The sequence below is a fragment of the Phalacrocorax aristotelis genome, chromosome 2 (genome assembly GCF_949628215.1).
Source record: "Phalacrocorax aristotelis chromosome 2, bGulAri2.1, whole genome shotgun sequence".
Lineage (NCBI taxonomy): Eukaryota > Metazoa > Chordata > Aves > Suliformes > Phalacrocoracidae > Phalacrocorax > Phalacrocorax aristotelis.
In genome coordinates, this window is record NC_134277.1 from 123,753,978 (window position 1) to 123,897,453 (window position 143,476).

Sequence of the window (143,476 nt, forward strand, 5' to 3'; positions counted from 1 at the left end):
CCACCCTTTAGCAGAAGGTTCTTCATAATGTCTGAGATATGACAATGATATGTCTTCATTGACAAGCCCAACTCTGTATTTCTTTGTCTCCTGCTTACAAGTTCTTGCTCCTTGCTTGGAAGAATGGCAATATTTAATATTCAGTTTTAATCACATAAACAGACCCTTTTTCTTGACTGTTTACCACCAGACTGCTTGGGATTTAACCTCCCATTTGCCTGCAAAAACAACTTCATGCATGACCAATAGAGATGCTGTAAGACTGTAAATGTAACTGTAAATCAGAGAAAAATTCATCTAACTTAATAATGTATTGCCGTGTGCTGTCAGACAACCTTACCTTTTCTACCCTTATCATACACCAGTGCAAAGCATGTTTAGTGTGAGATGTAGCACAACACTGACAAGCCAGATGTAACCTAATTTATTCAAATACATTTGCAAGTCCAGCCACAGAACTGAGCGCACGTCAGAAATCCAAAAGCTTTCTCTGCTGCCTCAGCAAGTCCCGCAGCCTGTGCTGATCCAGGTCTCTCAGCTACCATATTACCAGTGCCCAAGCCAGCTAGATTAAAAACAGAAAAGCTCCCGTATTGTCCTAAGTTGTACGTGTGTGCATATATACATCTATATACACATACAGACTAGCAACATAGCTTTGATTTTTTCTTGGGTTATCCACCCATGCAGGAAGCTACTGTTTAGCAGAGTTGGGGTTTTTTAGTAGTTATACCCATCTTTGAATATTTTGTGTGGTTTAACTTATTAAAGTCAAAAGATCACGTCACAACCAGAGGAATCCAAGCTCTGCTATAAATACAGATCCTTTGAGAAAACAAATATTAAGGATTACCCTGCTGTTACTTTTAGAACTCACTTCACAGTTCAATGCTATGTTAGGGATGTGTGAGCTACTTCTGAAGCAACATATGTTTCTATAGACGTAGCACAGTGTTACGCAGTGATAAACTGAGTCCCGTTCCAGAAGCAGCACAGCTTCATCAGCAAGTTCTTGGATCAATGATAAGTACAATCAAACTACTGACAGGAGAAACAGGGGTTTTTTTATGACCATCACACACTTGTACTTGGTACAGATGAGTTTTCCTACCAATGCCTGCTGTAGACAAAAAGGATTGATCTAATTAAAGTCAAGGACCTGGGTGTGATGCATTCAAGTCTCCTCATCTGGGATAGATTTGTTGTGGGACTTGGCCAACGGCAAAGTCTGTCTGTGCTTAAGATTCCCATTTCTAGAAAGTGGAAAAGTAGCTTTTTCATTTCTTCCAGAGATTTTGTGTGGATAAATACGTGGTCCTTAAAAGTGCCATGTAAGAATGTAAAATAGAGTCTGAACAACAGCCTCAAGACAATGAGCATGATTTTTTGTTCTTTTAAAGCAAAGACATTAAATCAGTCAAGTAGAAGTATATCATTAAACTATTCTTCTTTCCAAGGTTGTAAGTAAGACCATTTCCCTGAAGGTGACTTGTCAGGAATATATGCATTCTCTGTAAGCTACCGATCTCTTTTTGCAGTTTGTTAAATATTACTCATAATAGAATCAAGGCATTTATTCCTCAAAATGTGGTATTTTCAACAGCTACCCACAGAATCATCTACCTGTCAAATTCTCCCATCATGCACCAAGAAGAAATAAGTGAAGAGGAACAGGATTTCTCTTCCCTAATCTTATAGCACAGGTGTTTAAATCTGAGCTAGGCACCCAAGTCTTCCCCTCAAGATCATGTTGTGAATACATTCCTTCTAGCATGTGATTCATCTCATCCTAAAGCAAACAACTAAAAATGGGTCAGAACCCCAGACCATGAGGGTTTTTACTTCTGTCAACTGCAGCAGGAGTCTAGCATGAGAAGCTTACCTAAAAAGGTCTATAGTGTCCCACCGTGTATCAATTTTGTCTCATTGTTTTGTGTAGGCTATCTTCACCTCATTTCTCTTGTGTGTGTTCAGTAAGTTTTTCAGCATAGACTAAAATAACAGTTTCCCAAAATGTAACATGTTTGGAAAAAATATTAAATGAAGATTACAACTTTTCCTTCCTATGAGATGAATGTTTGTCATGCAAATGGATTGTACTAAAATTTTCTGGAGTTTCGGTTTGTCATACATAGCTAGGTAAAGAATAGAGGAAGTTTAAATGCCATGCTGGTCTTCCCTCTGAAGTAGTAGATGTTCTTGTTTCCACAAAAATGTACTGTTTCCTGAAGCCAGGCTATACAAGCTATGGGAAAAGAAGAGTATCTTGCATCCCAAAACAACTTCATTTTGATAAACACATTTTTTTCCAAGTTTCTTAGAAAAATAAATTTACGACTTTTCTTCCCAGGGCTTATACCTGTGTACCCATCTCTGTGCAATGAGGAGGCTCTTCCACCCCCCTGCAAGGAAAAGATTAAAAAGCACAGCTTGCCCACAAGAACAACACTGAGGATTCAAAGATTTGCTTAGAAATTTCATAAGCAACCAGAAGATATCTGCACAAGAAAAAAGATTTGTCAATAATAATGAAAAGTAAGTTACATGATGATAACTTTAAAACACACAACATATATATTTTGCCCACGAACACTGGGATTTAAGAAAGCGTTTGTGCCTTAAACAGAGAACAGATTCCAGAAGTCTTGATAAATTTTCCTAATTTAACTTCAGTGGTCAATAACATGTTTTCACTAGAGGTGTCTTGGGAAGACCTACTTAATGAGCAATCACATTCACCAGAAATATCGTCATGTTAGTGGTTACTTTATAAACAATTACTTCTGAAATAAAAGACATGAGTAAAATTACATTTAAGATGTTGCCATTAATACACCAAAGAGGACCTTTAAATGAACTGAAGAGGAAAGATATTGTATGTTTTTTGTGGCTTTTTCACATAGCAGTAATGGAAGAAAGAAAACAGAATTTTAGTTACAGAGCAGTAGTAGACCTGCTTGTTTTCATGGTCTTTTAAAGATTGAAAAAACTGTAATGTTTTTAATGCATTGTAGAATAGAACAGAAAAAGGGAATGGATCTGATTTTTTTTTTACCCTTGTTAAATGTCCATCTTCTTCTCCTTTTATTTACAAACCTCTTCATATGTCAAAGAGATCTTAAGAATTTGTGAGCTTCCAAGAAAAAGCAATGCAACTTCCTCAAGTTGTGAGCTGCATTAAAAATGCCATTATCACTTTCTTCTAATAGCCGGACAAAACCAGCTGAACTTCATTTCAAGGAGAAGCCCAGGCTGCATCAGTAGAGGAGGGCCCGACATGTTCCTGACACCCCAGGCAGAGGAGCCACTGAGCATCTGGAGATCATTTCCAGTGCATCCCAGATGTCCTCTGTGCAGCTTCTTGTACTGGGTGCAGGTGCCCAGGGGCTGGCAGCGGGGGGCTGCAGGGGTGGCCTCTGTGAGAAGGGCCAGGGCTGTCCTGTGCCAGGCATAGCCAGCTCCAGTGGACCTACTGCAGGGCACAGCTGAGCCCATCAGCAATGTTGGTGGCTCCTCCGTGGTACCATGTTTAAGAGAGGGTGAAAAATGCTGCACAGCATCTGTGAGAGAGGAGTGAGAAAAATGTGAGGGAAGCAGGTCTGCAAACACCAAGGCCAGAGAAGGAGGGGAGGAGGTGCTCCAGCCACCAGAAGAAATTATTCCCCTGCAGCCTCTGGAGGACCCACACTGGAGGTGATATTCCTGAAGGACTGCTGCCCTTGGAGATCCCATGCTGGAGAGGGGTAAAAGTGTGGGGAGGAAGGAGCAGCAGAGAGGAGCTGTTATGGACTGAGCACAGCCCCCATTCCCTGTGCCCTGCTGCATCACCTGGGGTGTGGTGGGGATAGAGGGGTATGAAGGCATGAAGCTGAACCTGTGATAGGGGAGATGACAGGTCTTGCTTTAATGTTTGTCATTTTATTTATCACTACCCAAATTACTAAGAGCATTTTTATTTTAACTGAGAATAAATTACGTTCATTTTCCCTATGTTGAATCTGTTTTGCCTGTGGGAGTAATTGGTAAGCAATCCCCCTGTCTTTACCTCAACCCAGAAGCTTTCTTGTTCCTGTTCTTCCTATTTTCTCCCCTTGTCCTGCTGCGAGAGGAAAGTGGGAGAGTGGCTGAGAGGGTGCCTGGCTGCTAGCCAAGGCTAACTCACTGCATTTCTGTACTGCTGGCTAAACAGGAGTTGGTATAACATAGAAATTTCAGTCCATTAATCAAAATCTGACTATCACCATTCACTAAGTTTGGATTCGATCCTTTCAGTCTTCAGCAATAGGTGTATTACTCATTGAAGTCCATATATACAGACTGTGCTAAGATAATGTGTACTTTGAACAAGTCCTGAATATCCAGCACAGAGGTAAAGAAGAGAGGTAAACAGTGGCTTTACGCTACCACCAAAACTGCAGGCAGGTCCCAGTTTAACTTTAAAGTAATCTCAAAAGATGCTTTATGTCAAGCAAGGATTGCCAAGCATAAGAACATACTGCTCACACATCATTTTTCTATAGGGAATTAGAAGGGTCAACAAAGAAACCAATTTAGGCATTTTCTACTTTTTTGTCCTTCACCAAAAGTGAATCCTGGAGCAGCCAGTGAGGCGGGTTTAGCAGTAGCTCTGTTGGCAAAGCCATCATAAAATATTTTTATTCTTGAAAGTCATACTTTCATCTGCTGTAAAAAAAAGTGACAGAAAAACCTTTCTTCTCAGGAAGTCTCTTGTTTTGGTGGTGTGTAGCCACATGGGGATGCAACAAAGGATTTAGATATCTTTTTAAGAACCCGGTGATTTGGTCTAGTATTTCACAAGAATTTAGTCTCACATGCATGCACACACATACACATCTCATACATTTGTTGATCTCTAATTTCTTTCTCCTCTTGACAGAGCTATAGAGTAAATCAGAAAGGGTAACAGGCAAAAGCACCACACAAGAGAGATGAACTGGAAAAATGGATAATAGTGGTTTTGTTCATAATTTACATTCAATTTGCAACTTCATTCAGAACTCCAGCCGATAGACAGTTACAGTTTGTTCAGGTGAGTTAGATAAAAGATGTTTATTATTTCTGTTGAACAGTCTCTCAGCTTGCCTGTAAATAAAATTATTTCTTTTGTTAAAAACTGTTGAGTTCTCTCTAGGTAATGAACCATTTGTGGCACTATCTGTCTACACTAATAAAAAGAGGTGCCCGAATAGGAAACTTTATCTAAATTGGTAGAAGAGGAACATCAGTGCTGGCAGTTCTCAAGTTTGCAATTATGGAAAAGAATCTGTCCAGAAAAACAAATGTCAAACTTATTAAAACTGAAGAGGGGAAAAAAACCCGGAACTAAACAAACCTCCACTCTCTTCACAGACAATTTCAACTGGCTTTCAAAATGTGCTTTTGCAATTTGTTACCAAGAAAAGTGAAATACTCCTAAGCACATACAGTACAATACCGAACAAAGAGGTTTTCTGACAGTTTTTTCAGGCAAGCGGATGAACTGACCTATGAATAGATGCAATAAGTTATGTCGGATATTAAACTACTAACAAAACATAATTTGTCATGAAACAACATGGCAAGTTTTGATCTCAGCTTGTTCTAAAATGAAACTGTGTTTTTTCAAAAAGAGTCAAGGGCAGCAAAAATCAAACCTGCAGAACGTACTGCAGACAGAATTTCTCAGAAACACCTGTGTTGCAGAAGCAACGCACAACTTGAAGCTCACCAGCTAACATTGAAAGATCTTTGTAATTTCTATTTTATTTTCTTGACATGAGACTGAAAAGACTTTTTCTCCAAATGCCCTTGAGTAAATCCCACACTTCCTGCTTATTTCCCCAGCCAAGCCACAGAAGAGGCACAGAGTCAGGTATTCTGCTTCCTCTGCAGTGCAGCTGCAATACAAGGCTGGAAAAAACTCCATGTCGATTCTCTTAGCAGGGAAAAAAGGTCAATATTTTCAAACAAAGTTTCAATATGGAGAAATATGCGTTTCTGCATATCACTCCAGCAGGAAATTTTAAATCAGTTTCACTTTCCAGTTCTCACATCTGGGGAAAAATATCCTCCCCTAACTGGCAGGGAGGCTCATAGGGTCCCTGCAAGATGCTGCCATCTTTCCACGTAACATGGAAGGGACAGGCACATGGGCTGTAACCCTCATCTTTGCAAAACATCCCTGGTTTATCAGGAATTCCTGGACTCTGAAGCTGCTCCCTTAACTTTTACACCCGAACACATGATCTGCAGCAGTGGGAATACGCAAGGCCCTTGTTTACAACAAGCCACACATTTCACTCCACGTCTTCTGCCCACAAATCTCCCGTCCCTTTCTTGCCCCTTAGTGATTGTTTCATGCCCACATTTTTGTTCTTCTTCAAGTACAGGCGAAGTCATAACTGAAATCTTTTCACTATTGATAAGCCATTTTGCAGAGAAATTTTACAGCAAAAAAGCATTACCATTCGGCCACCTAAAATATGAGCAATGATGGGACCTAATTAGGTCTTTGCTATCCATGCAATCTATACTGTCTGTTGTACATAATACTTTCTCTCCATCACAAAGGAGATCAGTTTGCTTCAGTTGTAATCATAAATCTGTAATAAAGGACTCAGTCCAGTTGTGAATATGCTACGCTAGCTACAAATGATTGTGAATCTACATACATTCCAGGCATTCAGTTGAGATGGACTTTGTCACATCTCTCATGTAACTGTGTGTGTGAGCTGGCACAGGCAGGATGTAGGAACAACCACACCACCACAGATGAAATGCAAAAAGTAAATTTATTTTTGTTACGTCACCAGTCAGGAGATCCCTGAAGCAGCACCTGGGCAGAGGCACACAAGTGGGAACACAGGCACCACGGAGCTCAGTCCGTGCTAGAGGATCACCGAATGTGCTGGGTTTGCCTTTATTTCAGGGATTCTCACAGGTGTAATTTACCACTGTGCTTTGATCTCTCCCAAAACAGGGCAGAAATCGCAAGCATGTTCGACAGGGTCCCTCTAAGTTTATCACAGGCCTATGTTGTCTAAACACAGATGTTCTACTTGTCCAACTCACAAGGCCAGACACCAATTAGTATGATATATATGGGCTGTGACACCCCAGCTGCAAGTCACTTGAGCTTGTTTATAATCCCCCTTGTCAGTCTTCCATTATTTTCCCACACCGTGTAACTATTTGATTCACAAAATTTGATTTTTTCCTCCAGAGACAGCCTAAAGGATGTTCAAAACTGTGAAAATTGAAGATATCCAAAACATGGAAGAGGGCTGTAAACACAAATGGAGAAGTGTCAGGTGAGCACAACTCCTTCATTTACTGAGAACTCATTCTTACAAAGCATTTACTTGCAAGCCTAAGCAGCAGGCTCAAAGCTAACGCTCAGATCTCCTTTTATTGCTCACACGGCACATAAAGTTCAGATACTCTGCATAAAAGTAGAATCCATTTTCCATATTCCTTCCCTTACAGAGCAATACACAAAACCTACCCATACTCCAAAAGCTATAGCTCTGAATGATCAAATGCAGCGAATAGCCAATGGTCCTAAAGCAGCTTCACTAAATCCACTCTTCATTGACCAAAAGCTTGCCCTAAGTTCAGTCCCCAGTAACAGCAATGCAGTAGAGCCCTATATACTTATCTAGGGAAAAAATATTGCATAGTGCACATTCCTGTCTCATGCTCTTATTAAAGGAATGCAAATACAGCTGCAATCCTCCCCTAGATACCCACTAATTTACATTTTTTCCTCGTAGAATCATTTTAACTTACAGCCATGCTGATAAGTCATTGGAAACATGAGGCGATATGGTGAACCTTTCCTCAGAAACGCTTTCAGAAACTGGCAGAACCCTTGATTTACCCTCTTACTAAGTACCTAGTATGCCAACCACAACCAACAATTTAGAGCAAAATTCTGGATCTGGGGTGAAAACTTATTTTTCCTCCATTCATCAGAAGAACGCACTTCTGCATACACTTTTTCCCAGGTCACGAAGAGAGTATACTTGCCAAAGCAAAGCTTTTAAACAAAATCTTTATATATGCTAGTATGACTTCAAGGATTTAGTTATAAATTTTTAATGTCCATGTTATACTTTAAGGTCAAATCAGAATATTTTCTGAATAAGAAAGATACTTTTTACATCTCTCTCTCCCCATTTGTATTTTTACATAGAAGACCTCATAGACTGACTTCAAAATTTGACTTTATAAAGAAGACTTAATACTACAGTGCATTAGCCATCCTTCTGGCTCTTCCAGCCCAGGATTAAAATTTTAACATTGGTCAAACTTGGAAAAAGTCCCTTAGTTTTCCACCATGCCAGTACCAAAGGTAATCGATACTAGAATCGGATTGCAGTGCACCCTTCAGACTAAAATATAAAGGACTCCTTTTCTAGTTAAAACCCACACTTCAGAGGCACACAATTTAAGCAGGAACATAGCCAAGACACAAACATCTCTTTTGTGCTTGCCTCACTTAAAATTAAGATTTAGGAGCCTATTAAAGTAAACAGTGCTTGTAGAAGCAAGGACAACTTGTTGGTTAAGATAGAGGATAAAATACAGACAAAGAAAACAGTCTTGACTTATCTTTTCTCTTCCCCTTTGTTTCTATCTGCATGTGGCTCCAGCCTTTAACCTGTTCAAGCTCCATTTCTTTAGGGGATGACATTTGGATTGTGCTGGTAATTAGCCTGGGGAGGCAAAGACTAATGACCCCAATTACTGCTGGAGGCACAGCTGGAGAGTCTTAAAAGCTAAAGTTTATCAGAGTATGTGCGGAGGTGGAGGGTGTTAAAATACAAACAGAACAGCTTTACTTGAGCTGAGACATCTAAATAGGGTTGCAGTGTTCTTGCTATGCATTGTAAATTGAAGTTCTTCTTTGAGAAAAACTGGTTTTTTACATCCAAGACAAAGGGTTTTTTTTAAGCAATCCAAATGTTCATGATGGGCTGATGACAAGGAGAATTTCTGAGAAACGTCAGCACCATATTAAAAATGGCCGCGTGTATTCAAGAGCACCTTTTACTTCTTTAACTGTGTAGCCCTGTAATAGGGTATTGCCTGCTAGTAACAGATCACATTCTTGTAATAAGTTTGCAAGGTCTCCAGGCTCGCTACATCTGAGCTTTCCTTCACCTGCCTGTAGGTGTTTTACTCAGTTTAGCTGTGACAGCAATCTCTCTGGCTGACTTGGTGTCTACAGTTAACCTGTTTTACTCATTTTTGTTGTATGGTACAACCCTAGTTTTATATAGATGGCAGTAAAAAGCAGTTATTGCTGGCAGAACAAGATAGTTATGATTCTCACACAATGCCTGTAGTGCAGAGAAGTGCAGCCCTGGTATGAAAGCAGAGGCCTGGGGAGTGAGGACACAGGAGGTGGTGTAGGTGGATTCTGACATGGGATGGTAAGAGATGGGTCCAGCTGTTTGGTACTGGCGACCCCACAGCTGCACACAGCTCTCTATAATTGTCCGTTAAAAAGACAAAAAAAAAAAACAAAAAAGACCTGGAGCTGGACAGAACTGGTCTTTGAGTTACCAAAGATAAAAAGGAAATAGCATCTAATAGCAAAGAGTACCATATATTGTAAATCTGAATGTAACCAGGAGCTGCAGATCAATGAAGAAAAAGAACAATATAAAAGTGTTAGCAAACATACAAATGGTGGATCCCAAGTGGATCACGGGACAGGAAAATGGTAACATGAACATCATATTCCTCCTGGTGAAGGACTCCAGATAGCGGTGACATGCTGTAACACTCTCCGCACACCAAGTACTAGGCTGAAGCCACTTGACCTTTGGACCCAATGGAGTAGGAGAAGGGTGAACATAACCCAAAGAAAAGGGATAGAAGTATATGTTGCAACTTTAATAGCAATAACAATATTATTGTGACGTTTTCTGTATCAGTATTCCAGTCACAGTACTCTTCTTTTTTCTGTTTCTGCAGAACTTCTGAATGTCCCATGCAGAGGGAACAGCACCAGCCCTGCCTAGTCCAGGAGCGCAGTGAGTACATGCTCTCCTCAAGCCCACTGCACACATAAAATTTGGGCTGCACAAGAGATGCTCTTCACTCTGCTCAGAGGAAAGGTCACTCCAAGCCCAGGGCAATGGTGAGCTCTGCATGTCCTAAACCTAGCCACAAGGATCAGTTGGGTAGCATGTAATTCCATTCTAAACCTCCGTTGGGAAAGCTGTTTTTGGGAGATGGGCTCTTTCATGGTCCCCAGGCTATGGCAGGGCACAAAAGAAGGACTGCACCATCTTCCCAGATGTATTTTTTATTTTGCTGTCAGAAGTATACTATTCTTTTGAAGCACTATGCTAGTTCCATTGTCTGTAATGAGACCTTCCGTGTGTGAGAAGTGTACATAGAGCATGCACTAGTATAAGCAACATTAGGGGCTTTGTATTTCAAAGAGGAGGCTACTTGAAGATATACGTCAGTAACACCTTTATAATATCTCCTCTTTACATTTGGTGAAATAGCTATAATTAATTTCAAGACCCAGAAAAAAAAATATAAATAGACAGCTACCTTTTTATTTTCCCTTTGGAGACAGATTTTCTGTAAGTATTAGTACAATTTTTGGCTCACTGAACTTTTTTTCTGGGAATAAATGGAGCCCATGCACATGTAGTTTTGTAGTTACATGCATGTTCAGTCTGATCAATTCTGCTGATCATGACCACACAGTGATGGCCAAAGCTATCAACAAATTAAAAACACACTATACAACCTAGTCCTGACTCTGAATTAACATCTCCAGGAGCGAAGGCATTGTAAGTAAGCAAAACAGCTGGACTAAATATTGTAAACACGAGGATCAACACAAGAAGGAGGGGAAAAATGTCATATTTAATTTAGTTTTCTCCTCTGCATTGGACTGGATTGAATTCATATAGTCATCTAAGGATAAAATGTTAGCAAATATTCACATATATATACAGAATCTACATATACAGAAGTAAAAAAGTTAGCTAATGCATTCCTAGGAGTACACGGTCTTCCTAATCTCTCCAGTTTCTCCTGCAACACAGTCCCTTGGCCAATACTGTAAAAGCTCCGTCATTTCATGCAGCTGAACTGCTCATTAGTACGGTAGTTGATAGCATTGCATAAGGCAGCACACATACTGTGTCAGAGCGGAAGATAAGAAAGAAAATGAAAGTAGTAATTTTCTTTTGCTCAGGCTTTTTCTCCACTTTGATGTGATTTGTTAGAATGCACTTAGTAATTTGATAGCATTCTTTTTCCCCCAGTCAAGTTCTAGCACTACTTTAACAGTGCCCCAGGGTGCCTGTCGCTCTTCGACATCTGTTACAGTTGAAGGCCATCAGCCGGGTTTGCATGTCGAAAACAAATTCTCAGTGGGTTCTGCAATTTCTCTGCGCCGTTGCTGTGCAGCAAAGTAGTATCTATTGATCACTGACTGGAACTGTGGTAGGTCAACAATTACTGCTGATGGGAGCTCTCCTGTGCCTCAGTGTAGCAGCACGCATTTGTGTTGCTCTAAATGAGCAGGTGGAGGGGAGGGTACTTGGGTATATGAGACAAGGAAAGGCTCTGCCCCTGAGAAATACTTTTATAAACAAAGAAACTTTAAAGCACTTACACATATAAATATAAAACCACATTATCTAACACAGAGCATCCATCTGGCACAGGAAAAAATAAAAAGAAAGAGGACAAGAAAATTGAAACTTACACAAGACTAAATTAAACATCTACATTAAAAAGTCAGAGATGATAAATTATTCCTAAACTCGCTCAGTACTCCATCCTACATCTGATGTTTCAAATACAAACACACACACAAGGAATTAAAGAAGCACTAATGTATTCTGAGAAGTACTAAAAAATTTTCTGTTTAGAAGTGAAGCTATTTCAGACAGCGTTTCTTCCCTTCCCTTTTACAGCATTATAAGATTTTGCAACTTCAATCAATTCGGTTCCACACTACAGTAAAAAATTACCATGCTAATTGTAGGTAGGACAATTGTAGGTGATTGCAGTCTTTTAAACAGTGCTACACAGATTTAGACACAGGGGTTTTTTGAGAGAAAATCGAGAACGTGAAATTCAAGCCAGAAATTTGGCAATGATGTGAAATAACATGTTACTTTGTATCAGAGGAGGTAATACATAAATGTCAAGCCAGTCTCACTGCCCAGAGCCTTGGTATTACGGCGATTAGATTTCCCAAACAAATATGTCATTTCAACCTTGGTTACTAAGACAGAGTGCAAATGGCCACAGGCAAGTACCTTGAATGAGTACAATTTATGAAACTTCTCTGTCAAGCCTGTTGGAGAGTTAACAAATCTGATTTCTATCTTTCTATCTCCTTCACTCTGGAAAGAAACAGTGTTTAAAGTATAGGTTCTGCTAACCATGCCAGATGTAGGCCTGCCAGAAATAAGACTAGGAAAGCTGCTTTTCAGTTCCTTAGGCCAGCTCACACACTGTGTGAGACACACTCTGTCTTCTGTGTCTCTACCCAGTACGATCAAGGTCTCTTGCTTCTTCCCCCCAAACCTCCTGGCAAGGAAGCTTCTCTACTGCCAGGCTACATAGATGACCACTGGTTCTGGGAGCTGCTGCCTGGGGAGGTGGTCCAGAGGGGCTAGAGTTCCCTCACCTTCCCCCCATCTCTGCATCTCTGGTCTCTCAAATAAACCTGAACTCACAGAAAAATGCAAGTCCTCTCCTCTCTGAGCAGAAATGATACTTTGCCTCTGAAGTAACCCATAACACACCTTGTACTGGTGCATTTGGTAAAGGGACAGAACTGAGCCCTGTCTTAATCTTGTAAGTGGTTCAGAGCAGAGATATTCACCAACTGTATTCCCCATTTTGACATGAAAAGGAGACTACAGAACAAACACACACAGACTGACAGACCTCTGTAAACAGAAAACTCCCTTCATCTGAAGAAAAGAGTCTTTGCCACTCTTACCATGACACTTCGATGTTGCATTTGCTTCATGGTACCTCAGCAGAGAGCAGGGATGGGGGCAACACCACAGGCAGGAGTCAAGCAATGCTGGTTTTCCATCAAAGAGCAAGAAAATATTAACCAGAAACATATGTAAACAGAAAAAAATATGTTATTTGTTTTAAATCATAACAGCCAGTTTTAAAGTTAGAGGCTGCACTTGAAATACCAGAAATGCCTAGAAAATAATATGACAAATAACTGATAAAATCAAATCTGAAATTTATGAAGGTGCAGGCAAGAGCTGTTTGAATTACTCACACCAATATGACTTAGGCACAGGGGCTAAAGCTTTTCTATTAGTGCCTCTTTCTACTTATTACAGACAGTACATGGAATTAAAACATGGCAACAGTCTTGTTGCTTTCAAACAAAGAACATGATTTGAAACTAGTAATAAGAAAGAAAGAGACATGAATTAGAATGAAAAGGTTTGTGGATTCAGTTATACCCACACAAATAGCTGGTAATAACTATTAAGCTGGTAATAATATTTAAGATGCAGTCTTTTGGAACAACAACATGGCTCTTCCTCTGCATTGCTTAAAACTTTGAAAGCGTAATAAGTACAGCAGGGGCATAAACAACTTTTTTCTCCTAGATACATATATATGTTTCATATTCAGTGATTCTATACCATTACTGAACACATAAAAACATCTTTTCTGCATCCCTAAAAAAGCTGTTTGCCCTTCCTATGTTTAAAATGACACAACAAAGTGCAAGTAACTTGGGACACAGTTCTAGTGCTGATACACCAGCTGCAGCAGTCACAGCAAGGACAATTATATGAGTATAAAACAAGTCAAATGCAGACACAGACAATTTATTCAGTCAACTGATAAACTGTTCAAGCTGCATTTTTCCTCTTTCACCCCAGTCGTTTCTGAAATAAATTTGCCATGCACAACCACAATCATTATTTTTGTGGCCTTTGATTATAGTCTCCTCATGCTTTTCTGCTTCTAGGCTCTAGTTCTTCAAATTCACTACCATGTATCCAGTATCCAAACTCTTCAGTTCAGCCTAACATGGTTGTCTTAGCAGAATTTAATTGTTTGCATTGTCACGCCTTAACTCGAATAAAATGGGAATCTACCACTCGAGATCTGCTGCATGTCTGTTTATGTTGTTGTCTTCCAATCCCATAAGATTATCTTTTCAACTACCTTAGCTCATTCTCAAAATCTTCTGTTTTCTACCTCCTTCTGAAGCTCTTAATAAATCTCACTTTCATCAGTGTTGTGGTTTAGCGGCAGCTCAGCCCCACACAGTCGCTTGCTCACTCCCCACCGGTAGATGGGGGAGAGAATCAGAAGGGTAACGCTCGTGGGTTGGGATAAGAACAGTTTAATAATTAAAATTAAAAGAAACAACAACAGAAATGCAATGTAAAGGAGAACAACGAGAGGCGCAAAGCCCCGGGGGAGGGGGGAAGGGAGGGGAGAGGGGGAACGAACCGCCGGAACGAACCGCACGCGCCGCAGCCGCTCGCCGCCCGCCGACCCGACGCCGCGCCGCCCGCGCGCTGCCACTGCCCCCCCTCAATATACTGGCCATGGTGTCACATGGTATGGAATGAACCTGCCATTGGCCAGTCGGGGTCAGCCGCCCCCACCATGGCCCTGCCCCTCCCAGCCCCCCCTGCCACGCCACGCGGCAGAGCGCGGGAAGCTGGAAAGGTAGCCGACCCCCACAGTGAGGAGAATTAACCCCTTCTCAGCCAAAACCAGCGCAATCAGCTTTGGGGTTTGGGGTGTGTGTTTGGTTTTTTCTTCTTGTTTTTTAAAATCTTATTCAGTTTATCTTACTCAAATGTCTTTTGCCCAGTTAAATGAATAAAATAAAAGCAATCAAATAATGCTGGAAACATTTTTGTTGTTGTCATTGTTAACACCTCATTCTTTCATTCAGGTAGTTTTGCAGTTTTGTTTCTATCTGGCACCTAGCAGCACGACGCATGCTTGTTCACACAGTTTCAGATCTATCCAATGAGAATCTGCAATAATGGAAGAAAGTCTCCAAATTCTTCTTCCTTTGCCATTACTACATAAAAACATGTGCCATGCGACCTGCAACACAGAATTTTAAAGTGCAGTTATCAATATATTTTTACCCTTTTCTTGGAAGTTGCTTTTAACAGTGTAAACCAAGACTAGTCACTTCATTAAGAATTTGAAAATATATAAATGAAAGCTTTGTTTTCATATTCTCACATACTAACACCCTGACAGAAGTTGTATTTATTTTATTTACGTATCATTTCTAGACTGCTTCTGTTTTCTTTTCCCACCTTTTGATGGATTAAGAAAATTGACAGGTTATGTAAGTGTAAGCCTTTTGAGTGGTGTAAAAACCCACTAGATTTCTTACACTGTCAGTAACAGCTAAGTAGAGACAGAAAAAGAATAAGCTTAGCAAATGTTAAATTGCTCTATGAAAATGGGTTTTGTGTGGATACTGAGCTAAGTTTCCCATTTAGGACCCTAATGAGCAAAAAGAAAAAGAATTTGAAAAAATCAAATTCTTATCAGTTGGGAAATCTGAATAATATGCATTTTTATGTCTCTGCAACATTGCAGAGAACTACCATATGGACTAATGCTGCTAATCCTACTTGAGACTGCAAACGTAATGAGACAATTTAAGTAAGCCAGGGGATAAGCTGTGCTTTTCTGTGTGGTGTTGAATTTCATGACTAAAAAGGAACAAGTATTACCATTAGAAGCCTTTGTAGAAGTAGCAGAAATACTCCTAAGAAATGAAAAGCAATTGAAATCGCACAAAGTGCATGCCCCAAAGTATATTAAAGTATGTCTGGAGAGAAGCAAAAATGGTATTTAAATTGGATAAGTGCAGCGTACCTTGCTCTTTTGCAGTTTAAATTGCAATACAGTTCCAAATCTGCCAGATAATTTAAAATAGAAAAAGAATAATGGAGTCTGTTTCCATATCATTGGCCACAAGGAAAGCAAATTTTGCTGAAGTAATCCAATTATTCTTTCTACTATTTAATTTGATAGCATGCTGCCTCCAACTAATTATCAGAAAAGTTGGACAGATGTAGTTCCATAGGAATTATGCTGGTACCAGCAGCTAACATTCAAATACCATGTAGGAACCAGCAAGTGGAACACTTCATTCTTGGACAGTGTTACTTGTTGCCATAAAGCTTTTGCTCAGAGGGACTCAGGCTCTGGCAGTTCCTCTAATGACTCGTATTCTGGTGATTTAAGATTTTATGTTCTCCAGATATGTGGTAGGCATCTGCCTTGTGCCAGAGAAGACCAGCTACACCTCACTTACCCCAATTCCTAGACTGACATTTAGAGCAAATAGTCAAAAAGGCGTTTTGCTGGGCCATCATCAGGTGAGAGATGTCAGCGGTATAGAGATGCCCACTTTGGTGGGTTCAAGCTGCCATAGCTCAGTCCATCAGGTGTTGCCTGTGAGGGACCTGGACCTTTGCTGACCAAATCTCTGGAGACAGTGTCTGGTGTGGTGGCACACACAGCATTTTTCTGGACCTTTCATTTTAGTAGACTGTGATGTGTTAATCATGGGTGCTGTCAACAGATTAAATAAAAAGAGGAGGGTGTAAAAGTTCCTCAGAGATTGTTAGTATTTTATTTTTAAATAGCATTTTACTAATGGGACTATATTTTATATAGAACAGGTTGAAGTTATCAAATATTTGTATTTGGGATCCAATATGTGGCCCTCGTCATTGTGTGTGTACACAAAGCAGATATTTGCACTTTGGTATGCAGATTTTAGGAGTCTGATATCATATTTACTGTCCCAAAATCTGCATCAGGCTCTAAAAAGTTCATCAAAAAGGGCACAAGGAATAAACAGAAAGATTGAACAACAGCAGAGACATGTTGCATTTGGCGTTGCTGAAAAGCAACAGGAGCATAGTGGAATCAGTAAAAAAAGATTCCCTACTTCAAATGTAATAAGGCAGTAGTTTTTTGGAAGAAAACTCTGACATACAAGACAATTTTGCACAGACCAGAGCCGACACGGTGGGCCTTGGGGCTCACCCTTTTACAGAAATCAAAGGAACAGAACCAGCAGTGTCCCCTGGGTGTCCTTCCTTTGCTTTTTCTGTACCTTTCTGTCCCACTTTTCACCATGTGAACTTTATATTAACCAGGAATTTTCTTCCAGACTTACTTACTCATAAAGATTAAGACATGAACAAATACAAAATAGTAAGCATGGCAGTCATTAGAAATTCCATCCTATCAGGAGAAACTGCCTAAAAAAAGTGTCACATTTTCTAGAAAAAAAAATTAAACTTGGAGGCAATTACCACAAGCCCTACCCAAACTTGCCTGTGATATGTGAATATGCTAGTTATTACCTCAGGCTGTCACTCGAAGCTGGAATGAATTATCAGACATTAACACCATTACAGTAGCATACACTAATGAGATCTGTACTTACACTAAATCTGTTTTGATCTCCTCCCATTAAGTGAAAGACATGAACCTAGGGAAATTTGTATGTGATTTTGTTCATTATTATTTAAAGAAAAAGAAAAAGAAGAAAAAAAAAGGAAAAAGAGAAAAGAGAAAAGAGGAAAGAGGAAAAAGGAAAGAGGGGAAAGAGTGGAAAAAGAAGAAAAAAGAGAAAGAAGAGAAAAGAGAAAAAAAGAAAAGAGAAAAAACAGAAAAGAGAAAAGAAAAGAGAAAAAAGATAAAGAGAAAAGAGAAAAAAGAGGAGAAGGGAAAGAAGAGAAAAGAGAGAAAAGAGAGAAAAGAGAAAAAAGAAAAAGAGAAAAAAGAGAAAAGATAAAAAAGAGAAAAGAGAAAAAAGAAAAAGAGAAAAGAAAAGAGAAAAAAGATAAAGAGAAAAAAGAAAAAAGAGAAAAGAAGAAAGAACAAAAAAAAGACCCATCAAATATTTTATAAGTTAGTGAACCCATTAGAAATTTTAAAGCACACCCTTTAATAGTTTTTGTCCTTTCTTTTTCCATTATTGACAGTGAACTTATTAACAGAGTCCCTTGTAAACCATTAAAAAACCTCTACTCATACTTGCTTCATATGCTCAGAAATCTTGCCTTTAAATACACAAAAATAAAAAGCTTATATTATATTTTTAAAACCCAGAATATAATCCATTCCCAACTACTCTCCAACGGCATCACTTTATGACGATTCTCAAAGTAACTTCTCCTCTAGTCTTTCACCATTGGCTGTAGTGAGTGATGACTACCCAGTCATTAGCTAAGGCATTAGCTAAGGTATCTGGGAAACATGAAACGAGAAGTCCTGTAGGATCAGACCGTGCAATCAGTATAGATTTGTCTACAACTGGACCAGTATTACAGAAAAAAAAAAAACAAACAAACACCAAAAAACCAAACAAACCAAAACAAACCAAACAACCCCCACCAAAACCAAAACAAAACCCAAACAATTCTAATAATGGACAGATGGGATAACCTATCAATATTTAGAAACTGGCTAACAGCCTGACAAAGTTTTCTCCCCTGCTTATAGCAAAAAGCAGCCCACCCACCTCAAAAAGAGTACAAATTATTCCAAAAGCATTTATGTCATTTACACATTCCATGAACCTGTTTTCACCTCTACTGAATATTAAAGTCAGTATCAAGAAAGGTACTGATAAAGGAATTTATTAAACAGTGAATTCATAACAACATTGATACCTAGAAACGGAGAAGTTTATAGTTTCATAGATCATTACCAGCTGACAATTTCTGAATGATGCTCTGAAATAACATTCTTCAAGTATTTTCCAGGGCACTACATAAAAATGAAAATAAACTGCACTTATCCCTATTCTATACAATAAAACCTGTTCTCAGTTTAATTTTGTGGAACACAAATATACATAAAAGAAAGGGAGTGTAAAAATGCAACATATTGTCCTACAAGCACTGTTAAATCAGAAAGATTTGCTAAAATATTTTCCTTTCTCCTCTGCTATCCATCTCTCCTTGCATATTTTATTCTTGCTGCATATTGCAAAAGGAAATGTGTCATTAAATTCTTTTCAAAGTGACATTGCTGAGTGTGTTGGAAGTATTTTCTGTGTTCCTCATGAACGACAGGATGCGCGTCCCAGGCATCAGCTGTGCGCAGTTCATTAGTGCTACAACAGCAGCAAATCAGATGACTGTATTACAGGGCTCTTCAAAGGCAGCAATGAGCAGCCGACTTTCACCAACTGAGGAAAGATGATTCCTACAGCCACAAACCCTGGCTTTTTTTATATATTTTTTTTAATAGAAAACAGGTTGTCAACCAAGGAAAAGAAGAATGAAAAAGAGGTTCTTAAGAGGCATGGAGACCGTTACAAGAAACTTTTCCAAACAGGGCAAAATAGACAGTGGGAAATTATTTGCTAGAAATTATTCTGGAGAATTCCTGTATTTTTCCTTGATGCTTTGCTTCATAATTTTTGGAGGTTTTTAGGAAAATCTAACACAGGCTCCAGAGCATCCAGTATCTGGGAAGGGTACACAAGGACACTTTCTTTGCAAGAAGTATACTTGAAGTTTCCTTAAATGTGTTCATATATATGCACTTTAAATTTGACTTGTAATTACTGATTCAGGCAGAGGTGGGCATTACCAGGAGCTCAATTACCTCTAATGGTTTGCTGTATGACTATATTTTCATGAATGGAAACGTAACCAGTAGATTAAAGTCTTGCATGCATCCCAATATTTTGCAAGCATAGATGGGGAAAAACTAGAGCAGAGCCTCTTAGGCCTTGTTTGTATAGAACCATTCTGAAGATTAGCGATGCTTACATCAAAGGATGGGATATTCCTTACAGAAATACCTGGACAAAACATTTTTAAAATGTAGAGGGGAATGTTTTACAAAATGTTCTATTAGTTCTCTAAACCCAATTTCTCAAGTTTAAATGTGAACTCATAAATACTTTCAGAAACTCCTAGAATCAGGGTAGGGTGTTGGAGGGGAGAGAAAACTTCTCGTCTGCCAGATCGTGCTGCTAAGGAGTACCAAATGAGATGTAAACAGTTACATACAGGCACTTTAAGCATAAACATGACTGGTTTCTGTATACATTTGCCAAAGCATCCTGCTTCTCCTCAGATATATCCAACAACCTCTCCCACAGTCCAGGACGCTGGCAGTATTAAAGCAAATTTGTGCAGCCACATGATACCATACATCAAAATACACATTTAATGAACAGGAGCATGCTCCATTGAAGAAATGATTGGAATCTAAACATCACTTGATCTTTCTGAAGGACCTCAAACATCTGCCACCCCTACTGTAAAATTTTTGTGTCTTCTTTACTTCCTCCTTTCAATTTTGGAGAGTTAAGACACCAGAAATGTTCATAACAAACTTCAAAGCAGAAGACCTATAGACTGGATAGAGACCATCCACGCTGTCTTTGTCTCTAAAGTCATTGAGTGACAGGTTTGACAAGATATCAGGTGAAGAGGTGCAGGTGAAGAATGCAGACTCTGTTCAGGAAACCAGGTATCAAATCAAGCTCACAACATTTCTACAACTAAGTGCTTTCATAAGCATCCACAGAAAAACCCACCTTTTTTGGCCATACTGAAAGGGTTTCCAGCTCAAAGAGCAACACAACAAAATGAAAGAAACACTCCCCCCACCCCACCCCGCAATTACAGCTTTATCATCCAAGGCGTGCAAAACAAAGCTGTATTTGATCACCATTCGCACTAAGGAAAAATGAACTTCTTTTGATCCAATAAAATGCACAGGTTAACAGCTGGAACGAGAACCGCCAAATCTCAAGCAAAATGCTACTTTGTACTTGAAAAAGCAGAAATTATTTCTTCAAGATGGAAAAGTATCTTTTTAACTAACCTTATTCTTTTTACAGTTTGTTTCATTTCTTCACAGGAATAGGTAAACTCTTCATTTCTACACCAAGGAAAAAATGCCATAAATAGATTAAATGTAGATTTGATGCAATCCAAGTGAGAGAAATGCATCCTACAATATATGAACGGAATGCAAAAATAGAAAAAAAGGTACCTTTTAAACAGGTTTAAAATTTATGTCTCAGAAAGCATCGCCTATATTCAAATGACAGCAAAGTATTGCACTTATTTATTTGACTTCTTCTTCAGTTGTTGTTTATATTTTAGATATGTACCCATAAAATTCACCAGAGAATTGCATAGCATATTGCAACGATGCACAGCACTCAGCTGAAACAGTTGAGACAATGTTAGACTCTTTGTTAGCAAGCAGTCAGCTGCATGTAAAAAACCCTATATTCATTATCAGTATTTTTTAAATCTCCCAATGTTCCGATCCATTTCAAAAAGCAGGAAATTTTGTATTTTCCACCCTTTAGGTCGATATGGGAATTCATGCTCTTTGAGGGACTTTAGTGGTATGTCACATGCATGCATAACCAGGTTAATATTGAAGATACAGGACAAGATTTCAAGCAGATATAATTCTGCATTTAGCTTAAGTTTATTTGACTTATGCTAGAACAGCCCTAGTTTTGTACACTTTGACAGAATAAGGTTATAGCTTAAATTAATAAATAAAGTAAACAGGGTCAATTAAATGCATACAAACCTTTCCCCAGTGTGCGTGTGGGTACATTCACAGTGCTAGGTAATTTTTTTTTCTTATGGTAAGTAAGCAGATCTGTTCCAGAGCAGAGCTTTTATCACTTGTCTCTTTTTTCAGGTCACATGCCTGAAAAATGGTACACTGTGGGAGTTCAAGGCATTGCTTGTAATATACCGCAAACCTTTGTTACCATTTACTTAATTTAAATACTTTAAGATAAACCTCTCCGCTCCCAGAGGTTTTAATTTTCTATGTATATTCCACCTTCCATGGAGCATGCAGTTTTAATTCTTTTAGGATCCCATATTGGTGCTGTGCAAAACACTGATTAATTATACAGCACCAATGATAATGAAAACTACCAAGATAAAACCATGCTCCGTCCTGTGGAAGGTACACAACAGTGATGTTTATTATGGTAGATGGTAGATCCCCCACATGCAGCAGCCTGGAAGGAACTGGCACCCTCCCAAATGACACAACTTTTCACAGAGAGACCCTCTTTTTTTTAATTTTTGCACGGCCCATGACACAAAAGATATTGCACTTGGACCCTGATGGTCCTAAACAACATTTTGGCAAGCAACATCTTCTCCAGATGAACCAGAATTGCAGAATGCATCCACTGAGGAAACGGGAGCTTTCAGTGATGTTTTTCTACAGATTTTTCACCTGCTCTCTTCTATACTGTGTATATCATGTCTTCCCAGTGCTATTCCACCCCCTCTACTACACGTTTCTATATATTTTTCAGCTGTGGGCAGCATCTCACAGGGTCCCTCAGGAAACTGGCAGCATTTACGTAGGACCTGACCACCTTCCACAGAAGAGGTTCCCGCGTGGAGGAGCAATAGGCAGGATCCGACCTTAGACTGTAAACTGGACAGTGCATGGACTATGCAACAAGCTTGACACATGGGTCCTTCATGAATGACTAGTGACTTAAACAGTACAAATAACAATAGCAATATTTTTGATAACCCTGTTGTAATTCATCATTTAATTCTAAAATAATCCACAGATTACTTGACTTCTTAACTAAGGCCTCCAGCATTCAGCTGTAGGTAGGTACTGTGACTGTAAATTGCTCTTTTTTTTTTCTTTAGGAGAATAAGTGGGTGAACTACGCTGAAACTTTCAAATTCTCTTTCCTGAAGCTCAGATCAATGAAGGAACACCACACAGTGTTGAGGCTATAAAACTTGCTGCTTAAACAGCTTCAGGTAATACACTGTATTTGAGAAGATTAATTCAATCGTGATCAAATCCGATCCAAAGTTCTTTCATTCACTGGTAATTTCCAGCCATCCATTGTTCACCCATTTAATAAACTGCCACTTGCTTCCGAGGCTCCAAAAAGGCATCAGGCAGATTGCTATCGAGACTATAAAGAAAAAAACAATGATTACAAAGTTCTCAACATTGTTGTAAGTCTTTCTTGAAGGCGTACTGGCACAACTCCTAACTCAGATCATCCCATCCACACAAAGAGAATTGGACAGGCAAGCAGAGTGCGTTTGTTCACAGCAGTTTTAATCAGTTACAATCAAGCTAATTTTGATTTTAAACAGTTCACAAAGACATGGCAGGCTTAAAAACTTAATCACTTACAAGCACATACACTGAAATAATAGTCATTCGATAATCCCATGCTGCTGTAATCATTAGCCAGTGTTCCTTGTTCATATTACACTCCCACAAAACAAGCATTTCCAAGCATCCCCTTCTGATGTACAAACATAAGGAGAGCAAAAATTACACATGGGAACCTTAACTAAATGACAGTAGAAGTAATCAAGCTGAAAAACATCTGCCATTACTGGCTGTGCAGTGAAGTTTGCTTTACAAACTACGGTGTGGGAGGCTTATCTCACGAGCACATAAAAAGGTATCCTGGCTTAGCAGCAAAGGAGAACCAGCAAAGCCCAAACCTTCAAATGCACGTCAGCCCCCTCCACCAGAGGGCACATCGTGTGGCCTCGTTGGATGGACCTGCCATCCAATATGCTTCGGCTTCCATGTATATGAAGACATTTCCTACTATTTATATCACCACAGTATCCAGCAGCTTTTTTACGCAGCCAGGACACCCAAGCACCGTGTGATGTAGCCACATGGTGCAGGAAATGAACACTTCTTATTTAAGCAGACAATTTTCTGTCCTGCTGCTGCTGCCTTTTATTCTGCTCAGAGGCCCTGCCAGCACTAGGCAACTTTGGAGCTGCTGCACTTTTGCTTTCGGTATTTCCAGACATCCAAATATTTTGAGGTTCTGCTCATGCACTGGGACAGTGTCCCCCTTCCCACTGCCCCCAACCCCATCTGTCCTTGCCACTCAAACTCTTCCAACCCAGGCAGTTACTTGTGGTCTGACCCTTCCCTGGAGCTCTACTGAAACCAGGCAGCGTAAGGCCATTATCCTGTGGCCTGGGGTAACGTCTGAGGAAGGTGTCTGCGCGGCTGTGAGCACAGAGACTTTTCAAAGGGCAAGGGGAGGCAGAGGAAAAGCTTCTCCTCACCTGAAAAATAATGAAAACCAGGCTGGACAAGTGAGCTGTGCATGTGCCTACAGGGCAATGGGGCAAATGTTGCTGACACAAAACTGCCTTGCAAGAGGAGAGCTGCCTAACACAATTCACTTCCAAAGTTCCTCAGATATAATATCAGTCTCAGGAAGGGACCACCAAGAAGTTATTTAGATGCAGAGCATAAAAGCTACAACACATTCTCTGAAGCCTAGGCAGGCAAATTCACCCTCTCTTGCTCTTGCTCCTTCTTCTGCCTTTTGTTACTGTCTTCCCCTTTCCTTCCCAATAAGAAGAAACTAGGAAAAAAGCAGCTCACTGACTTGGTTTGTCTTGCACCAAGACCTAGACCCAACTGCATTAGGTCTCCTTTAAATATTGAAGTGTTTCTTGTAGTGGAGTAGTGCTTCTTGTAAAATCATTTGCCAAAGGGGTTCAGTGACACTAAGCATGTTTTCCCGATGGGTAAACTGAGGCACGGGCTACTGACATGTAGTCACCAACAGACCACTGAACAAGCCTCCAGTTCTGCCCAGATTTCTTGCACCCCTGTTACTGAGAAAGGTTGTTTCCTTGGATCCGCGGGCAGCGTTGGAGTTTATGGCTAGATCCACTGAACAGCTTAGATCTCACAGTTTTAGCACTAGCATTGTGTAGCATTCCCTATCTCTTGGGCATGTTGCCTACAGGCAAGTGCTCCTATTGCCAGGCAACATATAAAGTTTTAAGAAGAAAATTTTGAAGACAGGCTTTTTGTTTGCAGCTTTGCATTTTGATGGAAATAGACTGGCATCTTCAGAGAAAATTAATAATGTTCCCTTGGACCACAGTGTAGAGTATCTTTATTCACAGCCTCCTGTTGGGCCCCATACCAAAGAGCTATTCCACAGCACTCCTCTCCTCATCTGCAGTCAGCCCCTTGTTTAACTGCAGATTTAAAGGTATGTGTGGTGCCCTGCGTTAAGCCCTCTCCCTCCCTCTGTGTCTGTGAGGCCCCAAAACCAAGGCTGGGGCCAGGCAACAGGAGAACCACAAAGGCCAGGCAGAGTTTTCAGTTAAAACAAAATGCTGAAGAAAAGGAGAGACTGGAAGGTGAGTCTTGAGATTTTACAATTTTAGGAACAGGGTATTTCATTGAGTCCTACCATTTATCTTCACTGAAACTGAAAGGGGTGAGCAGTCACCTGATAGATGCCTGTGCTGCTCCTTTCTCATAAAAAAGAAAACCAAAGCGCCCATGTCAGCTTTTTCTTTCCTCAGTAGTTGAATTACTACACGAATGGTTTTCTAATATTTTCTCTGCTCCCTTGAAGGAAACATGCTGTGCTGGTGGGAGGTGGGGCGGTCATGGTGAGCCCTGGCTGGGGAAGGGCTGGCCAGACCCCACAGGGAGCTGGAGCTGTTACCCAAATCAGCACCCTGTGGCTGCCAGGGCGCTCATCTCATTCTCTTTTCGGGGGCAGCCACAGCTCCCGCCCACCCCACTCTCTGCGTATCTGCTAACTTTCACCTCTTTACAGTCCGAAGCACCTCCATTGTTGTGGCTCTGCCCCTGCCCAGCTCCCATGTTCCCCTCCTCTCCGTCCCTTCCTCCCCTCTGGGAACTGCAGTTTAGAGATGTCTCAGCCAAACTCTTATCCCTCCATCAATCATTCTCCCCTTTTTGGACAGAAAACCTACCTGTTTTTTTCTGGATTTAGTTTGCTCCTTGTGAGGGTGCTTAAAATAAAATATTTAAACACACATTAGATTGCAGGTTGAAATTCAAGTCCCTCTCTCCCCAGTAAGGACCCTATCCACCAAAACCATTTTTTAGTTTACTGAATTATTCCATTAAAATGAAAATAATTGCAGTGGAAGAGACTCAGAAAAATCACATTTCCTTTCATCTTCCACACAGAATAATCTACACCTCAGAAGTTAGCACATTCAAAAGACAAAGAGGATTTTCAAACACTCTGATCTAGCACAGAAGTGCAAGGGCGTATCGCAAACATTCAGTGGACTATTGTTGAAGTGTTTTTTCCCTTTGAGGCCTTACATATATTTTAGATTGGACCCCAAAGGCAAGAGCATTGGAGAACTTTGCAGAACCAAAGGGTTTCAATGTGAACGAGACCATCCCACTCTATAGACATAAGGACTTGTGTCAGTGAAATGTTACAAGCATCTGAATTGATCTTCTTGCCATCTGTGAATTTTTTGGACAGATCTGGGAGAATCAGTCGGTCCCCCTTTTAGTCAGACTAGGTCAGAAGTCAAGCAAGGCTGTGCAGTAGAAGCCCAGCCACCACCTACCAGAGCCAACAGGTCCTGCTGGGGCTTTGGAGGCTTACCAAACCTCAGGAGCTCAGGAGGTTGGGTACAAAAATTATCAACATCATCTTGCATCTTCTTTTTCATCGCTGTTCATTAGTCCTGCTCCCTCTTACCCTCTCCTACTAGTAGAAACCCAGAGCAAACCTGGTGCATCCTTTATGCCTATTATTCACAGTTCTTTCTCATCTTCCAAACTTCCTTCTCACATTCCAGTGAAACCTTCATGCTCCTATGAAGGCTCTATTTCACACACTTCAAACCAATCCAGAAAAAGCTTTAAATTCTAATTAATTCTTTATGAAAAAATAAAATGTAAAAACTAATATGACGTGAAACTGGTTACACGCTATTTGCATATCATATTCCTTCCCACACACTTCATCTCTCCTTTGTCTTATACTATGAACTCTTCAGAGATAAGAATTTTCGGAAGAGCGAAATCCAGCATTTATTGGAGGCGATAGCAGAACTCTTGTTGATTTGAATGGAATCAAGGTTTCACCTTTTTCACAGTTACTCCTGAGTAGACTGCTGCTCTTCATCAAAATACATTACATTTGCAAACGCTAGCACATTGATGTTATAGGTAAAATCTAAGTCAGAAATTTTATCCTGTTTAAAGAGGTAAAGTTTCTAGAATAGTTATTTCTAGTACGTCAGAGAACAATACAGTGAGAAGCTTCTTGTTCAGCTGTTTTCATTAATGATTTTATTGTCTGTTCTTAGCCATATCACCAAGCACTAATTAGGAAATTGCTTTGACACAGAGCTTTAAAAATTGTCTAAAAAGCATAGCTGGTGTTTTTGCCATTGTTGTGACCGAACACTTTCAATAGCTTTTTCAATCTCCCTTTTTTTTAATATTGATTCTGAAATCTCCAAGCAACTTAGCTGCAAAGCAAAGCTGCATCAGAGGCAATTGACTTACAAAAGCTATAATCCCTGGTGGGGGGGGGAGGAATTAAACGTAACATAAAGCACACACAAGCAAATACACATTTTGCACTATGGTGCTAAGACCATAGTGGGGCTTTCTTTTTCCCCAGAAGAGTTAAATATGTGAGGACTAGTATCTTGCTACTTTGCAGAAGCCACACATCTGAGATAACTTGTGAGGAACAGCCTGGGATTCACAGCCATCCATGATAACATGGGAACTAATTCAACCAGCCGTAACTATTGAAGCCTGAGAGAGGAAATGGCTGTTACTCATTTCCATAAACCCTCCCAGCACAGGAGTTAGGTCTCTTACCTGTCACAGAGGAACTTTCATTCGAAACCTTTGGCTTCCTGGTTTTGAGAGAGCACTTGCAACAGTACCTCTTGCTGTCTGCAGTAGCATCATTCACCTTCTCCAAGGTCTGAGGCCTGATTCAGCAGGAGTGTTTTATGCTTTCAGGACACACTGAACTGGGGAAATACCTGCTCTGTGATCCTTGTTGAGACTTCGGTGACAACTAAGTTATATTCAATTCCCACCTGCCTGCCATGGGCTTTGAAGTAGCAGTTGAGAAGCTACGGACAGACAAACTTTTATTTTAGGTGCCTCAAGTGGCAGCTGGACACTTGAACTCTTTTATGGACCTTTGCCTGTATGACTTGCATGTCCTTTGATTTTTTTTTTATTATTTACCTGAAAAGGATCTAGTCACTCCATTATCCACTGGTATTCAACATCTCATCTGTGATCAGTTCCTACAGATGACATTCTCCCAGCATCTTATACAGGTAGTGGCTTGCAATTAGTGACCACTGGCGTCCATGGATTAGATGTAAGGTGAAAGATCAATAGTGGATAAGAAAAAGCAAGGTTCCTGTGACAGAACTAAATCTGTCTCACCACAGTTGCTACCACTACTGCAGAGAAAAAGGACATTAGTGTGATGATTTTAATAGCAGTAAAAGGAGATACTGTGTTTACAGGAAAATAGTTAGAATTTATTATTAATCTCAAGTTAGTATCACATCATTATCACTCCCCAAAATGTCAGTTACCTCCCCTTCTCCACAAAAAAATTAAGGAGATATATTTTTGTGCTCAAGGGGAAAAAAAAAAGTCTGATTAATTTTTAAAGCCAATTTCTTGAAGAGAGATAAGGTCATGGAGATGCACATCATTACTGAAAATATTTAGTAAGGGTTAAAGAAAATCTAAAACCCCAGTTTCTGGATATAGAAGTCACTGAGTGCAGGTACTTAAGGTGATGAACCTGTAACAGCTTTCTACAATGTATTTGCACAACCCCTATTTTAGGGAGCACCTGAGAGTAGAAAAGAGGGGCTGTGGAACAAAGCACTAGAGGTTTTCATCAGGAGATGATGGATCTGGTTACCCCTTTCCCACCCCTCAGCCTGTACAAACTCTGGTCTGAAAGATGATTAGTAGCACTGTGCGTGCCTTGTGCTATTTGAGCTAACAAGCCTGCCAACCTTTGCATCCATGCAAAGCCTCATTCTCACCTTTGAACATCCAGCATTCACGTTCCCCCTCTGCTATCACAATAGTTTAGAAATGGGTTTTGTTTTTCAGGAGAAGTTGAAACTGCATCTGAGTAAGCTTGTTGCCAATGCTCATCTCAGCACTGGCATCATTAGCAAAGCTGAGATCATGCTGTGGTAACAGTATGACAGATCTGTTTGTCTCATGCTTTAAATATGACACTTGCTTTTTTGGCCACCATGTTTTCTCCGATCTTCAGAAGTAAATCAGCAGCTGCCAGAGACTGCCAACTCTCAGGATTGCAAGACTGCCAGCTTGCATAATCCAGGGGCTTGGACAGCTAGCTTGGTTAGCTAGCTTGGTTGTTGTTGCAAACACCGAAGAGAGGACTGGGCTCTGTGGCACAGCTAGAGGATCTGGGACGGAAAAAACTGTTGTTGGGGCCCTCGGCAACGGAGCAGCCAGCAGTGCTCCAGGGTGCTCCCCCTCAGGTTACACCTCTTTCTCTGGGAAAGGCTGTCCCTTGGCTTTAGCCACGGACAAAGCTTCAGCCATCCCTGGCTTTAGTGCCACATGCTTCATAACATTTAATGGATATTTGCTTCACAATTACTGCCTCCCCTCCAGCCAATGCCTCTGCAACACACACTGCTCTCCAACTCAGGAGACGAGCAGCAGCACCGTGCAGCAGCTAGGTACAGCAAGCACAGCAGCAGCGACTGCATTATACAGGTCTGTAAGAATCATGCACAGGTATGGACGATATCACGCGTGGCAATTTTCCACACAGTCATGCCTTCCTCACATGCCCAGATGTCCAGTTCTCACATATGGTCTCAAGAATGCAGTAGTATGAAATCCAAACGTCTCTGGCAGCTGTAGACATCTAATGCCCAATTACACAGCCAGTCAAGCCCTTACAGGCTCTTCCACAGTGCAGTACCTTAAATTTCTATGAATGGAAGGCTTTATCCACATCAGCAACTCTGGAAAGGTCTCAGATTGCAGTAAAGCATGCCCTAGAAGCAGCTGCCTATTACACTACAACTCTAAAAAAGAGATTTCATTAGAGTATTTAGAAAAATTATAAAAGGACTCAAGATCAGGATTCGACATCCTTCAGGTATATATTTAAGCAAGTTACTCGGAGAAATATTTAATTATAAAACATCAATGTAGATATTATTTTATTATTACTACTTTATTGTCTTTTCTACCAGTTCTGTCAGCACACAACCTTTAAGTTTCCTGTAAGGCAATACTGCCCTCTTTTGGTGTGATTTATTATGCACAATACTTCTGATACAATTCCTCAGCAAGGTTGGAAAGCATTTTTTAGGGATGTGTTATTTTTTTATTTTTGTAGGAATAGGAACCCGTTGGGTTTTGAAAAAAAAACACAACAAACTAAAACACACAAAATACTACAAATAGCAGACTTAGCTTTGTAGGATGTTGATCCAAAAAGGTCACCATTGTCAACAGATTATTGAAGTCAATGTTACAAAATTTGTCAGATGTGGAGCAAACAGTACAAAACCAGGACGTTGTATGTTTGTTCTTAATGATTACAGCACAAATATGCACCGTATCATTTATTAGAGAGACAAACTGAATGCCAGGACAAAAACTAATTAAAGTTAGAAAGATTAAAACTAGGTATCTGAAGTGGTTAAAACACCGAGCAAGATCTCCTTTCAAGCTAACATACAAAGACTATTTTTGGACGGAACTGGGAGAAATTAAAAGATTTTGAAATGGGAATAAAAACTTCTTGCTTAATCTTCTGTGATATAAACTGATCTGTTGCTACTGTTTACCATTCACTTCACCCTACACAAATTTCCCACCTCTCACTCCCCTTTATCCCTCCTTCTGTCCCAACCCTGAAAAAAAAAGTGTTTTTTGATTACTTCTGAGGTATGGAAGCTTGTTTCCACCCTTGTGTAACCATGTAATATGATACTGGCATTACCAATCGCAGGCCATACACTTCATACTGAGCCTGCAAGGCCTCTGGACCTGCTCATAGTTCTTACTCATGCTAGCTGTGACAGCACGACGAGACCTGGACAGGCTGGAGAGCTGGATTGAGGGTAACCTGATGAAATTCAACAAGAGCCAGTGCAAGGTCCTGTACCTGGGAAGGAACAACCCCATGCACCAGTACAGGTTGGGGGCTGAACTAATGGAAAGCAGCTCTGTTGAGAAGGACCTGGGAGTGCTGGTGGACAGCAAACTGACCCTGAGCCAGCACCGTGCCCTTGTGGCCAAGAAGGCCAACGGTGTCCTGGGTGCATTAAAAGGAGTGCGGCCAGCAGGTCGAGGGAGGTTATCCTCCCCCTCTACTCTGCTCTAGTGAGACCACATTTGGAGTACTGTGTCCAGTTCTGGGGCCCCCAGTTCAAGATGGACATGGAACTGCTTAAGCAAGTCCAGCGGAGAGCTACCCAAGATGATCAGGGGATTGGAGCATCTCCCATATGAGGAAAGGCTGAGAGACTTGGGTTTGTTCAGCCTGGACAAGAGAAGACTGAGGGGGCATCTCATCAACACCTATAAATATCTAAAGGGAGGGTGTCAGGATGATGGGACTAGTCTCTTCTCAGTGGTGCCCAATGACAGGACAAGGGGCCATGGGCACAAGTTCGAACACCTCAGTATGAGGAAAAAACTTCTTTCCTTGAGGGTGACAGAGCAGTGGAACAGGCTGCCCAGGGAGGCTGTTGAGTCTCCTTCCCTGGAGACATTCAAACCCCACCTGGATGCGTTCCTGTGCCCCCTGCTCTGGGTGTGCCTGCTCAAGCAGGGGGGTTGGACAAGATGATCTCCAGAGGTCCCTTCCAACCCCTGCCATTCTGTGATTCTGTGACAGCAATCTCTCTAGATGAACTGGTATCTATAGGTAACCTGTTTCACTCATGTTTACCTTTGCGGTACAATCTTAGTTTTATACAAATAGTAACAAGCAGTTGTTGTTGGCAGAATGAGATCTTTATCGTTCTCACACAATGTCACAGTGCGGAGAAATGTAGTCCCAGGTACAAAGGCAGGGGCCCTGTGGAATGGGGACATAGCAGGCAGTGTAGGTGAATATTGGCATGGGGTGGCAAGAGCTGGGGCCCACACTCGGTACTGGAGATCCCACAGCTCTGCACAGCTCTCCGTAATAGTCAGTTTAAAAAAAATGCAGACCCAAAGCTTGACACAACTGGTGTTAGGGGCAACAAAATACAGCATCCAACATACCGGGACTATCATAAACATGGATACAGGCTGGAGTTACAGAACAATAAATAAATAAGATACAAAAAGCAACATTATCCAACATATAAACAACTCCCAAGTTGATCCCAGGAAAGTAAGAAGTAACCAGCAACATCAGCAAAATATTCTTCCCATGAAGGACTGCAGAGGTGCAGAACTCTGGTGCTACCCTCTCCACCTGTAGCAAGCTGTAGACTTAACACTCAGGGAAAACAAAAGGAGGTTGAACTTAACTCCAAGAGAAGGAACAAAGAAGTGCATGTGCTACAATTTTAATTGTATTACTGTGATTATTATTGTTATTTTTCTCCTCTTTATAGAAGTACTCTAACTGCACCCTATCCTAAAATATTCAATCTAGACTAACCTTGATTCCTAGACTGTTAGGATCTCTGTAAGCGTGGGGGTGTGTGAGCATGTGTATGTACGTGTGCGTGTATATATATCCTTATGCATAAAACAATGATTTTGAGTGTAACACCTTCCAAAGAGAAAAACTACCTACTCCTTTCTAGGAAGTAGGGATTAGTGAGCCTCCAGATCTTGACCAGGAATCAAGCGAAAGCTTCAGTAAAAATGACCAATTCGGTCATGATGGTTTACATAAGAAGATGGCAAGACCCTCTATCTTGGACACATAGGTTGTTATACAGGTTTGTAATAAAGACCTGCAATTCACCAACACAATTTCAGAAGCGAGAGTCTGAAGTAAGGCTCCCAAACTAGTTAAGTGTCCTTACTAAAATGGCCCAATTTTCAGAAACATTACATGAATAGAAGCCACTAGACTTCAAAAATGACAGTATGCAGAACCCTGATCAAACTGAATATACTGGTGCAAGAGCTCCAAATGATGTCAGAGAGAAAAAAAAAACAACTAACAGAAAAAGGGTATAGCAACAAAAAGCCCTGTAGGTCTATTTGCCTGCAAGGACCATTTTTCAGTTTGTGAAGAATCCATGTGTACTAAAGATATTTGAAATAGGGCAGTCAAGTAGACAGTAGAACAGTAGAACTGTTCAGTATTGTCCTAAATCAGGAGACCCTAATGAATTATTTGTCAGTCAGGAGGAAGATGCTAGTAAAATGTCAAGGAAATTCTCATAAAAAGGAAAAAAAAAAAACCGCACTTGGCATGTATTGATACACTTTCGCTCTCTGTTCCCTCTCCTTCCGGTCTACGATCATCATGGCCGCTTGTGAATGCATTAAGGGAGAGGGCGAGAAAAACAATTCAGTGCTTTCTGCAGTGCTTTCACTTCTCTCCAGCACTTAAGTATTTTGCAAAACATCCTGGCAAGGTGTTAAATAGACTAGGAGTTCACAGCAGCAGAGGATGGAGACTCTAGAAAGAAAATGTTACCATCAGGTTAAAAAGCATTGAAAGTGTTAGACTCTTGGTTCTATACTGACCATAAACACGGTGCAAGCCTGTGGCTACACAAGCCAGCTTCACTTGAACAGAGTAATTCAAGAAGTTGACATCTACATGGTGAAGCTACAGAAGTCAGAGAGACAGGCACTTACCAAGCCAGTCATCTAGATTTTACTGAAAAGATATCAAGAAACACACAGCTTTAAAGCTGTACTGTTCCACTAACACTCCAACGACCTTCTCAAAACAAGCTGGTGGAAAGGACCTCATACATGATTCAAGTGTTGCCAAAATAATTTGCAGCTCATTAAGGCGGAGTGCTATATAGGCCTCTAAGAAAAGCACAGCACACAACTCCTTTATCTTTTAAAATTCATTAGTAAATCACACAAATGTAGAAGTTTTCGGTTTTACTTAATTACATGAACGATGGAAGGAGACACTCTTGAGGAGATATGGATTAATATGTGATGAGTTGTAACAGCTTTAATTGGGACATAGCACATTTGATTACATTCTCTGTTTGCTTTCAAACTGACAGGTAAATATGCATTTTAAAAAGTAGTTTAGAGAAAAAATTATGGCATTTAATAAAAAGAAAAAAAATAGACCAAGTTGCCAGTACCTAAACAAGCAAGACACAATGCTCTGCTGAAGAGAGGTGTTCAGGTTCGTTTCAATGAACACTGTTTCCTTAGTTGTTGGTAAACAGCTGTTCAGTTTTTCCTGAACAACACAGGATTAAAAAAAATCCAGGTCTTCTGAAAAGACTACACTGCTCTCAAGACCTCCTCCAGACCAAAAGATAAAAACCCCTGGAAGTTCCAACTCATGACATCCTTCCTTACACTGACCACAATTACAGTATTGCTAGTCAGCTTAGCCTACCCACCTTTTATTTTTCCTTTAACTGCTAACAAAAAAAGGCTGCATCAAAAGGGGGTTTCAATAGGAAGTGTGACTCACTAGTTGCTCACCACTTGCTATTCTTACCACAAAAGTTTTCCTTATTTATTCTGACCTAGATAGTTGCTCTGTTGAGGATGAAAACAATGTCAGTATTTAGAAACAAAAAAAAAAAAACCCCACAAAACTGTTCTTGAGCATTTAGCTCAAGTAAAGCTTCTGGGCTATCCAGAAGAAACTAACTCTCCACATGAGTGCTTCAAAAGTAAGTGCTGGGTCCAAAATAGCTTTCCTGTATTATAAATCTTCCAACTTTGGCAAAAACTTGAAATTTAGCAAGAAGGTGTATTGCTCTACTTCTGAAATTCAAGAATGGCCTTTATTAAGAAGTTACTGGCGTAACTATGAACAAACTGGTATCTGAATTTCCAAATAAATGAAAATACTTGCACAGAAACACAGAAATTCAAGCAAGCAGAAACCACCAAAAAACCATTTTATTGCAACAATGTCCCCATCATCAACTGAGATGGCAAAAATTAAGTTTTAATTCATTTTGCGTTTCTACCTTTTTATTTAAGTAAATATAAATTCAAGAGTGAAAATAAATCCACATATAAAACACAGAAGAAACATTCTCTTTCAGTGACTCCAAAAAAAAAACTTACATACTGGAGAATCATGACAAGTCATCCGCTGTCCATTTATCCAAGTATACAGGCGTGAAAGAATGCAGAAATTTGTTCTCCAAAAGCATCCTGTATAAAGTCCTTAAAATTGTTTAAGTAATATTTACTAATCTCATACTCTTGAGCTTTTGGATGCAGATTCCAAAAAAAGGAGAGACAAAAAACATCTCAAACTTCAGATTATTTAAACTCCATCTAAAACAATCCATTTAAAACAAGATTATGTTCAATTTTTATAGCTGAAGCATCACAGTTACTTTATTAGTATTATTACTTTGGAAAACTATTTCTTATTAGTTTTTCCCGCTTTTAAAATAAAGTCAGAATACTTACTTCAAATAGTTTTGTTTACTTATACTGTAAATATATTGCGGAAAGTAACTCCACATGCTGGTACAACAGGCCTTCATGAAGTTCCACTTAAACATTACTATGATGTGCTTTAAAAACCCAGGGACTAAAGCATTAAATGCACCATAAAGAGTCAGTGTCATGGAATTACGTATTATCTTCCTTCTCAGATGCAACAAAATGCTTATCTACTTTGAAGTCAATATTGGATTGTTAGACCACATGAATATTGGCTGGTTATGAATACTTGGACTGGGAACATTTACTGTTTTAGAAAGATATGATTATTTTGATTCATTGTTATTACACAGAAAAAAAAAAAATCTTACCAATATTACAAAATGTATTGTGCAGGGTATTTCAAGAGGAATGTTTTTCACTGGGTCCAACAGGCAGATGTTTCCAATGATTGTGGCTTTTAATGCGTATCATGCCAAGTTCTTAATAAACTGCTTTCCCTCATGGTTATGTTACAACAGAGAATGAAGAAATTAAGATGGTAAAAGCAAAATTAAAAATGAGAAATGCAAGTAACTTCACAACTAGAAGAGGAAAAATCATAGAAAGATTTCAGTCAGCACTGTTGTGGGTCCCCACACTTGCACTGCTACTCTTAGGTTTCCAAAAGATGCATATGATTTTATAAATATTTTTGTGGTAAGAGCCATGCTCAGAAACAAAATATAGGCTAGCACAAGTCTACCTTCTTGGAGATGCATGTTAAGTATAAAATTCACTTACTAAAGTGCATTTGCTGAACAAATTCTAACTTTTACTATTATAGCTATCCCAGTAGGCAATACAAACTAAACTTTGTTGAAATTCTACCTCTACTTAAAAGCAGTAAATATAGATGACTGATATTTAAATCACAAACTCGTATTACCAAACATTTTGACTCAATGCTGTGAGCTGTAGAAATAAACAAAATGCACTGCCCTAAACTTCCCACAAATGAGGAAGTGCCTCTAGTTAAAAGTACTGAAAGTGTAGAATGGAGTTAAATATAAGCAGAGCTGAAGTAAGCATCGCTTTGCTTCTTATTCAGTATGATGTTTCTTTAAGGCTCTGAGAGAAGCTGTTACTTTTCTCAAGATCTTTTGGCAAAAGATATAAATGCAGAAGTAGCAGGGTCATCTGACATTTCAGAACTTGTATTTTCGTATTTCATTAAAGCCAGCTCATTCAGTGTCTGTATACATTTATTGCACTTGTGTTGTTGGAATACATCTATACCAACATAGTAATAATGATTGCAACAAAGCCATAGTAAAATAAACTTTAAAAGGGTCTGATTCTGACATTAGAGGATAAGGGTCTGCATGTTTAAAATGTTCCCCTAATAATAATAAATACAGACAAATTGCTTATCAAGTCAGATGCACAAGTTTAACAATTATTTAGCATATATAAAATTTCACTCATCCTTTTATCAATACAAATCTGTTAGGGATCAAAAGAGACTTACCATGCAAAATATTGATTAGTGCTGCATAATGGAATATATATATTTCTATCAGAGTTAAAACAGCATTTTCAAAATTTAAAGAAAAATAGATTTTTAAAAAGGGATTATACTGTTGAATGCAAGTCTTCCTTGTAGCAAAGACAAGATAGAAACAAGTTACGATTTATCGCTGTACTTCAGTCTTGATGAAAGACTAGTAATAATTTGTCCACCTACTTCTTAATAAATGCTACATTTTCAAGAATAAAGGAACTATCAGTAGGCATTACTTCTACTTAAAACAAGTTACTTCTCTCTGTAATAGGTCAAGTATGCTTTTAAAGATTCAGGTAATGGTAGACTCATAATTTTCTCTCTCAAGAGATTTCGAGGAGGCTCTTCTGGCTTCAGGGCCTCACTGTGATCTTTATCCTCCTCCTCTTTGTTATCATCTTCCATTCTTTCATCTTCTTCACTATCTAGAGGCTGAGGAATGAGCTGATTACCAACAAACACGTAGGTGTTAATCCTGCGTCTACGACATCTCCTGCGTTTTCGTTTCGGAGGAGCCTTCTGAGCAATACCCTTGGCTTTCATCTCCTCATTTATGAAGTTTCTGAGGGTGCGTCTGATATATATTCGAGCTAGGTCCTGGAGATTCCTAACAGCACATGGAGCTAAAACGAAAGAAAATTAAGTTATAATAAGTGAGCTTTCCCGCTAGCAAAAAAATTAGGTGCGAGGCTGACGTTCAAGAACAGTTGGAATTTTAATACATGATTCAACATGCAAGTGAAACAAGGGAAGGTAGAGCCACCCTCACAAACCTTGTGGCACAGTCCAAGAAAATAAGAGGTCTTTTGAGAGATGTGCAAGAGAAGTTGAAAGGATGAACAGATTATTTTAATAAATGTAAGAAAGTATACAACAAATACTGTCACCTCTTAACACCTGGGAAGTCTTGGGACCTACTGCTGGCACTGTTTTAAGATCCTGCTGCTAGGAAACAGTTTCTACCCCTATGCCACATTTGTTTAGGCAAGTGCCTTTTTTCTGCCTCCTTATTCTACTCACTATGCTTTCCCCTAGTTCCTACTGAACCTAACTGATAAGGGAGGATCATGTCAGCTTCACAGCTGACCTACCAGGTAAGTCACCCGTATCTTCGCAGTAGAAAAGGAATCAAAATTACTGAAGTCCCAAAGAAAAAGAAGCAAGTAACAAAAAGGCAAAAGTCACATATTTTCCAATGACAGACAGGTAGGGGATGACTAAGTGTTGCTGGGCTGTTGGATGCCTGCCCTAGATGAGCTACAGTTGGCTAATTCCAAGAAAAACAAAACCAAAAAACAAGCACAACCAAGCACAACTGCAGCCTGTTCAACTTTCTTGCTTGTCATTTTTCCTCCTGTACGAAGTAGCATAAAATTCATGGGGACTACAGCACAGAAAAAGTTAGTGAAGAAATAATTTTGATAATTACACTTCCAATATTGCATTCAGCTTAAAAAATACTCAATGTATTTCAAACAAAATCTATTGTTTTATACACTGACTTCAGTTGCATGCTAGTTACTCATATTTGAGACAGAAAGGACCTTTATGACTGGCAATACTGATTTCAGCTAATATCAACAGAAATTTATAAAAAAAAAACCCACACCAAAAACCCCCCACCCAAGCCCCACTTGTTTAATATGAAACAAACTTGAAATTCAAGAACAAAACCCTATCTAACCATCCAAAGCACATTTGTAAGATCTGGGCTAAACAAATTGCAGATTGTATGCCAATCATAGTAAATGCAAGCACAAGGTACATTAAGCTGAAGTAATGGACTAGCAGGTATTCATGCCGTAAACATAGCTGTGTAAGAGAGACTTCTTAAAATCAGAAGGAAAAAAAAATTCCTTCAGAAGAGAGTGGAACAAAGTTTTGAAACACTGCATCCTGAAAAAGTGTAAAAGCAGCTTTTTTATCCTGTAAGATAATATAAAACAACCATTTTCAGTACTAGTTATGACTGATTATATTCTATTTCATTTTGAAGACAACAGCATCTAAAAGGTTTAAAGACGAAGTAAGCTCCTCATGCACACATCCCAGATCATAAGCTGTAACTGGGAACTACCAACAATTCATACTACATAAAGGAAGTCAAGGCCTAAAGCTCTTGCACTTCTGTTCAGAAATCCCAGACACACACACAGCATAAAGAAAATGAGATTTCAGAAAGCTTCCGACTTGCTGTATTAACCAAAAAAAATAAAAAAGAAAAAAAGAAAAAAGAGAAAGAAAAAAAATGCTTGATAGGTAGGAAGGATAGTTAACGAAGTCCTACAGTGAGACGCTCAGAAAGCTTTCCTATGCAGGTAATATAAAATCTGTTTAAATACAGAACTACTCAGAAGGACACCAAGAAATATAACTCTTCTCAAACTTGCTTAATATTTAAAAATTACATTTGAGGGTAACCAAACTCAAAAATACAGTAAAATTTAACTGAACCTAAGAAGTCTCATCTTTTCTCCTTCATTACAATTAAATAAAAAAGAAAATTGCACTTCAGTAAAAAAATCTATTATTGTGACTGAACAGCGATGTACTGGGCTCATGATCAGACAGACTTTTTACAATATACAGTATACTGTGGGTCAACGTAGGTTTACTTCCCACGCTAAGTGAAGCATGAAGCTATACAGCCATGTTAATAACCTGCTCAAATGTAAAACTTTGAGATGCAAAATAATTACTTTACCAATGCTAGTGGTGCTTGACTGTTATCAGGCAGCTTGCAGTACACCCAAAGACAGAGTTCATCCTTGCTTGCAACTTGCCACACAGGTATAACCACTCTGGTATTGAACAAGCCATCTTAAATAATTTACATATTACATAAGAATCTGGATGTGATTTACTGCCAGTCTGCCTTAGCTTCTCTCCTGAAAGGATTAATCAAACTATTCACATTAAGGATATTTGTTTTTTAAGAGGATAATAATGCAGTTTTTTGATGGTTTATGTCGACTTCTTCAAGTCTAGCAGCACTAAACTGTGTCCTAACCGACAACTAAGTTGGTAAAATATTCCTTTTAGCAACACCTCTAGTCTTCCATGAGAAAAAGATTCTACTTCAAGAATGACTGGCTGATAAGACATTTTACTAAGCCCTATGTAAATATGGGGGTTGTACCTGTAGTCTGTGTGTAACATTACCTGTGTGTCGGAAGTCATTCAAGGGTTGCCCAAAGTATGGCTCAGACTCCATATTTACTTAGTAGTGATATCTGCAATTTCTGGTTGAAGTTTACAGAAGGATAATGTTTACTAGACTACTCTGAACTTTTAAGATAATTCATAGGTGTGTGGATTTGAAACAAATAGACGTTACTGTAAAAAAGGAATTAGCTAGAAATTTTATTTCTTGAGCTTCAGATCATTACTTTTTTTTTTTTAAGCTTCATGATAAAACTAGACCAGCCTGAGCAGGGGGAAAAAGCATACCTTACTGATTTCATTTTATGGTGCAACTTCAAGGCCCTAATGTGTCGTTTTTCTTTCAAATAGTGCCAACTTAGTAGCACATCTGCATGTAATTTTCCTCTTCTCACTGAAGAGTCATTTTGAAATTATTACAGGCAAGAGGGCATGGGGTAATGGTTTTAAACTAGAAGTGGGTAGATTCAGATTAGATATAAGAAATTTTTTAAAATGAGGGTGGTAAAACACTGGCACAGGTTTCCCAGGGACGTGGTAGATGCCCCATCCCTGGAAACATTCAAGTTCAGGTTGGACTGGGCTCTAAGCAACCTGATCTAGTTGAAGATGTCCCTGCTCACTGCAGGGGGAGTTGGACTAGATGACCTCTAAAGGTCCCTTCCAGCCCAGACTACTCTATGATTCCAAGTTAATTTCACGAAATTGCTTCTAGAATCCCAAAAAGCGAGTGTTAAAGGAACGAAAATGGATTGTTTCTGCAAAAGAACTTATTACATAGAGGAAAGGATCATCTATACTTTGAAGGAAAAAAAAAAGCAAAGATAACTATGGTAAGGAACTATCCTCGGCAAACTCACACACACTCTCAAAATTAGTAGCCAGATCAGAAGTTATAGGCAATGCAATGACAGGACATCCTGGACTCCTGAAGGGTTTATACCTGTTTCATAGTTAAGAAATGTGCATGGAGGTGTTCAAGAAACTTAGCTAATGTTGTATTAGGCCAAGATGTTCTTTGTATATGTAAGCTAGTAAGTACAGGACACTTAATCATCTCTGATTAGAAGAACAGACATTCAGTGTTCTTGGAGAAGGACTGAAACTGATAAAAGGGAAAACTCCCGCCTCAGTCAGGTGATAAAGTACAAAGTCAGTATCATTTAACCAAGGACATCCCAGGGCAATTAGACCTAAAATGAGAACAACTGATCAGGATGTTTTATGTATGTTGCCAACTTGGTAAGAACTAAGTGTCCTTTGGGTGGACTATCCTCATTATAATACTAAAAATCATGCCTATAGGTCAGAAAGCCCTCTACTCAAATAAGCCCCATACTCTCTGAGCATGAATACTACATTTAAAAGAAGCTGTACCTTTAAGATAAAGTGAGAAAGAAACTAACCAATGACTAGCTGGGGGGCATGAATATTATGTGTCACTAACACATTTAACTGTACAAATACCTACTGCGATTTTGACCTGGTGTGCTTGGTTTGTGGGAAACCACTGAGCACCCAGGCTTGCGCAACTCTGAAATAAATAAGCAATGTCTCTCATGTGTGTGATTATTGACTCATTGAACACCAGGCAACAAATTTGCTTTTTGGACAACAGAGGCAAGAAACATATTAAGAGGATGCCAGGGGGATTAATTCCTTTTTGTTAACAGGAAAAAAAAACAAACCAGGAGAGAAAAGCTGTTATCTTATGGACTCTTTGTTGGCTTTAAATCCCCACATCTTGCTGAAGCTCTACTCCTAGCACTGACTACTTCAACAGAAAATTTCAACTCTACACTTTTCTCCACAACTTTCTTCCCCTTCCCCTTATCATGGTATCTCAGCACCTTGGCAACGGATTACTTTCAGAGACTTTCTAAACGCCTTTACTAAGCTAATTCAAAACATTGCAGCTAGAAACACAACCCCAATGACTACTAAACAATAGCTAGGCGTGACCATGTCAGTTGCAGGCAGACACAAGCACACTCAGCTATTAATATCCTACAGTACCACAGCTGCAGTTTAGGCCTGTTCCTTCCATTTCAGGGGGAAGATAATAAATATTTTCTCTAGGAGACCATCAGAAAGTTAGCACTCCTGACAGATCTAATATTAGCTTGCTATTTTATCTATACCTTGCTAGAAAGAGAGAAGCTGAACCTAAAAGGAAAAGATGTCTGGAAAAAGAAGCTGGAAACACTGTATCATTTTAATTCAGAATATTAATTGTTTAGCAACACAGAACATGAGCCAGGAGCACAAAAACACATCAGTGAGCTACTGCTTTGCTGAACTCTACATTCCTGTTCTATCATATTATGTCTGCAAAGCATGGCCTCCCCACTTCCAGACTACCACCACCAGGCACTGTAACAACCCATCAAGCCAAAGGGAGCGAGCACAAGTGACACTTACGCAGTCCCACAGTATCATGTTTGCCATTGTCATTTCTGTTTGGTTGCACTAGTGGAGCAAATGAAACAGCAAGGATGTTTTTACTTTCCCATGTGTTCTGTCCCGTTCTCAAAATTTGTGTTAGCTGCATAAAAACAAAACCAAAATAAATCGGTGGTCACAGTTTCGTCATACTCAATACTCTTCAGATTTGTGTTCAAACACACTGCTATTTTGATTTGCTTCAAAATTAATTTATAAAGGTTGTTTAATGAACAGAAAGGACTTTATTATTCCTCGAAATATCACTTGGTCACTGAAGTACTGAATAAGGCTCCTTAGCAATGGGAAGAGGTACAGCTGGAAAATTAAGGCCCAAGGTAAGTTTTGCTTTTTCTAATTTTTCCAAAAGATCACAGTAACCTCTGAAGTCCTAACCCCCCTGCTTGAACAAGACCAACTTCAGAGTTAAATCAGGCACTTTTCTGATGAATTGTAAGATCTCCTAGGACTGAGATTTCCCAACCTGACTAGGCAACATGCTGTATTGTGCAACCACTCTCATTAAGACTTTCTTCCCCTATATGTAGGCAGAATGCCCCCTTGCTGCCATTTGTAACATTCTCCTTTCAGTTTGCTGTGCACCTGCAAGGAGAATCGGACTCCTGTCTCCTAGGTAAGTTCTCCACCCATTTAGGAAGCCAAGTCAGGAATTAAATGTTCCCTTAGTTGTTTCTTTGCAGGCTAGATTAACCCAGATCTTTCAGCTGCTCCTTATACTTTTACATGGTCTAGCCCCCTAACCATTTGTATATAAGGTAGAAATATTCACAGTTTTAGTTTTGCTTTTGAATCATGACTACTTTTAAGTTGGATTCCATCAATTTCAGCTGACAGTATTTTACTCCACTAAATACTAAAAAAATTATTTATGGAAATGAATCATGCAGGCTAGGCTTAAATTTAAATCACTTTGGTATTTTGAGAAAGCAGACACATAATGTGATAATTGTTTCTGGAAGATAAAGTAACTAGCATGTTTGCCAACAAGCATTTTAGTAATTATATTTAGGAGGACATCAATTTAAATTACATAATCTGTCTTTCTCAATTTCCCTATTAGTAAAACAGGGAGCATAATACTTACCTTTGTAAAGCCTTTTGAGATCTAAGGATGAAAAGTGATAAAAGTACTAAGTATTATTAAAATAATACACCTGTCTGAAAAACATTTAATCTAACATGGAAAAGCAACATTGAAAACTGCTGGAAGTAAGTAATATTTTTCCTTCAGTTTTCTCCTCCCCTTACTATGTCCCACTAATCATAACTATTTGATATTTCTCTGAAATAAAATCTCTTCATTTAGAGGGTGGTTTCTTTGTTTTGAAGTACTGACTGAAAATGTCTGTGTGGCAGGAGAATTCAAAGCAGTGCTGGGACTGGTATAATACACTGAAAATACTATGAATGGAGTTCTGGTTTCACCGAAGACACAGTTTTGCCACAGACTGATGGAAGCAGGATACTGATGCTTTCCTACAAGCTTAAGGGAAAAAACTTCAAGACTTCATTGAAAAGACTAATATCTGCTTAACTACAGCAAAACACTAAATCAAGGTATCATTAGCTGAACATTAACTTAGTCAAATATACATTTAAAAGCATTCCTTAAATTATATATTTCGCATACTAAAAGATAAAAAGGGGAAATTGTCACTAAGTCACCTGATCTTCTATAGGCATTACTAAAATGCCTCCAACTTTCAATAAAATTTTCATGTAGTTTTCATGGTCTTTCTGGACTCCAGCTCCACAGTAAATCCGGTCATATTGATGACTGTCTGAGGCTATTTCCAAACAATTACCAACCACAAAGGCAGGTTCACAGAACTCAAATCTAAGGGGAAGAAGAAAAAAAACAAAACAGAGGACACACATTCCAAATTAGTATTTTTAATAAAAGCCAGTCCAGATAAAGACAGAAAAATAATTTTCATAACTTTGCTTATGTAGTGAAAAAACATTAGCATCTATAGTTTAAAAGTCTGTATTATGGCAATACTACTTCAAAAATAATCTGGTTTTTTTCTGCTGCATCAGGGACCAAAGAAAAATACATAAGCAATTATAATTACGTATTACGCAAAACCGAGAAGGCCTCAAAGCATCAGACCTTCTAACTACAAGCAAATAGATTTGTCTAAAGAAACCTTACAAGCCATACAGTGGAAGTGCCTTTAAATAAGCATACTTATCAATGTGTGATATCCAGGCTGTTGAATAAATATTAGAGCAGTTAATTTCCTAATACCCCCCATCCAAGTTTTTTAAAATTAGGCTTTTAAAAGACTCGTTTTCCACTACCTCCCAATTTTCCACCTTGAGCTCAATCCACTTTTCCCAAAAAATAAATTTAATGGAAGAGTCTGTCAATTTTTTGACCACACATAAAGCAAGGGAAAAAAAATTCATTATCTCAGAAGCATCTGTTCTAATTCTCATCAGCAGATTAAAATTATACAACTGCTTTTAAGTGGATCTACATTTATAACAGAAGTTGCAGGGACTGTATGTAGTCCATGACTGCATGAAATGCCGAAGGAAAGACATACAGACTAGAGCTTTATTGCCAAAGCTGCATAGATTCTCCATTACATTGATATTTTCTGACATTTTTCAAATCTCTGCAGCACCTTAGTGCTTCAGCTGTTGACGCCATAATAAATGTAGATTACCTTTTTTGTAAAAAAATTCCTTCAGCAAGTAACTTTATGTTTTCTCCAAACACTTTCAAGTTAAGAAGAGAGGTTACACAGTTGATTATAGAGAGGATGTATGGTTTCCTTTGAAAAAAGTATTAAGTAAAACCTAACATCTTGTTGGTGCATGAAATAGTTCATAAAATTCATCTGGCAGTATTAAAATCCAATGCATCTCAAACTTCATCCAGAAGGAATTCTTTTTTTCTAAAAACTTCTTCAAATACATCCAGCCTTTTTATAAACTTCACAGCTGACTGTCATTGGAAAAGAATTCTTTTTTTCACTTGGCTAGCAGTAGCAAATCCCAGTACAACACCTGACAACATTCAAACCAATATTCCTTCAGTTACAGCGAAGCTTGGCAACTTTCAGTGCTTAGGGATGCTGCCTATAAGGGTTGGCTGACTTTCCTATCTACAGCACTGCCATTAACAAATCAGAATTCTATTAAACTTAAGTTTTTGCTTGAAGTATACTTTTTTCCCCCAAGATGGGATGCTTGATCTTGAAAATAATGCAATGCTCCCTTCTTTGATCACAAGCAGACCCGAGAATCCTTTAACAACTACTGCACAGCTCATGTGCTATACGTGGCCAACAATCCATAATGATGTTTCCTCACCCAAATCCAGAGGAAAAACTGAAAGCCACAAACAACACTGGTAGACTAAAAAGAAAAAAGGGAAAGGGAGGGGGAGTTGGGAATGACTGCCTTGTTGCACACAACTCGGCAGCTAGCCCAGCCTGAACCGTGGTTGAAATAACTTCAGATTAACACAGAAAGATCTAGAAATATATTAGGCAAGGTTAAATACTGGGAAGGATATGAAACCCAAGGCGCTGATCACACCACTGAAGAAGTGATCTCATTTCATAAGAACTTGGGCTATCATGTATTTTTCTACATTCAGTGAAGGTCAATCAGGCAGTTCATGCTATAGTTTTTATTTCAGGTTGCCTACAGTTTAAGTCAAGCATCACCATATTGATTTAATTTGAAAGTCTGAATGGAAGTACCTTTGTGGGCTTCAGAAGTACAAGAGGAAGGGGGGTGGGAGCAGGGAGAAAGAGAGAGATTATGGTACTTTTCTAAAATGCAGTTTCAAATCTTGAGGCAGTCCCTGGTTAGTTTTAGAAAAACGAAGACAGCCTGCCTGCCTACTCTGGCAACCTTCATGATTTCTGACCTTCTCAGAATGCTCCTCTGAAAGCTGGCAAGCTTATTACCAGATACTCCTGAACTGTTTCCTTTACTAGAAACCACCCTAAAGCTCATGAAGCCACTGGTCACACCCTCTTAAAACAGAGGAACACCACACTCTCCAGGGAAGCAAAAATACAAGACAAAACAGAAGCCCACAAAACAAAAACATACAGAACACTCCCCAGACACAAAATACTATATACGTGAGCTGTGAATGAAAATCCACAGAGGTCTTACAAATAAAATAAAGCTGAAGAGAATTTCTCATTTAGCTCCACAGTTTGCAACCACAAGGGCACGAAGTGCAAAGGAAGACACAGAGCAACTTCCTATCACACCTTTAAGAATGAGATGGGTTAAGCACTAGAGATCAACTCTGTCTACAAACACTTCCAATTGGCTGGACTGTGCGCTACGTTATTAGCACAGTTTTGTGGAGACACAAGGCTTATGACCAAAACAGCTAGTTATCTGTTAGTCCATTTACTTCAAAAAATACCTTCCTCCCCCACATAGCTTCAGCTAGTTTCAACCCAATTCATCAACAGCAGGAGTTTCCTGAAAGGCTAATTTCCCACAGCAAACCTACACACCGTAGAGACCAGGGTACGTGTAATTCCTGAAGACATCTCTTTAGTCCATGTCAGATGAAAAACAAGGGGGTCGATTTAGCACACCTGGCTGTGCAACGGTAACACCCAGCTGGCCGGCACTGGTATGCTAGCTGCCCACTCAAGCATAGGCAGTTCAAGAATTGCCACTTGTAGTTTTGTGTTACTCAGAAAGTTTAATAAAAGCGAGTAGAAGAAACAGGAGGAAAAAGTTATAAACTGCCTCTGGTCATGGCAACATGCAAGTTCAAAAGCCAGCCCTCTTCATTTGTGCTTCCCACAGAACCAACTGCTTCATGTGTTATGGTATGAGCTGTGACAAAATACCAGAAATAAAGGCATACAGAGTTCATGCAGTAGAATATTACAGACGCTTCAAACTTAGTTAAATTCTACAACAGTGAACCTTGCTCCTCCACACTCCCATGTGAAGTGAACCTCACCAGTGATGCAACAAGACTCTCTTCCCACTCCCTGAATCTTCAGCTGATTCCATTTTGGCAAAAAGATACACGCGCCTCTGAATCAGAAAGAGCTGATAAATGCATGTATTTATCATGCATTAAAGATTAAAGTATGACTTTGAGAATTTCTTCTATTAACTTTCCCAAATAATTTTAATAATAAGCAAAGTTAAGTTCAGTTTTACTGAAGTATCAAAGACTCAATCATTTGATCAGGAGATTATCTAAAGCTTAAATACAAAGGTTCTGCAAATACAAGGGAGCAAACAATTTTAGAAACACCTACCAACATCATCACAAGCTTGTTAGTCTTATAGTATGAAAGTAGTATCAACCACACTGTTTTACAATGGAACTTGATCTAATCAAACCCAAATTATTTTTCTCCCAGTTGTCACTATATCCAAAAGTTGAATTTATTCCTATTGCCTTCAGGATATCAAAACATATGAGATATTCAATTTCCTTCTGTGTTACACTGAGCTATCTTTTATTAGATTAATGACACTGCTGAAAATAAATGGTTTATTGCTTTAACATGCAGTATTAACAATCACATAAGCTATCAAGATGAGTTAATATTTCACTTAAATATTTTTTAATTACTGACATGAAATGGAACTAAGAATGCCAAGTGTTCTTTACCGTTTGTTCACCTCTACCAAATGGCCAGGGTAGCCCTGCAGGGCATTATATAAGCAACATGGAAAAACCCCTCTTATTTCATACATCAGATGTCAAAAAAGGGGAAAAAATAAAGCGCTGTAACAATCTGGAGACGTTTTAATCACATCAGGTTCTTCAGTTATATCTCATATCTTGATTATGAGAGAACCAACAGCCAAAAGAACAGAAATTAGGAGTTCCCATTATAGATAACATAACAATGGAATATTTCTGTTTAAACAAGCACTTGCCATAGGATAAATTTAAGCGCACACAGATAATTCTTAGCAATGGCCCAAGATAATCAAGCAGTTTCAAGGACGTAAAACAGGTGTTGATCTGATTCTGCCCTTCCATCTTTTGCATTTTTTGTCATCCATCTCTCAAGGATGGCCGCTTCAAGGCCACCCTCAACACATCCACAGTACTTTTCTTCCAGCCGAATGTAAAAAACTTCCTGCAGAATTTGAAGTGCACTTCTGTCTTTGCTGCAGCAACTTAAGAAAATAATCAAGCAATAGACTGTAACTGCCCATGCTCTTTTAAGGAAGATTCCCCATATACCAAGACAAAGTTGTAATAAAATTAACATCCATTTAAAAAAAAATTTATAGCAAAGAACTAAGATTAGAGTTTGTTGCTTTTGTATCCATATCCACCAATCTAGTATTTGTGTGATAACAAGATATTATCTAAAAAAAAGAGAACATAGTAGAATAACCTACTCTAATAGCAAACACGATTCATCAGTCGGTCCTACCATAACACCCACGCACAGAACCTACCCTTTAATTACTTCATACTCTGAAGATGTACAGGATGCTTCTTGGGCTAAGCTTGTCTAACTATTCAGCCTTCATGAATGCAGGATGTTATCTTGATGTCTCTTGAAGATGAAACTTGGGGCAAGTAGACATGAATTGTCTTTTTTTTTTTTTTTTTTTAAAAAGTGTTATACATACTTGATTCTTCAAAAAGGGACAAGTTTAGTAAGACTGGGGAGAAAAATCAAGTAATTTGAAGGGAAAACAACTTTCAGCTTCCACAGGCTTGTGTTTAAAGGAAACAGTAAAACATGTTACAAGATGCTTTGAAAGTAAAGCAGTGCTGAGGAACCATTTAAACTGGTTTGCCTTTTGCCAAGACAAAAATTAATTAGTTCTTAAAACAAGCAACACTCCAGCTAAATTTTACACCTCTCGAGTACTACATTCATACCAGGACTTCATTTAACAGTACACTTCTGCCTACCCCTGTATTTACTAACCACACTTACATCTCAGCTTGCTGCTCACCACCCTTATAGAAAGAAAACCCATTTCAGAATGAATTTAGTATACTGTTTTCCCATCCACACTCATTTCCTTTAGTCAGTCAACTCAAACCCTCCAAAAAGTCTGAAATCTCATTCAGTACCATGAAGCTGCTTCAAGTAATTCCCCTCTAATTGGAAATTTATTTAAATTTATTTAAATTTATTTAAATTTAGGGCACAAAGGACTACTCTTGAACTTTAATGATGTCTAAGAAAAGGTTGGCAAGTTGTTAACACTTGCCATTTGAACTACAGTGACACTACATTGGAACAAAAGAATTGCAAGACAAATTTCATTAATAACTTTTCATGGGAAATAAAATGGGTTTTAATACATATTCCAAAGCAGAGTAGTAAATCCAGTATAACTCATGAAATTAGCTTTATATAAAACTTCCCTTAAACCATTCAAATACAACAACCAGACATTGAAATGAATCTGCAAAATGTGTAGACTCTGAAAACATATGATAAAACATTAAACTGTTTTTACTACCGTGATAAGGAAATACCATTTAATTTTGTCCTACACTAATATACTGCTGTCCTAATTCTAGCTGACTGCTGACCAAATTTTCAGCAAAAGGACCCCTCAAGGATGGGGAAAGAAGGGAGCAAGGGGTGGCGGCTGTTGGTGGAAATCAGTTTAAAAAAAAAAAATCAGTTCTGGCAGATTGGTTTAGAAGTTTCTTACTCTTTCCACCAACAAAAAAATGGTCTATCTTTTTGAAACACTGCTACAGCAGGTGAAAAATGAGCATTTCCTGTGGTTGTTTTAAGACAGACTGAAAAGCTATAAATAATTTGATCTAGGAAGTTCTGGCTCCTTTGTCCATTTGCATTAAAAGGGGAAGCTCTGAAAGTATTGTTTATGTCAAACATAAGAAATCCATAAATCAATAATTTTACTCCAAGCACTCCTAGAACCTGTTTAAACGTTAATGCATTCAGTGAAAGAAGCCTTGAAGAAGCTTTCAGATCATTTAGTCAATTTTTCAGGTTTTAAACTGACATAAAACTTATCTTCTTTGAAAACCACAAGTGAAGGTCAATGCTCACGTGGCTTTGTGTATTATAATGTGCCACAGAATGTGCAACAGAATAATGAAATACTTTCCAATTTCTATGCCTCATTAGCCTTTCTCATTTTACTTGACTGCAAAACTGCTTTAGAGCTAATACCAATCAGATTTAAAGCTACTTATATATTGCAGGAAAAGGTTTTCCCATTTGTTTCTCAATAAATACTTCCCATGTTATATCCTGTCAGTGATGCCCATTTAAGATTAAATCACTAAGCTAAGAAACTTAAAACCTGCATCAGTTAATATGGGAAAACTATTTTTAATAGGAAAAGAATTAACACACTTTAACTAGGACAACAGCAGGGCAGCAAGACAGCAAGTTCTTCCCCCTTTTTTTTTTTAATATTTTTTCTCCATTGTTCACTCCATCTCATTTAAGCATCTTTTCAAGCTCTCTAAACTAGTCTTTGGTTCATTTATAAACACATACTCATGGATTGCTACTGTGTTTTGTTGAAAAATTACATACATTTTAGCTCCTATTAGTATCATTGCTTGTGAGACCTTCTGCATGTACACTACAAATGTTAGAACAAACAGAAACAAATAAAAATATGAAATCTTTGAAAACAAAATCTATAATGACAACTTTCAAGTCCCTTGCATCCAATTACAATAGCAATTTTAATAAGCATTAGGGTAATAGCCAGAAGTGATGCTGGCAAAATTTCTCTTCAGTAATTTTGTCCTGAATGTTTTTTTCAGCTTCCAGGCAATGCTGTAGGACAGTGAGTGAGAAACCTGTATTTCTAATTTGCTTGTACTTGTCACCTCCATTTTTTAATTGTCTTGGTTCTTCCGTTATATGATCTAAGCTATCTTGTTTATAATTTCTGATTCCCATCTCATCAGTTTCATTGAAGTAGACCAAAACACATTACTCTATTTCTGAAGAAAAATTCAAACATTTGTTCTTAAAAATACTTATGACTAGCCTCACTCTCCCTTTTACACCGGTTTACAAAATTTAAACTTTATTATGTACTATTTCTAAACTTTGGTGGCAAAATGAAGAATTATACTGAAGGAATACTTGTTATCAATTCTACAGTGGATTTTAAAAAAAGTGGACAGGAATAGGGAGATGAGAAAAAAAATCTCTCAATTCAGTTTAATGTCAGCGCCCTATTACATCCATGGATACAAGTCTGGAAAACAACCTATCTGTTTATAAGATCAGAGGAGTGTTTGCCTTTTTTTTAACTAAGCAGAAAAACGGTTTTATAGGTTGAAATTGTATTTTACACTGCAGGTGTTTGTTAAGCAACAGATTTTACAGGATCCATGCGCTGACAATTGTCATCCCTTACTTTAATACAACAAATGTTCCAAATACAATCAAACTTGTAGCGATGAGAGATTTCCAAAGAAAGGCAGTGTCCACCATGGGATTTATTTACTTCTTTCTAAAAGGTATTTTACGTGTGGTTCTGAGAGGGAAAGAATATGTATTTCTGCAACTATCAACTACTTGAAAAATGCAGGTTTACTTCCTTACTAGGTAAAAATAGACATAGTTGTCATTTTGGAGCCTTCTGGGTTTCCAAGGTGATTAGAAACAGTACTTCTCTTTAATATCTCTAAATGAAAATGGGATATTCCAAAAGCCTACTTTCCTTTCCTTTTTGTTTAAGATAGCCTCTGGCATCAAAGAATCCCACTGGAATTCTTGTAGTCCCTGTGTTGTTCTGGTTAGACTAAAACTCAACAAGAACTCATTCACCACTAGAAAAGCTCAAAACATTGTTTATGCTGTCTGAAACTAAGACTAAGTTATTAGTAAAATTTAAACTGAGAAAGCCACCAGTGCGTTTTGGAGACAGTTTGCTTTTCCTGCAGAAAAATTTCCTCCAGATTTTTACTGAAATCATTAACCAGCTGTACAGGCAGGCAGGAGCTTTATTTCCTTTGTGTGTATACAAGGAACCTTATGTTTCAAATGTGCTTTAATGGTAAGAATGTAAGCCTTCAGAGTCCTAGCAGGAACCCTGAATTTCAATGAACACAAACGAATATTCTATTGGAAGATTAAGTTTACTGTTTTTCAATGCCAGCAAAATCTACTACAGGACTTCAGGAAGACGTTTCACCCATAACAGTTATCCCAGAAGTAGTACTAGGGTTCTTGTCACTTACCATTGAAGTAGTTTCTTTTGATCCTGAGAAGGGTTGGTGATTTTCTTTCACAGCAGGGACTTCACCAGCTTACCCAGGTTTGGTTTTTGATAGGGTGCTAGAAGATGGGCAACCTAGCCTTGCCCTGTGGCTCTCCCTCCGAGCTGGATATTCTAGGTCTAGAAGTTGACTGGGAGCAGAAAAGACAACACATTCCCCTTCAATAAACAGGTGAAGCGGGGCCTAATACTTGCACATATGTGTTTTAGATAAGAGTCTTCTTAAGGAATGATTCTTTTCCCCTTAATTGGCATGCATTTCCTGAAGATTTTAAGAACAACAGAGAGCCTTATGCATATTTCTGACTCAGAGAACTTTCTTTAGTCTATACCTAAAATCCTTGCACCTCAGCCATGATGACACTTTTCAGATGCTTTCAGACGGCACTCCTTTTCAAACTGGCAAACGTATATTGTCAAGTAAAATCAAGACAGCATTTTACCTCTCAGAATTAACAACTCCACCTCCATTTAGAGAAAAACTATTTTTATAGATTGGTGGGATATGGATACAGATACAAGTGATTACTCCAATTATTTGTCTTTCTGAAGCAGGTACCTGAAAAGCTTTTCCTCCGATGAAGAGTTCAAGAGGCCAAAACCAAGAGAAGCCCAGCTACCAGAGGTAGACAACCCTCCCTTTAGGCAGGGAGTGTGTCTCAAATCCTTCTGGACTTGCTATTTTTACATTGCTTCCAGTCGTTGGTCAAGCACCTACCCCAATCACAGAAAAGTAAATTTTTAATTACATTTCAACAACGTTCTTATCAGGAATCAAGGAAAAAAATTATAACACAAAACACTGAATCATTCCCCCATAGAAATGGCACCAAAGCAATATTCCATCTTGCTTTAGCAGGCAAAACCCTACCTAAATCATGATGACCCAGCTCCACGCAGAAGTCAGATGCAAAGACAACGGCCTATTGCTCCAAGTGAAGGAACACCACAAAGTTACAAAGTATTTATTTAAGATCTAGGTTGAAGCTCTCCAAGTACCTACCCATAAGATTAAAACCCTGCTTTTTGTTTCAAAAGTAGATCACTTGAAATATTGAGACCAGACGAAAGAACATTATACACTAAAGAAAGAACGCGGGAAGTGGCAATGCAAAGTTTTACAGAATTCCCCATCCGCGTAACTCTGTTACAGCCAGGAAAAATGGATCGTGGTCTCTGTGCTCCTTCTGTCCCCCGTGTGCCTTGTCAGAGGTTGCTGTCAATTGTAAGGTGTTTTCCCCATCACAGGCACACATCCACTCAGACAATTAGCCTCATTCATACCAGTCTGCCACATAAAATCTATTTCCAAACAGTAAGGACGCCTGCTAGGTATACACCAGTGTTCAACAGCAGACAGACACCGCACACCTTTTTTTTAAGCAGTCTTTCATCCAAATACTAAGCTGACCAAATCAGTAGTTAAGTTCAGATGCCACAGTCTGCACAATTTTGGGTAAGTATCTTTCACTTATAAATGAAGATGCAGGAAGAAGTTACTGAAACAAGAATCAAAACCAGACTTACTGACCCAGAGCACATTAGTTTGAAAGGCAGATTAAAATTCAAGACATGCTGTATAAATTACTTTATATTTGAAAAAAGAATATAGGAGGACCCCATCACAGAAAAACCCACACACCATCTTCATTAACTACATTAAAACCCACATTATTTACAAAGAAAGCAGTTAATCAGAATCAGCTACACAGACAAGTTACAAATCCCACCATAAAACACAAAATCTAACCAGTCAATCAGTACCATGTCAGCTGCAGTGCAGCTATTACCAAGTAGATTTCTATCAAAGAGCACGTTCATAGAAGTATAATTTTTGTTAGGTTGGTAAGGAGGATGTTTCTGTAGCCATTGCTTACTATTTTACTGTTGTGAGGAAAAGGTGGACTGTTACACAGCATATGCCAAGATACAACACACAAATTAGTGATAAAGTTTAGATCATGTTCACCAACTTGCTGACTTCTTTCCCTCATTGGAGTAACACCATATAACTAAAGATCAATCTAACTATCATTTCAAATAGCACAGAGCATTTATAACACTGTCCCCAGAGCTGATCTTTGTTGAATTAGGGGAAAATACACCTCTTCGCCTTTAAGAATATTTAGATCATTTACTACATGATCACTTATTCCCTTCAAACACAATATACATACAACATTGACACTCACTTATGCTAAGTTTAGCAACTTTGGGGTTTTTCTTCCAGTTCTTGCATGTTTTAAAGTGTAAACCCCAGTGTTCTGATGTTCATTTACATATATATCCTAATCAGATTGTGCTTAAATAACAACATTTCCTTGCTACCCCTTCACTCAATTTCTCTTAATTTCTGCACGTAAATGTATCACCACATTGGAAAGACATTTCAAACAAAACCAGCTTTTTGTATGTCTGAGTACACACACCTACAAAAAGGCAGGAATACAGGATGCACAGGAATTGATTAGCTGGCAGGTAGATCTAACTTAATAGAGCCACTAGTGCAATATTAGCAATGATCACAAGTGACCACATTTCACACACATTTTTGTAAAACAGATTATATAAAGTGCACCATAAAGTTCTAGACTGAATCAATTTTTATTTTTTCTGGCTTCTGTATGTATTAACCTCAGATAACATAAATTAAGACAGTAGTAATGAAACATACGCATTTCCTCTTACATAATTTTATTTATTCTAATGGGGGAACATAGTACTAAAATAATCTTGTCAATACCATAAGTACAGAATTGAATTCAGATCTAGGTAACACTAGGATGATACTTTAAACTTAACTTTATACTCTAATGAAGACCCTTCTATTACTTAGGAGCAGAAGGAGGAAGGCCTGTGGTCAGACCAGAGCTCCAGAAGTTTGGTGTATGGAAAAAAGTGGATTGAGCTCCAGCCAACATAACCAAGAGCATGGCAGTTCGTAAGACACATTACAACAGAGGTAAAGGGATTGAATTTTCTCTGCTGCCCATCGGGGAAAAGAAGAGGCATAGGATGTGCACTTCTTGGGCTACTCCTACAATTCAAAAGCTTTTTTGCATTTCCAGAAGCTACCTTATAATCACTGTTGGAGAACATATTGCCTGTAAGGAAAGTAGTCTTCACAGAGAATAGTCCTAGCTAGAATGTTGTTTCCCTTTCACAGAGGCAGAGAGGTCCAAGATCCAGATTCTTATTGGCCAAATTAAAACTAACAATATAAAAATTGTTGAGTAGGTAGAACCAATAACGTTCAAAGCACTGTAACCAAGAAGTATACCAGTAAAAATGAGTGGTGTACAAGCACATATAAATACTCCTAAATCCATCTCTTCAGTTAATAAACATGAAGACAACCAGATAAACATACTCATGTCTAGATCAACAGTGGTACATTAGAAAAAAGTTAATACTGTAGAGAAAGATGATGCCCAGTTATATAATAAAAACTGACTTAATGGATACAAATTACTCTATACATGCAGACAAAGACACCTGCATATCATGTAATTCTTTAAGTACATATGTATATATGCACATACATACGTGTGCATGTATACACGCAGCCAAAATGCAGGGAAATCAACTTTGGTAAGCATTACACAGCAGCAATATTCCCAGACTTCTAAGGCGTGGTTTCTTAAGGTTTAACTTACCTCATGAACTAGTGTCACGAAATTGAAGTTTTATGTTTCGATTGTGTGATGCCATTCTTCTCCCCTCCCTAAACTCGTAAGCAATGACGCACTTATTTTAAAAGCAAAAATGTTGCTGCAAAGTGAACTAGACAAATGAGATACTTACTTATCAAAGCTATCACTGTATTTTATGAAGCTCTCCAATTTTTCCTTGGCATATTCTACCACATCTGAATGAAGCTCTATTCCATGATTTATTCCAAAAGGTCCTGTAAATAAAAACAGGAGGGTGTTAGTTTTTGGTTTGTTGTTGGTTTTTTTTTTTTTTTTAAGCACAGCACAACTGCATGGAACGGTATTATACCCTTCACCTGTGACAGCACCAACATCATGTAAAACACAGAAATCTCCCAACACTAGACAAAGTTATTTTTTGCATCTGCATTAACAATACTTAAAAAGGTAGTAAAAGGCAAAAGGATCAATGAAAGAACAGGGACAGAACTGTGGCAAAACAATTCTATAGAATTAATTTTCTTCATAAGCATGCAGAAAAAAATTTGATCTGACTACACTTGTCAGTCTGAGCAACTTATTTTTCAATGCAGTATTTAGTTGGAATACAAAAATTTCAAATTATTATTTAGGCTGTATTTTGGTACTTCAATTCTGAAATTTTTTTTACAGCAAGATTTTCAGCTTTTGACAATTCAGAGACAGGGTATTATATCCCTTAGCCACATCTGCTCTTCTATTTTACAGGTTCAAAAATCAGAAGTCTGCTCCTGATTTCCTTATATAATAATTAATTTCCATCTAGAACACTGAAATTGACCACATTACGTTCACTCATCACAATCCCATCACAGTTGCAGCACTGCTTTCCTGCAATCAAACCCAAGCAGGTTTCCAAGTCAATTTGTGTGCCAAAAGTTAATAGTATTTTTCAGGAAGAAAAATCCCAAGACAGTTATGAGGATTATCCACATCAGGAAGGAATCCGAATCAGATAGTCACATTTGCTGTGGGGATTCTATATTTAACATGCACTCATAGCCCAGGGGCTTTAGTCACTGGAGCATAGAATTGGAAAAGGGAAAGGGAAGGGAAAGAAGGGAAAGTAAACATCAATAAGATTAGACAAAATTTATATTTATATCCTCTACTGCATTCTAAATATTTCCTAAATATTTAGCTTAAAGATGTTACTGCAATGAAACAGAATTCAATTTGTCTTTTCTAGGACACCAATCAACAAAAACAGACCTAGGGTTACTGAGAAAGGTTTCATTTTACTGCAAGAAAAAAATGCCACTAAGCTGATTAATAACTGCAGTTCTTAACGTAGTTTAGAACATTTGCTACTAGAGGTGAGATAAAACCAATCCAATAGTTTGCCATAGGCAGTGCTCTTAAGACCTCTCTGATGGCAGGTAAGAGGTAGGTGGTTCAGCTGAGGGATGTTCTTAAAACTTGTGAAGACACATACCTCCTGTTGACACTCAAATCTACTGTAAGTTTAGGTTATTATCTATTACATTAAGAGAAGCATTAGCATAGGCAATCCTTTCCTAGGTGTTTAAATAATTAATGTTCCCTCACACAGTAATAGGCTATGATGTTGCTAACCAGTGTACAGTTCTACAGCATGCAGCAGCATCCAAGGTATGCCGTCTTTAATTAAAAATTAATCACCATTCCTTTAACCTCTTAACGTAAAAATGTGTCAACTTCATCTGTCCCAAAATTCACATATACAGTCCTTTCAATACTCGATTTTGAAAAACAGAGAACTAAAGCACCTGTGTCAGTTGCTCCAACAGCTTGAAATTAAATCTACAAATGCAAGACACCACCGCATCATGATAAATCACAGTATTCATAATTCGAACAGAATTACAAGAAACATGTCCTCTTCTTTCATCAGGAAAGTCACAGCTGTAGATTTAAGCAAAGAGTCAGCCATTCTAAAAACATTACACCAACTTCTTTATTACTCTCCAAAGTCAACTGGCTCTTTCACCATGATGAGCTAGCAATTCCACCATCTAGTCTAAACTATGTTTATATTTTAATGGTATCAACAACAGTTAATCTAATCTCTATGGAGTGGTGGGTTGTATTTTTTTTTCAGTATGTTGCTATACTTGCAAGTGTTTACCAGTTTAAAATTATTTGCTAATTTAATCTAGTCATTTTGACACTGCTGATGAAGCAGAAATACTACTCGCTACACTGTCAAATTGAAAGATCTTCAACTACTGTCAAAACCCACATGGTTCTCTGTCACTATTTGCAGTGCACACTGAAATTGGGTTAAGAAAATATGAGCTTTTAAAAATATATATGGTTGATTTGTCAGCAAATTACTTCTGTTTATTTTTCTTTGTTAAAGCAGCTGTTCCCTGGTTTAAAACAAACACTAAAATAAAGAATAATGATTATACGTAACTAATAATTTCATCAAAGGGAGTAGAGTAAGAAAATAAAGGCACACAAATTGTATTTATACCTTCCATGCCTTAACCTAGCACTCAAACCACACTACAACACTAAGCAGACTTTGGAGACTGGGTACAGCACTACAGAAACACAGCAAGTCCTCTTCTGTGAGTAGCCAAACCACTGCTGCTCCAGGCTCCTCAGCCCTGCTAGAGAACTATCAGCACCTGAGCTGGCTCTGTGGGAATATCTGCAGTGTAACCATGCTCCTCGGGGTCTGTCAGACAATCTCACCCTCTGAAGATGACAAGTCTTTTCCTGTTCAATTTCTTCAACTCTGCATATAATATTCTAAGGGATAGGAATTCTGCTTGATAGGGAGAGGTCAAACCCAGGAGCACCCAGCAGCCAAACAAACAGCCACTCAAAATAGGTTAGAGAAATACACAGATGCAAGGGCAATATACATAAGCAACAATTTCCTTTTTAAACATCATAAGAAAGAATAATGAAATAACAAAGCTTTCCACAAGGCAGAGAAATAAATACCATTACTCACTACCCTAAGCAAACGTTTCAGAGAAAAAAATACAGCAATATTACTAATTGTTTTAATATTGAAATAGAATGCTGAACCTAAAATATTACTAATTAAAAATATCTACTCTCAAACAGAAACACTCTTGAAAAGGGCACAGTAATAGAGTAGGTATCTTTTTTTTTATTTTATTTTGACCTGTGAATGAACATAATTCCTGTTTCCACAAGAGAACAGTAGAATATGTGGAATTTATTGGTATTAACTGGAACAAAAGACACTGCTGGAGATGTCAACAAGTGATGTTTGTTATGTACTATTAGGGATAATTTTTACTCTTTAATAAATACAAACAGATGACAGAAAGTAACTAAACTAATTGAAAATTAGCAAACCAACTCTTCACACCTCAGTTGTGTACATAAATATATATATACAGAATCTGTATATTACCTGTCAGCAAGGTTTCTGCAACCAAGGAAATATGAAAACTCCATGTAATACAGTCAATAACATTAGATGTCTGAAAACTATTTTATCTATTATATCCATAAAAACTAAATACTAAAATAAATGAAGTTATTTCATGTAACGAAATTTGTTTGTAAAAAAAATATTTGTTGGTACACATGCTCTATATTCTAAATAGGGGGGGGGAAGAATTAAAGCATTTTTCTTTCTCAGGTAGGTTTTGAAATTTGAATGTAGACAGCAATATTTAATTCCATCTTCTTTCCATACAGGAAATGTATTTGAAAACAGAAGAAGAAACACAGTGATGATCTGTTAGAATAGTTTTAAAAACCTACAGACATGCAGTGCTTAAAGTTTTATCAGTCTACATTCCAAAACATTCTCACTAATAAAATGATTAAATAAATGTATTTTAAAATTATCGTTTGCATGCTGATATTTAATTCTTTAATTAAGTTTCTTCAAGAGTCATTAGTCTTTGCAGTTCAGATTTTTCCTTCCATAAACTGAAGATCAGAACAGTAACCCAGAGTAAGGGTATAAACATGATGCTAACGCAGACTAAAATGTTAGTTCTCAATGCCTTTTCCTTTTAAGCAACACAGGGACTGTTTCCTTTCAAATTACAATTTTAGACTACAGAAAGGCAAGCAGGAACAATTGCCTCTTCCAAAACACTCCATGAAATGCCACTGAACAGCAGTGTCAGTGAACAGCTTGGAGATCACATACACATTATTTTAACAACACATCTCAAAACACCCAGACTTAAGTATAGTACTGTCATTTTTAAAGAAGTGAAAGTAAAGTTTTACAGGGCTTGTATAATCTTCTAAAAATATGCAGAAACATTATATTAAAATAAAAACATTCAAGTTACCTAATATTAATCCCACCATTGTACTCAAGTATCCGGTTCCACTACCCAGATTTAAAAAAGATAATCCAGGCTGAAGCTTCAGTGCTTCCATGACTTCAGAATAAATGCAAGGTGCTGACAAATGTATATTTCCATGCTTCCAGGCCAAGTCTTTATAAGCATTGTCCCTGTAACCTTCCAGGTAATAATCACCACGATCAATTGCTCTGAAGGCTTGCTCCACACTCTCAGTGCGAATGTACTGAGCTTCTTTCAAGTTATCAATTAAGTCATCGTTGTCTTCTCCGGCACTCACAGCTCCTCCCATGCTGAATTTCTATGGTAATTCAATTAGCTTGCAAAATACATTAGGAGGAGAGTTTTCCCAAAAGTGTAAGTATGTAATGGATTCTCCGTTCTTCTTTCAGAAGCACATCACAAACAAACCCTGGAAAATAGATATGTTTACACAACTTGAGTTTCAAAATAGAAACAAATCAACAGCTATTAGGGAGTGATGAAATACTGTTAATATTGGATCATTTTGTGATGTGGAACTATTAAGAGTCAGGACAGCTAGCACTTGATCAAAATTCTGCCCTTCAAGATTTTAACTCAATCCAATGTTTCCCAGCTTAGCTTTAATAGGTCAACATGGGCTGTCTACATTAGCAAGCAATGCAGCATAAGGGTTTACATGGGCACTGAAAATAGCGCTAAGGACGTGTCACCCATATTACATGTATCTGGGGGAGACAGCAACTGCTCTAGTCCCATCCTGAGAAATAATGTTCAACAGCAGTTGGAGCATATAACAACCTAGTTATGTTTGAAAGGAACCAGGTTCACATGCTCTGAATCACCTGCAGTGGGAGACAAAGCCAGGAGAGTGGTGATGTCCAGGAAATGCTTCTCAGACGTTCACTTTTGAGCTGAACCAGAATATTAGTGCAGACACAACCACACAGTGCTCTGTTCTGGATTCAGCACAGGAAACCCTTGAGTATCAGAGTTCCTCCTAATGCCTGCCATATTCACTAGAGGAATATGAATTCCTTAAGTACCTAGAAGTTTTCAACAGCTTGATGGCGCTTAAGGGACAAGCAAGTTTCATGAATTCTGCCCTGCATATTCACTGCAAAATAATTCATTCAGATCTGTATTTTGTCTGCAGTTATTACATTATTAATCACTAAACCCATAAAATCCATGTTAACGTTTTTAATGCATGAACTACCAGCAAAACAGCAACAGAAGACTGAAAGAAAGGAAAACCAAAAGGTTTAATCTACCACTTCTAGATGAAGAGAGTACCCATAATGAGCTAGTTACTAACATTAATTACAAAAAAGTCAGCTCAGGTAGCCAAAAGAAATAAAAAGACCATCATGAACCTTGTTGCATGTTCTAGGTACCCTAGTTCAGGAAAAAAAAAAAAACAAGCAAAAAACAACCAAAAAAAAACCCAAAACAAAAACCAAATAACAAAACCAAACACTCACCCCCGACTCTGTAATTGCATTGCTGAGTATCACCTTTTCAGAAGTTCCAACTGCCTCTTCAAACAACCATATTTCACTGAGCATTCTTTTTAAAATTATGAATGTAATCTTTTATCTAAGAATACTCCAACACAATTCAACAAATTCCTGTTTGTACATGCCTATTTGTGCAAATTCATGAGTCAGGAACCAGCTTCATTCTGGTAATGTAAATGACCCTGGGCATCTGGATTGTGTTTGTGAATTCCTAAGTTTAGGAATTCAGTTTAGGAAACGTTAAATGAAGAGCCTTCTTAGAACACTAATAAATCCTTTTCCACATTTAACAGGTCTCTATCAAAACAGTACTAATAAACCTTTCCATAAAACCAAATGGAAACTTCCAGAAACTTCAAGCAACTTCAAATTTGATAGTTCCCTCCCCGCCACTGCAACATTAAACAAAGAATTCTGGAGTTTGAACTATTTTCCTGAATGATTAAACTGTAAACAGCTATGCTTCTGAAGTAAAGCACTGAGACATCCTTGAGAATGCAAAAACCATGCTCACGGGCTGGACTGTCATCCAGTGAGTAGATTCAATTTTCTGAACACCAAGCCCAGAATCAAAGGAGTATAAAAACTATTAAAATCAGTTCTGAGCAGAAAGGGTACACATAAAGATTCAGATAATCCTAAATAAAGGAAAACTACAACTAAACTTTGAAATCTGTTTTGTCCTACTTTCTTCTTGCTCAAAAAAAAAAGTGTCTGCAGTATCCAACACCAAAGTTACACAATTCTTATCCCTCCCCTCTCTATATGGCCATCACAAAACAACCTTCCAAAGGAAACCTAATTTCTATTTGCAATTCTGACTGGCAGAATTGTTTCCTTATCCTTGCCTTACATTAATTTACATGAAACACCAAGTCACTAATACAAGTGAATAACCATATAGAACCAGAGCTAAGATATACAGCTAGGTTTAAAATTTCAAGGATACAAGCTCAAATTACCAGATCATACAGTCACAATGCTTCTCCTTAACTATGAACATACTTAAAAAAAGAAGGGGGGGGGGGAGAGCAGAATGCTCAGAGCTGCTAGAGCCCTGGTAAAATCATGGGTGAAATGATGACTGTTCACCACTTAGCTATGTGCTTCTGTCTTTAGCAAAACCAATTTTCACTGACATCCTGGAGTGGAAAGAGGCAAGTCACCAGGCACAACTATCAACTATCAGGAAAAACTTCAGTCAAAGTAGAAAAACTGCACTTCTCAACACCATAGTGTTCCAGAGCTAAGTAGGTCTGTGTGTTTAATCCCACAGGAAAGTCCCTTCCTATCTGTGAAAAAAACTAAGGGACAATTTAGACAGGAAATACAGAACTTGAGGATTTTTTAAAAAATTAAAAATAATTTGTGAAATTATTCCTGCCCACCTCACTTGTCTGCACTTGCATCACACCTAAAAGGTCAACGAACCACTAAATCAAGTGATAGTTAACAAGTTAAATAATCTACAGTGACCAAAACTATAGTTTTTGTCATCCCTTCATCCTAAGAAATTGATGACTGTCTGGAAATAATTTTGATTAAAAAATGAATGTAAGAACTGAGTTTCTTGAAGATTAATGCAGCTGCTACATTTGAGAAACAGAAATACCACTTCCAGCCCTATACTACAGAGTGCACTCACCACCTCGCACCAGCAGATGGAGAACTTCACCAACTATCTACATGCAACTGGTGAGCAGGCAAATACACCAATGGCTCAGAAGGAAAAAGGCAATTCTTCCAACCTTAAGCTTTATTGCTTCTCTCAGAAAGGCTTTACTGATTTCATACAACATTTCTTTCCCATAAATAACATTTGCTAAATTTAATACACTCATTATGCTAAACCAGAATTAATTTCTTTAGGTATTTTGTAATTTTAGATTCTTGGTATTATCTGACAGATAAAGTTACTGTAGTATCACAAGATTTTCCACTGATGACACCCACCAAGTCACACCCATCCACTAGAATCTCAAAGGCAAGAGCAGGAAAGGTCTGGTACACAGCATGACATTGTGGATAGTAGGGAGGAAAACAAAAACGGAGAGCCTCCTCTCAAGAACAGGGCACTTACGCAGCACAAGACAGTGGCTAGCTGGAAGCATGGCTGAAGGCTCCATCTTATTCTAGATACACTGCCCTAGCTGAAAAAGGTGACATTAGGTAGAGACAGTGATATTGTTTGCTCTTTAGATACCTTGCTTTTTGTTTGCTTTCATTAATCAACTATGGTGCTCTGCAAAATGCTACTCAAGTGGGAAGTATTTTTGTTAAAACAAAAACAAAAACAAACCACAACACCCTAGGAAGTTAAATAGATTTTTTCAAGAAAAGCGACCTCTTGTGCTCCAGAGAAATATTTTGTGATATTTTACTTCCCTCCAATGCTTTTATGTTTGTAAGCTTTCCCCTTATGAAAGGAAAATTACTTGCTTCTAACAGAGGCAATAGATGTGTGAAGTAGGATACATTTTCTACTCTTTTAAACACACATAAGAAACCACCACACAAGCAATTTTAGCACAGCTGGAGAAAAAGGACAAGTTAGTAGAAGCTTCTTGCGACAGCTGACCCAGGACCAAGATAAAGACAGCAGAGCATACTACGATAAAACTTATAAGAGGCTGCAAAGCTCTCAGAAAGCATCCTCTGAAGCTCAGCAATACCTAGAGTGAAATGCACAGAATTCACGAAGAGCACTAGCAGCATTCTGATGCCTATTATGCTAAGTTACAGAAATTTCAGAAGTAAGCAGAAGGGTGCATAAGAAAATGCAGCAATTGCCTTTAGCCTTCGGAATCTTTGTAATACAGAAGCCAACAGAAATTGTAGCTTAGGAGTTAAAATTTCAATATAGCCTTGAATAATAAAGTTCATTCACTGATTAAAAACAGCTAAAATTAAAAAACCTTGTTTCTCACTCCACACTATTCATGAATTTATTTTTACAAGTTGGAACACTTTTATCTTGAAGTTTCTTATATTCACAATAAAAATGAAATGTCAACACGCTTTCCAGTTTCTGTAAAAATCCACACAACTGTATCACAACACCTCTGACCTGTTTCTGACCTAACTTGTCACCAATTTTACTGGCATTCCTTATCATAAATAAATTTGATTTTTTAAAAATATTTTTACATCAGTTGAACAGGTGCTCTTTGGCTCTGTGAATCTAAGAAGTGCTGCCAATCTGAGTGCATTTTAATTCTTAACCGTTTTATAAGCTACACAGAACTCTTATCTGTGAAGTTAGTAACCAGATACAAGGTTTGCCAAGATTTTTTTTTGCCAGCTCTCAAAGGGACGCAAGTTTTGCACATTTCAGAATTTTTACAAACACATTTGCACTTGAGGTTAATTCCTGAGGTCACTAAGGACTGCACACACTTAAATACAGATTAAATACCATGCCAGCAAGGAATCCACTTAATTTGACAGACAAAACTTTGCCTTCGCTAAATCCATACAATGTCAAATATCTCACATATTTAGTATCTTGCTGACTCTACACAGATGACTCCTTAAAAATATAGGTTATTTAGGCCTACTAACTTGACTCTTTATTTTGTTTCAAAGGGGGGAAAGTAGAAGCGAATATATAATAAATGGGATCAGCCATATTTCAAGTCTCTTCCACAGAACTAACATCAGTCTCCTCCTTAGAACTATTTTCACTAAGCTATCAGCTTGGAGCACACCACAACACAGTGAATCAAGACTCTAAACCCAGATGACATACAAATTTGCTTGGTGAACCTTCCCCCTTATCCAGGAGGAGGGGAGGAGGTGGATGAGAACAATAAACCACTGAACTACTCACTAATATAGACATAGGAGTCAGCTTTTAAGTTTCCCCAAAAAGGAATATTCTGTGACTGGCAATAGGAGGGAATTAACCACAAAAGTGCACCAGGACTTGAAAAACTTCAGTCCATTTAACAGTTTCAGTTTACTCGTGGCAGAAGTCAGCAACACCACTCTCATTTGCAGAGGTTTGAAGTTTCCCAGGCCACTGACCAAGTGTTAGACCTACTCCTGATCAGACTCAATTTGTGCCACTCCCACAGCCATAATGAACTCAAGATCATGTTTTGCCTGTCCTCGGCCCATCCAACAACTCTTACAACAAAAGGACTTCATTTTTAGTTTAGCTTCCCTGTTCATCCCAAGCATTGTGCCACAGTGCCACATAAGAGGAAATTCAACGCCGAACTGCAGAGCTCAGTCTAAGACCTTTTGAATAACCAGAATGACTGACTACTGTCTGAAAGGAAATGAGAAAATGAAACAATAGCTTCACCAGGCAAAGGCTGGAGAAAACCAAAATACGAACTGTGTGCTGGAGGTTATCATAGCAGGTGACTACAAAAATAAGAATAAACTGTGGGACGCATAGGTGTTTCAGAATGTAGCCTTTACAAAAATTTTTTAACCTTTTATACATATGCCTTGCTACTAAAAGCAATAAAAAGTCTAACTGGAAAATTTGGAAAACTAGGTGCTGCTTGAATTGCCTTCTCTACCACAGCTATTTGTTTTGTCACTCCGAATAGTTTAAAAGGAAGGAAAACTCTTGTTTTCAGGATATAGTAAGATACTACTTGGTGCATTACAGAAAACTCTATTGGAAACACAGCACATTTTTTAAGTCTAGAGTATAGACTAACCTCACTCATAAACACTCACTCTTAACCTACTGTTCAGCGGATCATTTCAAGAAGCTTTTCAAGTTAACCAGAAACAAGTACAAAGACAAGTACAGATAGCTCTCCAATGTAATGCATTCCACAAAGTATACTTCAAGGCTCTTTGTAATACAGCAATGGAACAAGGAACAGATCACAGGATTAATGTTAAGCCAAATGAATGTAAACAGCTACAACTACTGACTTAACCTGAATTGCATTGACCTACTTGGGCAGAAAATGTTTGTCAAGTCTGATGTAAGCTTAAACCCTGATCCTCGTGTTTAGGCCTTCAACAGCTGTTTATACAAGATTCCAGGTGTGTGCTTGCTCTCACTCTTCCTCCACCTCCAGTCACCTGAACATATGAAACACCACACGTGGTACTGCATTTCTTTCAGAAGATGCACTGAAGCTTATGGCACTCCACAAGTGTATGGGCAGTGACAAGCTGTCATGGTTTTGGCTGGATAGAGTTGATTTTCTTCAGAGTAGTTTGTATAGTGCTGTGTTTTGGATTTAGCATGAGAATGATGTGGTAACACACTGATGCTTTAGTGTAAGGACTGCTTAGAACAACTAAGTCAAGGACTTCTCAGCTTCCTATGCTCTACCAGCAAGGAGCTACACAAGGAGCTACACAACTGGGACAGCTGACCTAAACTGGCCAGCCAAACAGATATTCCACACCAAATGACATCATGCTCAGTGTATAAACTGGGGGGAGTTGGTTGGAGGGCAGCAAGAGTTGCTCAGGGACTGGTTGGGTGTTGGTTGGCAGGTGGTGAGTGGTTACATCACTTGTTTTTCCTAGTTTTTTTTCCTATCCCTCTTTTCTGTTGTTTTCCTTCTCACTACAATTTACTATTATTTCATTTCAATCATTACACTGTTGTTAACACAACCCATAAGTTTTCTTCTGCCTTTCTGATTCTCACCCCCATCCCATCATGGCCGGTGGGGAGAGTGAGCGAGCAGCTGTGTGGTGCTTGTTTGCCAGCTGCGGTTAAACCACAACACAAGCACATCAGCACAGATTTCATCATCAAATGACCTTAACCTTGGTAGTTACACAATATTTTTAGACCAACCTTGCTGACTGTCTAATGAACCTTTTGACTTGTTTTTATTACTTTTTTTTTTTATTGAAGACAGTTCACAGGAACTTGAAGTAAAATGTAATACAACAACATAGAATTTTGTTGGTTATCCATCCAGTAACAACAACAAAAAAACCTCACTTTTCCCCCACCCCCCTTCTTTGGACTGGGATGGATTCCTTTCTCTGTCTATGTTTTCTTATGTACTGGATTTGTTTTTCTCAGCTGAAATTCTATCTACCCTCTTCACACAATGGCAAGGATTGTATGCTGAAAGCAACATTTTCTATATACCAGATCTATATGCCAGACCTGTTTTCAGGTATGTTAATAAAGACTTTAAAATTCATTACCTTTTATTACAAAGCAAACCAAAGAATGCTACATATTTCCTGGATGGAAATTTTAAGGGGTAGCTTACCACCACATCCTGACTCAGTTCTCCTTACTGAGAACTCATTATGCAGCATATGCGGGACACCCAGGGTATCGGGCTCAGCCAGCATGGGTTTATGAAAGGGAGGTCCTGCCTCACTAACCTGGTCTCCTTCTGTGATAAGGTGACCTGCTTAGTGGATGAGGGGAAGGCTGTGGACGTTGTCTACCTGGACTTTAGTAAGGCCTTTGACACCGTCTCACACAGCATTCTCCTGGAGAAGCTGGCTGCTCACAGCTTGGGCAAGTGCACTGTGCGCTGGGTTAAAAACTGGCTGGACAGCCGAGCCCAGAGAGTGGTGGTGAATGGAGTCAAATCCAGTTGGCGGCCAGTCATGAGTGGTGTTCCCCAGGGCTCAGTGTTGGGGCTGGTCCTGTTCAATATCTTCACTGATGGTCTGGATGAGGAGATTGAGTGCACCCTCAGTAACTTTGCAGATAACATCAAGCCGGGTGGAAGTGTCGATCTCCTGGAGGGCAGGAAGGCCCTACAGAGGAACCTGGACAGGCTGGAGCGTTGGGCCAGAGATTCAACAAGGCTAAGTGCTGGGTCCTGCACTTGGGTCACAACAACCCCATGCAATGCTACAGGCTTGGGGAAGAGTGGCTGGAAAGAAGCCCAACAGAGAAGGACCTGGGGGTGTTGGTTGTCAGCTGGCTGAATGTGAGTCATGGCCACGAGGAAGATGTAGGCTGGGCATCAACTAAGGAGAATTGGTCCTTGCTGAGCCTAATTGGCCAAGAAGGCCAATGGCATCCTGGCATGTATCAGGAATAGTGTGGCCAGCAGGAGTAAGGAAGTGATTGTGCCCCTGTACTCGGCACTGGTGAGGCCACACCTTGAGTACTGTGTGCAGTTTTGGGCCCCTCACTACAAGAGGGACATTGAGGTGCTGGAGCGTGTCCAGAGAAAGGCAACAAAGTTGGTGAAGGGTCTAGAGAACAAGTCTTATGAGGAGCGGCTGAGGGAGCTGGGGTTGTTTGGAGAACAGAAGGCTGAGGGGAGACCTTATCGCTCTCTACAACTACCTGAAAGGAGGTTGTAGCAACATGGGGGTCAGTCTCTTCTCCCTAGTAGGATGAGACAAAATGGCCTCAAGCTGCACCAGGGGAAGTTTTGATTGGATATTAGGAAAAATGTCTTCACCGAAAAGGTTGTCAGGCATTGGAACAGGCTGCCCAGGGAGGTGGTAGAGTCTCCATCCCTGGAGGTATTTAAAAGAAGGGTAGATGTGTTGCTTGAGGATACGGTTTAGTGGTGGACTTGGCAGTGATAGGTTAGTGGCTGGACTTGATGATCTTAGAGGTCTTTTCCAACCTTAACGATTCTATGATTCTACTGCTTAAAATCTGAGGAACCAAAAAATATTTGCAAAGCTGAGCCTCCCAGGTTTCAGAAGCAGTTTCTTCTTCAGTCTCCCACCTATGACACCACAAATGTGTTCTGACTACTTCAAAACAAAGAAATAAGAGTTCACCATTTCCACCCAAGATAGCTAGCAGTGTAGTTTCCCATACCGGGGTGAAATCTACAGTACAGGATAGTTTCTGAAATGGAAAGGTGTAGACCTATACCCACTAAATACTAAAGCAGCCCTATACCCTCAGAAAGCAAGTCCCCAGGTGTGCTCTTTACCTATTTAGGGCTATGCTTACTATTGTCCAATTATTGTCACTATGGTCACCACAGACCCAACTTCAGTGTTCACATCCTAGAATGCTCTCTGGGCCACTAACTGACCTTTCTTAATTATATCCTACAAAAACTCCCTGCTGAGAGACAGGAAAACTGTCTCACTGCCCTAGTTTAGGGATTCAATCACTAGTAAAGACTATCTGTTGGTCATCTGCACAAAACTACTTTCCCCGACACTTTCCACCTCAAATACATGGGATTTGCATACCTACAACCTTTTTAAATCCAGTCATTCACCTTACAAAAAGCTTTAATTGGGTACCAAGCAGTGAAACACTCCCTTCTCTTAAAAGAATTTGCTAGTGTCTAATTTCACACTAAGTTTTAATTTAGCCAGTATCTGCCATAACACTTTTGTTAAGAAATGCTCTTATTTGTGAAATTAAAAAGCCTCCATGGATGAGACGCTGATGAAATGGTAAACAGCTCTGGAGTACTCTGATTAGCCCATCTTTGCAAAAGTCTCGTGAGATTTATAAGCACCTGACATTATTACCTGTGCAGAAGAGATCAGTCAGTCAGGTATAAAGAGTTTGCCCATTACTCATGAACAATACTAATAATCGGTTGCTGCTCAGTCCCCAGAACCAGCTCCTCCTCATATTCTGAAGCAGATGAACAGAAGCACTGATAAGAAAATAGCCTCTAAAGTGCTCTGAAAATAATTTTCCAAAGCAGTAAGATGCTGTTACCTAGTATCATCAGAAAAACTGAAGAACAAAAGTTTATGTCAGTCCAGTGATACTGTCTACAAGGTTTAAAAATCTAAATTATTTCAATACATTCAGAGAGCAACATTAACTGCTAACAAAAATCTTAATACCTGATTGACAACAAGAACTGATGACTACGTCAGCAGCAGCACATGACGCAGCTTGAGTGGTAGAACTAGACAATTCCTGGTAATAGTACTTGATCAGGGCAGCAAGGCATGCTTTTTTCACAGTATGCGGTGGCAAGATGTCAACAATAGTTGCTAGCCTGCTGCTTACCATTAGAGGTCAGCTATGTGCCAACTGGTGATTTCATCTCAAGAGGTTTTATGTATACCTTCATGAGTGAAGGAACACTAACTCTGCCCCGATTCTGTTTACCCTATAGTATCCCATCAAATGTAGATTTCAAAACAATTAATATTGCTTTTCTACCCACAACAGTCCAAAAAGTTTGGAGGTGCTTGTTTGTAAGACGCTGCATAAAATGGTTTTATCTCTGAGGAGTCTAAGATAGCTTAGTGACCTGTTGAAGTTCCACTAAAAGATCTCATAAGCAAAGGGTGTCAGCTTAACCCAGTGTACAACATACAGAAAACACTCTATCCTTCCTCTGACCGCAGTGTCCATGAAAGAACCCAGCAGTCCCCTTATAATACACCCTCTTTTAAGGTCTCAGCTCCTGGGAGGTGAGCTTACAGCTTTGCCCATTCCCACACGGCAACTATATTAAATCCATCTAGTACAAACTAGTTGAATAGTATTGCATTATCACAGGCTGGCTGGGAGAAAGGGGAAAGAAGAGAAGCTTCTCCGGAGGGCCTGAGAGACCCACAGAAACAGGAGGTGCCAGGTAGCAGTGGCTTGCTTACTGGTGCAAGACTAAAATATCAGACTTTCATAAGACTGATATGATTGGTGATGCTCAATACATACAGATGTCCGATAGTCACTGAGTCTGTATCACGCACCTGTTTTTCACAAGAGAATCTGCTGTCTGTGCACATATTTCACAGGAATTAGTGAGCTACAGAGTGACCAGGCTGCAAAACTCATTGCCACAATAAACAGCTTTGTACAAGGGTATTTAACAGAGTACTCATTTCAAGCAGGTTTATATAAGCCATAACAGTCAAATGTTAAGAAATAGAAGAGTTGTAGAGACATGTTAAAAAAAACAAAAACAACCAAAAAAAAACACACAAAACCAAAAAACGTCTGGAATACGTAGTCCTTTTTAGTCTGAAAAGGCGTAAGGCATATAAGTGACACAAACATTTCTGCAAATTTTAACATTATCCTGATCATAAGCCAAGTAAGATACCTTGACATAAAGGATAAGACAAATACTCAACATTTTAAAAACAAAATCTGTTTCACTTCATGAAAGGAAATGCTTTATAATCTAGTTTGTGGTGACCAGAAGGTAACAAACCACAGGAAGATATGGTGCTGCTTTACTTTCAGTATCACCTTCAGAAAGCAACCAGTAACAGCTGGGGGTGAGGGGGTGGGGGATCCTCTTTTATAACGAAATACAAAGCAGGTTTAGTACATGAACCGAAATATACTTTCCTAACCTTTTTCCGCAGACGTAGTTTCTGCAGCTACAAGTCTTAGCAGATCAAGTCACAGTTCATATAATTTTGAGTAGGCTAAATGTGGCCTGCAACAAAATATTCACTATTTTAGCCAGTGCTAAAGTTCAAAAGCTTATTGCACATAAACATTTCAACTTATTTAAATCACTTCCAGCAGCAACAGAACAACATACGCCTGTTGCCTTTAGCAAAAGAAAATAGAAACGAGGTCAAGTGTAAAAATAGAAGATGGCTGCATTCCTGACACTTGAAACCTCATCTTAGAGCTATGCATTTACTGCAGTCTCTAAAAAAAAAAAAAAAAACACACACAAAAACCAGGCCCAAATTAAAAAAAAAAAAATCTATCAACTTTACCAAGCTCCAAGTGCACTAAAGCCTTTGGTTTTTTTGACCTTTAGAAATCTATCTAAAAGCATCAAACCAGCATACAATAATCACAGCATAAACAACTTTTAATACCGTACAATCAAAATGTTTACTTTCACACACTGAGAATCCCAACTTTTAGTACGTGTCCCCTTCTTTTGAGACGGTAAATAAATAAAAAATTTAAGTCCTGATCCTGTTTACTAGAGTCTTAAGATAGTCCAGTGCAATACAATGGTATGTTTTGAGAAGGTACTGTATTACTTAGGCTTGTAATCTTCAAGAAGGATGAATGAGGAAGACCTGCTCTGTTTCCTGCTTCTCTTTCTCAGAACCACGATACAAAATTCTGTCACTGCTGCAATCTGATGCAATCTTCTGAAAGCATCACACTGGATTCACTACTTTCTTCTAATATAACTTGTTTATTAAAGCATGTGCACACTAACAGTTGCTTTTAGTTTATCTCAAAGAAAGTGGTGGATATCTACTTGCACGTAACTTACTTCTTTTTAATCCCCAAATCCTGCCTATCTCCAAGAACGTCACACTTTAAGGTCTATGTCATAATCTGCCTAATTCTCCAGACATACCATAAATCCATAAACAACATACTCTAGAATGACGTGACCTTGTCCATAAATCCCTATTTCTTAAGATATCCAATGCCTACTTTATACAAAACAGAGATTAGCTATCCCTTCATAGTTCTTACCAAAAGAAAGCGACGATTTATCAAAACTCAAAACATACAAACCAAGTATGAACTAAATATACTTCAAAAATCTACCAAGTCTCTACAAAAATGCAAGTCATCCAGGAAAAAAAAAAAAAAAGAAAAAAGAAAAACACAACCAACAACTCCTTATTTTGCAATTTAAAAGGTTACAGCTTTGGTACTGTTACCAAAGCCTGTTCCACAAAGTTTCATGCAATCGTTCCAGCGCTCTCCTTGTTCCTGTTGCTATTAAAATACCCTACACTTTGAGGTAACATTTCAAAGTATTGCTTTTGTAACAGTATCGCTTTAATTCACATCTCTGTGGCCAGCCGGTAACTTCGGCCGTAAATTTTCAGCTGTGCCTGCAAATGATTGAACGTTATTTGCCAGCACATATCAAAGTGAATGCAGTTAGGTTATGTGATGAAAACCTATTCTGCACACAGACAAAGGAGCAGAGAGGCACACTTGCAGGTAGAAAAACCTCACCCAGCTGTTCCCAGGACTATCACAGGAGAACCATTAGCCGTCCCCACCACCACTGGGCCTCTCCAGGGCACTTTTCAGACTGAGAGGTGTGACTGCTTGTAGGGCTACCAGATTTCTCATGGGATGCAGAGAAGACACTTGGGGATTGCTCAAATCCTGTTACTGGAAGTTTATGGGAGGAACCAAAGGTGGGGAAAGCAAGGGATCAAAGTGGCTGGGGAGAAACAAGCATGGGAAAACAGAGGGCTATGGTGACAAGAGGGACAGGTCACATGTGAAGAGGTTGCAGGTCAGTATACGTGTCTAGCTCTGCTCTCCCACAAATCACCACTGTCTGTCCTGTCTGCCCATTAATCTCCTTTTGCAACTCTTTTCCTGGGGCTATGCAGTCTGCATGTGTGTCTACATGACAAGTAGAGTCACACCACAGGTCACAGGTGCCCACAGATCTGTGGTGCCTGCAAAGGAGGTGGTGAGCTTTTGCAGGTCAGGGTGTGATTACAGGGAGCACCAAACTGGACTAGCCAGAAAACTGGCAGAGTGGCCTGGGAACCAGGGATGTGACAGACTGTCCCACTGAGGCAACTGAAAGAGTTGACTGCTGGAGGAAAAGGGGGCTCCAAGTGAGCTGCTGGAGAACCTGTAGCTGAGCATCAGTGTGTGTGTGCAAGAGGCAATGGGGGATAAACGGACCCAAGGGCCAGTTTCAGGGTAGAATGGGTGTCTAAACCCAGTAACTGGAAGGATCCATACATGCGTTTGCCACTAGCAGACATTCAGCTTGACCATCAGAAAGGGCAACAGGATAAGGCTGTTGGCGCTGTCTGTGCTTGCGTTAGTGCCATGTCTTCTGCGTTGTTGTGGTGGCCAACTACGTATTTATAAACGTACATGCTGAATACATCTGTGTGCTACCGAGAATACGTGCTCAGCCTCACTACTGGCTGGGCCTGGGGCCACACATGCCTGAACTAAGAACTAGAAATACTTGAACAAAACTCCTTATAGGCCTTCTTTAAAATCCAAAAGCAAAATACGTAAGCACACTTTTAACTTGAAAATGTTTCTGCACTATTCTTTTTCTTTGTCTCCAGGTGTGAATCAAGTACTATTACAAATATGGCTACAAAGTTGTGATTTATTTACAGTACAAACAACAGCAGATGTGGTGTGGAGGGGATTTGGAGCATTTGGGAAAACTTCAGTGACTATTTCAAGACATTCACACAAATACTTCACTAAGAAATGGAATTTGAGAACCTTCTATCATTGCTTGACGTAGGCTGTGCAAGTGCAGAGCTGCTAAGTGTATCTTCATTCCCATAATTCTACCACATCAGGTGTTTTTTTTTTGGTCATACAAAGCAAATGGTTTTCACCTGAGAGAAGTGTAGTTTACAGATATAACACAAGAGGCTGCTACAGTCACATAACCTGCCTTAGTTGTATCATTAACAACTCCACTTTATCCAGAGCATCCCAGAATGGAGAAGTCAAATCCTACATTGACTTTTTCTGACAAATGTACTCCAAAAAACATCACAGAATCTCGGGAAACTCGGCAGTAATGAGTCTTAGTCATAACCAATGCATAATTAACTGAAGTAAATAAGCAGAAGCTAAGGCCTATGGGATTTATAATGTTGCAACTGTCAGCTCAGCAGAATTTACAAGAAACTCAGCAACTCAACTTTCCTGTGTCCTTCCAGTTTCACTGACCTCCTGACTATAGTAAGGCCAAATTTAGAGTTTCCTGAAGGAAGAACACAGCAAAGCTTAAGAAACTGGACAGCAGGTGACTACATGGAATGGAAACAAAAACCACAGTTCATTCTCAAAAGGGTAAAGGGGAGAGTTCTGCAAATAAACAGTGGGGTCACATGCCCCAGCAGAAGAGCCAGCAAAACCTCACCTGCCAGACTCCAACGCAAACAACATGAATAGACAAGAACTTTCCATCATTTTCAGATGGAAATCAAATCCTTTAATGGGAAACTGATGTCCTAGCAGAAGTACTCACAGAGTTCCTAATTACTTGAAATTGTTAGTACTGCAGGAATATTAACCTTTTGCTTTGCGTGCTGAAATTAAGCATCTCCTTCAGTGAATTTCAGAGTTCATTATTTCAGCAATGCTAACTTGCATACACTTTATAGCCATACCTATCAAGCAAAACCAATTGTGTTGAAAATATGATTACCAGGACAGTGTCTCCAATTCTCTTATCTTTTTTAACTTTGATATATATACTATTATACGGCACAGTGGTCCTGACTGCGTTGAGGAATATTACATGGCTTTTTCTTTCAAATATTTGTCAAGAAAACCACATGGTAATTCCTGAATATCCACTGAAAACACGTCACAGAAATAACACAAATAAATCCTTAGAATAGTAACCACTTCCCATTTTCTCCCAACCACACAGTCCTAATTCCTCTTTCAGTGCTAAAACAACCATTTAAAGGATTCAAGCCTTTCATTTGGGACAGAGCCACCACAGGCATATCAATTGCTGGATGCCATTCATTAGCTGACTATTCCATAAACAATTCCAATCACTTCGCTTCACGTATGGAAGCCATACATTGATACAGGTATCTCTTTTTGAAGAAGCTGCTTTTCTGTCATTTTTTTAAAAAAATATGAACACAGAATTAAGTAAGACATGTCATATCTGAGATGTTCTCATTGAAATTTAGTTCCTTTTCACTCCTGATGACAACAGAAACTAATAGCAAATGCTCTCTGTTTTGCTTGAAGGATAGTACCAATACACATACTTTGAACAATTGCATTCAGGACTGGATGTATTTTATATTTACAGTATTACTGCACGCTGCCTTTCACTACATCTTAAACTACTATTGTGTAAGAACTCTGATTTGACTCTAACTCCTACAGCTAAATCTATAAAAACATTTGTAGACATCAGCTGGAAAAAAAAGAAAAAAAATCTTCCCAACAACAGTCAGGTGCCTCCTGGTGGAACATTATCCAGTATCACAAAGTTGTTGCTATTCGTCCTGAAAATAGTTTTCAAGATTTCTTAATTTGCCATTAGAAATATGCACCTATCATTTAGGACTTAAACAAGCCAATTGTTTTTAAAAAGGGAAGAAATAATAATGATTACTGCCAGCTTTCTATTTAAAAATCATGCAAAGAAAAACTTTTGTATTAGTAACAGCAAGCCTTTGATACTGGCTATGTGATTCAGGTGCTTAAACACAGACCTCCAGTGCTGTTTTGGGTGCTCATGCTAACTATAAGCTACTTGGCTTACGATATGGCAACAATTAGTGTTAAGTAACACAACAGAAAACTCTTCTGCCCGCATCCTGTCCTCACTTCCCCACAAATAACCGAGAAGAGCTGCTGTTGCTGTGTGATTTAAGACTCTTAGAACACAAACTGCCTAAAGCTGAGGGATGTGTCCTTTGAAAGGAACGCAACAGTTGGGAGTGGAAAAGCAATCAGATAAACGTTAAGACATCATTGGCCAAGAGACTCATAAGAGACGAGACCAAGAGAACGAACCTGGAGACACTCTGACTTGTAGCCAGAACTGAATTGTGCAGTCTGTCATCACCAGGTTCTAAAAACTCTCGGGAAAGAGATCCTGTTCAGAGTCATGATGCTGTTGCACAACTGGTTAGTTGTGCACATATTCCTTGAGCCTGTATGTCTATAAACACGCACAAATCTCCAGTAAAGCACGCATATTAGCAACCAAGACAAAGGCTTTCCCTTTCCTAACTGCCCTGCTACCTATACTTAGATTTATCCTGCCCACCGTATTGTTTTTTCTTCTCCCCGCCCCCTCCCTTTTCTCCTCTTTTTTAACTGCAGAAGAATGTAGGCCTTCAGTAAACCGTATCCTGTATTTAACAGCTCCATACTGACAACTCAGATGCCCTGAAGCACTTTCAGTGAGTGTCCTTCACACAAGATTCCGAACATCCCACATTGCTATCAAACCACCTGCTCTAAGCCTATTAGTTTTTTAAATTCATTTTTAAACCTGATTTAAGTTTTTGTTGGCAAGTTCTGGATTCTTTCCTCAAAAAAGTTTTTAAAACATTAATTCCATTTGTCTTCTTTTACATCCTAGAAACACCGCAAATCCAAATTCAGCATTTGTTTTGCAACTGCATGCTGAGCAAACACTACTTCAAGAAAATCTGGAGTGAAATGCAATACTGACAGAAGAAATTCTAAGCCTCAATATTTCATGTCACCTTAACAACATACATGGTATCTTACATCTCTAACTCCATGCAAGTCATAGAACCCAATGTTCTGCACTTGTAATAAACTAGATATTTACATCCTTTCTTCCCTGCAGACTATACAGACCAAAGCCAGAACCTCAAAATTAGCCTTCTTTAAATGCAACTTCTAAGCAGTGGGTTCCAAGTCTTTTTCTGCCACAAGACAGCACTCTAACCAGAGAAGTTTACCCCGCTCTGTACTCACCTCTCCACTCTAGAACTCCCCCACATGAGAACACACCAGAATCAGTAGCCTGAGAGTTACCATGGTGACTCCTGATGTCACCTCCAAACTATTTTAGGGCTATGGTGTTTGGGGGGGGTTGTCTTTTTTTTTTTTTTTTTTAAACTGCTCTATGATGACTTCTAAACTAGTGTTTTCTCCTCACGGTGAAGGAAAACTTAAATTTCTGTGCTTCAATTTAAAGGACTGAAAATTTGGAGAAACATGTCACATACCAATTGCAGTCACAACATACAAGCGTTGGACACCACAGCTGCTCTCTAGCTACAACTTCCAATACTTCTTGCTTTCAGAAATAAGTTTCTTTGCACTATCTGCCATTTTCAAAGACACGTTTACTTTCAGTTTACTTTTACTTCACTTCTTACTTTCAAGGTTTCCAATAAGATTCCAATCAGAAGGACATTTAACAAGAATCCACATACATATTCATCAGGATTTCAAGCTCCTTGGGTTTAGTTAACATCACTGCCAACTTTGCAGTAGCAACGCTAACGCAGAAACATGAAGTTGGCATGATGTATCAAATCAAAATGGACAGAGGACTAACACTACTGTTCTGAATGGCTGCCAGCTAATCTTTCACTCCTGCAAAAAAACTGTATTCAGCATCCTAAGCTGCTACAAATTCTATCCTTTCTTCAAGGCCCAGAAGTCCAGCCCAATTTTCTTAAATAACATAGCAGCAGCAACTGCTTTAAGAGCTTGCATTAAGCAAGCCCGAAGGCTCTCATTAACAACCAGTACACACAAAAAAGTCCCAAAGGAACTGGAGCACAGTAGTTATTTCCTGATGTTTTAATGTAATTATGCCCCTAATATTTAATATAAACTACTTGACTTTACTCCGTAAAACTCCCTAAAAGAAAGAAGTGGAACAATGTGGTCACACACTTCCACAAAGCAGATACATGAAAAGAATTCTCCATCCAAAAAATCCACACTCTTGTTGGCTGGAGAAGATGAAACATGAAGATCAACTTCTGACCCTACTGGAAGGTTCGTGGAGTGCCTTAGGCCAGTCACATACCTGATTATTCATTTGCAAAACAAGATGGCACTTATATTCTTCCCACTTTTGCTTTAAGGAATTTACATTCTAAAAAGGCAAAATAAATGAGATAATATTCAGTGATGTTTGCATTCAAGAGTGCCAAGTGCTGTAGACTTCAAGGCACTTTTCTTAACAGAGAGCTAATTAATGATCAGCTACAGAGCATCACTGTCAGTTCACCAGGGTAAAACAACAAATCTCTGTGATATTCCTGCTGAAAATGGGAAGAAAGCAGGACATGATAAGAACAGGTACATGTAAAGACGCTTCTCATGCAGAAACAGTAACTATATTCTCAGGTGTTTTGCACCATGTACTGAAGACTGGATGAGCATTCCCATACTGCCTAACTATTTCAGAATTGCTTTTCATTTATTTGTTTTGGGGAAATCTTAAAACTCGTGGCATAAACCTTCCTGGAACACTGCACTGAAAAAGTATCTTGCCAATAATGAGTTTTGGGAGCATCTTTGGGAAAAAACCACCTGCATCTGCATTACTAACCATGTCTTGCAGTAGGAACTTCAAATTTGATCTCTGTGCTACTCTTTTGTCTTTCAAGTTTGCCTAAAAAAAAAAAAAAGAAAAAAAAATCACAGGCAACATGCTCTTTAGAGACTTCCACCTGCTCTGGTATCATGCCTAAGCCTACCTTTAGCTTCAGAATACACACTTATCACAAAGCAACTGCACTTCAAGTTTACAGAAACACAGCCAAGTGACTGCTCTGGTACAGCCCAGCACGGGCACGGAGAACTATAATACATGTCTGGCAGTCAGGTTCTATTGTTAACCTCCTACTAGGCAGGAGCCTCTTCAAAAGGAGCTGCTGCAGTCTGGGGCAGTCACTGACAGGCAAACACAAGACTGCAACAAAAACCATCAAACTGCCAAGATTAGGACTATAAAGATGACAAGACTTCATAAATTGATAAACAGAGTACTGCAAAATTGAAATTGGCTGGTCAAAAACCACAACAAGTCACAACACAAAGTCTGAGACTGGATAAAGAAAACACAGAAAGAAAGCCAATTAGGAAAGGCAGAAAAATTTTTACAAGATTTTTTTGGAGTGAAGATCGGAGGTTATGCAGGGAAGAAACCTAATCCTGCACAGACCCAGTAATAACATTTGGCCATCCAGGGCTGTCCGGTATTACGTACTTTTTTCTGTTTCTGTGATTTCATTATATTCTCCTCACTGCAGACCTCCCAACAACATCTAATTGTTTTTCCTTGCATTTCTGAGGGATGCTGACTGTTGTAAAGAACGTCTGGCTAAATGTCCATCTCCAAAGCCCTCATTGTGGCTCTCTGACCTCACTCACGTACTTCTTACATTCCTATCATTATAATATTCACCCAAAGTCAGTTAAAATACCAATAGATCTTTCACATATTTGTCCACCTACATATCCAAAATATTTTTCAAACTTTCCCAACAAATCAGGCAGGAGTTCTACAGAAGACAGCTCCATTTATCCAAGCCTGATTCCTTCCAGAGATGGTCTGCCCAGTGGCCAGAGTAAGGTAAGGGTCCTGTGGAAGAAAAAAAATGTATCACACATATTATGATTCATTTGCAAGAATAATGAATTATGGTTACAAAGGCATTCTCACAATACACTCTTGTAATTTACTAACTTTAAGCATAAGATGTTTTGCATCTTGCATATTAAAGGCATTCTCTGTAACACAGAGGGCATATGGTCAAGAGGGACTGGGTATCTCCATTAACTCACTGAAGTGCTGACTATCCTTACCCGTGTCTCTTTTTTGTGCGTGTGTCTCATGCACAAAAAACTACTACTTCTTTGCTAAAGTCTGCAGTTCAGCTGTGCTTGACTTTTACTTGACTGGAGTAAAAAACACTCACTAGGAGAACAGTAGCTACGCGGGCACAGGTAAGTACTGCAAGGACACAAGGATTCTCAACACACTGCAGCAGTTCAGCACTTCAATCTCTTCTTTCACAGACCCTGAGGATGTTCTCCTTCGTCTCCCATCAAGAAAAATGAACACACATACACACACCCCTCCTTCCACCATACGAGGTTTTTCGTTTTTCCCTTTAGCTGTCAAAGACGACAGATCTTTACAAAGCAGGCCCAGGCTGCTGACTGCGTATCAAATAAATGCCAAGATTCCTTCCCCCTCCACCCTCCCTTCCCCTTCCTCCAACTCCACTGCGAGCCGCTGACAACAGCCGAGGCACGGGGGAGGAGGGCGACGACGGAGGAAAGTCAAGAGCTGCACAAGCACAGAAGAAGGCGGCCCGAGGTTTCGGGCCGAAGAGGAATCACATCAGCCAGAGACCGCGGCTCAGCTACAGGCAGACGTGACCCCGGGACGCCTCCCCCGAAAAGATAACAACAAAGAAAACAGGGAGAGGAGGAGGTGGCTGCCCCGCAGCGAGTTCCAGCTCCTCCCCTTACGCTGCTCCCAGCCAAAAGAGAGACCACAATGTAAACAGAGACAAAATGTGCGTTTATGGCAAAGCGGGGGGCACGGTCAGCCCTCCCCTGCCCCCCGGGCAAGGCTCACCGGCTCCTGCCGCCGCCCCCCCACCGCGGCTTACGGGGCGAAAAGCGAAGTTATCGCGCGTTTCACAGGCTTGATTTATGTAAACAAAGTAATTTCCCCTCGCTGCTGCCACACCACCTCCTCTCCTTAAAGAGAAGGTACCCTTTCTTAGCCCATAGGTTTTTCTTCAAACAAAACAAGATATTGTCTCACACTCCCTTTTGCCTCCTCCAAAGGGGGAGGACGCAGCTTCCTCAACATCCTGAGGTTACAAGGACTCGGGGAGGGGGCAAGCTCCCGTTCTCACCGCATGTCCTCAGAAGCAACCCCCCCTCGCCCCCCCCCAGGCGCCACGGGGCGGGGGCAGGCCGCACAGCCGCCGCGGGGGCCGAGCGCTGCCCTCGCCTTGCCTCTGCCCCCCTTCCAGCCCGCATCTCAAGGCTGGAACCTTCTCTCTCGTCCCCGTCCCCTCACACCTGGCCCGGGCCAGCGGCAGCCGCACCAACCGCCTCTCCTCCCAGCCCTTCTTGGGCCACAGAGGATTTATTACGCAGGCGGCGAAAAGGACGCGGGGGGTGGATGGGGCAGCGGGATGCCGAGGGCGTACGCACACTCTCCCCGTCCTGTCCCTCCCCACACCGCAGCCGCGAGCGGCAGCAAAGCCCTCACCCCGTCCCGGCTGCGCGAAAACAACCTTCCCCCCCGGCGCCTCAGAAGGGCACGCGCCTGCGTGCGGTGCCAACGGACAATGGGAACCGGAGCGCCCGGGGGCGGGGGAGGGGGGGCGAGAGCAGGGTGGGGGGTCGGTAGGCCCCGATCCCACGCCGCCACCCCCCGCCGCAACTCCCCGTCCCAGTTGTCCGACGGCGGCCCCTACGCCGCAGCCGGGGAGCGCTGCTCTTACCCACCCTCCCCTCCCCGCAGGATACTCACCCGTTCCGCAGCGGGCGCCGGACCCTGAGCGGGGCGGCAGCGGCGGCGAGACCCGCTTCGGGGGGGGGGGGGGAGTGGGGGGGGGAGGGAGGATGTAGGCAGGAGAGCGCTGCCGTCGTCCGCGCGGAGCGCAGCAGGGGCGATCGCTGAGGGAGGGGGGAGCCGGCGCAAGCGGAGGTCGGCCTGCCCCCAGAGCCGCCCTGCCCCGGCCCGCACGCCGGACGGGTCGGCAGGTCTCCGCGGTCCGTGTCGGTGCGAGAGAGCGCGGAGGGGAGGGGAGGAGGGGCTCCAACAGCTGAGAGGATGTAAACAGAAGGTCACGTGACCCTGCCTCCGCCGGCGGCGAACCTCCTCCACCCCCCCCGGACCGGGAGGGAGGGGGAAGGGGAGCCGCTCCGCTTCCAGCCGCGATTGGCCGTGCTTTGCCAGCCCGAGAGCCAATGGGAGGTCGGCGCTCACGGCGCTCGTCACCAGTCGCCTGGGGACGTGGGGAGCCTTCCCGTGGCGGCGGCGCCCGGGCGCGGGCTCCCCGCCGTCCCCCACCAGGCCGGCGGCCCCTTCCTGGGAGTAGGGCCGGGCCGCCGCCGTCCCTGTCACCAGCGCCCCCGTGTCTCCCTTGAGCCGCGGAGGAAGGAAAACAGGAGTAGCTTCTCGTACCGGAGAAAGGGCGGTGCGAAACAACCCCCCGCGTTGCGGGCGGGGGCGGAGGGGGAGGAGGGCGGGCAGCTGCTCAGCCCCGGGTCTTGAAAGTTGCGCGAGGTCCCCAGTGCCCGTCTGAAATTGGCTCTGGTTTTCACCGGCCTTCCTAATTTTACGGCGGTTTCGCCTGTCTCTGATGAGCGAGGGGGAGGGGGGGGCCGGGCGGGCGTCTCCCGGATCCCGCCTCTGTCGGGCTCCTCACGAGGGGACTCTGGTGCTGACCCCCCCGCCGAGGGAAGGGACTTCAGGCTCTGATGTTGGTGATGCTCTGAGAGACGAGATAGTTTGAAAAACTCCAGGAAGGAAGAGAGATCCCAGTGAAAACTCGGATTAGGGAAAGGCGAAAGGCCCGTGGAAGGGACTAGGCGGGAGCGAGCGGAGGTCGAGGCAGCCCAGGGCCCCGGGGCAGGCGGGGAAAGCTTGGGTTGATCGAAAGTATTGGGTCGTTCTGAGGCCTGGTCTCAAGTGAGGTTTTCAAGGCACCGTGTCGTGTTTGGTTTCAAAGGAGGCTGGAGGAATGACGCGAGAGCTGGGGAATCAGAGAGTGGGGAAAGTAGGCTGCTCCTGGTGTTTTGAAGAATTAAAAGTACACAGGTGTCAGGGCTTGCAGCAGCTTGGCTAATCAGTTTTCCATGGAGGAAAGGAATGAAACACTAGAGATCAGTATCAGAAAATGGATGTTATTCACCCTTGTGTAACAGCAAGTTCATGTTCACCAAGTGATCAGGCAAAAGGTGTAGTGTTATGGATTATCAGGCTACTGGATATAAAAACCTGAAGATCTAGAGTGGTTATTACAGTAAAAACACCAATTTAGGTAACTTGATGACATTTACAAAGATAATTCAATCTGGAGTGGTTTAAGCATTGAGATTTGTGAAATGCAGCTGAGAGGCATAAAGTTTTGAGCTTTAGCCAAAGTTTGAGTACTGGTGGAACAGGATTTCTAAGTAAAAGCCCTGAGAAATAAAGTACACAAAAATGTAGCTGGTAAGAGGCCAGGAGTGAGTATTACTCTGGTGGGGGGGGGAGACGGGGGAGGGACACACAGAATTAGTTAATATCTGCAGCACACAATGGTTGTAGATGGCAACAACTGAGGTGGAGGTAACTGTAAACAAGGGGGAGAGTTTCTGCTGGGTTATGACTGAGAAATAATTCTGTCTTTTGTTAGCTGGACCGAGGGATTCAAATAATCCTACAAATTGTTATACTGTTGCTGCTGTAACTCTTCTGCCCTTGCATGGGAAAAACGGAGGGGAGGAGAAAAATTCCATTTTTACATTCACATACACCTTGCCCTCAGACAGTAAACTTAATCTTTTCTGGCATTGAGTATGAATATTTTTTCTGTTAAGAACTTTTAGGTAGATGGAGTAAGTGTGTGTAATTCCCTGCCTATCGTATGTATGAGGGTTTCCTGTTTTTTCATTCCCTCTCTTCCCATCACATCCTAGATCTTCTCATGCATGACCAACTCCTACTCATTACCTGTCAGACAAGGTGCTCTTAATTAGTATTCACTCAGAACAGAAGTTATGGCCAGATTTGGCTCATTTAATTTTAAGGGAATTTTCTGATAAGCGTTTTTTTTTTTTTCTCTCCTATAAATTACCATGTTATGCTTGAACCAATACCATTTTTTTTTCCATTTACAGTGGACATGGATATCCAGTTAGGAAGGGCATTCTACTGTCTTCTCTTAGAGCTGAAAAGAAGCTTCAGCATTCAGGTCTCACAGAAAATTGTACACAAGCATGCATGATTCTCCAGATCTACTCTAACTCCTGTCATCCATGATCTAAACAGAAGTAAGGTACATATTTTCTATTGCAGTATCTATCTATATTTGTTGTCACATTATTTTAAATTTGAGCTGTGCGTAATTTGGGTAACCTTTCTTTTCATTTCAGTGTAAGTTAATATTCTCAAAAAACATATCTCAAGTATTAAATGACAGACCCATCAAAGCTCTAGATATAAATTCGCTGAGTTCAAAATCCATGTAGAGTGCTTATTAACTGAAGCACAGTGAACATCCTTTCACCCTCATAAAACAATGGGTTGTATAGGCTAATGTAGCCCCAGAACTTAATTAATCTGTAAAAGTTTGGTGTTTTTTTACTGTCTCTGCAGATTTAGGCATTATTTAGTCGTTCAATACTTTATTCTGATACTCTCTTGTGTTTTCATGATCATGCAAATAAAGTTTGAACTAGGTGGAAGACTACAGTTTGTCTTCAGTCTGTGCTCCTGGTGGAGGTTATACCATTCAGATGCCTAACAGAAAAATATGTATTCAAGACTGCCATTTGTTAGCTAAATTTGAAATTTGCTACTTGGGATAATTAAGGTTAAGTATTGAGACTTAACCATTATCATACTGAAAAGAAAATTAGATATGCACAGCAATTTATAATGAAAACTATTTCAAATAAAGATTATGTCACATATATTGATTAGTTAAATAAGAAATTAAATATACCTATGTAGAAAAAAGTTCCTCTTTAGACTAAAACAGCATTTTGACCTTCTTAAAAGTGGCATTAGCTTAAAAGAAGTGAAGTGCAAACTGCATTCCTTGAACGTAATCCTGTCAACACAGAACTAACAAATAATGTGTAATTTACACTGCTTATATTTTTGTACATCTCAGTTTAGTTAATGAAAACCATTTACATATTATTGCACTTAAGTTGAGTCAGATTCAACTTATGTTCTGCGTCACTGAATAACCATTTTTAAATATTTTCAACTGTTACAGGAAATATATACAAAACAAGTATTTTTCTTGAAAATTTATTGTTAGAGATGGATGATTTTTGACAGAGCTTTGGCTGACAGTGTTTAAAATATTTTTTATGTTCTTCAATACAGTCTAATTTTAATAAAGCTATGACAGTATAATGTTTTGTTGGATTTCTTAATGTTTAGATTTCTTAAGTATTATCCATACCAAGCAAGAATTTCTTCACTCGCTTGTTTAGCTATGGAAAGCCATTGCAAGGAGAAGGGTATAAGAGGCCTACACCTTAGCTCTCTTTCTAATTAGTTATTCCACACTGTAGTGCATTCATTTGAATGTTGACACAATGTTTTAGAAAGTACTCATAACTTACTATCGTTCTGAAACAGTGATTGTTTTCTGATTCTGCTCTTTTCTGCAGTTAATGAAACCAGTTTTTTCTGGTAATTTTTCATTCTATCTTTATTTTTTTGCCTTGGCTTCCACGTTAGATGTGTGAAAAAGACACTGTGTGCAAATACGTAGAAACAAATCCTAATGTAGCTGGTTTAATTATGGATATTTACTGTTCTGTGGGTTACCTGCCATTTGTTTTCCTTACTGACAAACATCTGAAGAACTGTTCTGAATGTCAGCACTTAACTTCTTCAATCGCATTTGCTATAACTAGTATCTAGCTATATAGAGGTTCAGTCAGCTTGAAAAAAAATAATTAAGAAGTAATTGATGGTGGCCCTGAGATCTAAACAATCAGAATTCCTTCTTTATTGGAGGTTACTTCTGCCTGAGTTTTTCAACTGATGCTTCTTGAAGGTGGTAAAATTAAATAAAAAAATAAACCAGGATGTAGTGTTGGTTCTGCATGTAGTCCAGAAAGCCATCATTAAAAAAATACCCCAATAGAGTCGTAAAATTGAAATGAACCAACATAGAATATGTTACAATCAAAATTCTATGGAAATGTAAGTAGATAACCCAATCCATAAAGCTAAGGTTACATTTCTGTTTAAACCATAGACTCTCTCTATATATTCAGATGAATTGGCTTGAGTGGGATGATAAAAAGATCTGGGTGGGTAGTACCTGATATTACATCATAGACAGACAAAAAGCTAAGACAAAAATTGAAAGTCATTTTTAAAATAGATGTGAGAAGTGTTAACATTATAAATTTCTAACCCAGCAAATAGTTCCAGCAGTCAGTGGTTCAACTGAATAAAATAATTGTGAAAAATGTAATATTGCCAATTCTTACATATTTAATAGGGTTTCTTCTCACATATTTTTCGTTATCGAAAATATCCATCATCTTCCACTATACCAATGGAGCAGAAACAAAAAGTTGTCCTCAGAAAGATAGTAGGACCAGAGTTTTCAGAGTTAACGGTAATTACTGTTTCTGTTTCTTTCATTGTTCGCATCAGAGGGACAATCCATGGCCGATGTTGCAGAGACATTAGAAATTAAAAATGATGGAGCTGAAGAACTGGACAAAGAGTTTCACCAAAAGCAGCATAAGAGGATGGGAAGAATCCATTTTTTCTGAACTTATTCTTAGTCCAGTGTTTAGACTGATGCGGAAATCAGAAGCTGCTGCTTTCCTTCTATTCTACAAAATAAAAAAAACCAGTGTCTTCATACTGAAACTACACTGAACACGCATATACTTTTAATTTATGTTTAAAACTTAAAAATTCTGGTAAGTCTTTGTGTAACATCCCGTTTCTCATTTATTTTACATGTAACTAATCTTTTTCTCTAGTTTCCTCAGTCTTACTGGACTGCCTCCCCCCAATCTAATCTCACTCTGCTCTTTTGTTTCATCTTTAATTATCAAGCATTTTAAAATCATAGTTGATTCTCTCTGTCTGATTTGTATGCCTTCTTGTACTGAGATCTGCCTGATGTTCTTGCCTTCATACAGTATATGTATTGAGCTCTTCCTTTGTCTTTTTAATTTTTCTTTACATTGCCTTCTGTATTTTGGTGGATTTTCTTTCTTGACAAGCTTTGACTGGTCGGTTTTACAAGCACAGAAACCGTGTATAAGTAGCAGTTACAGTTTTCAGATACTGTCCTCTGCTCCCTACAGTAGATGTCACTTCTGGCAATTGGATACAGTGAGCACGTACTTCGCACTGTATCATATGTTGTCATTGGCGTAGCCTGTTTCAGGAAGGGGGCTCTGAAATGGACAAGTGCTGCAGTGGCTTTCTTCTCTCGTGCAGACCTGGTCTTCCCACATTAACATCTTGTCTCAGAGCAAAAAATACTGTACTACTGAGAAAATTTTAAGTAACACAGAGGGAAAGGTAATGAAAAAACTGCTGGAAAGCAGTTTGTCTTACCCTTCATGTTTGGCCTGCCTATCATATTTTTAAAATGTTTTATTTTTGCATTCTTTGCTCCTAGATGTGGAATGTACCTTCTGTGGCTGTCATCTGTATCCCAGCAGCCATCATGTCATTTCCAAAGTTTTATAGTAAGCGGTGTTCAAGTTCCCAGGAAGGGAACTGAACCAGCCCGCAGAGTGCCAAACCCAAGCTGAGTCTGTTCAGTTGCAGATACAGCACCAAACCACTGATAGTTAAGCTGTAAGGGACTAGTGTGACTGCAGAGTCCCATATCACATTGTAACCCCTAGATCTGATGAGTACTGAAACATCCAGCTGGCTCTGTAGGCTGTTGATGTGGACCTCTGAAACTGGAATGCAGCTACACAGCTTTCAGGTGTGGCCTGGCTCTGGAAGTAGTTTAGTCACATTTGTATGGTGGTGTTTTGACAGGTGAGACTTAAAAGATTTCCCCCGTAAGACTGGTAACATCTACATATGCAAGCTCTAGTGTCTCTGCATCTGCAGCCTTGTTAATCTGCCATTTGAGTAAACAAACCCAGCATAACTGTCTTAGATAAAAATGGTTATATGCTGATCAAGTTTTAGATCAGAATAATGTCTCCCAAGAGCTCCAGAGCTAGTTGATGGGAAAAGGCATCTTTAAAAGGAGTAAATCATCATTTACTCCAGGCTATGTCTATGTGCCAGTTGATTTCATAGAGTATTCCTACTGGTCTTAAGTCTTAAACTTGCCACTTCAGTTTTCTTTCAGTACTACACACTCTCTCCTTCTCCTGCCCCCCTTCACGAAGACAGTTGGTACTATAACCTGCTAAGGCATTTGTAATTTTAGGAATAGAGATTTTCATTGCTGCAGATTTTGAAATACACTCTTCTCAGACGTGAATTGCATTGAGCAGTTGAACAGTGTTACATGTGCTGTGGGCTACGATTGTGCTGTTCTGAAGAACACAGGATCAGTTTCAAATAAAATGTGTTGGGGTTTGAGTCACATATATTTATTTGGCATGCCTGTAATCTGTGCATCCCAGCTCTCCTGCCCCATTTAAGTCAGAGGAAAAGAGATACAATAGTAGCAGAAACTTCTTTTGTTGACTTGAGTAAGCAAAAATAGCAGTGTTAATTACCAAAAGTGATATACCTGCATATATCTGGTTAGAAAAGCTCAGGAGGCTTTTTTTTCCCTTGCCATGAAATTCTCTGCTAGGGTGGTGTTAGCACTCTCAGGCCTCCTGGAGCAGTCAGGTTGGGAGTGCTTCTGGCTGCAGGCAAAGGATGACACAGAGCCAGAAGTTATTTTAGCTGTCAGAGTACAAGTTATGCTCATTTCATATTTTGAAACATGGAAAGTCCATGCTAGAAAAAAAGTACGTATATTTTAAGTTAAAGATGAAAATTACTGAAATGAAATTAAAAATGAGATTAAATGGAATCTGTGGCCATAGACATTGGTCTCAAGGATGTGTCTCGTGATCAGCTGTCTGGCATTCTTCAGATTACTTTTCCAGTTTACTGCTTGTGCCTTCTTGGTTTTTTTCTTCTGTTAAGAACAAGCCTGAGATCATAGCAACGGGCTGGCGTGTAGTCACTGGTGGGTATATAACCAAATGTTCATAGACATAACAAACTGATCACATCTAGGTAACGGTTGATGTACTATAAAATAAAATCTGGTCATGCAATCATATGCTAAAAAAATATTTTAGAATGTGGTACCAAGACAAGTGTTTGTCTTTTAGATTTCATGTATAGAAGTAACCTATTCATCTGTAATGATATTTTACAAATAATATAGTATATTAAGCCATTCTTTCAAAAGTTTATGGATACCTACTTCCATTTTTTTTTCTCATGACCCATGATGGGAAAAGAAATGTCTTCTTTCAGTGTTTCTGCTTTCAACCATTTGTAACTTGTCTCAGAGGTATATTAGGATACAAAGTGAATGTGTCATCAGAAAGTGTCATACATTATCACCTCTGTCCTAGTCATTGACTGTAAACTGCAAGCACGAGACATTCTCCATGGAAATATGTTGATTTGTCTCTGGCTGTAACTGACAGCGAGTCAACAACAGACTCTGTGTCATCCTTTGCTTAAATCAATAGGGTGTTTTGCTAAATTTATATTGCTATTTTCTTTAGAAGCAACACAGTCCTTTGAAGTGAGAAAAATTATATGCCACCATGATTAATAGTTTGAAACCAAACAGTTTAAAGAGCTTCCCTTGAACGACTCATGTTAAAAGGAAGTTACTGTATTTTGTATCTTAAATAATTTGCCTGTAAGTTTGCCCGATTTCGTTAAACAAACATGGAATTATATGTAATTTAATTTGTATGAATTAACATCTAACTTGTCGAGCCTCTCTTCTGTATATAGGTTCATAGTACACTATCATTAGCCCTCTTACTATCATTAGTAACAACAATTTCAGAAGCTTTTAAGACCAACGATCTACTTACAGGGACAATCTGTTATGTAGGTATTTCTTACATGCTACTTTTATCTTTAAGAAAGATGAGGAAAGTTATATTCTATATAATATTCTACGTTTTAAGTATTTTTATGAGAAACAGAGAAAGAATATTTTAGATCCAACAGACCTAACAAAAGATTTGTGCTCAATATTCAGCACGCAGATTGCTTTTTAAATGTCTCTAACAAAACATTATTTTCTTTTGGCTGCATCCAAACTCTTGATGCTTTCCAAAAAAACAATTGAGGTTTTCCTCCAAATTTGGCAGAGGTTTTACACCAATTTTTTTGCTTTTATCTGCTTTTTGGATGATGCAGTTGACCATTGTTAAGCCTTTGATGTATGTGCAGATGGCTGGGGCAGTCAAAGTGAAACTTCATAACTGTGTCTGAGGAGCACATTATTTATAAGTTATATGAAACTAGATTGTCAAGAGATGTAAAGGATCTCTGGAACAGATCTGGTCTCAACCAGTTAATTACAATGCTTTCCTAGAATCCCTCATCTGTGGCTGTACACCACACCTTTAGGTATGTAGTGGAAGAAATTAAATGGCCCGAATATTCTCCCCTGTTTTATTCTTCCAGTTCTTGAAGCACTGGTGAGAAAGGTAAAAATTATGAGAGGTTAGCTAAGTAAGATACTGCCATTGAAATTAATTAATTAATTGAATGCGGCTATGGGGAGCAATATACATGAGTGAACTATATGGCAGTAGCAAACATACGGTTAGGTTCACAACTTTATGGCATGTAAAGTTAGTGGGAAGATTAAGGAAGAGCAAAGGAAAGAAGGTGGGTAAAAGGACAAGGCAGGAAACAAAGGATGAGAGAGAAGGAAAAGAGCATGACATGAAACCGGGATCTAAGAAGTTAGAATAGGTTGCATAAAATAGCTAATGAGACTAGTGCAAAACAAGGCTCAAGATTTTAACTTTTTTTTTTCTCTTTTTGACTATACTAACCTCTCTTTGGTCTTTTCTGCATCTGTTTCTGCTAGCACTGACTGCAATATATTTTCTGCCTTCAGCTATTCTCATACAAAGCCATATAGATTGAAGCACAACTAGACCGTAGGTCTGCATCATGGAGGAAGTGTCACTAGCACATTTTAGAAAGGTTCTGAAAAGCAAGAGCAGCTAAAGAAGGAAAAGAAAAAAAAATATTCTGAGGGCAAATCTTGTAAGTGAAATATGCTCATCCTAAGAGTGGTAGACCTGGGCTCCTCCAGGCATAACTATTTGCATGATATGCTGAGTGCTTTCAGGTGCCTCATTTCTAAGAGAGATTCACTTTTGACTGGAATGGTAGCCACTGAGTACCAGGGAGCAGCAAGAGCAAGACTCTAAGGTTAAAGGCAAACCAGGAGATGAGAGCAGCCACAGCACAGGATGAGCAGTGCCCTCATTGCCAGGGCACAGTCCAGTAGCACCTGAGCTAGATAAGCAACGCAGGGTGATAACAGCAACAGATCCTATGAACAGTCCAAGGAACATAAGGCAAAAAGCAAGACAACAAGCTAGATATAAGGTGAATCCAGGAAACCTGAACAGCAGTGCAGGGATGGGAATGGTAGGTACACCTACAACATAGAGCAGCCTGAGGCTAAATGGATCTTCTGGGGCCGCAGGCAGGGGTTGTGAGTGGCTGTCCCAGGTGGGGCTCGTCAGGGCCATTACAGCCTATTGCTGCACTCAGCCCTGACTTTGAGCTCTTCAACTGATCAAGCCCAAAGGGAGCTCTGTCATGACATAAGGTGGGAGGCCAAACTTTGCAGTGAATACATGAGTGCAGGGTATAATAGCCAAATTAAGATCGTACTGATTAGTCATGTCTAACGTACACCAAGTTAAAAAGCTTCTGATTGTTTCAGATTACCTTAGCAGGCATTAGGTCTCTTGTAGAAATTATATGGATAATTGTTGTCAAATAGGTTTGTGATCTTTCTCATTTGTTTTATTTGGCCTAATGCATATATCTTAATGTGCAAGGCAAGGACAAGTAAGCAGACCAATGCTTGCATTAAGCCTTGAGTAAATGCCGAAGGCCAGTGTTTTCCCCTTACTTCTTCTTAGTGGAAGATCGTGTTAAAGCCAGCTCATTCTTGTGTGCAGCTACAGGACTTTTTACAGCATTTTGTAATCCAGAAGATCTGAATCAGTGCTGAAGTCTCCACCCTTTACATCATGTGAAAGATTGTTTCATATTGCTTCCTGGCAGCTCTCCATTTTCTACTAACCCCAATAAATAAAAAACCTAAATAATCAAATACTTGGCAATAAAACAACTATACATCTTCATAGGGATTATATGCATTTAACTGTTTTACTTAGTCTCTACTTTTTCATACAATTAGATGAAAAGAAAAAAATCCATTGAAGAAAACCCATGTATGAGAGACGAAGATTTATTTGATTGGGTTTTTGTATAGTGTGAAAATTGCTCTGCTGAAGTCTGCAACTTCTCAAGTAAAATAACAGCCTGAAATCAGTGGGGCTACATGCAAGTGTGAGGGTATACCTACATGGCGTTTCTTCTTGTGTGTGTGTGTTGAGCCTTTCAGTGGCAAGAAAGTCTTCAGTGGACTCTGAGATAGAAAAGTATAAGTGTATTCTGCTAACATTTTGCTATACATTATAGCAATGGCAGAATCTGATCCTGCAACAATTAAAGTCTTAGTATATTAAAAAAAAAAAATACAATTAATTATGTGCTACGTTTGCCTCTGTATGACTTAATACCCTGCTACTGAAGCAGGCAAAAATGCAAGGATAATACAAACCTCTTTTTCCTCCCTCAAGGAATGGAACTTTATTTAACAGAATTCTGAACAATTTGTTAATGTTAGAGAATGCCCACTAATTATTTCCGTTGGCTTTCCTGGTTTTAAAGTCTGTATCTAGCTAATTTTCAGGTGTTTCAGTGCTTCACATAACCATTTCCTATTGAAAAAACAGAACTCTGAGTGTACTCTAGATTACAGGTAAATCTGTCTGTGGCAGGTAAACGTTTACATTTAAATCTCACTTTGGCTTCTAAGTAGTCGGTAATTGCAGAGCCCTGCTGATTTAAAGCTCTTGTTCTCTAGAAAGAGGGCTTAATCTGCAGAATGGGAAATGAAGCTCAAGAACTTTCCTTTCTCTAAGAAGGTAACTGATACTTTTTCTCAATGTGTTTTAAACACCTGAATAAAGCCATTTGTATTTTTGGCATATAATAGCAAACTGAACCCATAATGACACAAAGTTAGTGATTAAGACCTACGAATAGAATAGCATAAATGGTTTCGAGTCTCTAGGACAGTAGAAGCCACTAGAAACTAAGCAGCATGTAAATAAGCACGTAGCTAAAACTCATGTGACAAATGATATTATTTGGTATCCAACTGGGTTCATGGGGTTTCTTCATATACTTCTGTATTAAGGGTAAAATTACACAGACAGATGAAAAATAGGTATATAAAACAAAAAGACCCTGCACAACTAAAGCTCTTTAATCACACTCTACTTTCTTTGTACACATCTTTTAACATTCAAAAAAAAATTATATGAAGGCTACTGCATAGCTCTTAATGTATTTCATGATAGTCTAATACCTTCCAAAAGTTGCCAGAATCTTTAGAGGAATATTTAGAAATATAAAAGAAAAAGGGATTGCAGTAATTTCCTGAACTTCAGCTGTGAAGAAGAGACAGTAGAAGCATCTTATTTTCTGGTGTAATTCACTAGAAACAGCTTTTAGAAAGCCACAATGAAAGATGCATCATAGGCATCTAAGGGTTGTTCTGAATAATTTTGCAAATGGCATACTTTCTTGGATTCTAGTTTAGGGTTTTTTCTTCTCTGTTATGACACAGAAGCAGCCTTAGACATTGTTCAAACCAACTTTATCCCATATCCTTAAAAATTTTTGTGAAATTTCTTGCTTATAACTTCTGGGCCGGTTAGACCTTGGCTGTCAGGGTAGCTTCAATTCCTTCTGTAATGTGCATACACTGCTGTTGCAAGTTCATCTAGCCAAGTGACCCTGAGGCTTTTTTTGTGGCCTTTCATTTGGTACTATCTTTACTACCGCTGACATTAATAAAGTCAATGTATTACCTTTCTTTATTCTGACTTTCTACCCTGCAGCCAGGAAGGATCATTGCAGAAGATAACAGTAGCTCTTCTTTATTCTGGTGATTAAATATAAGAGAAGTCTTACAGAACCTTCATTTAATTCATTCACTGATGCCCTTCAAACATTAGAATTAATTTCTTTTATCACAGGCTAATCATTTTTCTGCAACAGAAACAAACTAAGTATATGGTTGCAGTGTCTGTGTGGCTTTTTAAAACTAGTTTAGCTCTTGCAGAAGAGCGACACCATTCATCGCAATCAGAACTTGGGAATCAAAACGCAATCAGGCACTGAGAGTCCAGACTGTAATAAGTACTTGATTTGTGACTCAGAGCTGCAGGGGACTGTAATGTCTGAAGACATTTCTAGTTAGAGGATGAAATATGCTTTTCATTTCACAGAAAGGAAAAGACATGGGAACGCGGCAAGGTACAGACCCAGCATTCAAATAATGCCAATTGCCTTCTTAGGGAGACATGATGTAAACGTTCCAGCGCACCAGGATGTAAATCTGACCTACTATAACCAGCTGCCAGATTTTCAAACCAGCTTACTCAATACCTACATTTTATTGGAAGCGATAAAAACTTATTAAAATATAAATATAGATACAAAAAAATTAACTCTAGTAAAACCATTCCGTGATGGTTATTATTTAAGCATCCTCTAAATATTTTTAGGGTTATTCTTGCACACTTTTTTTTTCTGGAAATGGTCACACGGTCAGGTAACACCCAAAGGTGGTGTTATTGCAAAGGTCAGTAACATCCAAAATCTCTTCATTATTTCCTCTGCCTAATAATAGAGTGTAAATTCTTTGGGAACAGGGAATGTTATTATATGATTTTATTACCGCATCTCACCTGTGTAGCTCACTATCACAATGCTCCCTTTTAATAGATCAAGTAGCTTCTGACCTTGTGATATTGATGTAGAAATCTTTCTGCTGACAACTCTTCTTATTTTGCAAGAGTTGCTTTCAGAAATACAGTCATTGGTTGGTGCAAAGGAAGGAGGGAGTTATGTTGTGCTACTCCTAATTGTTAGTAAATTTTAGTGGGACCTTGGATCTGTCATAAGATTCATATTTAACAAAAAATTATCTGAAACTGCCTATTTATGTCAGCACTGTATTAAGGAATGTTTATTAAAAAGCTGCAGAGAGATTTGTGTTTAGTCAGCATCCTACTGTTGTTCTCCTCCCATCTGGGAAGTTAACACCAGAGAGCTTGATTTCTTTAGCTTATTTTTAGATTATTTTTCTTCACAGTGTAATTACTAGAGCAGCATTGTAATGCTAGCAAAACCCAAAAGCTCATAGACCTGAAACACTACAAAATGGCTGGGAAGAATCCAAACTAAACCAGTGCTAAAAACTTGATAGGGCTTCTTATTCCTTGAAACAGAGGATGGACTCTATTTTTCTAAAAGGACTTGGATCTGCCGATCAATTCAATAAGTAAACAGCTTTACCCATAGAGAAAATTTAAATATAACTCTTGTTATATTTAAAACCAAAAACTTTAATGGGAGTTGAAGATTAATTTTTAATAAAATTAAATAACAGTGAAGTAATGATACTTTTCATTCCCATAGCTTTTCAGTGTAAAGATAATAATTTTCCTAGATCTTTGTAGAATAGGCATGTGTCATTATCTTTATTTCATAGCGAGCACAACGAAGCACAGCAAGGTTAAACAAATTTCTCAGAATTAGAAAAAAATAATAGGGAAACCCAAGACTAATACTCTAATTTCTTCTCATCTTGTTCTGTTCTGTTTTCACGTGATCAGCCTTTATGAAGTTGTCATCTGAAGCACCTTTTAACAGGTTATACCCATGAAGGATTTAAATGAGAGGCTTCTAAAGTTCATTTAGAAGATAAACTATGAAGACAGGGGATATAAAAAGCATTACACTGAAGATAAGTTTTGTCAGGAATAGATGGTTTAAAGTCCCTGTCATGCTCCTTAGTTGGATGCAAATTTCTTGTGGACTTTCTTTTCATGACTGGAGTGCTCACCAAAACAAAACCAAAAACATAACTTTTTGTTTTTTTCCCATCAATAGGTCTTACCAGATTTTGGAGGCTTCAAAGTGAGATTGCTAGAAGCAAAACAGTCTCCTGGATAAATTATATGATAGATACCCAGTTTGGGCAGCTTCAAAAGAAAAGAACCAACACTTCAAAGTCAGTGGTTTTTCTGTGGGGAAAAAAAAAATATTTAATATTTTAACGTATAGGCAGTATACCAAATGGAGTTCCTGAAGTGAGTAAAAAATTACAATCCTGACATTTCTTTTTAGATTTGTCTTTAGGGGGATGACATTTGGATGAGTTCAAAAGCTGTTTTCGTGAGTTTTTGCAAATTTCTTCCAGAGCAAAATTTAGCTACTTTCACCAGGCATCACTGCAACTTGCCAGGAAAGTGTCAGAATTCTTCTCAGTAAAACTGTTTCTACACATTTTTCCCAGGTAGAAAAAAAAAACACTTTTGCAAAGAAAATGAGTCTTTTGACTAAGGGGAAAAAAAAAAACAGTCTAGTGATTTGGAAAGAAAACCCTAAAAAAGCCTTCTTGCTGAAGGCTATTTAATTTTATCTTTGTAAATTTTAAAGAATATTATTTGTATTCTTGTAGTGAGTTCTACTGTTTGCTGATCTAATCCTTGGTTAGAAAAAATGCTCTACAACCTCCAAAATATTTTTGTGATATGAGGATGAGAAGGTTGCTATACTCTACAAAGGAGCATTTTTTCTGTAATTGTTTCTCTCTAATATTTGATTGTTTATTTTGCATCTTATAGGTTAGCGAGCTGTGCGGTCCATGCTCAAATAAGTCTGTACAGTTGCATCTCACACCGTGAAACAATCGTACAAAACCGGTTATTCCTTCAAGTCCTGAGTGCCTCTGATGAGACATACTGCTGATGGGTGGACCCCAGCCTACTGTGGTGGGATAGACCAGAGCTGCCTGCATACGCAGCCTCATACACTTGCTCCCCAAAGTGGCAATGGTAAGGAGTAGTCTGGGAAAATACTAGAGTAATTTTGATAGGACTTGACAATAAAATCATCCTGCACGTCTGACAGTGTTTGTTTTTTTCTAAAAGACTCTATCGTGGCACTTCAATTTTAGGACTGTAAAGGGGTGCTTTGCTGACAGTGACTCCAGCTATATTACAGTTTAGTTATCGGACTGTATGCCTTACTTGCCAGAGGTCTTAACTCCCTACTGCTAGAATGCCTGGTACTGTAACGAGAGGAATGCCCAGTACTTCCTCAGTATACATGTAGACCGTACTTGAAAGGTCTCCAAGACCCAGTCTGAGGTTCAAAGCAAATACTCCATTCTAAGTGCATAAAGGAATCGTGATGCTGTGTTTCTATCTCTTTCGTTGTTGAATAAACCACTTTTGGGTGGATTTTCATTTTGGGAGTTTTTTGAGGATATCTAAGAGAAGGCTTGGCGCTGAAGAAGAAAAGAATTACAAGCTTAGACATTGCTTGGAAAGCACGTATTACGTAAGAACACAATTTGATCACAAAAATATGACACCTTTGGGTTGGGATTTGTCATGTCTAGCTCTAACGTAACAGACCTGAGTCCAGATTCTGTTGCAAAACCTCTGTTGCTGGACTGGCTTCTGTCAGAACCTTTGCGCTTTTTTCCTGCAGACTTACGAAGTAATCTTTCCATTTTCAGTGAGTGCAGGAACCCTAACACAGAACTTGCAGTTCTAGGGCTAGTCAAGCTTGTAAGCCTGCTGCTTCAGGGACTTAGTGAAGGTCATTCAGGATCTGTGTCTACAAGGCACACTAGAATGTGTCACAGATAGGAAGGAAAAATATGTAGACATTTCTGTTCATTTAGAAACAGATTGTGTCTGCAAGCATAATGTCATTAGTTTTCCTTCTCAGAAGTTTTCTGAGCAGAGAAATGTCAAAAGGCAAAACCCTAAGGGAACCATTCTGGTATGATTTCTTTTATATTTAAAGATAGTGTTCAGGAGAGGCAATACACTTGTTAAAAGGGTAGGTGTTTTAATCTGAAGTGAAAAATGGAAGGCATTCTGTAAAAGACTTAAAAACAAATTCATCACTTCACACATTAGGCTATCTAGAGATGAGATTTTGGCACAGCGTTTGAGGATAAATGGCATGTCTGTTTGATCAAAGAAGTTTTTGGAGATTAGCTGAATATTAAATATGTAAATACACTTGCCTCTAACAGGTATGTAATTGGCAAGAATGATCAAAGTATCCTTTCAAATCTCTAGACAGATACTAAGTATGCATTTTCCAGTGTTAAGAATTGTACTTTGGTTTTTTTTACTTTTTACAAGAGCTTCTTCATCTGCTCTTCTTGGGGAAAAAGATCATACTGATAAAGACGACTTCTTTTGAAAGGCTGAAAGAGGAACATTTGTTGTGATATATTGATCCTCTGGAAGCAGCTGATAGTGGTAAAGCCCACTCCATCACTCAGGAGTCTGGCAACCCTGGCAACAGGCTGGCCAAACTGCATGAATCTGGTTTTTTCATTGCTTACATCCCTGTACTAGCAGCTGTTATCATACTATTAGCCTTCTGTAGTCCTCATGTAACCTCTTGAAACTTATCTGGGCTCCATGCTCTGAGACTACCTGCCAAATTTTTAAAAAAAGGATCATCATCACCTCTTTCTTTCTTTTCATTTTCCACCTGGGGGAGAAATAGCTTGATTAGTTTGGGTGATGATAGGAAGCTGGAGGAAATCCAATCATGATTTTTCAGTCTGAAGGATTTATTTCCTTTCATTTCATTCATTTCCATTCAGCTGAAGGTAATGAGGTTATGCAGGGCACAATTTTGAAATGATAGGTTTTGCTTAGGTACACTATAGCTTTAAATTGGTGATTTTGATGAAGTTGCATGAACTGGAGTAAAGCAGTCTCTTCCCCCAGAGATACGGTGGCTCAGCAGTGAAGACACGCAGTGATTTTTTTTTCTTTTTTCTCTCTCCCCACTAAAGCACACAAGAACAAATCTGCTGAGTAGGAAGTGCTATTTTTACATAATCACTTTTCAAACCAGAGCCTCACTGTAGACATTTTGAAGAGACCAAACTAAGCATCCTAGCAGTCACTTCTCCAGCTGCAAAACTGCGTATGAGAAGCTGTAGTGTAGGTCATTTAATAATTTAATAGTCTCCTCTTTATCTGTTCTGCTGTCAACTAGCTGAAGTATTCCCTGATAAGTGTTCTTCACATTTTTGGGATTAACCATCCAGAAATTCCTTACTTACGTACAGACAGTTTATGATTGCCAAAAAGGGAATTTTGAATTGTAGGTTTCTAAAAATAATGTAAACGTGATCTATTTTGTTTTGAAATTTCTTTTTGATTTACTGGAACGCATTACTGTAACATCTGAGCATCTAATTTATTCTCATAATCAGCCCTTTGAGATAGATAAATGTTGTTATTCTTATCCTCATTATTCAGATAAGAAGTGTTTTGCTTAAAGCCATCCAGGACCTGCATAAGAGAGAAGGGAGCTAAAACAATCTTTCATATCTCAGTCTGAATTGTTCAAATGCTAACAAAGTAGCAGACGTTATTAGAGGGCTTATTTACAAGTTGATGCAGAGGCCTCTCTTCCCTGATCACGCTCTTGACTTCTATCCTCTCACCTCTTTTTTAGACTCCCTCCAGCTGCTGCCATTGACCTGCAGTTCCTATTCTCGGCACCAGTAGTCGTGGCAGCATATTTTTCCCCATGTGGGTTAAACTAAATTTCACTTTTGTCCAGGATTTGCTATAATCTGGGATAACTCTTAGCAACTCCCTTCTATCTATTGTCTATCAAAAAGAAAAAATGGTGTTAAAAGAAAAAAAAAAAGCCCCCCCCCATTCATGAGTCAGGTGTGATAATGATGTAGTAACAATGACTATTCAAAACATTTGTCGAAAGCCAGCCTTTTGGCTAGAGAGCATAACTTTTCATTAAGTTTATTACTGGTTAAGATAAGGGTGAAAATTTACCACATACGTAAGTCTTTCTTTATCATTTCTGCAGAAGTTTTTACTTAAGAGGCATTGGCTGACATGAGGCAAATTAATCTCTTTGCATGCCAACTGGGTTACACAGTGTTTGTGATACGCAGCTGACATTTTTAAAAAGTCAAAAAAAGCAGTAGGAAATGTAAGGAATTTTTACGACTTTCTGCCACCTCTTCCTTCCAACATGAAGCACAAGGTATTTTTTTTTTTATCCTGAGAGCAATCTCCTTGACTTTGATAGCTCGAATTTCAGAGCACCTGCCTAAGCTTTTACAGCAGTGTGGCATGGGACTGCCGTATCCAGAAATGGGCTTTGAGCTGAGTTGTAGTTCACTGACTTACAGTCTTTGTGGATAACAGTCACTAAACATCAAAGCTTAACCTCAAAGAACTTTTTTGTTTGTGTTAGAGAGTTTTACATTTCAAATACTATCCTTATTAACCTCAGAGTTTGAATTAATATTGCCCCATAGTTTCTCGTGAATATATATTCTACTTGTCAGGACAGCTGCTTTCAAGACCAATTAGCTTTTGCTTCCTAGCACAGTCCTTCCTGTTTGTAGAGCAGCCTAGATGATGCTGAAAGTTAAGATCATTTTAGGCTTAGCTGGACAAGGGCTTTTCTCATCTACACCCAATGAAGTGTTTTGCCGAGTTCTGAAATAAGTATAAGGAAAATATACACAAAGTGTCTGTGTGTGTTTGTATACCTGTCTCTTCGCATTTATCCTTTTATTGGAAAGACATTTTTCCTGTGGTCCTCTGAAGCAGAAGGAAATAGTATTTTAATTTTGGAATTGGACTTAAATGTAGACATTGTACTTCCAGATGTTACATTTCTGATAGATACATTATGATAAGCTATTAATTTGCTATGCCAGTATTCAAGTAAGGAAGCAAAACCATGCTGGATGGACAGGCAAGTGAGTGCATCCTACCCAGAAATGGTATTCTGTAAATCACCTTGAAAATGACCCAATGGACTTGTGATATCCAAGCAATAGATTTAGGTCACTGCATGTGCCTGCCTTGTAAACAAACAAATAATTACTGTGTTATGTTTACATTCTAAGATCTGAAGTTACGTACTCATCTACAAACTTGAAGAGCTGGAATGCTTTGTATAAAACGATCATTGGCTACCATATTCTGTACATCCTTGTGTAAAAAAAAGTGTTCCACTGAAGAAATCGCTTTTCATTCTTAGTATTTGATGACTTATCTACATTTTAGATTTTTTCTTACATAACAAAGTTTCATCAACAACTTCAAAGGTAATTCAGTATATTTATAGAAAGCAATGTGTTACTTTATGTAGTTTATTCAGTAAGCATTGTTTTTAATGCATTTCAGAACTACAGATGTTTCCAAATTTTGTCTGCTAGGTTGAATTAAAAGTGATTCTTTACCCTCTTTTTTTTTTTTTTTCTTTTTTTAAAAAAAAGATCATTCTAGAAAATTGCTAGTGTGCTATACTGAAGAAGTGTGTATTAGATTATCTGGTAACACATAATTACGCATTGATGCATTAGTATGTGAACTCTCCTGTTGTATTGCTTTCCCTGAAGACCCTACTTCTACCTGAAGAACAGAAATACAACAGTAGTATGAAGTAGCAAGATATTACTTGGTAGAAAAATGTTTGTGAGAGAACTTCTTTTCGAATCTCAAGATCAACAATTTGGTTTTTCATGACAAAGTTGTTTTCGTGTTTGAAATCAAGGGATCGTTTCAAGGGCTGCTAAAACCCTCAGACTTTGAAAAAAATTAAATGCACACAAGCCAATTGCTATGAAAAGCGGCACAGAACTACGACAAATGCTGTTTTCTTTGTGTTTTCCCCAGTCATTGTCTTTCATTGCTAATGACTATGTTAATTTTTGTTGATTTATATAAAATTACAATTTATAGATATAAATTTAGAGGCTGTCTACAGGTTAAGCTCTTTGAGATGAAAAAAAAATGTTCAGGATACTTATGCAAGATTACAGACTTGTAAAATGAAAGCAAGAAAGATTTATTTTTCTAATATAATTTTAAAATTACAAATGTACTGTGCCATATTTCTATAACTAATGAGATCCAAAAGACTGGCTCCCCAGCTGATGGAATTCAGTGTTACTTGATAGTAAAGCAAAATCTACATAAACACATGGCTCACTAGGTAGAACAAGGCTGCAGTGTGTTAGCTAAGCAGTAGGAGAAATTAAAACAAAAACTATGCAATGACTAGGTAAAAAATAAACATGTTCTTCTTAGTTTTTCCTCAGATTCATCTGTTTAAAAGGAAAAACATGTTTTCAGTTCTAATAGTTTTGTTTCACCCTTTGTTTACAAGTGAGAACTAGTTAATTTACTATTTTTCCCGGTAAAAGAGCTCCTGGAGTGAATGAGTACTTGAGAAATATCTGATAGACCCTGTGCTTGGGATAGTTCAGTTTGTGTTAAGCTTTTGGTTAGTTATATAAGATGTCCAATATCCTAAGAAGGCCAGAAGAATTTCCCCTTCCTTTCAAATTGTTTTATCGGTCTGCATTTTATTGAGGCATGTAATGCCCTCTGGTGGTGCACATGTTTTATGTCAAGTTCAAGTAGTGGAAAAGCGGGAACTGAGAATTGGGAGTGCATCCTTTCTTCCCCCTTGATTTATAGCTCAGTGACAGAGCTATTCTAGCTATGTACAGTTTTGATAACTCTTTTGACAAGTGGCTGAGGTTAATAGTGAGGTTTTATTCAGAGCTGCTTCGAAGAGGTACAAAGGTCTTGCAGCCCTGTCATGGGCGAGCTGTACTGTCCTTGCAACAGATAAAACTCCTGCCAGTGCTGAAGCAGAATTACGGGCAGACTTAATTGCACTAGTCTGAATTGCACTATCATAGGACTAGAAAGAAATCACGTCTTATTCAGAGTTTAGGCCTATGGGTCATTATTGCACAAAGAAGACTAGATGACAAAGAAAGGATTTATCCTGGTAATACGCATCAGTGGCCTACCTCTGGCATTTTTTCAAAGCTCATGTTGACCTGGACCCTAGCAGCTGAACAGTTCTGTTGCTGCCAGAGATAAGAAAATTTTTAAAATTATTTTTTAAACCTTATTAATGCTTTGTATACCTAATACATTTTCTTAAAAAGAACTGCTGTGAATCTTTTTTTAACGGTTACCAGAAACAGACAGTGGAAGTATTTTATTTTACCCCAGCAGATATATATATATATGGGAAGAAGAGTTACCTAGCTAGTGTTTTGTGAAGGTTTTCGTTTTTGTAGGAGAGGGGATGGAAAGATGATTGAAAAGATGATGAATGGACAATAGGCAGAGGCAACCCCTCGTCCCTGCCTCCAGTCTCATCTACCCGGTACTGTCTTTCTTTGAAAAGCAGTAAGCAGAGGTGGTAATGGAAAAGTAAAGAAAAATATATAGGAAGTGGTAACTGGAAATGAACTTCAGGCTGTAAGTAAAGGTACTGTGTCTGGCCACTTTATTCCTGTGCTGCTCCAAAAGACAATAGTTTGTACACTCTATCCACATCGAAAGGACAACAGAGATATACCTGATAGATAAATTGATAATTTTCTTGACCCAAGTTTTTAAACACAGTAGTCATATGTAGCTTTATAAACCTACTGGCTTTCTAACAGAGAGGTCACTTTCCTATGTCAAAGACCATCAGTCTTAAAACTTGCTAACCTTTACACCCAAGACATGACACAAAGTATTAGCAAGACAGAAATAAAAAAGAAAAAAGCCCACAACATTTATAACTTACAGGATTCCAGCAGATGAGAAAGAAAAGCGGATACCTGAGGCTTTTTGAAAATTCAGATTTTCTGTTATCTTCCACTCCACCTATATTTAAATACTACTGCTGCTGAAAGGTGTTGAGATTATCCAACATAAACCAATCTAGACATTAAAGAAATTTTTGCCTTTGGTCAGATTGCTAGTGACAGTGTAGTGGTTTGCAAAGGGCTGATTGTGAAATCAGGCAAACAACAATAATTCAGAAAGTTCATTTTAACGTGACAGAGCTGACTGGAGGCTCGTTATAAATACCAGCTCCATATAAAGAAAGGCAGAAGGGAATTGACTTTGGTATCCCCAGCTGTTTTTATTCCTGGAGGTCACAGACACACACACACAATGTGAAAAAGAAAAAAAAAAAAAAAGTAACTCTTGCTTATAAAGGGTCAAACCCATTTCACCCACACATTTTTATTGAAAATGACTAAAAAACGCCACAACACTCCAGTTACTTCAACTTTTACATCCCTTTGACTGAAAACCGTTCTGTACATTCAAAAACCAATCTTTAGATCACGACTGCCCTGTTACTGTGAGTACCCTGCTCGCGTCTTTAAGATCTCTCAAAGAAATTCCTGTGAAAGCCCTGTTTTGGCAGTTAAGCTGAGATGTGCCAATTGGCTGAGAAAACTATGGTCCATTTTTAAGTGTCTGACTGTACTTCAATTTTTAAAAGCCTTGAGGCAGTGCTCCGCGAGAACAGTGAGCTGACTATTTGTGGGGATGAAGACAGGAGGATCTAGACCTTCCTACCTGGAAACAGCAGCAGAAATTGTCAAGAGATATAATTGAAAGCATTTGATATTATCTACGGCAGGCGTGAGGCCCCAGAAATTGAAGGCATGTCTTCCAGTTATGTGGATGCCATTTGGCATGGCAATCTGAACAGGATCTGAAAAATCAGGAGGCTACTGGGACAGCAAAACAGTGACAGACTGACTCTGTGGTAAATCCATTAGTCGAAGCCATTCCTAATGAACCCTAAAGAGACCAGCTCAGGAGAGACTACGGGAAACGGAAACTCATGGCACATATTACAGTTCAAATGAGTAATTGCCATCTAGATTCTGTTTTGTGGCTTATCAGCTTCTGGGGCTTGGAACAGGTCATTTATTTTTTGAAAAAGTTGGTTTCATTCATAGGGTATTCTGCCCCTGGATAATTTTTTTGACAACAGGTATGTGGTTAAACCTGCAATTTTTCAGACAGTGTTGTATTGATTACTTCTCACCTTTTATTGTATGCTCCTTAAAGATCAAATCACCTAGAGCACATTAAGGAGTAAACTGACTTTCAGTTGCATGCCTTTTTATTGTACTAGGTAGTTTGGATTAGTGGCATGTCAGTTTGCAGAGTGTGTTTACAGCTTCCTCTATTGCTGTACTTCCATAATATCTAACAAAACGGAAGCTGTGGTCTTGCAAAAAAAAAAAAAAAAAAAAAAAAGTAAATCGGTTCAGAGATAGCTACTCACTCTACAGAGAACTTCATTCATTGAAATAAAATATGGTGAAGTTAGTGGAGCGAGGTCAGACGCTAGTGAAACAATCAATATTTGATTAAAACAAAAGTGTGCAAATCAAATATGTAAAACAAAGGAAAAAAAGGTGCAAACTCAACTGAATCAGTCCTGACAAGAACAAAGTACAATGTGAAACTAGGAGAATTATAGGTGATGTGCAAAGCAAAAAAAAAGGGGAAATACCCACAAATAAATATCAGAATGTATCTTAAAACAGATTAAGGTCAACCAGGCCAAAAGTGATATGAAAAGAAAAAAAAGAGCCATATATGGTGCTATATATGGTGAGATGTACTTTAGTCACGGATCCTGGACTGTAAGAAGACAATATTCCTGTCACCAGTTTAACATTTTTATTGCTACCCAAGTCCTATCCCTTGCCCCAGCCCTTTGTTTTCTCTTCTTCGCCTGGTTTTCCTGACCTGTCTCGCTTCATATTCTGTGGGCAGCGATCACCCTTGCTTACAGAGCTTTTAGTTCATCACAAGAGGAGAGGAAAAGAGACATGGGAAGTGCCAATACCTTCATCAAGGACCCAGTGATCTGCAAGGGGGTGTGTTTTTGTCAGGGTTAAGCTTTTGGGTTATGCAGCATCCTTAGACCAATACCACACTCATGCGACACCTTAAACTACCCAGGACCTCAGTGACAGTGCAATGTGGGTTCTCAGTCTGTCTCCCAGGGCTGATGTTTCTTCTTCAGCCACTAGCTGGACTAGGTCCCAGCAGGTGACAGGATGGAGGAGGAAAATGAGTCGTTTGGATTCTGCTGCCACGGACTGACTTATCTCTGACTTATCTCTGAAACAACTGATGAGCCCTCCCAGAGATGTTGCCTGCAGCCCCCACTCCAGGGCTGCTTCCTAACACGAAGCCTCTACTCCCTCCACCTCCTGTGAGCATCATCTTTGTCCACATGCAGTCCAGCGCACCCCAAACTGATTATTGGTAAGATGATTGAGGGTGCATTAATCCCTAAAGACTTTCCTCATGCAGTTCATCGTATTGAAAATTATTTTTAGTCTGTCAGAGTAGCTTCTGGGCAGACTTACGTGACTAAATCACAAAAGCAGAACTGCAAAACTTATTGTTCCACTTGTGATCCTTCATTGTTTCCCATCTGCTTGGCTCTGTGTAAACAGCACAGGCTGATGAACATATGGCTCAGGTGGGGGAGTACATAGATGGTGGGAGAATACCCCGGCAGAGCAAAGTGCTTCCTATACTGGAGCTGGCTAAGCCTCAGAAGGACAAAAATCCTAACTTTTTATTCATTTACCTTCATTTATTTTTATTCATATTACCTTTTTATTTTTTTTTTGTTAAAAAGGAAAATAAACAAGTAGTAGAGATAACAGGCTAAGGCTCCTGCCTGGCAGCGTTTTTCACCCTGTGCACAGGCTGGCTGATTGGCCTAGGCATTCCCTTTTGGTGTCTTAAGTCCTGCTCAAGCTGCCCCTGGCACCCCAAGCAGTCCCAACAGTCCCATCTTTCGTTGGCTCGGAAATCGTGCTCTGACGCCCCTCCACTCTGACCGCGTTGCAGGCGAGGTCTGTAACCTCAGTGAGCACCGATACCGAAACCCTGACAAAAATACAAAAAGCACAGTGGTGTTTTCTGACCCAGGGCAGCGTGCCAGAGACACTAACTTCGCTACAAGACCACTAGGTGGCAATTTAGCAGCCCTGTTTAAATGTTTCATGTATTTCATTTCTTTATTGCATTAGGCATGAACTTGATGAATGGCAAACTGAACAAAGTTCTGGAAAATCTGTACCGGCCGTTCCTGTCAAATACATCGAAGTCTTTGCGCTTCCTGTACCCCTCCCTGACGTTCATTAAATTCAGTGAGTGCCTCTGAACGCCTCTGGCCGGGTGACAGGACAGGTAATTCTTGATTGTCATGGAAAAATAAGAGTATTTCCAACTCTTTAATGTATTCTTAGAGTTGCATGCTATATACGAGCTGTAGCCGTGTGTGCTGTGAGGAGCCTGACCCTGTCTGCAGCCATAGCTATACGACCATGAGGTAGCTCTCTGCATACACTGAAAGTAAATCTATGAAGCAGCAGGGGAGCAGTTATTTTCATTACAAATACTATATAACTGATAGAAGGAAAAGCCTAATCGGTATAACAAAACATATACAAAAGCTACACACGAGCAACGTTGTGATTGCATACCCCTTCACCTTTTGGATAATGTTCATTTTTAGTCCCCCTCTTCAGTGATGAGAGTTCTTACGCATTTTGCTTATCAGCGAAGTGATGCTCAAATGACTGATCCCAGAACTTTTGTGAAAAGTATTCTTAGTAGCACCCACGGTTTATGAGTCAATAAGGAGACTTACAAAGTATTTTTTTTTCCAGTGATCTCAAGTGACACCCACTAAAAGCAGTGAGATTTTGATGTGCTGACATTTGTTCCTTCCCCCAAAAAACAGCAGTAGCATATTGTAAATTTTCAGCCTTCAGATGCTAAAAATAGAGGAAATGGAAAAGAAAAAGAATTATTTGAAGTCAGAAATCAACACGACAGTATGTAGTGCTTCTGTAGCTTCAAAGCAGGCTGACTCAGAAGCTAATGTTTTGGTAGAAAAGGTCAAGAAAAAAATGGGTTATGATTCTCAATGATCTTTATATTAAGTGACTCTTAGGACCCCGATCACGGAGCTGCTACTTGATGAAAAAAAATCCAACCAGTCTGTTAATAGCAGACAATATTGCAAGTGAGCACGGCCTACAATGGCAGGGTGCGGCAGGGGGAGGGGGACAGAAGAAATAAAATGGATAAAAAGTAATGAAGGGTTTTATGAAGAGTGCCTCAATCCAGATGAAAAACAGAGCAAAGGATGCTGCCAGATGTCACAGTAAGAGGAACCAAATTTGTCAATAAATAACTGGATTAATAGTAAAGAGATCGATACCATTGTAGCATTTCTTTCTTCTGGGTCCCCTTCTGTGCCCCTTCATCTTTAAAGGAGCTGAGAAGGGGATTCTCACTTAAGGTAAGAATAGCTTAGCATTAAAGAGAGTTAGCGGAAGCGGGGGCAGGCTGAGGAAGGGAAGATAGCTGTTTCCCAGCCCGCTAAGAGAAAGGAAAACTTATTTCTTCTTTCAGCTGTAGCTTCGGAACTGCACTTCTTTTTGTTGTTAATGCACATGAAGGAATAGACAAGAAAACACAGGGATTATTGGGGTAAGAGGGTTTGAATAAGTCTGAAACTGAAGAAGATCTTAAGCTTTCCAGGTCGAGGGTTTTTTGGACAGCTCGAGACCTTGAAAGTAGGAAGGTGCAGTTGCTTTTCATGCTGCGACTGACGAACAACTGCTGTTTTCATACCCGCTCGCAGCTCTTGGACAGTGTTACTGGCTGGAAAGCCCAGCGCCATCAACTGAAGAAGGGACTTTACTGACAGGTGCCAAAGTACTAAAAGATATAATAATATTTTAAAGTGTTCTAATATTGGCATTGTTCCACAAGGGTTCTCGTCCTACCCGCCGGTAGCTCGGAAGCCCGACCGGTGCCGCCGGGTAACAGCCAGTGGGAGCCGCCGGCGCGGCGCCCTCTGCTGGCGGGGGGGTGCTGCTGCAGGCGCCGCGCCCGCGCTCCGGGGAGCCGCTTCCCGGCCCCTGGCGGAAACACGGGCTTTTGTTCTTGGTGCTCTGAAGCACAGAAAAGCCCTAAAAACGTATAATATGATAAAAAAAGTCCCCTCCTCCCCCCCGCCCCCGCAATGCTTTTTACGGCTTGGCGGGGGGGGGGGGGGGGAAAGGTCGCACAAGCTATCTCCCATGGTTTTGTTGAGCAACAGGTAGAGAGGGGAGAGGGATGCTGAACAGCAGCTGCGAAGCTCCCTGGCGAAGGCTTTCCTTATTTGACACTGCTTCTTCACGTTAAGCGGTTGTTAATTACACTTGAAAAGGCTCGTATTTGACAATCGTCTTAGAAAAAACGCAATTACAAGCGTGAAAAAATATTTTTGCTTGTTTACTTCCCGTGTGCAAACTGGGAAGCTTCATGTTCAGTTGATAACCAGCAGCAGTGGGAACCTGCTTTCCATTAAAAAAAGTCTTTAAAGAGTCTTTCATCCCAGAGAGTATTCTAAAAATAAACATTTTCTTTACTCTGAGGAAACAGTGTAGGCATTCTGGTTTTGGTTTTATTTTTATCAAATAAGTGGTTTTGATTCCTGGCAGCTGGTTTTTTTTTTTTCCTTTAACAAAAATCCAAACATTTCATAACATTATCATTTTGACAAAGTAGTAATTTTCCAAACATTCTTTTTTTCTCCCTTTAAGCCAAGACAAGTTAGTATATATGGGTATTTCAAGACATCTGGCTTTAAAACACTCATTTTTAATTCATTTTTGTGGGAACTGCTGTGTTATTTGTTACCTATATTATTTCTTCTCTTTAAGGCAAAAAGAAATAACCAACCAATAACCTCTTCCATTCCATATCTGAAACTCGTAAAAAAAAAAATCCCTCAAATGTACTGTTATCTAAATAAAATACTTAAAAGCTCAACTATGAATAGAAATTAAAGGCTATAGAATATTTTTTTTCTCATTTTTCTGAATTATACCAGTTGTCTTCCTACTTTATAGCTGTCTTTTATCTTCCAGCAGTGACACCCACCATCTGACTTAGGATCTCTCTACAGGAAGTCATTGAGTGACACAATAGAGTTAATGAATTGGTCTTTCACCTCCAAAAACCTGATCTAAATGCTAGCCTGAGATAATGAGCATGATGGAGTTCAGTAATGTCAGCAGAGTATTAACTTCTGTTTAAAGGAAGAATGAGCACTGGCAGGAAAATGGATTTTAAGAGAGATTTGGAGCAATTGCACCTGCATGCATTATGGCAACTCTAGCCTTCCTTCATTAGAGTCATATTCACATTATCTCTTTGCCATTTGAATAGAATTTGGCAGAGGTTTTTCTGCAGAGCATATCATTTATCAGGGACCTTTCTAGATATTTAAGTTCCCTACCACTGTAATATCTAAGCACCACACCTTCAGTACCTGGCCGTTCAGTGTCAGGATAAATCTGTGTAGAGAATCGGAGAGGAGCACTTAACCGGTCAACAGTAATATTTCTCGACACAGACAACATAATGGTAATATATTTCAGGAAAAACACCCCACACTATCATCTAGTAAGCACTGGGTTAACTGCAGAAGCCAGCAGGACTGACAGAGTGTTCCTTTTCCCAGCACAGAAAGCATAAACACAGTTTATTTCACTGAGGATCTCTGTCCCTGCCGATGGTGGATTATTGCAATGCACTGGAGGCCTGTAGCACCTATAAAGAAACTCCCTTGTTCCTTTTTGGAGGGTGTCATCAAAGGTCAGCAACACCTTTCCAAGCACTTCGTCATTCACAGACAGACTACAAGCTGTCAAACCATCTGGCCAAAGACCAAAAAAAAATGTCTTCAGGTTTGTTGGCACATTTGCACCATGTTTCCAGCTCTCACTCTTTGTTGTTCCAGACAGATCCTGCCTGCACTCTCACGGGTCACTTTTCTCCGTCCAGAATGGGAAACATCTCCCATACTTTTCCCAAATTTTTGACAGGTTTGTAGCTGTGCTGGTCCAGTGATGTCGTTACTTATCTTAAGGCTACTTCAAAAAGTATAGTATCTGACATAAAGAGATCCACGTGCCCAAACCAAATGCCCCCACCCACTTCCAAGCTTCCACAGGCTCTCCAGAACAAAAAGGATGGTGTAGTTGTCTTGTCAGTTAAAACAGTATTTCCTCTGAAAAGCAACAGCACAATGACAGATTGCAGTGTCAGTCGGTTATTCTCAGTCTGCACTTTTGATTTCACTTGAGACACACCACTGGAAAGAGCAGCTGGATGCCACTGAGCAATGGGGAAGGCTGTCACTCCCTAGCTGGAGCTACATCAAGAAGCCAAACAAAAGAAGAAAATCCCAAGCGGTAAGCCCAAGAACTCATCACCACCAGCAAAAATAAGTCCAAAACAAGTAAAAACCTAACAAAAGCAACAGCCATCCCTTCCGCGCTTTCATCCCCACTTAATTTCTTTCCCTGTGGACTTTGTCTGTCCTGGGGGAGAGACAATAATTTTCCTAAGTGCTCCACAAAGCTCTACAGGAGAACCAGGTTGTCAGAGCTAACAGGGTAGCTGTGCTCTTTCCCTCACTCTGATTTCTTTCCCTTACACAACAAAATTCAAGCTTTCACCTCAAAGAAACCCCAAACCAAACCAAACCCACAAAACAGGTATTTGCAAACTAAACACTGTCACTTTTCAAGACAATGAAACGCTATATACCCTAAGGAAACCATGATTTTAGAATACTGAAAGTATTGGTACCAGCATGTGTACACAGAAAACAGCATCTTCACCTCTCAGCCAAATGAGCTTTATTTTTTTCTGAGTGGCAGCGGTATCTGAGCAACTTGTTCTCTGAACAGCCACTGACACTTCACACTCTCCTGCAGACTGACATTGTTTATGCATTCACCAGTTTTGTGTCGCTCTGACTTTAGCCTTCCAATCCCAGCAAAATACATGCATCAATCACAGCGGGCAGACTATAAACAGTGTACAGGCTGGTATTCTGTTGCCTTAACCATTACCATCTTTTCACTTTCTTCCTGGTTTTTTGGTCGGTTTGGGTTGCTTTTTTTTTCCTTTACGGCTCTTGGTTGACCCCTAGCTACAGTCCATAAACAAACAGCTTTAATACAGCCTTGTTCTCCTCTTACCCTCTCCTGCCTTCCCCTCCGCAGCCGCCTGCAACTCTTGCCGAAAGGCTAGTTCAGACCCTCTCAGTTCACATGTCCATATCCAAGTTTATCTGAACCCAGTCTATGCCTGTCTCCAATCAAAAGTTAAACAGATGGTTGTCCCCACTGTTGACATAGGTGATATAATTAGATGACAAATTTCCTCTTGGCCTTTGTTATTCTAGATTAAACAAGCCAAATTGTCCTCGGGTGTGACCAACAGGCAATGGTGGTTTTGTTCCATTGGTGACCCGGGCCAGTGGCAGAGCTGGACCCGAAGCCACTCAGATCTCTGTGTGCAGATACCTGCTCAGTGCTGCACTTGTGGTATTTAGTCCCGTCCCTCAGGGCCTGCAAACACCTGCAAGGATCAGTCCAGGTCCACTTCTGCACAGATGCAGTGCAGCAGTGTGCTCCCCGCCGCCACGTAAGCAATAACCACCATTGGGGGTCGTGATGACTGCAGCCAGCTTATGCTGGACTTTGGAGATAGATGCTGACACAGTAGCCAAGGGCTGTCTGGAGCAGGGACCCAGACATCTTGCTGTTACACAAATATGACTATTTGTCAATTATCTTACTCCTTTAATAGTGGACAGCCCAGGGCCCCTTGAACTCTCCTGCATGGCAGCGGGCTGCATGTCAGGACCTCCCCTTGAGTAGGGACACCTCTCAAGCTTACTCCTCAAGGTTGAGAGATTCCTTGCTGCAACAGACCCTTGGGAAGTGACTAAGAGTATGCTAAACTTTGAAACCTTAGCTAAGTGATATAAAGGATCGAGTGTGCATATATAATCCTTTAGACATAAACTGTTGACCAAGCCTGGGACTCAGACTGGATCCAGCTGTACCTAGACTCCTCTCTGAGAAATTTAGAAAGCAAGGGTGTCCTTTCTGAACCTCATGACTCGATGGGAGGTTCTCCCTGACAGTTTTGTCTGAGCCTGTCCTCTATGCAGTAAATAATGAAGTGTATGTTGTCATCGAATCTTGTTATACCACTTGAACTTCGTTAACTCATGGTTTTACATCAGTAAAGCATATTTTTTTGCTTCTCTCTTACAAGCGAAATGCACTCTCACTCCATCCGCGACATGTAGGTATATGATTTTCAGTCCTGGGCAGCATTGCTTTGGTCAGAATATGGGTGGAGAAATTGCACCTGGATTTGTTCACAGTATGTGGGAAAAGGGACTGGCCACTTGGGAGGAATATAGGAATGTTGTCAGGGTGTGAAGAGATGCGACAAGGAAGGCCAAGGCCCACTTGGAATTAAATCGGGCAATGCATGTCAAAGATAACAAGAAGGGCTTCTTTGAATACATCAGCAGTAAAAGGAAGACTGGGAACACAGTGGGCCCACTGCTGAACAGGGAAGGGGCTCTGGTGACGCAGGATGCAGAGAAGGCTGAGTTACTGAATGCCTTCTTTGCTTCAGTCTTTACTGCCTAGGCTGGCCCTCAGGCATCCCAGCCCCCAGAGGAGAGAGGACAAATTGGGACAAAGGAAGACTTACCATCGGTCAAGAAAGACTGGGCCAGAGATCACCTATGCAAACTGGAACCTTGCAAATCCATGGGCCCCGACAGGATGCACCTGCGAGTGCTGAGGGAGCTGGTGGATGTTCTTGCTGAGCCACTCTCCATCATTTTTGAAAGGTCGTGGAGGATAGGAGAGGTGCCCGAGGACTGGAGGAAAGCAAATGTCACTCCAGTCTTCAAAAAGGGCAAGAAGGAGGACCTGGGGATCTATAGGCCAGTCAGCCTCACCTCCATCCCTGGAAAGGTGATGGAGCAGTTAATCCTGGAGGTCATCTCCAGGCATGTAGAGGACAAGAAGGTTATCAGAAGTAGTCAACATGGATTCACCAATATGAGCTCATGCTTGACCAACCTGATAACCTTCTGTGATGGTGTGACTGGCTGGGTTGACGAAGGGAGAGCATTGGATGTTGTCTATTTTGACCTCAGTAAGGCATTCGACACTGTCTCCCATGGCATCCTCACAGGCAAGCCTAAGGAAGTGTGGGTTGGATGAGTGGACAGTGAGGTGGATTGAGAACTGGCTAAACAACAGAACTCAGAGGGTCGTGATCAATGGGGCAGAGTCTGGTTGGAGGCCTGTCACTAGTGGTGTTCCCCAGGGTTCTGTGCTGGCTCCATATTCATCAATGACCTGGATGATGGGATACAGTGTAACCTCAGAGAGTTTACTGATGATACCAAGCTGGGAGGAGTGGCTGATACACCAGAAGGCTGTGCTGCCATCCAGCGGGACCTGGACAGGCTGGAGAGCTGAGTTGAGGGTAACATGATGAAATTCAACAAGAGCAAGTGCAAGGTCCTGCACCTGGGGAGAAACAACCCCAAACACCAGTACAGGTTGGGGGCTGAACTACTGGAAAGTGGCTCTGTTGAGAAGGACCTGGGAATGCTGGTGGACAGCAAGCTGACCCTGAGCCAGCGCTGTGCCCTTGTGGCCAAGAAGGCCAATGGTGTCCTGGGGTGCATTAAAAGGAGTGTGGCCAGCAGGTCGAGGGAGGTTATCTTCCCCCTCTACTCAGCCTGAGTGAGACCACATTTGGAGCACTGTGTCCAGTTTTGGGCCCCCCAGTTTAAGAAGTACAGGGAACTCCTTGAGCAAGTCCAGCAGAGAGCTACCAAGATGATCAGGGGACTGGAGCATCTCCCTTATGAGGAAAGGCTGAGAGACCTGGGTTTGTTTAGCCTGGAGAAGAGAAGACTGAGGGGGGATTTCATCAACACCTATAAATATCTAAAGGGAGGCTCTCAGGACAGTGGGATTGGACTCTTTCCAATAGTGCCCAACGACAGGACAAGGGGCAATGGGCACAAGTTCAAACACAGGAAGTTCCACCTCAACGTGAGAAAAAAACTTATTTCCTGTGAGGGTGACAGAGCAGTGGAACAGGCTGCCCAGGGAGGCTGTGGAGTCTCCTTCCTTGGAGACATTCAAAACCCACCTGGACGCATTCCTGTGCCCCCTGCTCTAGGTGTCCCTGCTCAAGAAGGGGGTTGGACAAGATGATCTCCAGAGGTCCCTTCCAATCCCTACCATTCTGTGATTCTGTGATTCTCTCTGAGGCAGGACCTCAGTCTTTTCTTGGATGTGGTCTGCAATCCCACAGTTTGCCAAGAAGATTTTCCCAAACATAGCTGTTAAACAGTTGAGCTCTGTTCTATTCATGGAAGATTGTTACTAGCTCTTAAGACCGTGTCATTACATTTTGTAAAGCTGAGATGGTTTCTAATAGGTTTGAAGGTTTTGTTTGTTTGCCTTGGGCTGAGGCTCAGAGCTGTAGCACTTGGTGTAGGTGATTTGCCCCAGTGGTGTGACCCAGGGCTTGCTCACAGACTGCAGGAACGGAGCACTCAGTGGGGTATAGATGTGTCAAAATGCTGAGCAGGCAACGTCAAAATGCTGAATGTAGCACACGTCTCGTGTAGCACAGCCCTCTGCATCAGGGGCTTGGTGTCTTGCTTGGGATCCACAGAGATCCAAGCTTTAAAGGCTTGCAGGGCCTGATGTGAGCCTAGCCCAGGAAATACGGGATTAGAGTGCATATGTATGGGGGGAAAGGAGGAATGTAACGATGCTTGAGAAGGATTATCTTTTCCTTTTCCTGTTTGCCTATTCACTCCATTTGTTCTGTGCTCCAGCTGCAAAGGAAACTCTTAGAAGTACCAGCATGTACTGTAATGACACATTTGTTCAGGTCCGTTAAGCTTTTGTGTATTTCTAGATCTCAGATGGCAGTGTTATTTTTTATTTATTTATTTTTAGTTTTAAAGGTGCGTTATGATGAGATTTGGGGAGTTTTTAGGGGATGGGGGAGTGTGATGTTCGTCTGTTAATTTCTTTAAAAAAGTGTATGGTAGGTCAGCAGAAAGGAAGTCTCCTTGCCTCGTCCCAGTTACATCACATTGAGTCCTCCTCTTCCACCTGGATATACCACCTTCCCCAGAAACTCCTGGACATGGCCAGAGGATAGAGGATTCCCAAGTGAAGAACAGGGCAGATAGATAGAAGGAAAAACTGAAGAGCCAGAGCCAGCAAAGAAGCAGCACAACAAACACAAGTGGGTGACTCCTTAGGAGTGCAGCATCAAAACCACAGCCAAACAGGAAGTGAGAAAAAAAATCACCCTCTCCTTAGGTTTGAGGGAGGGAGATGTGGTGACTCAGAAAGTCACTGAGTCGTTGGTTTGAAAGCAAGATTGGATATAGAGGCTGGCTCTGCTATGATACTCAGGACCAGGAAGGTCCTCAAGTTCTCTTCGGTCTTCCACTTCCATTTTGAGTTTTCTCAGATTTCAAAGTATGTTCTTCTAGTTTCTGTTCTGGAAAAAAAAACTGGCTTATAAATCTAAAAAAGGCCTTTTAATCTTCTTGGAGTGATTACTTCCAGTGAAGACATTTATGCAGACTTTCCTCAATGTTGTGGCTTATTCAGGTGAGCATCTAAAGAGTTCCAAAATATATCTCCAGTCCTGCTTGGTGGTGGTTGCTGCGGCATTTGACTGTGCCCCAGTAGGAGAGCGTAGGTTCGAGCTCTGCGGTTTCATTCCGCTCCTCGTTCACTGAAGTCAGTCGACTGTACAAACGAATTGTAGCGTACTTGGTTTTGCCTTCCTCCCTGGTATTTTGTATTCACAATTGTATTTCAAAATGTAGCTATGCAGGGCATCTCATGTCCGGATATGCTCAGAGCAAAATAAGAAATGGCAGCCCACGTTTTACACGGTGCTGTGGTCAGGTTAATAAACCTTGCAAGCTTAACAAACAGTATGGTGTTGTGTGTGAGCAGGGCTTGCCACCTCAAGCACAGTGTCGTTGTAAATGTTGTTACATAGCTTCTGCATCTTAGAAGATTTGTGTCCAGTCAGCTGAAAACATGAAGTGACCAGGCTCATTTTCATCTGCAGAATTCCAAGTAATGTACCTCAAATGAATTTGTATGTGTGCCAAAAACATGTACACAGGAATGGTAGCTGTATCTCCAAGCTTTAGGTTTGGTTTTAAATAAGCTAAGAAAACCAGCTTTTTTAAAAATCAGCAACCATGTCTATAAAAAGGTATGATACACCAGAAACACATTAAAATAGCCTTGTATTAATGCACGGTATGCTTCTGGTGATATTACTAACAATGAGTCTTATGTACATAATCTTATTTGCACAAAGGACTAGCAGGGTTCTGCTTTTTGTGACCATATACATGGTGGAAAATTGACCAGATTAATGTTCACTTGACAAGCTAAGTTCTCCAGTATGCTAATAGGTGTTCTAATGACCAGTGTAAACAATGCATGTGTTTTTAGCTGGTCGTGAATTTTCTTTGAACCTGTAAAACAGGAATGGAGTATAGGCTGTGTTTGTAGGATGTTGAGAATAGGAATAAGGGAAAGCAGTACTTACAAAGCATTGCTAGAATGTTTCCTATACCCAAAGTCAACCACAAAACCCAGGAAAATATATTTTTAAACTTTCTTAAGTAGTGCAGTGTGCCCTGTTTCTTAGGGGAAGAAATCTAGCTCAGCAGCTTTGTGCTATGGCAATTAGGCTGCTGCCAGCTAGCAGGCAGCTTTCTAAGCCACCCACCAGTTAAAGAAGAGGCTGCAATGCAGGTATAGACTGGCTATGCTTCCTGCAGTAAGGAAGCTACCTTTTGTTACTTGAAAGCACTTCCCACATTTTTTTGTATGTTTGGGCAGAAATCTACCCAGAATTTTTCTTCCCCAGGAGAAATTCCCTTTTGTCAACTTGGAAGTTCACAAAATTCCAATTGTGGAACTCCATAATTCAGGTAGAGAAACAGAAACTAGCTGTGAGGAGTTCAGAGAATTCAGTTACACCTCAATTCATGTGGAAATTCTTTGGAATTTCTGGGAAATCAGAACAGTTATTTTGCCAGTTTTTGGACCTAACTAAACTGAAGAGACCTCAAGGAACTTACCCCAGTCCTGACCACAGGGTTTAGCTAATAATACCAGTGATGATTTTTGAGCAACCCCTCCTAGCTCAAAATAGGCATCTCCATGTTTCAGGATCTGAGAGGCAGGTTGCAGTTATGACTGGGTAAGAACAGGATTGTTTTCCTGTAATGGACAGGAAAATCTGAACTGACCTCCAGAATGAAGAATTGGAGGAGAAGAACCTCCTGAGCTGCTGGCAGGACCAAATGGAAGCTTCTGCCTCTTCAGTTTACTGTAACAAAGACATGGAAGTAGGTTGGTTTTTTTATTACCTGATACTGGTATTGCCATACTGCAACATGTGTGCACTTTGGAGTTTGTAGTATTTTAAGGAGATGTTCGGCATCCAGACTCCAAAAAGTCCTAGAATACTATTTAATATATAGTTTTTTAAAAGGAAGAAAACTCAGCAGCCTGGTCAATATTAAATCTTTCTGTTGCATACAGAAGTGGACAGTCAGAGAAATTGTATTTTATACAGTATTGTTCTTTTTCTTGAAAAGAAATCAATTTTGGGATGAAAAAGACCTTGAGAAAGGTAAAAGATTTAATATATTAAATTTTCTAGACATTCTAGTGGCAGTGCTGATTTCAATGAAGAAGAAGGAAGTTTTCAATGCTTTCTAAATTTGGGAAGACAATAGATCTGAAAGAAACATTGTTAGTAATTCTGTGGTCTAGATTTTGACCTTTACAGTCACACAGTTTGCTATTTTTAATTTACATTCAAGTCATTTGGATTCCGTTTTGAGGACAGAAAACAGACCAGAAATACAGTGTGGTTTCAAAAACTTCTTTGAAGTGAAATTTGACTCATGTGGTTACTGCTACTGGTTTTGTTGCTTGAACTGTCTGAAGAGCTTCCTAACTAGATTTATTGAAACTAATTCCTTAAAACCCAGTCCTTCCTAGAACGCCTATAAAAAACCCCAGAGGAAATAAATATTAAGAGGAAAAAATGAAAATAAAGAGCCTGATTACATTTCATAAGATAGACAGACGGAAACCACCTTAATGGTGTTGCACTTATTTAGAAAGGAGAGATCATTGTAACCCAAGTAATTCCTGTTGCTACATCAGGATTTATGGCTAGTGTTAAGGGGAAAACAAAACAGGAGATTTTAAGAATTGGGAGGAAAAAATATGTCTTATTCCTGAAAATAAACCAAAGCTACTGTCTGCATTGTATGTGGTAGAACAGTAACATTCTGCAGGGCAGTTAGTGAAAGAGAACAAAGTAACATGATGTTTGTACGTCATGTTGACACCACTCACGGTATCTGAAAGCTCACGGCCCAGCGGTACCTCAGCCCAGGAAGGGACAGTGCCATTAGCTGCAGAATAAATGACACTGGTAAAATTCCATTTGATGGGACTGGTAAATTCTGACTCTGCTACATAAAAGGGAAACACATACGTATCCATTTTAACTTGAGTATTCAACTTCTTCTTCACTTCCTTCACATGGAAAAATATATCACCCCACTTTCCCATGAATCAATTTTGTCACTGCATTTTTTTCATTGCTGGAAAAAGGAAATCCAAGTCCCTGATTAAGGAAATCCAAGTCCCTGATTAAATTTAAAACTTCCTTGCCTTTACTGCAGGCTGCTCAATATAAAAAAAGTCTTAGCCTCCATGTATATTTGCCCACAAGTAAAAAAATCCAGAAAGATATGTTTTATCTGAGTTCAGGAACCATGTTTGTATGGTTTTCTGCTTTACAACAGTTGGTAAGCTTGAAGAGGTTATGTGGCTTTTGCAAAAGCTACAAAGACAACTTGGTTCTCCACATTATACAGGGAGGAAGCAAAACCATTTATGTGGCGAGGGGAAGAAAATAGGCAGGAAATAGCGGACAAACCCAAACAAGAGAAATAGGAACAGCAGAAAGCCAAATAGATTTCAGGAAGCTCTCTGTCCTGCATGCATGATCTAAACTGATTCTTCCTCAGAGCTGGCCCAGCCTGCCCTGTCCCTGTACCTGTGGGTGGTGCTTCAGAGTCCCAAGAGGTGAGGAGCAGCTCCAGCCAAAGCCAGAGTACCCAGAAGCACTGCTCCGATGCTGCAGAGCAGTGGTGTTCCGTCTGTTCCCTGAAGTTTTCCACCAGAAACTGCTGAGGGACTGCAGTCCTCACCTGCACAGGTATATCACAACCTCCTCTGGGCTGGAGGAGGAACAAGCCACATGTCCCCTTGGTGAACTCTGGGCAACACCATTTGATCGGGGAAGGCCTGTCTGGAGCTTTGCATTGTTATGATGAAGAATGATCTTTGACATTGAGAACTTAGAAATGAGAATTTCAGAAACAAGGAAGACTTTCTGCATGGAGGTGAAGCATATGCTTGTTTCTCTGCATATCCCCCGCCATCGGGCTATCTCAAAGTGCTTGCCAAGTACCTGGCTGTGTTGAGGAATGAAATCAGATGGCCAAGTGAGTGACTTCAAATTGTCTGTCACACATCAGAAGAGGTGGTGCTGTGTGTGTGGAAATGAAGAGCAAGCTTAGGAAAAGTGCTTTGTTCCAGTACCATTTTATAGGTGTGGCAAAATGCTTGATTACATAGTCCAGAGGCAAGAAGGGGAAATACCCCAGCTGTCAGGGACGGTTCCTTCATAGGCAGAGCTAACAACTAGCAGAATTGTCATGATCAAATACCTAGGAAAATCCCTGAAAATGAAGGTGAATATTTGTATATATCCATACACACATTCCATTTACTTTACTTTTTTTTTTTTTTAAGTGCATGCCATATGGACACTTGAGTGCTTCCTGCTAACAGTATATATGTGCTGCCTTTGATCATTACCCTGGAACAGGAAAATTGGAACTTGGAAAGGATTTTGTTAATAAGCCTTTTCTAAATGACACTTTTACAGTCCACCTCTCAAAGGAGTACAGTGCCAACTTTGTTGTGAGGCAGATGGTAGTGAAAAAGGTGGATGTGACTCTGATCATTTAGCAGGGAAATTAATTTATGTGATACTAACCAGCCTCCAAATTGGGTTTATTGGCTCATTACAGTTTCTCCAAAATGCCAAAGCTTTATGTTTTAAAGAAGCTGAGGGTTATTTTCAGGATATTTTTAAAAGAGAGAGAGAGGGGGGAGAAAATTGACTGAATGACTGAGGATCTATATAAAAGGTAAGATGACAGCTTTTATGAAACTTTGGATAAAGGACGTTGCAGATCAGCCAAGGAACATTGAGGAAGTTCTTCTGTCTGGTGGTAAAATGTGTCTTTATCCATCCTTGGCTGCTCTAATATGAATGTGCTTAGTTTATTGGCATTGTACTTCTGACATGGATACACCTTCCACTGAACAAAGTAAACTAAATACACCATGGCCTAGCATTAACAGGATGTCACTATTTCTATTTATTTAAAAAAACCAAACTTTTGATCCCCTTATAGCAGAATAATTCAGTGTCTATTTACTTTACTAAAAAGAAGGAATTCAGGATGAAAGTTGGACAAGGAAATGAAGATTGTTGTTTACATTTCAGTGTTTTATGTCAGATGGGTAATCTTTATATGGCACTTTAAAAGTTCATTCTTGGCTGTGGAGAGCATTACAAAGAACATATAAGGTAACTAAAGAGCATACCTTATAGATTTAATTTTACTAACTTCTGTTTGTGAGTAATAAATCAATGTCTATCCCCATTTCATCATATTTCTCATTCCACAATTGTGTGTTAACGTTTTTTCCCAAGTACTATGCTATAGCTCATCAGCAAGACAAGAGTGCATATTTTTTCACTGCTTGTTGCAGTCGGTGGTACACTGTTATCCTAAGGATTATTAGAAGCCTTTAATACCAGCTTGCCTGAGGAAACAGTTAATAGTGTTCCTAGTCTGGTGCTTTAAACTTCATTGCTTCACTTCCTTCCAAGTAGTTATTTGTGCTTGTAAATGATCTAAGCTGAAGAAAATTATAGGTAATGCATTATGATATACAATCTGATGAGATTTGTAAAGAATCCTTAAAATTTAGTCCTGAAATTTTATTAGGCTGCTTTATTTAACTGTTATCTTTAATATTTTTCTTACATTTGAAGTAATATACACGCTACAAGACTAATAAAACACTAGTCTGTAATTTGGTTTTAGGTAGCTCTCCCTCATTTGTGTTTACATTAGTATAATTTATTTTAGTGGTATAAAATTAATTCCCAATAGATTTTTTCAGTAGCAAGTGGTATTTTAGGCTTTCTATTTTTGTCACAATCACTTTTTCTAACTTTGTGCAGTGGAGGCTTTAAAAATATTAGCAGTTTGTATCCAGACACACCTGCACAGAATCACCAGTCATGATGTGGGTAATACTCCCAGATTAGGCAAACTCCTTCATATCCGTTGGATGGGCTTTTTATAGATCTTACTCTGCAGCCTGAAATTTTCAGGATGCACATGATTGCTCTAGCCACTTGAAACAAGGGCACTCTCATGGTTGCCTTGTTTTCATTTGGTGAGCTGATCTTTATCAGCAGAATCATAGAAAATTCCCCAAAAGGACAAGATGCTGAAAGCCAGAAGCTTTTGAACTTTTGGGGAAGGACTACTTGTATTATCAGATGACTTCAGGTTCCTTTTAAAATAATGACCAAAAATATCTGATGTTTTTTGGAAGTAGGAATGTTTCACAGACACTCAGATGTGTCTTCTATTACATTTCAGTCTGGTACTAACACTGATTTGCTCCAGAACAGATTGTCTGTAATTAGTTGAAATAAATACCTGCTCCAGAGTTTAGGAAACCCTCCAGAAGGACTTGGCTAGAATGAAGAATTCTCAAACCCCAAATTGAAACCTAAAATAGGTCTCCCTAATCCTGGAGCTATTTATGTTTGATAGCTGCAACCCTGTCTGACTTGGAAGTTTTCAAGGCAACTAGAACTCTGCTTCTAGTCCCCAGAAGTGCTTTTAATTGTGCAATTCAGCATGTCTCCTGCCCAGAATAGTGTTAGGATCCAAAAATTTTTTTTACTTCACTCTAAGTCTCTCAGCCTGATTGGGTTTTTAGAAAGTCTTGCATGTGGGATGTCCCCACAAAACCAGCTCTGATCACTTCATGTAGCGAATGGGAGGAAGTGGTAAAAGCTGTGCCAAAGCTTAGGGTGCCAGCATCTCTGTAGATAACAGATCCACACCTCCTTTACAGGGAACCATCCCCTCCCCTGGCATTACAAACTCAGGATAAAACATTTTCTTCCAGTCCTGCTGCAGGTGGCAGCTGTAGATCAGAGTGGTTGAGGTGGTCCTGATACATTGGGCTAATAAGAACAAGAATTTCCCCCGTTGGCTAGGCTTTCCTTTCAATTACAGCCTAATCCTTCCATAGTTTATGCTGGAGACCCTTTACCTGTTACAGTTGCCCAACTACGGGCCCAAGTTTACGGTTGTAAACTTCTAAAGGGCAGTTAGAGACAAAAGAATTACATATGAAGCCTGGTGAAATGGAAAGAAGCAAGGGAAGAGAAGAGCTGCTTATCAAATGTTTTCCAACAGTGCTATTGGATTGTGGAGTATCTCCCTGTGAAAAGCTGTAGTATTCCAGCGGTTTGAATAAAATACAGTTGTGGTGAACAAGGGCTGCATGAGCACATCTTGCAGCATTAATAAACCCTGGCAATGATATGAATGGTAATTATTAGGACTCGAAAAAACTAATGCCCTCCTGCACGTCCTGACACACCCCACAAGTGGGAAGTGGAAACATGATCAGTTTGTGGCTCCCCACAAAGCATTAATCCAAAACTTTATAAATATGAACACTCATTACTCTTAAATCTTAAAAAACTTAAAAACATTAACCATGATTTTTGATTGTCAGGGACACACACTCTCAAAGTCCTTAAACCTGAGTATTTATTTACCTTGGTATACAAGGTTGACTGCTGACATTAGCAAAGACTTGTGAGTCTATTCCTTAGTGAGGTTTTTTCATATGTATCCTGGCTTCATTAAATGGGCTAAAGCCAACTAAATTCTTGACTGTCAATCACCAATTGTCATGGTTCATTACACAACCCATTTCTTAAGGCTCACCACAGCAGGAATTGTTTTCATTTTTCTTTTGCTAATGGAACCTGATTTGGAAAAACTCAATGGAAGTCATTTAAGGAGCCTTAGCTTCAAATGAAAAATATGAAACAATTTACTTCCCAGTGGGCAAAAATGTGGGTTGGAGAAAGAAAAAGGCAGCGAAAGAAAGAAATGCAGACAGATATAGAATCACAACTCCATCCAGAGTGTGGGAGCCCAAAACACTGCAGGAGTAATCCACGTAATAAACCAACAGTCTGAGAAACCCACAGGGAGTTTCCAAAATATTTTCCCTTTGGAGAAGATAAAAATAATTTCCATAAGAATTATAGCCATGGGCTTATAGCTAGCACAAAGATAGTATACTATGGTTTTAGCTAACTGTTTCTCCACTGTGGCTAAACAAAAGTTGGTAAAGCCCTGCTCCTGCTCCCAGATAATGGACTTTGTTCTGCAGCTCAAACAGTAGAAATATCTTTGTTTCAAGTCTTCTTGTCACCTCCCTAAAAAAGGTTGCTATCTTTCTATTTGGAAATCTTGACAGACATGCATATATACAGGTCACATAATACTACTAAAATGGTGGATTTTTGTTCTGACTTGGGCTTGACAAATCATAGCACTTTTAAAAAGTTTTAATTCATCTTTTCCTTTCTAAATAAATTTCCCACAAACAATTCTGTTGGTTTATTTTTGCATATCCATTTAAAAAAAAATATTCATTAGCATATGCTTTGCCGCAGAAGCAGAACATTCAGTATTTGCAGCACTGTAGTATCAAAACACCTTGTGTCAATAAATTTTTCCTTTCAGGATTAATTCTCAGAAAAAAGTCAGGAAAACATCACAGTTCTAAGGATTATAAAATTATGGTTAAACAATTACATTATTACCCATGAAAGCAAAGTACAGCATTCAGTATAACTAGGTTGTCAAGAGTTTCATATATGTTTCTTGTGGAGTCTGTGAATTACTATGTCTTTTTGTAAAAAAGCAATGGTAATGCTGGAAATAGCATGCATCATAGCCAGAATTTAAAAACTAAGTAGGTGCATGAGTCAAAGCAAGTGAGCACTGAAATATTTGAATCCTTCTCTTAGGGTGGTGTTTGGAAACCATGAGAAAAAGAGTTTTAAAAAACCTCAAAACAGACTCTCTTTACTGCTTTCTGATCACCCTATTAAATGCCAAGCAGAAATTATTCCGTGCTCAGAAAAACTGGGAATTTCTCCATGTCCAGCTCCACCACTGAACTGATAAATCTGACACTGAACTTCAACAGTCTTGGTGAGGGCCCTCTTGCAGCTCCTCATACTATCTGGTCTGTCAGATCCTGTCTGTCTTTAGATCTGTGACACCACCACCAAACCCCAACCATCACATTTCTGCATTCAGCAAAATCCAGATGGATTCATGAGTTGAGGATATGAGACAATTAACCCTGAAATCTGTTTCCGTCCTCTTACTTTGAAGTCCCATATTCGCAATTGTCAGAAAGTACAGGTAGTAATACTGCTGAAAACATGAGCAAATACTTTCTGTGCTTAATGCAACCAAGGTCATTCACTCTACAGTACCTGCTGTAACTGTGGAAGGGTACATTGCCTAAGGCTTTGAACTGAAGGAGAAAGAGTTTGCAAAACTCAGTTATATTGATATTAATAGAATACAGCCAGATGGTGCAGTCATCAATAATCTAAAAATATCCCTGATGCATAGTCAAAAGCAAAATAGCATGAAAATTTAAGTGAAAAAATTGCACTCACCAGTATGTCCTAAAAAACCTTCAATGGCAACTCACCCTGTGTTTGCTGAAAGGTCGACACGTACATACATTTGCAAAGGGATGTTTTCAGAAATGCCGCTTTTTGAGATGAGAAGCCATCGAAAGAGAATCTTCCCATTATGTGACTGATTTTAACGTTGTGTTCTCATGCAACTGAATTCAAATAAATACTTTATGTAGTGGCTTTAAATGACACCAAATTTTTATTAGAAAAATGCACTTGTCCTCCTGTATACGTAGCCTGCTAATGAGCCAAAATTCCTCTGACAAGCCTGGTTCATCGTTTTCGTGTGGGTTTTGATATTGTTTATACACCCTTGTGCAGAACAGGCAAAAATTTGCCATTCTGGTCTGGTCCTATTTGTGCAACTATTGATACCTCTCTAAGGTACAGTGGTAATCAAAAGCAACTTTTATTTCTATCTATAATGATATCTATTTTATATATATAAAACTATGAAGCTACAGTAACTAATATATATATGATAGTTGCTCAACTAATATATACATATATATACACATGCATATATTTGCAAGCAGTGATCCACCCTGCCATCTGCATAGAAATGGTTCTAAGTCCTCAGCTGCTACATTTTTGTGTTACTATGATCCTCTCCATCTAAGTCTGTGGCTGGTAGCTGAATGAAAGAGGATAAAGTAAGCACCATAGCAAACATTTATTTCAATGTTTAGTTAAATGCTAATAACATTTTTAATATTATTTATAGTCACGAGCAAGTAGTCCACATGTAAGACTTAGCAATTAGTTAATGCAAGCTTTAAATTCAGCAATATTAATTAGGAAAACGATATTTGCACATTTACACATTCTTAAAAACCCTTACCTGGGCATAATCTAGAGTTCTGGTTTTCTCTGGGCTCAGGGGAGGAAACACCACCAAAAATAAATCTATCTTCTCTTTGCTAATCTCCAAAGAAAAAAGCTGATACAGCACATTTTTATTTTGTCCGCTTAAGCTATTTTTCAATAACTCAGTCAAAAGACAAGTAGGATGGGGTTTCTCCCCCCACAGGTATTCCCTAACAATGAATTTGGGAGCCTTTGTTCTACACAAAGGCAAATGTCTACTGTATGTCTTCAGAGATCTACATGCACAGACTTTGTAAAAGAAAGAGTACACAGAATTTCTCAGGGCATGTCAGCTTTTATGAGGCAGAGCATCTCTTTGGTAACAAGAGAAGAAAATGGAACAAGACATGGCAGGAGATTATACTTGTCAAGTGGAGGAAGTAGCACAACTGCCTGCCACAAAGCCCCGCGACTGTCTGTACGGCTCAGAGAACATAGACCAATAGTTCTTAAAGAGGTGATGTACAGGAAAGACTCAATAAATCTTCAGAGCAGAAAAAGATCTAAGAATTTTTTTTTTTTTTTGTCTTGGAACACTTTTTCCCCCTGCTCTGTGCTACCAACCCTCTCACAGGTTCCCCTTCTCAGAGGCAGTTCTGGTTTGGGTTGCCGTGTGGCTTGCAGGAGAGAACAGAACGCATCACTTTGGCAGTGGTGGCTTTCCTAAGGTGTCAAAAGTGATCTTTTTAAGGTGAATAGACATCATGAAAGTGGGATGTGAGGTGGAGGTTGGGATGTAGAGTTTGGGCATGCTAGAAATTACAATATATGTAGGATATGCATATACATGACCATAAAAGGGGCCCAAATTATTAAAGAAAAAAGCCTAGTTTTAAAATGTTTGAGAGCTGCTAAGAAAGGCATATGAAGGAAATGAGCAGGTATGCAAAGGCTAAGCAATACTAAGACAAGGTGTTCTGCTCAGCGTCACATCCCATCACAGGTGCGTCTTATGGAAATGCAGTAACATCAGAAGCATGTACAAAAACGAGAGCTGTGCTGTTTTTTCTGTGGTTGTAACTAACACCTGAATCTGGTCCAGATTTATCCAGCTCTGTCAGTGATCTTCAACAGCTTCTTCTGAGGATGATACTCCTTTTCCTGAAAACTATTCACTCTGTGAATCATTTCAGAGTAGGAAGGAGCACATTGCTGGAGACAAAAGACTGGCACCACACAAAATGGAGGTAAAACATATAAGTTTTATAAACCTTTATTATTTTTCATACAGAAATAAGGCTTGGGGTGTTGGGAGTGTTCTTACAGTAAAATACTTTAACATTTATAAAACACCTGAGACTTCTTGACATCACCCAAGAAAAAAATTTAAAGGGCCAAGATATCCACATTACCTGGATCATTTAATCAAATGCCCAGACTACCAGTCAGAGACACTTAGAAAATGTATGGGGGTTTATATGTTAAAAAAATTAGAAGGAAAACATTATTTTTTTCAAAAGCCAATGAAAACCTGTTCATTTTAAAGTGATTCATTGGAAATGCCCAAACACCAATATGGTTACAGGCCTGTTTTATCCTTCCTTTTTATTTAGACAGATGGTGATACTTTTATTTCTATGAATAATTTTTATTCATGCACACTTCCAGAGTAGTTTCGCAAAGCTAACAATGGTACTCGGGAATGAAATCACTTGCCAGCATCCCCCTTTTAAGGGTAAATTTTTCAAAGGCACATAAGTGACTTAGGATCCTACATAATTTTCAAAAGTGATTTAAGCCCCCCTAGCCTAGTTTCCTCACAGCCAGCAAGATTTAGGATTTGAAGGGATTTGTTTAGATGGTTTTCAGCGTTGTTTGGCAGAGGAGCACAACACAGCTCCTTGGCCGCTTGCAGCTTGGAATTTCAGCACCAACTTGAGTGCCTGTTTGCAGCTTGGGATCCCTACACGGGAATTGTTAAGCTTGTAAGAAAGGGATTTTCAGCTTTTTAAGGCAAACAGCTGAGCAGGGAGCTGCCTAAATTAGCCAATAGTGCAAGGCTGAAGAATGGGGCTTATGTGTCTAAGCAACTGATGTGATGCCAGTTTAGAGGTGGCTCCCCTCGTCCAGGATTCTTGGCTGCAAGCTCTCTGCTGCATGCAGGCACCACAGCCAAGTCAACTACTTAAGCAGCCTGTGTCCTAGTTGTCAAAACCTCTGCCTGTCTTGAAGGCCATCCCAGCTGAGCTTATTCTATTATTCTTAGTATCCCTCAGCCATCGCCTAGGCTGGAGTTGGGCTTTCCTTCCATCTAGAGGTGGCCTGAATTTCTTTTTCTGCCTGTGGTCCTGGGAGATAGCATGCCTCAAGCACACTGAGGATGAGGTGGGTAAGACAGTGATGAAAGGACTGTTTTGGTACCCAGGCTAAAACCCCAGTGTCAGGGCTTGCAGAACCTCCATCTGAGGCAGGGCTCAGACCAGCTGATTACTGTGGTGCTGAAGTTGTGATTAGGCTGATTTGAATGCATTGGATAGCAGCAGGTGGGAAGGTATTATTACTGATTTGCACTGATGGCTTCACTGTGATGTGATTTTAAAACTCTCAGTGAAGCCTTTTCAGGTGCTTAATTTGGTCTTATGATCTGGCTCGAAGGAGACAAATTGTTTTTGAAAATAAGATTTATCATCATAGCCTATTTATGCTGACATCCCTAAAAGTGATCAGTATCAAGTCAACACGAGTAACTAAATATTTAGATATCTAAGTATTTCTACAAATCTGAATCTTACATGCTTTAAAAGATCATAAGTGCCCATCAGCATCCTCTAATACCTACATGCCCTTACGAACTTAGCCCATAACTCCTTTGAAACTTTGTTTTGTTTAATTGGAAGGAAGTTTTTGTGAGCATCTGAACTGCAGTTCACACCCTGATCATTGAGTTATTATAAACATATTCAAAAAAGTCTAAAAAGAACTTCTCCTGAGATAACTGTTAAGCTATTCACTACTGAGACAGCTGCACTTTCTATTTTAAGCTTCATTATAATGGAACATAGCTTTATTATTTCACAGTTTGCTTTGAAGCCCTGCCACCTATTGGTTTATCAGAGCAATGATCAGATCAGCTGGATTTCTCCCTGTGAAACCACAAAGGAAAATATATCTTACAACACCAAACCCTTAAGCAGTAAGAAATTAGTAAGTGATCAGAAGTAATTTAGCCCCTTTGCAATTGCCAGATAATTTTCTAGTGCTATATTAGCACTTCATCTGGACAAGGCAGTTGCTAAACTTTAGTTTCTGTCCTTTTAAATTTGGAAAAAAATCCCAACTCTCTTCAAAGAGGCATCTACAAAGAAACACTGAAGCCCTGATGCCTTATTCATAAGATTTGTAGACTTCCCTAGAAAAGTGTGCATATGTTTATTGATGCAAAATAGATTTAAATACACAGATATGCACATACTACATGTACTTATTTCGAGCCAAGTTGCACATAAATAACTCATTTCATAGCTGCAAACAGATCAATCATTCTGCCTTTATTTGCAAGTGTATTCTTCTACATCACCAACTAGCTGCACTGTGAGAATATTTTACAATTCTTTTTTAGCTTGTTATCCTTGTACCACATTACTTTCAGGGCCCTTACTACACACTTGAAACCTGTTTATAACATCAAGAGCATTTGGGTAACAACAGCAGAGCACAGACGAAAGCGAAGAGGACTGAAGACTAAGGAGTAAGGAGTAAGCAACAACTGTGTGGAAGCAGAAGTAAAAAGTGGATGAAAAACTGTTTATTGCTAGACAATCTGGTAGTGAGATTTTTGAAATTTGGTTAGGAAAGTAAGAATTTTTCAAGTCGTAGCTGAACCTGCTTTTAACCTTAACTTTTCTTAAGGCTTTGTTCAGGAGATGCTTCACTCTTGGATAGTTACCTTTGTTGCCTCCAATACCTGATTTCTGCCTGGTGTCCTCCAGGGCAGAATAAAACACAGAGCCACCTGAGGGGAAGAGTTCCTCATCTAGTGAGGGACAGCCAGCCAGCCAGCCCTCTGCTTTCCCAGCTAGTACCAAAGCGGCATAGGCAAGGAGAATTGTGCAGAGGAAGCACCGACCAACTTGTCACAGCTGCAGCATAGGCTGCATAAAATAAGGCGTCATTGTCAACATAGCTTTCCCTGACAACTCAAGCAAGTTGTGTTGTGATTATTCATGCAAAAGGGTCTGGATGGGGAAGACAAAATATTTTAAGAAAAGGGCTTGAAAAATATATCACCAACAAGAAGCTTCCAATCTGTTAACGGTTCTTTAAATACTGGAGACATTGAACTGCTTAATTCACAAGCCTTGCTGTCTTCTGTTCATTATTTTGTGTACCCAAAAGAATTCACTAAAGTGCACTCCACACGATGACAGTGTGACAAGGGCCAATTTGTGAATAACTTGTCAACAGCTTGAATGAAACTCTAGAAATCCATAACAGGTGCTCGATAGCTATAATCGAGTGACAGATGGATTAGATACATGAAACCACAACAAACTGACTGAATGGGAAAGGGAGAGAGAATGAGGGTGAGAGTGGGGGAGGTTCATTAACTATAGAAGAGAGCAAAAATACATGAATTATTAAAGAAGCGGCATGAGCCAATTTGTGTGGATGCTTCCTGCTCATCTTCAGCAGGCCTGGGAAGAGGAGAGGAGCTACTACACATAGCAGCAATAGTCTAATATCTTGACTGTAGGCAGGGATGTAACAGAGCTTGGCACTGGCCTTGATTGCAGAAATCACTGTTATATTTTAGTACACGCTTAAAGGCTGATTCAGCAACATACTTCAGCGCATGCCTTGCTGCAATCGTGTGAATAGCACCATTAAGGTCAGAAGAACAACTGTGTTCAACTTACACTAACATGTTTAAGCATCTTGCCGAATTTTTGTTCTCTGTTGTGGGATTAAAAGTACAAAGGGATGAATCCCAGCTAGTATAAATTGCTACAAGCTCCCTGGAGCCCTGGTGACTGCTTCCATAAGAGTCTCGAGTGCTGCTCAAAGACACATCCATGTGCACAGGCAACGATGGACCAAAGCTTCTCTGCAGGCTATAAGCGAGTGGGTTGCCATCCAGGCCAAAGCTGGGCACTGCAGATATGTCCCCATGCCAACAGACCCAAGCTGTGTCTCCCAGGAGCCAGAGGCAGCCAACACCCACCCCGTAGGTTTTTCCCAGCAGGGGGCCCACAACAAGGTCGAGGCCTGACATCCTGTGCTTTAACCACCCAGTGTCATCAGTAGGTACCTGCTGCTCCTGCACCTTTATGTCAGGTATGTCAGAAAATTATATTTATCATAGAATCATAGGATTGTTAAGGTTGGAAAAGACCTCTAAGATCATCAAGTCCAGCCACTAACCTATCACTGCCAAGTCCACCACTAAACCATATCCTCAAGCACCATGTCTACCCTTTTTTTAAATACCTCCAGGGATAGAGACTCAACCACCTCCCTGGGCAGCCTGTTCCAATGCCTGACAACCCTTTTGGTGAAGACTTTTTTCCTAATATCCAACCTCAGCTTCCCCTGATGCACCTTGAGGCCATTTTGTCTCGTCCTATCACTTGTTACTAGGGAGAAGAGACTGACCCCCATGTCGCTACAACCTCCTTTCAGGTAGTTGTAGAGAGCGATAAGGTCTCCCCTCAGCCTCCTCCAGACTAAACAACCCCAGCTCCCTCAGCCGCTCCTCATAAGACTTGTTCTCTAGACCCTTCACCAACTTTGTTGCCTTTCTCTGGACACGCTCCAGCACCTCAATGTCCCTCTTGTAGTGAGGGGCCCAAAACTGCACGCAGTACTCAAGGTGTGGCCTCACCAGTGCCGAGTACAGGGGCACAATCACTTCCTTACTCCTGCTGGCCACACTATTCCTGATACATGCCAGGATGCCATTGGCCTTCTTGGCCAATTAGGCTCAGCAAGGACCAATTCTCCTTAGTCAATGCCCAGCCTACATCTTCCACCTGGCCATGACTGCAGGCAGAAGTGGGGCTCTCATTACCACTCTGCAGCTCACTCTCCCTCTCCAATGGGTTTTCCTTTAATTTTTTTTTCCCCTTTAAATTAAACCTTCCATTTCCTTATTTTCCTCCTGTGGACATTGAGTAATACCACAATCCCAGATTTGCAATCATTCTATCCAAACAATGACTTTCCACAGCTACCTATTAAGGGAACAAGCAAAACCTTGACAGCTGGTTTGCTTTTATGAGTGACCTGTCTTTTTTTTCCTCACAAATCTTGCTGTGCCTAGTATCTTCCCTCAGAGTAAAATCTGTGAAATTTTGGAATCTGTTTAGGTAATGAATAAAATTGAGTTACTGAATATTTCAGGTGCAAAACCAAGACTCGCTGTTAGTAAAAAACCACTAGTAACTTGATTTCCATTCTCTTCTCCACAAATGTTATGTAAACACATGAACCAAACTACTGCTTAGAAAAGGAATTTGCTGTGTAGTCATTACTTTACCAGAAACCCCTGTGATAATAAAGTATGGCCATTTTACAAAAACATGCAGGATTTTAACTCCCAACATAGTTTAAGCTTCTTGTACTTTGGCTTAATTCTTATGGTTTATGATATATTAACTCCTGCCATAGTCCAGGCTGCTCTGTTCACCTGGGGTGAGACTGTGCTTCCTGGATGAGTGGACAGTGATCCCCAAATTGTCACACTAGCACACTCATATTCACATGTTAAACTTGAAACAATGAATTCAAAGTGTCAGAATTAACCCAAGGAAGGCACTGTTTCATACTTGAATGCCTTTCACCTCCTAGCAATGAAGAAGAAAGTTGAGCTCATAGATACAGAACGTAGGGAAAAGGCAGTCCTCTATAAGCACACAAGGCTTATGCATTAATTAAATCCCATTTTATCTCATTTAAGCTCTATTTCATAGGCTTTCTGTGGTGCATAGCTGCTTGCCTTGGGTGAAAGATTTAATTGTAAGTTTTTTTTTTCTTTTCTTGTTTTTTTTTTTTCCTGGCTGCAGTATTATCCATATAAAGATGTGACCAAGAGCCTGAAGGAGCATAAGATACAAGACGAAAAGATCATGAGCTCTGATAAGGATACTCAGCTGTCACCACTAACTTGGTAGTAAGTAATGATAATATAATGGCTAATGCCGCTGCCTAAGACAGAGTAGGCAGGCACGTGTAATGAGCAATAAAAGCATATTAAAGCAAATTGCAAATCCATAGAGAATCAATCATATTTCAGTCTCTGGAAGAGTTTGGGTGCCTGGGGTAGTTCTTAACCATTGCTTCTATAGAAACAAAACCGAGACTGGAAAAATTGACCTTAGGAAAAGTTTCCTGCTCAGTAAAAGAATTTCCTAATCTTGTTCAGATCTGACTAAATGTTCATCTATTTTGGCTGAGAAACCTATTTTATGTATATTAACCTTGGATCTAGCAGGGTTGTTCTGTTCCAAAGTTAAAAAAACCTGAAATTGATTTCATGCTCTTGTGACTATCCCTCCTTCGTAATGCACACTCTAATTATCACCATGTAGAGAATTCTGCCTGTCTACTGCACAGCTGCTTGTGGGTGAAACAGCAACTCTATGTGAATGAGTACACAGATGTTCAGCTATTGAATCACTTCTTTGCAATCCAGGTCTGACAATAATTTGTATGTCAGTGATCTTCAAGCATCTGATCCAGAGTTGGCTTTCTTATTTTGAGAAATCAAATCAAATCAAACTTTGGCCTTGTGGATTTTAAAGAACTGAAGTGAAAAAGTGAACTTCCATGAAAATTCTGTAGACTGAGACTGGCAGTTGCACCCTGGAGCTTCAAGGAGATGCTTATTTTGAACATCTCTACTTTGGCTAACCTTTTTGAGGAACATCAGTAACACAAAGTAGGCAATGACCATTTATTGAACAAGCACTGGACAATGGTTTGTTGTTGGTTTTTTTTTTGTAGCTGGCAAGCCACGTGCAAAAGCTCTGTCTGAACTCCCCAAGACTTTGTGAATGGCTGCATCACTGATTTACACTTAGGATCTCGTTGAGAGCATCCAAGAGACCACTGCAGATCTTGCTCAAGTCTACTGCTAACAGCAAGATGAAAGGAGTGCTATTAGTCCCCCCATTTCACAGAGGAAGGTGAGTCAGAAGAAGCACCATCTTCTTCACAGTTGCAGATTCACGTATTTGTGTAAACAAATGGCAGACAAATGCCTGCACAAATATTTCACTTCCCCATAAATAAAGTGAGAATTTGCACATGTGCCATTTGCACATAGTAAACTATTTGAAGTGTAAATCACATTTAAACCATGCGGATTTGTTTTTCAGACTCATCCTGTTAAGAGACTTCCCCAAGATCTGTAGGTTATAAGTGTTAGGGCCAGGAACACTAGCAAGGAGAGTTCCTTTTCCCTGGCATCCTGAGAGCAGCTGTTGAAAGAGAAGGTGTTCTCTTGATTGGATACTATAAACAGAAACTAGGGACAATCTGAAATGCTTAACATTCCAACTTTTGCAAAATCCACTCACGTAGGTGATTAACTTCCTAGTTGCCCATATGAACAACTGAAGGACTTCAGAAAGCCATTACTTTAGCTTAAATAACTTTTTACTTTAGCTGATCTGACCTAAGGACATCAATTTCTCCACGATTTGATTTGGGTTAGTGTTTTCAGCTTGAGCCAGAAGGGAAAAGGAATAGAAATATCACACAAAAAGTTTCCCGCATAATTCACCATCTTGCCAGCCAACTCGTGTGTACAGTTTCTATGTCAAAATAAAGGAAGCCTGAGAGCACAGTTTTCACCCAAAACATTTCTCATAGAGGTTGTGTCTTGTGGACAGAGAAAACTAAAAGCACTATAAAACCTTCCACTGAAACACTAATTCTTTATTATTAGCGTGTGACATTGATTTAGGGATTCACCCAAAGTAAGGACTGGGTCTAGGTTCTGAATTTAAAAAGTTGTTTTTAAAAGACCATGAAACCAACCATAATAAGCATGACTTGACTTCCTTGTATTTAAACCTGAAGTTGAAAGCTGCCCTTAAGCAAAAATCCATGTGTAAGTTGTAATTTCTAGGTTAGTTTGAGACCTGAAATAGCAATACTTTGCTGGACCCCACATTTCAGTGATAGAGCTGTTCCTGTGTTACTGGGGTGCACGCATAGAAGTGCATGAGGGTGTATTAGGAAATGTGATGCACAAACTTCATGCTCATTTTCAGCTTTTCTGCATCTTTCTGGGATACCTTAACTTACTGACTGGCTTCAATATTGTGTCTTATTCTGAAGTGGACAAGAAATCTAAAGGATGAAAGACCTGAATCATATTTCAAAGATAAGTATTCATTCTGTAGGGGGAAAGAGAGAGATAGTATTAAAATTTTGGAGGCTTAACACTTGTGCCCCCAGGCCAACACTGTACATTCAGCAGCAGGCTGTCACACCCTAATTGCTAGTACCCCATTGTGAATCAACATCTCCAAGAAGCCAATTCTTCGTGGTGCTTCTTTAATATACATCTTCTCATTTGCCCCACGTATATTTCAGTTTGCCATCTGATAATTGGAATTGTGTGGGTAGCAGCCGGTACCATCTGGCTTGTTAATAAGTAGAGGATAAAAATGTCTAATGCCTTGCTCTACATAAATACAAGAATTACCCTACAAATAAACAGCTCCCTAAAACCTCAACTGATGAGAACAAAAGAAAATAGTGTGGTCTTAGCTCATTAAAAACCCTGAAGAGAGAATGAGAGAGCAGTGGGAAAGCCTCATCACTTCCCATCAGAAGTTTTAGTGTAACTAAAACATATGGGAAAAATAATGCAAAATTAAACGTGGTAATGCACTTTTCACACCAAAACATATTGGGCCACCATACAAATGATGCAATTAAAACTGCTGCCTTCAGGAGCCAAAACCTAAGCTGAATAAGTACGGTACAATTAAAGTTTTTGATTTAAAACCAGTGAAAGATTTATCATAATGAACCTCAGAATTGAGATAATATGACTTGGGGGCATCAAAGCTAAGCTATAGAAAGCCACATGTCCTACAACGTGGAGTTAGAATTGGAAGACTGACATCAGCAGATTTTAGGGCACAGAAAGGCTTACAAGTTCATTTGCATGTGAATGGCCAAGACCATGCAAAATCTTGCATGTAAACAGTGCGGTATTGTAATCAATACTTTAATTAACAGGAAGGCAGTGCAAAGCTGTCTGCATTGGGGAAATAAACTCTGATCCTGTAGGCTGGATGCAAAAGCTGTGCTGTTGTATTTGGAACCTGCTGGAACTTGTACAGCGCCTTATCTGAAAGGCCTCATACGCATCACGACAATGTCCTCTAATCTGGTAATAAAAAGGGCATCATGAATGGCAGCAGCCAGGCCCAGACAGCAATGGCTACAGTCGCGCTATGCTCCCAAGATGGTGAAAGGAGATTTAAGCCTTTTGCAGAGAAAAAAAACAAGGGGTTGCCTCCAGCCTGGCCTGGATAGGGAGAGGGGAGAAGGGGGAAAGCGCAGCCAGGCAGCCGCTACCTGGCTGGGGACTGCAGCACCTGGGGAGACGCTAAAAGGCCGAGGAGAAAAGGCATGCAGCAAGCACCTTGGTTCCTTCCCTGCCACCAGCCACCCCCACAAAATCTCAGCCTGTCAAAACAGATGCGGTGGTGGTTGGAGTTTTGCACTGCTGAGGAGTTTCCACAGCAAAGCTTTGCCTTCCCAGCAAGTGCTGTGAGAAATACCTTCATTCTTCCAGACATAAACCTGTCTCAGGGTGAGTCAGAGTTCAGAGGTAACATGTGTTTCCCCAGGAAGCAGGGTTATTAACACTACTCATGACAATACCATAGCAAGCTGGAGAGTGTTTTTAGTTTGGCAAAATGAGAAAAGACCCACATTTGGGAAATGGACCAGTTCTGCACCAGGTGGAACTGATGTAGGCTGGTACCCGACAGACTCCTGTGGACTTCTGCTCTGTGCCCCTGACCCCATCACTGTCACTATAAACACAGGAGATGCGGTCACTGCTTGCCTACCTGCTTTCTCGCTCAAACATTTACACTCACACATGAGACTTTTACCATTTACAACTTTTGACACTGTACCAGGCACAAGAGTGCAGTTCTCTGGCCAACCTTGCACTAAGTCTTGCTGCTAGTCTGGGTTGTGCATCATGCTGATCAGGAGCTGGCCCTTGCCAAACAGAATCTGTAACAGCTGAGCCTCCCTCCTCTTCCCTCTTACAGTGAATCATAATTTTGCTCTCACAGCAATCAGCTGATTTTTCACAAAATCTGTAGGAGCTCTATTATCTCAATAAAATACTTCTGCTTTTACGGCCTTTCTTCTGTTGTTTTGAAATTTAGCTTCTGCATTTTGAAATTTTAGTTTCAGACTGACCAGCAGCACTAACTGGAAGATACCTTCAAGGAAAACAATGTAAGAAGCATAGGAATAAAGTCAGGAATGTAATAATGCCTTAGGGGGTGTGTGTGTGTGAAAGCTAAACTGACATGGTGGGTTGTGCAGAAGAACTGATAGTGTTTGAAATAGGAAATGTGGGAATTCTAGTGAATTTGTGGCATCCAGTTCTGGCAGGCAGAGGAACTAAACTGGGGCCAGCAGATCCAAACGCCTTAGCTGGTACTATGCAGTGCATGCATTTTAGAGAAAATGGAGGGGATGAAGTCACTGCATCAGAGTAACAGTGACTACCATCAAGGCATTTAATATATAGTGTGGTATTGGAGATATCTCTCATCAAACACAGCAATTATTATTGTGAAATGGATAGCATACTGCCAGTCATATAATTATAGTTACTATATGCTCCTACACATGTATTCTGACTCTTTCTCCCTCGCGTATGAACTGCACGCTCCTATCTAAGACTGGTGTTGCTCATTCCTAATACACTCCAGAGTCTTCTTGTTTCTCAGATGTGAGAACAGAACTAGAATCAAGTGTCTTGCCCAGAGTTACCTAAAAGGCTGAGTAGGGCCTAGAGCTGGGTTTCCTGAGGTGCCATTTTATCTCCTGCCAGCTGGGAAACACAAGATGTCCCCTCAGAGCCTTCAGCACTGATGCTCTACGTGTGGTGCCTCTGCCACACACATCTGTGCAGAGGTCAGCTCTTCAGACTATGGAGACGGCACTGCATTTTTCTCAGAAGGAATTCAATTTACACACATTCTCCGTGTAGGTTTTTATGAGATTCTTGAAGCCTTCATTTCTTCCCTAAAATCCTTTTTTACCAGACATCAAGATTAAAGAAACTGACTCCATCTCCCAGTTCTAGGCAATTCCCTCCCAAGGGAACTAAGCTCATCCTGCTTCTAAAGGATCAAATGAATTTAATCCCAATGAATTTGAAATCAACATAGAACCTGGCTCCTAATCCAGATTTTGCTTACTGTGTAAGAAGTAAGCAGAGGGTGCACACAAGATGGTATATATGACTGTAATTAAAGAAGATTTTAGGCCAGATACTTTAAGACCCAGCTCCAGGTTCAGTAGCGATGACAGGGAACTGTTTGGACAGATGATACATTCAGTTAAACAAAGAATGAGGTTCAGCCCTTTGTTTCTTACTTTTTGTTTTATTTTCCATTGGAACCGTAAAAAAGGTGTGCAGAGACAGTAAAAGAGGAGTTTGGTAAGGTCAGAACTGAGCCTAGGGTAACATCAATGATGTTTTATTCTTCAATACCTGGGATGGGTACAAGCACCAACCTGGAATTTTATGGTGCACTGTACATGCAAATAGGTGTTAACAAGATATACATAAGAATTCTGTGAAATAATAATATGAAAACTTAGTAGCTAGTCATTTGGTTTGGCCAGAGAAGGGGATTTTGAAAAGGCCCCGCTTGGCAAAAACAGCTGTTCATTTAGCTTCTAAAAATGAGGCCCCTTCAAGGGATGTGAAGTCGGGCACCAAAATCTGGTGCTGGGCATCAAAAGCTGGTTTGGAAAAACCTTGTGCAGTAACAGTTTTAGCAGCAGATAGCAGAAACCTAAATAGTAATTGTTATCACATAACTGAAAAGTCCTGAGATTTACTTGGACAATGTCCCTGGGAGCATTTGTTAAGAATGAAATGCAGTGGAAGCAATTTGTGCCATGAAGTCAGACAGGAAATCAGACTAATCCTTGATGAAATTATGTGTAAGCTTGGCTGTCTAAGACTTACTAGAGCAAAAGGGACAGAAGAAAACCAAGCCAGAATGAGATATTGAAAGGTACTGAAACTAGGTCACTGTCCTACATTACACAAAAGCTAAAAGGAGCTCTATCATCCCACACTATCCTGAGTGAGATGCACAAAGGACTTTGGTGCAGACTCCTAGCAGCGTCCAAGTTATACAGCTACATAAATCATAAAGAAACTTTAAGCACAGCAGAAATACTAAGACAGGTAGAATATACAGCACTGAAGGGACATGGGAGGAAATGAAGGGGATGACATCTGTCATAACTCTGCATCATTACATGATAACAAATTCCAGTCAAGAAATCCTGTAACTTATATACATAAAAAAAAAAGTTACAATATGAGTAGGATGATGGAGCGATGAGTGGAAAGCCATGACATAATTAGACAGATGCACATGCACTAAGCTAGCAGGAAAGAAGAGGTGCTTAATTAGTATACAGAAATAAGATTGCAGTAGAAAACAGAATCTGTTTTCTACACTGTAGACTCAGAAACCTTTGTCATGATTAGTTAAGAGACAGGATAGACTTCCTGAACCAATACGACAGTAAATGTTGACTGTTCTTGCTCCCCTTCCTCCTCTTTGATATTTAAAGCTTCAATTCCATTCAAGTTAATTGAATCAATAGAATTTACATATTTTAACTGAATTAAGCACTTTCCCCCCTTCTATAGGCATAGATACAGAACAGTTACAAAAAATTGAAACTTCAAAAGTTGGAAATGGTTTGAAAGGTTGTTTCAAGCATGTTTTTTGTTGGTAGCCCCCCTCCCCTTAGACCCCCCCAACCCCCCCAGCTTATGTTAGTTTAGTAATGAATATGGCTTATCTGTTTACATTATCCTTTTTTAATGGAGAAAGACCATAATTTCAACACTGAGATAAACATTATCAGAAGTAGTTGTTTAAAGATGAATGCAGGAACAGTGTTTAGGTAATAATAATTTAATCAGTTAACTGTGGCTATAGTATTTCCTACCCAAAACCACTAGGAAAAGTTTTTCTTTACACACAGCCCCAGTCTCAGGTTGCTGGAAACATCTGAGAATACAGCATCATTTTCTTAGGTGTATGTAGAGCTTAACATCCTCATACCACTGCCCTCCCCAGACCTTACAAACAGAAGATAATAAGAATTTGTATAGATCTTTAAAAAATGAGCTGTGGGTTGCTGCCTGTCTGACAATAAGGCCTTCTAAATTTGTAATTTGAATTTAGGCACTCAGACAAAATCAAAGTCTTGGCCTCAGTCTTTATCTGTTTAGTATTAAGGCACATTGCTAAGGGAGATGTGTTTCTGCTTCATCTGTAATGTGCAAGAAGAGACTATCCCATTAGCGCCTGCTGACCTGAAGTTAAACAGTAATTTTAAAGGACCCTGAAAAAGTATCATTTTTTATTCATTAAGAAATATTAAGAAGTATTACTTAAGTAACTATTAATTGCTTAGGAACCAGTTCATACTGTCCTTCAATAAGTGTCCTAGAGCAAAGAGAACTCTGAACCCCAGTGGAGCAGAGCTTGCCAGGCCAGGTCTGTCTCCATCCCAGCTCTGTGGTGACTCTACAGCTCCAAGATTTGTGGGTCACGATCTTTTGATTTGTGGTTATCCAGGATTCATGTCATGATCCAAATTTTGAACCTCTGTTCTATTTAATTTTCTAAATGAAATTTATTCTCGGTCTATCCATGGGGTAGTTGGAATCTGAGATAAGAAGTGCTCCTGAATCCATTAGCATGTATCCTAAATAAAACTGGCATGTTTTCACTGCAATGAGCAGTGAAAAAAGGAAAGTCCATTAGATACTGGAAATATTGCCTTTCTAAAACCAGCAGATTTTT

The 143,476-nt window shown here is 39.7% G+C and overlaps 1 protein-coding gene and 1 long non-coding RNA gene across 15 annotated transcripts; one reads left to right on the plus strand and one right to left on the minus strand.

Annotated features, from left to right (window-relative positions):
* Positions 1 to 34,932: 34,932 nt before the first annotated feature.
* Positions 34,933 to 83,494, minus strand: PCMTD1 (protein-L-isoaspartate (D-aspartate) O-methyltransferase domain containing 1). 10 transcript variants are annotated; one of them, XM_075085006.1, is made up of 8 exons: positions 83,176 to 83,426; positions 81,132 to 81,258; positions 60,813 to 61,239; positions 56,645 to 56,747; positions 44,285 to 44,456; positions 43,704 to 43,724; positions 42,578 to 42,701; positions 34,933 to 37,617 (listed from the first exon to the last, which is right to left on the minus strand). In XM_075085006.1, the coding sequence occupies exons 3-8, from the start codon at positions 61,117 to 61,119 to the stop codon at positions 37,247 to 37,249; spliced, it is 1,098 nt and encodes a 365-aa protein (XP_074941107.1). In that variant the 5' UTR covers positions 61,120 to 61,239; positions 81,132 to 81,258; positions 83,176 to 83,426; the 3' UTR covers positions 34,933 to 37,246. The 10 variants fall into 10 exon arrangements, with proteins under 10 accessions (XP_074941107.1, XP_074941112.1, XP_074941108.1 ...); XM_075085011.1 differs by lacking the exon at positions 43,704 to 43,724 and adding an exon at positions 80,224 to 80,286; XM_075085007.1 differs by lacking the exon at positions 81,132 to 81,258 and adding an exon at positions 61,611 to 61,654 and having other exon boundaries at positions 83,176 to 83,190.
* A 77-nt stretch (positions 83,495 to 83,571) lies between these two features.
* On the plus strand, positions 83,572 to 106,892 carry LOC142053396 (uncharacterized). 5 transcript variants are annotated; one of them, XR_012659204.1, is made up of 4 exons: positions 83,572 to 83,845; positions 85,533 to 85,690; positions 88,045 to 88,319; positions 98,382 to 98,661. It is a non-coding gene; the product is annotated as an uncharacterized LOC142053396 (long non-coding RNA). The 5 variants fall into 5 exon arrangements; XR_012659202.1 differs by lacking the exon at positions 83,572 to 83,845 and adding an exon at positions 102,692 to 106,892 and having other exon boundaries at positions 83,904 to 85,690; positions 88,045 to 98,591; XR_012659201.1 differs by lacking the exon at positions 83,572 to 83,845 and having other exon boundaries at positions 83,904 to 85,690.
* The last annotated feature ends 36,584 nt before the right edge of the window (positions 106,893 to 143,476 follow it).

Coding starts and splice junctions, on each gene's coding strand:
- PCMTD1 (XM_075085006.1), bottom strand. CDS start 61,119: ATGGGAGGAGCTGTGAGTGCCGGAGAAGACAACGATGACTTAATTGAT. Junction 44,457..56,644: donor TACAGTGATAGCTTTGATAA/GTAAGTATCTCA, acceptor TCTTCCCCTTAG/ATTTGAGTTCTGTGAACCTG. Junction 37,618..42,577: donor ACATGATACTGTGGGACTGC/GTAAGTGTCACT, acceptor CTTTCGTTTTAG/CTCCATGTGCTGTTAGGAAT.